The following is a 144,179-nucleotide window of genomic DNA, read 5'->3' on the forward strand; positions in this document are numbered from 1 at the left end:
AAGTCAACAAAGATCAGTTTGAATAAAATCTTAGAATATTTAAAATCTAAATTTTCTTTCAATCAATGTGTTGTGTGTAATTCAGCTTATTGCTAATTTTATTTTCAAATTTTAATTAATTCCAAACAAACAACAATAACAATCTGATTTTTGTCCAAACATCAACCACAATCACACCTAAACTTAAACCTGTTGTGTGTAATTCAGCTGATTGCTAATTCTAAATTTCAGATTTTAATTTATTATAAACAATCCACAATCTGATTTTACCTAAGCATCAACCACAATCACACCTAGACGAAAACCTGTTTATGTTAACGGGTGCGTGTGTGCTAAGCCTGAACAAGAAAAATATATGTTCACCAAATAATATTCAGAAAAACATAAACATGCCACAATCACAATCCACAAGAACACATTTACGTGGTTCGGCCCAAAAATTGGCCAACATGCACGACAGAAACTCACCTCCAGAGACACTATATTAAATCGGCAAAAATAAATACAAGTACACACAGATTTACACTTTCTTGTCTTACCGATCTCCTCTGGAAATCAGCCCATAAATAATGCAAGAAATCCCCCCCTTCGCACCTGCGAAGAACCCTAGGTTTCTCCCTATATTCCTCCCTGATTTCCTTACAAAAAACCCCTCCCAAGAAACTAAATCTGTGCTTACCTTGCCTTACCAGTGCGTGAACCTCCGCTAGAGATTGGAGATACCCAATGCCACACCTCCTCGTGCCGGCTCCTTCTCCCATTCATCCTTCACTCTCCCGCGCGGCTGCTGAAGGTTCTCGATTTTGCAAGTGCTTTCTCGGCTGGGAAGACTCCTGTTGCTGTGAAGAACTCGCGGCTGGGAAAAGGAGAAGACCCCCCCCCCGGGCGCACGCTATTGAAGCTGCAAAACAGAAAGTGAAGAACCCCCCTGCGCTGCTGAAACTGAAGTCAAAAAACCCCCGCCCCTTCTGTGTTTTCTTTTATTATTTACAATTCATTTCATGTAAAATACATCACTGCCCCTCATACAAAAAGAAATAACACCATCCATTGGATCTCTCAATAAATGGATGGCTTGGATTTCCTTCAGGCAAGCTTGACACTCCAACAATTCTCCACCTTGGCAAGCTTATGACCCTTGCACCTCTTTAGCATCTCCTATGGCGGTTCCTGCAAAACAAAATACTAACAGCTTCCAAGGTTAACCAAGTTCGAACAATGTTCAAACTTGGATTTAGGTACTACTTTAGTCATCATGTAATGACCTGCTTAATTAACTGATATTTTTTTCCCACTGTAATAATTATCATACTCTGATACCGTAACATTATCCTAAGCAGTGAGAAGCATAATCATATAAACAAAACCTAAACCATTACATAAAATACCAGAGTTCTGAAATGTTTTGCAAAATATACAACATAACTGTATCCCCAAAATTGCCCTCAACTAGCTAAGGTAATACAAAAATGCTTCCAAAAATGATACTCACTCTTTGTTAGGGCACTACTGAAGCCCTTCTATTTGCGAGCCTGATCTGCTCGCTTACCTGGATCACCTGAAAAATATATCAACACTGGGATGAGCCAACGCTTAGTAAGAAAAAATATGTTATTACCAGTGTGTGGCAAATGAACTACTGTATATATCATGAAATATGTTTCCATATAAACATGAATAACTGAATATAAGAGTACAGTACCATAATAAAATACATCACCCCTTTTCCCTGTTGTTTAACATATCAGTATTATGGTTATAATTTAAAATACTTCTAGTATATATAAGTAGGATCCTTGTTTCTGTAAATCCATACAGAAGTAATAATAACTGAAACTGTTCCCTGTGGCTATCCGTATTATGACATGCCTCTCATGACGAGGTTGTGCGGCTCATAGGCTGGATTTACCCTGACTGGCCAACCAGGAATAAATCACTGAACTCCATCAGTCGACCTGCCCACCTCAACCCATATTTGGATGGGGAGCCTAACCTCTTCTAGGGCCTAGGTGGTCGATCGTACCACGTATATCTGAATAGGTGGTTGCACTCATAAAGTAACATAATATCTGTAGCAACGATACCATGCTCTGTAGCTGCAAGTCCAATAGGGTCTGATATCGTATAATATTTTTCTATATACATGTCTATCTGATTTACCATGATTCTGAAGCACTAAAATAACCATGATACTGCATAACGTACTAAAATCTGAATAATCATAACATGGAACTGCATATTCGTGATACTGGAATTCGTGTTATCATGGTACTGAAATTCATAAGATTATGGTACTGAAATATCGTAAAGTCATGGTATTGAAATTCGTATAATCAAGGTACTGAAATGCGTATAATCAAAATACTGAAATTCGTAAAATCATGAAACTAAATTCATAAACATATCCCCGTACCATATACATAATCATAAGCCACACCATACTAAAATAAATAATTTTCGTAAATAAATAAATTGCATAATATTCAAAACTTTCCTAACATAGCATATTTCCCTTACCTTAACTCTGAAAAACCCCTACTGTATTCTAGCCTGATACCCGTAGGACTTCCTACAAAACACCCTGAAACCAATATTTTCCAGAACTAAACATCAGTATTTTTCTGTCTATAACATTTTCTCTAACTGCCACAAAGCCAAAATGAGACTAAAAGGTCTTACCCCGAATTCGGGATGATTTCCAACTCTGATTTCTCGACGATCTATTCTGGTAGATGCACAGAGAACTCCACCAGGAGCATCGTGGTAGCTTCGGATTGTCGATCCAACAACTGGTGGAGCCAAAAATGAAGAGAGAAAGGAGAGAGAGTCGTAGGAGAGAGAGAGAGAGAGAGAGAGAGAGAGAGAGAGAGAGAAGAGAGAGAGCGGTGAGAGAAATGTGATTAGATCCCGGGTTTCCATTATTTATAGGGTCAGGTTCATCGACGAGACCCTATGTTCGTTGATGAGCCCTTCATAAAATTCATCGACGAGGCCCTGTGTTCGTCGACGAAATTCTGAAGACCTTCGTCGATGAAGTCTACGGCCTCCTTCTGTTTCTATTTCTATTTTCTCTCCCTTTTATTGTTTAAAAATGCTATTATTCTTCGGGTCACTACATTCTCCCATCCTTATAAAATTTCATCCTCAAAATTTACTATCTAAATATCTATCTATACTTCCATCATTCTGTAAAAAAAATGGGCTACTTATTTTATTTCCTGTCCTCACTTATGGCGAAGGAATACCGTGGTTACATGAGTGGTTCTGGGAGAATACAACCATAAAAGAAAATTCTCCCAAAACAAAATACCATCTACTAACCATAATCAATACATGTACCTGCAACAGAAAACTTATCTAACTACTATACCTCATGGAACAACTGTGGGTATCCCTGTCTAATCTGCTCCTCGAGCTCCCAAAAGGTTTCCTCTATGTCATGATTCCTCCACAGAACTTTAACTAATGGTATCTCTTTAGTACGTAAAATCTGAACCTTTCTGTCTAAAATCTGTACTGGAGCTTCTTCGTATGCCAATGAATCCTTGAGCTCTATCTCTGCATAGCTAATGACGTGGGATGGGTCTGGGATGTATTTTCGTAACATGGCAACATGAAACACGTCATGAATACAAGCCAAAGCTGGCGGCAAAGCTAGCCTGTAGGCAACTGACCCTATTCTCTCAAGTATCTCAAAAAGATCAATATACCTAGGGCTCAACTTGCCCTTCTTTCCAAATCTCATAACTCCTTTCAGAGGAGCTATCTTTAGAAAAACATAATCACCTACTCCAAATTCCAGTTCCCGGCGGCGAGTATCTACATAACTTTTCTGCCGACTCTGCACTGCACTGATCCTTTCACGAATAAGTCGGACTTTATCAAATGCCTGCTGAATTATCTTTGGACCCAAAATTCGCCTTTCTCTTACCTTATCCCAGAAAGGAGGAGATCTATATCTCCTACCATATAAGGCCTCATAGGGTGCCATGCCGATGCTAGCCTGATAACTATTATTATAAGCAAATTCAACTAGCAGCAAGAACTGAATCCAGCTACCTCCAAAGTCTAGCACACAAGCACGAAGCATATCTTCTAATACCTGGATGGTTCTCTCAGTTTGACCATCGGTCTAAGGGTGGAAATTTGTGCTGAATGCTAACTGAGTCCCTAGTGCTTCCTGCAAATTCCTCTAGAACCGTGATGTGAAACGTGGATCACGATCTAAGACTATGGATACTGGCACTCCATGGGACCGAACAATCTCCTGTATGTAAATCTCTGCTAACCTGTTCATAGGGTAGCTAACCTTAATAGGCAAAAAGTGCGCTATCTTCGTCAATCTATCAACTATCACCAAGATGGCATTCTGATCATGCAACGTCGGCGGTAGCCCAGTAACAAAATCCATGGACACGTGGTCCCACTTCCACTCAGGGATGAAAAGTGGCTGCAACTGACCAGCCGGCCTCTGGTGCTTAGCCTTAACTTGCTGGCACGTCAAACACTACTGCACAAACTCTGCTATCTCCCTCTTCATGCCACTCCACCAGAAAGAATCTCGCAAATCCCTATACATTTTCGTACTGCCAGGATGAATAGTGTATAGGGACTTGTGTGCCTCCTCTAAAATTGTCCTCCTGAGGCCATCATTTGCAAGCACACACAATCTAGTGCGAAATCTCAGAACCCCGTCGTCAGAAATACTGAACTCCTCCCCCTGACCATCTTGAACTCTGGCTATCACCTCCACTAACTCTGGATCATTTCTATGAGTAGCTTTAAACTTCTCATACAACGTGGGATGTACAACCAAACTGGCCATAAATGCCTGAGGATCATCCTCCACTAGCTCCAAACTCAGTCTCTCTAAGTCCATCTGAATCTGATGCTGAACTGCTGCTGCTAACTGTGCTAAGTCTCCTAATTTACAACTTAGAATATCAGCCACCACATTTGCTTTACCTGGGTGGTAACTGATGGTGCAGTCGTAATCTTTGATGAGTTCCAACCACCTCCTCTTTCGCATGTTCAGCTCTTTATGCGTAAAAATGTATTTCAGGCTTTTATGATCAGAGAATATTTCACACCTCTCACTATAAAGATAATGTCTCCAGATCTTCAGCGCATGTACCACCGCAGCCAATTTTAGATTTTGAGTAGGGTAGTTATTCTCATATTCTTTCAACTATAGGGACGCATATGCTACCACCCTACCGTGCTGCATCAGCACACAATCGAGTCCTTTCAAGGACGCGTCACTCTAAATAACATAACTATCGCCTCCCGATGGAATCATAAGAACTGGTGCAGTGATGAGCCTCTGCTTTAATTCCTGGAAGCTCTGCTCGCACTCTTCATCCCACACAAATCTAGCATTTTTCCTAGTCAACCACGTAAGAGGACTTGACAAGGCTAAAAAACCCTCAACAAAACGACGGTAATAACCTGCCAGTCCTAAGAAGCTCCTGACTTCCTGCACATTTCTCGGCCTAACCCAATTTACCACTACATCAATCTTGCTGGGATCCACTGTAATACCGTCCCCTGAGATCACGTGGCCCTAAAATGCCACCTTTTCTAGCCAAAATTCACACTTGCTAAACTTCGCATAAAGCTTCTCCTCCCTGAGAGTCTACAACACCTGCCTCAAATGCACCTCATGCTCCTCAAAAATCCTCTAGTACACCAGTATATCATCGATGAAAACTACTATGAACTGATCTAGATACTGCTGAACGACTATGTTCATCAAGTCCATAAACACAATCGGGGCATTCGTCAAACCAAAAGGCATAACGAGAAATTTATAGTGCCCGTACCTGGTCCTAAAGGCTGTCTTCGCGACGTCGTCCGCTTTTACTCTCACTTGATGATACCCAGATCTGAGGTCAATCTTGGAATATACCCGCGTACCCTAGAGCTGATCAAACAAATCGTCTATACGGGGTAGAGGATATTTATTCTTGATAGCAACTTTGTTTATCTCCCTGTAGTCAATACACATCCTCATGGACCCGTCTTTCTTCTTTACGAACAATACTAGAGCTCCCCATGGCGATACACTGGGTCGTATAAACCTCTTGTTCAACAAATCCTGCAACTGCTCCTTCAATTCTCCCAATTCAGCTGGAACCATGCGATATGGGACCTTAGAAATCGGCACAGTCCCTAGAGATAAATCTATAGGGAAATCTACCTCATGCACAGGAGGTAACCCTGGTAGCTCCTCTGGGAAAACATCTGGAAATTCTCGTACTACTGGTGTACTGTCAATCTTCAATTCATTTTCAGATGCTTCTTTCACAAATGCGATAAACCCCTGACCTCCATCCAAGAGTAATATGCCCTCCTGCACGGCGGACACCAATTATGTTGGAGCGCGTACCCGTGAACCAACGAATCTGAATTCCTACTCTCCAAGAGGTCTAAAAATGACTTCTCTCTGAAAACAATCAATACTAGCATGATTGGCAGCCAACCAGTCCATACCCAGTATTATGTTGAAACCACACATATCAAACACCATAAGATCTGCTGGTAATACTTTCTCCTGAATTTCTATAGGATAGCCCCATCTGATCACTGATCCTGATGGTGTAGCTACCGACAGTGCTATATCTAGTAACTGAGTCTCATTCTCACATAATTTAACATAAGATGCAGAAATGAAAGAATGAGTAGCACCCGAGTCAAAAAGAACAATAAATGAGTATGATAAAACGGTAAATGTACCTGTCACCACATCCGTAGTAGCCTCTGCATCACCTAGCGTCAGGGCATAAACTCATGCTGGAGCTACGTTCCTCTACTGGCCACCCCAAGGCACCCGGTATCCTCCCCTAACTGCTTGATGTCCTCCCTGATGAGGTCTGGGTACTCGAACCTGATCCTACTGACCTGGGCAATCACGCATCACGTGACCTGGCCTCCCACAACGATAACATACGCCCTTGCCTGCCCGACACTCCCCCAGATGATGTCTCCCACATGTCTGACCCACTAGGTATGTCTGCGCACCCTGGTTCCCTCGAGGTCTTGCCATCTGTCTCTGATTCCCCCTATCACGACCTCCGCCTCTACTAGAGCCAGCCTGGAAACCCTAAGGCGCAGGCCTCTTCCTCTGACCCTGAGCTGCCACACCTCTCTAAATGCCACTCTCAATAATCGCAGCTCTGTCTACAACCTCTTTGAATGTCTGAGCCCTGAAGCCTATCACCTGCTCAAACAGATTCTGCCTTAGTCCCTCTTCAAACTTCCTCGCCTTCTTTTCTTTATCTAGTGTTAAATGCGGGGTAAAATGCGACAACTCGACAAACCGAGCCGTGTACTGAGATACAGTCATCTGTCCCTGTACCAAATGTAAGAACTCTGCTGCCTTCGCACTTCGAACGATAGCAGGGAAATACCGCTTGAAGAACATATCCTTGAATTGGTCCCACGTCATTGGAACTGGAACCGGCCTCTGCTCCTCTATCAGACGCACTGCTTTCCACCAGCGCTTCGCCTTTCCTGTCAACTTAAATGTGGCAAATGCTACCTTCTGCTCATTTGTACATGGAAGTACTGCCAACATCTCCTCAGTATCGTGGACCCAATTCTCAGCTACGATCAGGTCATCACCTCCAGCAAAGGATAGGGGCTTCATACGTGTAAACTGCTCAATCGAACAGCCACGCTCCCCAGAACTCTTGGTCTTCTCAGCCATCACCTGCTGAGTGACACTGCACAGTACAACATCTGAGTCTCCTCCACCCATGCTAGAAGGACCTGCTCCATCCCTCCCAGCGTTCGTACCACTACTTCCTGGATCCATCCTGAAAACAAGAAACACACTTAAGCATCTTATCCCCTATAAGGACCTATCCTATACCCACTCACAATTAACTATCTTCCCTATCTCTACCCAATATCCAGTCCTGTCATCTAGACACACGACCCAACAATAGTTTACTATGGTTTTCCTGAAATCGCCACCTCAAGAAAAGCACAGAAACCACTACGGTAATCTTGTACCCAGACACAGAATAAACCTCAAATCCTTTTCCTATACTCTGGTATGGCTTCTGCTGCATTCTAAAGTCTACAGAACCTAGCAAACCTAGGCTCTGATACCAAACTGTAACGACCTGCTTAATTAACTGATATTTTTTTTTTCCACTGTAATAATTATCATACTCTGATACCATAACATTATTCTAAGTAGCGAGAAGCATAATCATATAAACAAAACCTAAACCATTACATAAAATACCAGAGTTCTGAAATGTTTTGCAAAAAATACAACATAACTGTATCCCCAAAATTGCCCTCAACTAGCTAGGGTAATACAAAAATGCTTCCAAAAATGATACTCACTCTTTGTTAGGGCACTACTGAAGCCCTTCTATTTGCGAGCCTGATCTGCTCGCCTACCTGGATCACCTGAAAAATATATCAACACTGGGATGAGCCAACGCTCAGTAAGAAGAAATATGCTATTACTAGTGCGTGGCAAATGAACTACTATATATATCATGAAATCTGTTTCCATATAAACATGAATAACTGAATACAAGAGTACAGTACCATAATAAAATACATCACCCCTTTTCCCTGTTGCTTAACATATCAGTATTATGGTTATAATTTAAAATACTTCTAGTATACATAAGTAGGATCCTTGTTTCTGTAAATCCATACGAAAGTAATAATAACTGAAACTGTTCCCTGTGGCTATCCATGTCATGACATGCCCCTCATGACGAGGTTGTGCGGCTCGTAGGCTAGATTTACCCTAGCTGGCCAACCAGAAATAAATCACTAAACTCCGTCAGTCGACCTGCCCACCTCAACTCATATTTGGATGGGGAGCCTAACCTCTTCTAGGGCCTAGGTGGTTGACCGTACCACGTAAATCTAAATAGGTGGTTGCACTCATAAAGTAACATAGTATCTGTAGCAACGGTACCGTGCTCTGTAGCTGCAAGTCCAACAGGGTTTGATAGCGTACAATATTTTTCTATATATATGTCTATCTGAAGTACTGAAATAACCATGATACTGCATAACGTACTGAAATCTGAATAATCATAACATGAAACTGCATATTCGTGATACTGGAATTCGTGTTATCATGGTACTGAAATTCATAAGATCATGGGACTGAAATATCGTAAAGTCATGGTATTGAAATTCGTATAATCATGGTACTGAAATGCGTATAATCATAATACTGAAATTCGTAAAATCATGAAACTAAATTCATAAACATATCCCCGTACCATATACATAATCATAAGCCACACCATACTAAAATACATAATTTTCGTAAATAAATAAACTGCCTAATATTCAAAACTTTCCTAGCATAGCATATTTCCCTTACCTTAACTCTAAAAAGCCCCTTCTGTTTTATAGCCTGATACCCGCAGGGCTTCCTACAAAACACCCTAAAACCAATATTTTTCAAAACTAAACATCAGTATTTTTCCGTCTATAACATTTTCTCTAACTGCCACAAAGCCAAAAGGAGACTAAAAGGTCTTACCCCGAATTTGGGATGATTTCCAACTCTAATTTCCTGACGATCCGTTCCGGTAAATGCGCAGAGAACTCTGCCAGGAGCGTCGTGGTAGCCTCGGATCATCGATCCGAAGACTAGTGGAGCCAGAAATGAAGAGAGAAGGGAGAGAGAGTCGTAGGAGAGAGAGAGGAGAGAGAGAGCGGCGAGAGAAATGTGATTAAATCTTGGGTTTCCACTATTTATAGGGTCAGATTCGTCGACAAGACCCTGTGTTCGTCGACGAGCCCTTCACAAAATTCGTCGACGAGGCCCTGTGTTCGTCGACGAAATTCAGAGCAGCCCAAACCGCCTCCTGGTATTTTCTCGTCGACGAAGCCTGGCAAAATTCTAAAATTATGACTATTTAACATTTCTCCAAATTACAATGTCGTCGACGTAAAAATGCTATTATTCTTCGGGTCACTACACATCATATCTGAAGTCCAACTAATAGCACTACCTAAAAAAGAAAAAACCATACCAGACAAAGACTTCCTAGTATCTAGATTTCCAGCATAGTTAGAATCTACATATCCTCTTAACCCTATTTCACAATGCATATCCTTATTACCAAATATTAATCCTTGCTATTTTCTTTCAGACAAGTATTGAAAAATTTGTTTCAAAGTATGCCAATGTGGTTTTCCAGGTTTGCTCATAAATCTATTCACTTGACTTACAGCATCAGATAAATCAGGTCTAGAACATACCATAACATACATTACACTACCAACCATACTAACATAAGGTATTCTATTCATAAACAGTGACACACTTTCAGTTTCAGGACACTGTTTTCTAGACAATTTAACATGCTATACAACAGGAATAGAAGTAGATTTAACATGACTCATTCTAAATCTTTTTGACACCTTTGAAATATAAGACTTTTGAGACAAGTAGAGAAACTTTTTATTCCTTTCTCTAGTTATTTCCATACCAAGTATTCTTTTAACAGGTCCTAAGTCTTTCATTTCAAATTCAGATTTAAGCATGCACTTAACTTGATGTAACATATCCATGTCTCCATAAGAAACCAACATGTCATCAACATATAATAGCAAATATATATGACATTTATCACATGATTTAAAATAAACACAGTCATCATAATCGCTTCTATAGAAATCATTTTGAATCATGTAAGAATCAAATCGTTTATACCATTGTCTTGGTGATTGTTTCAACCCATATAAAGATTTCTTTAATAAACATACATGATTTTTATTCATTTCCATATCAAAACCCTCAAGAGGTTGCATATAAACTGTTTCTTCTAAAGTACCATGCAAGAAAGCAGTTTTAACATCAAGTTGTTCCAAATGCAAGTCATGTACAGCAACAAAAGATAATAGAATTCTAATTGAACTATGCCTCACAATAGGGGAAAATATTTCATTATAGTCTACCCCTTCCCTTTGTGTAAATCCCTTAGCCACTAACCTAGCTTTGTACCTAGGTGGTTCAACTCCAGGGATTCCCTCTTTCCTCTTAAAGATCCACTTGGATCCTCTGAGTTTCTATTTTTCCGGTCTAGGTACCATCACCCATGTCTTATTCTTGTTTAGAGACTTCATTTCTTCTTGCATTGCAAGAATCCATTTTTCAGCCTCTTTACTATCCATGGCCTCTCTAAAAGTCCTAGACTCCACCTTAATTTATGTTTCAGCAACAGAAAGAGCAAAAGCTGTCATATCAGCTTCCCCATACCTTTGAGGAGGTTTTATGACCCTCCTCTCCCTATCCCGTGCTAGAAGGTAAGTTTAACTTAATTCAGAGGTTTCTGTTTCTGAGTTTTGCTCCTCAAAATCTGTAGCATTTGTTTCTAAATGGCTATGAGAAGTGGAGGGTTGCTCCACCTCAAGCTACGGGTCACTAGTATCAGAGTGTCTAACACTTTCATCTGAATTTTCTAATTCTCCCCCCATTTTAGTTTCATTAAAAACTACATCCCTGCTAATAATACATTTTTGTTTTCCAGGTTCAACAACCCAGAGCTTATAGCCTTTAACCCCCTCTGGGTATCCCACAAAAATGCATTTAATAGCCTTAGGCTCTAATTTATCAGTTCTAATGTGGGCATAGGCTACGCACCCAAAAACTTTTAGACCTTGATAATCAGCAGGCTTACCCGACCAGATTTCTTGAGGGGTTTTAAAATTTAAAGCTGTGGAAGGACACCTATTAATAAGTTATACAATAGTGGTCACCGCCTTTGCCCAAAAGGTCTTGGGCAGACCTGAAGTGGCTAACATGCATCTTACCCTTTCCAAAATAGTCCTATTCATCCTTTCAGCTAATCCATTCTGTTGGGGAGTATCCCTAACAGTCCTATGTCTAGCTATGCCCTCAGCTTTACAAAATTCAGAAAATTCATTTGACAAGTATTCTAATCCATTGTCTGTTCTCAGTGTTTTAACTTTTCTGCCAACTTGATTTTCAACTAAGGTTTTCCATTCTTTAAACTTTTCAAAAGTATCACTTTTATGTTTTAGAATACCCATACTTTCCTAGAAAAGTCATCTATAATTGATAGAAAATACCTAGAATCACCATGAGAACTAACCATAGCAAGCCCCCACAAATCTAAATGTATATAATCAAGATTCTGTTTCATGGTGTGAGTGGACTTCTTATAACTAACCCTAGTAGACTTACCCAAGACACACTCCTCACAGAATGACAATTCCTCAAGTTTTTTATCTCCAAGGAGCCCCTGTTTCTCCAGCTCCTTTAGGCCCTGTTGGCTAACATGTCCTAACCTCTTATGCCACAAGGAAACTTGATTTTCTACCCTGTGATTGATAGGTGAAGCCTCATCAATCACTGTCTTTCCTTCTAAGGTGTACAACCCATTCTTTAGCACCCCTTTCATCACTACCAGTGAACCTCTACATACTCTTAGACTACCTCCTTCAGACTTAAACGTGTACCCTGTCTTATCTAAGCTACCAAGAGAAATCAAGTTTCTCTTCAGCTCAGGTATGTAACTCACATCTCTTAGCACTCTTTCCATCCCATCATGCATTAGAAGTCCCACAGTCCCAATACCTTGTATTTTACATGACTTATTGTTTCCTAGGATAACATGACCTCCTTCTAAGCATGAAAGGACTCAAACCAGTTTTTCAATGGACACATGTGGAAGGAACATCCTGAATCTAATATCCATTCTTTTCCCGAATCTCTATCAGAGACATTCAACACTTCCGCACTATCATACCCATCTAAAACTACAGCTGCCTTACCCTTTGATTCAGAGGTGGTGGCATTTGCACCATTTTTCCTCTCAGGGCAGTCCCTCTTAAAATGTCCTTCCTTGTGACATACAAAACACTTTAGTGGCTTACTCTTAGACTTTAATCTAGACCTCTTGTCTTTTCCTTTCTTGTTCCTCTTTTCAGACCTACCTCTCACATTTAACCCTTCCCCTGACCCTGATTTAGACTCAAACTTAGTGTGCAATTCCCTAGAGTGCAAAACGGCTTGCACATTTTCTAAAGTCAGCCTCTCTCTCCCATACATCATAGTTTCTTTAATATTTTTATATGTGGAGTCAAGAGAACTCAATAAAAGAATTTTCTGGTCTTCTTCATCTATACTAATATCAATATTAGCAAGATCCAAAAGAATTTTATTAAATTCATCTAAATGTTCGTCAATTGATGTTCCAGGGGTCATTTTAAAGGTGTAGAGTCTAGTCTTCTTATGGAGTCTATTTGCTAGGGATTTTGTCATGTACAAACTCTCTAGTTTTGACCACACTCCAACTGTCGTATCCTCATTGGCAACTTCCCTAAGCACTTTGTCCCCTAGGGACAAGATAATGGCACTATGTGCCTTTTGAAGGATTTCGGGCTTCACTTTGTCGGTGGAGGGAAAACTTAGTTTCCCCTCTTGTGAAGTGGAAGCTCCTTTCTTTTCTCCAAGATGAGCCTCCTCAAGCCCCTGTTGTACCAAGATGGCATGCATCTTAATCCTCTATAAATCAAAGTCATTTTTTCCAGTGAATTTTTCTATTTCAAACCTAGCGGTCCCCATCACATAACCAAGCTCTGATACCACTTGTTGTGTGTAATTCAGCTGATTTCTAATTCTAAATTTCAGATTTTAATTAATTATAAACAATCCACAATCTGATTTTACCTAATCACACCTAAACGAAAACCTGTTTATGTCAACGTGTGCATGTGTGCTAAGCCTAAACAAGAAAAATATGTGTTCACCAAATAATATTCAGCAAAACATAAACATGCCACAATCACAATCCACAAGAACACATTTACGTGGTTTAATCCAAAAATTGGCCTACATCCACAGCAAAAACTCACCTCCAGAGACACTATATTAAATCGGAGAAAATAAATACAAGTACACACAGATTTACCCTTTCTTGTCTTACCGATCTCCTCTGAAAATCAGCCCAAGAATAATGCAAGAAATCCCCCCCTTCGCACCTGCGAAGAACCCTAGGTTTCTCCCTATATTCCTACCTGATTTCCTTACAAGAAACTCTCCTTCAAGCAAGCTTGACACTCCAACACAATGAATAGTTAGAATAAATAATTTCAAAGATTTGATTTTACAAGACCTGAAACTTTTCTTTAATTGATAGAGCAAGGTTAACTTCAGCAATGTAGTAAAATCAATATTCAAGATTACTTCTGAATTTGTCAAACCACTTAATAACCAAATAATGATAACCAATATGTTTCTTGGTTTTAAATATGAAACAAATTCAACAATTCAGTGAGCTTCAAAGTAAGAAACTTCAACAACTCTCAATATTTAGCAAGCATTAAATAATCATACACGCAGGTTATATGTTTGCAGAAAATTAAAGAGAGTAGGGAGAAAAGCTAAAGACCATATTTTTTACAAGGTTCGGCCAGCGGCCGACGTCCTTGCCCCAAGCAACCGTTATGAGGATTTTCCTTTCCAACTTCTTTACAAGCCAAGTTACAACCTCTCTGTATCAGGTGGAGATCCCTCTCTAACAAGAATACCCCTTCTCGTTAGCCAACAATTCAACAACCCTAAATCGTCAAACAATAACAAAATAAAAAACAATTGTGTGTACAAGTAGAACTCTCTCAACAAGAGTAGATTAGCACAATTGAAAATCAATATACTTCAATCAATAATCAATATAAAAGAGTGAAACTCGGATTATTATCACCAGGCATCTGATTTGATTTGAAAATCTCAATAGAGAACGATCAGAAATCATGAGTTGTATCAGCACAAACATAGCAAGACTTCAGAAAATATTTGAGCAAGAAAGCTTTGAACTTTGTAATTCGTATGAGCTTGATTATTGTTGATTTTTGTTGGTGTTTGTAATTCGTGAAATTAAATTGCATTTATAGATTTAAAAAGTGTATAAACATATTCTCCAAGTTACTTGAAGTATTTCCCAAGTTTTCTAAAAGATTGGGAGTCAAGCAAACAATTTTGAAAACTTCCCTCAATGTTTTAAAATTTTAAAACACAAAGGTCAGTCGCCTGATCCCAAAGGGTCAGTCAACCGTGCCTTGAAATTACAACGTATTCTAAAAATCAATACTGGGTTAGTCACCTGAGCCTTAATGGTGAGTTGCCTGAGACAGTTCTGTTTGCATACTTAAAAACACATAAAAATGTCAGTCGCCTGAGGAAACTTCCTCGATCGCTTGTCTTGCCTTCAAATTAAGTGTTTTTTTTTTTTTTAACTTTTTGATTTCAAAACTTTACTTGGGTTTTGGAAAGATATAAGTAATACTTTAAAATATTTTCCATGATTTTGAAATAAGGTCTAAAAAGAAACTTATCCTTTAAAAAACAAAAGTTGAGATATCCTTTAGAAAATTCTTTCATGGTGTAATTTCCATAATTTCATTTATCTAGCCCTAGCACTTCTCACAACAACACACTCTTTATCCTTGTCACTTGTCAGTTGGTTAAAGGAAGCACCCTAGGGGTTTTATTAATAGGCAAACGAGATGTCCTAGGATTAATGTTTTTCCTTGGAACCAAGAAAGTTATCCAAGGAAATAACATTGCTAAGGTGGCGTGCTTCACAGTGGTGCACACCACTCCTCTTGGCATTAGGCAATATAATCTCCATTTGGGTGAAGCAACTTCTTTTCATGTGTTGTTTCTCCACTTCTGCAAATTTTTATATAACGAAACTTCAAATTGGGTTAAAATTTGTTCATTGCTTAATTTCTAGGTCCCAAATAGTTCTGTTAGGTTAAATTAATTGTAAATTTTTGGTTCTTCAAATGATTTTAGGCATGAAAATGCACAAATTGACTTTGGGCTTCCAATTTTTTATATTCTTTTGCTTGTACACGAATAAGAAAATATGAAAATAATCCCAGGTTAATGTGGGCAAAAGTGGGATTTTATATTTACAGATTACAAACAATTTTGAATCAAATCCTGGGTAAGGGCTCAAGAACCTGCCAACAAGATATGGCTGATTGACACATGGAATAAAGACTACACAGACTCTAAGCTTTCATTTTGTTAGTGGCTAGACTAGCTAATTGTTAGTTGGCCAATAAATCAGTCAATCTCATCATCCTCTTCTGATGAAAGGAATATGTAAGCAGAAGTCCATCAGCGAATATGCCTCCTCAAAACATGTAATCAGTCTGAGACTCGATTGCACTATTAAAAAATTCAGATATAATCCTTTTCTAATAAACTTATGCAGAAGGATTAGCAGAATTCTTTTTCATTTCCATTTTTTAACAGCCCTTGTCTTGCAAATAGTTAACAAGCCTTGTAGCGTAAAAGAAGGCCACATGTTCTGAACAGTTAAAAGAAGGGACCAAACAAAGAGAGATCAAGACTTATTATTCCTTATCTTCTACTTTGTTTCCCAAACTTTATCTTATATTTCAATTTTCAACCCAACTCCAAAAGCTTATATTGACAGAGACCACTGGAATATATATACACACTGTGCACATACACACCCCTCAGCGTGGACCCATGCCCATCAAAGGAATACTGCTTCAGAAACTGGAAGTACTATGCAGAATTCCCTTGTGTTTCCTGTTTTTACTTAATTCCTTAATTATAAAGGAAAATGAAATTACACACACACCCACTTGCAATGGCCAGAACCCAAGTTGTAGTGATGTACAACTCCATGGCATTGTTCTATATATATGTTTCACTCTCACTCACCCTATTTTGCTAAACAGCCATTGGGTCTCTAGAATAGGCACTTCATGGCTGACTTTGTACAGGTTATACAGAGCTTTAGGCCCTCTCAGCCGTTCCCAGAGATGAGTATTGACTGGGGAATTTTAAGCCAATTTGGGGAGCCCAATCCCAGCATGTTGGAGAATTTCAACATCCCAGATTTTTCAACGGGGACTTCCTTCGGCCATCAACTACCTGAATTGCCAGCCAGCTTTTATCATAATCTTCCCAGTACTTCCCAGTCCGATGGTCCAAACGCAGTGCCAATTGCTCATAATGACAACTCCAATGGATTCGTTTGCCAGAAAAACAGGAAGAGAAAAATAACGGAACAATCACAGAGAAGAAGCTATGGACACATTTATTCTGCAGCTTACGAAAATGGGTTGAAAGTAGATTATGATGTCAAGAAAGTATGTTTCAATACATTCCTAGAGCTGGTAGCTTTTGAATCCTTTTTCATGCATGTTTGGTTGTCTGCTGCTTTCTCTATGATTTTGAGTTTATTTGGTTTTTGAGTTTTTTCAGAGCTTAAGAAAAGGAAAGAAAGGCAGGAGCATTAATGAGAAAGAAGAAGGGAGCAAACCAGAGGAAGTGATTCATGTTAGAGCAAGAAGAGGCCAAGCAACAGACAGTCACAGTCTAGCAGAAAGGGTACATATATACCATTGCATGAAACTGTGTAGTATGCAAATTAGTTAACAACAGATCACCTAGCCTTTTTATTGATTTTTTTAATGGAAACAAAAAAAAACAGAATATCTATTGGAGAATTTTACCACAGGACACTGCTGTGAAACAGGTCAGAAGGGAGAAAATCAATAATAAATTGAAATGCTTGCAAGACCTTGTTCCTGGGTGCTACAAGGTAAAAAGAAAAGGCACATGCGTGCACACATGCAATCACAAAAAACATGCCTGCTTTTATGTCATTATGTGTGTATTGTTTCTCTCGCCTCTCTCCTTTTTCTTCTTTTTTTCTTTTTACTTTCTTGCTGGACTATATATGCAGCTCATAATTTTTACGTGGATTTATTGATGACAGTCAATGGGAATGGCACTGATGCTGGATGAGATAATCAATTATGTTCACTCATTGCAGAATCAAGTTGAGGTAAGTCTGAAAACAAGATAATTTGTGCGAAAATCTTATGAATTTATTTCTAATCATAACGGCACCACCTTCATTCTTTATTTATGTGTTCCCAACTGGAACAGTTTCTTTCCATGGAGCTTGCAGCTGCCACTTCTTTTCATGACTTCAACGTGAAAATAGGAAAAGCTCAGGTGCTCCTTCAGTAACTTTCATATTCATTTGGCGTGAGAAACAGAATAGCATCAAATGGAATGACATCAAATTCATGATTTGATTTCTTCATGGTGCTCATTTTATTTTTTTCTTTATTCCATTCCATTCTCACCTCATTCCACTTTGCAAATCAAACATTATATTAAAAGTCCAAATAGCTTTTTTGAGCTAAATTGTGGCTTAGTTTGTAAGCTTTCTATAACCGGCCAGCCTAGCCATCAGAGTTGCAGTAAGGAAATATTTTGAGCAAGTCAATTCAACAACTTGGTTAGGCTCTAAGCAGGAACATATAGCCTACTTCAAATGCTTCAAATGGGTGTGCATGCTATTTAAAATATGCATGTATTAATTTATATATGTGCATGCCCCTTTTTTATGTACTCTCCAAGAAATTTATGTCTACTATATGTAATTAAGCGAGTGATGTTGAATCCTTGATGGTGCAGGAGACAAGTACACATGAGGCAATGGAGATGGAGAGAATGGTTATGCAAGGATATGGAAAGCAGAGTTGCTTCCATCCAACAGTGCCATTTTGACTGCAGTTTTGGCTCCTACTCATGCCCACTAATGCTACACCCCACATGAATATGCTCTCTTTTTGGTCATCATCTTCCTCACCAATCAGTTCTACATGTTTTCTTTGACATGGCACTCATGCTAGTTCATGATATTGCATTGCCACTCCATACAGGTTTCAAAACCTAGCCATATATAATATAAAGTTTATAAACCCTTTTATCTTTTCTTTTCTTTTCTTTTTTAATCTTTTTCCTAGTTTTTAATAGTTGATTTCCTTGATTCAATTGGTGAAAAGAACAAATTGTGGTTCAAAGTGACAAACATGGATATATATATATATATATGCATTGGGAATTAAGGATCTATGTATTGATGTTGTTGCTATGTGGGATGGAGCAGTTGGACCCAGATGAACTTTGATGGGACTTGGTTTCTTATATATCAAATGTATATTCCCCGGCACATAATGACATCAAATTAGGTTGCCGTATGGTGATCCAATTAAAATCTTGGCCTCTTAGAGGGCCTATTGTAGCCAATTAACCCAGCGTGTGCTTGTGTTTAGTATACATCGCTAATATTTGATTGTGTGTGTGCACGCGCGCGTGCGTGCGCATGAGAGAGAGAGAGAGAGAGAGAGAGAGAGAGAGAGAGGGAGCCGTGACGTCTAACCATGCATAGAATGCTTCCAACACCCAACAATAGATAAACAAAAAATGATTAGAGGATAATTAAGTGCAAGATTAGTGGTGGGTGGGCAAGCATGTATATGGATGAATAGAATCTCGATGTTGCCAATTCATATGGTGAATGATTGAAATAAGGGTGGAGGACAGGAATCCTTGGGATGATATTGAAGGGAAGGAATGCAGGTGCAATGCACCCAAAGATATGGTATTACAGGCCAGAAAGGACAGATACAGTGAGTCATATATATTATGCTCACCAAAAATAAAATAAAATAAACAAAGAAGGGATGTCGTTGTCTGTTTTGAAATTTCTCAGATGAAAAGGGCCAGTGTGATTTAAAGTTTGTAGCTTGTACATCTTTTCTTTTATCTTTGACCTTTTTTTGGCCATTACTACCTTGGCTTTTCAATAGTTCATGAACAATTAGGATGTATGGTGCTAATGGAATATATGGATAGGCCACATCTCCACATCAGTGGCACTATATCCAGTTAATAACTATATGGGCAAGTTCAAGGGATCCACATCTTCACTGCGCATCTACATGTCCACATCTACCTTTGGAAAGGGTAGAAGAAGGTTGCCGACCATGTGGGCGACAAGCACACTATTTAACAATATCATGATAGATGCATTTAAAAAAAGAAAACAAATTAGTTCATGCATGTACTAGATATAAGCAGACACTAAAAGATTCATTTCTTGCAAAGGAAAAATGTAATTACATCAATTTTTTTTATGGAAATTATAAATTAAAAGGTTGAATTATGAAATTTAGTGGTAATTTTATTTCTAAAGTTAATTAATGGAAGAGGGTGTAGTTTCTTTCATCATTTCTGGAATACCCTCACTCTTGCAAGTTATAATTTATTCACAATATTAACAAAACTCCCATATAAATAAATAATTTTATAAAATAATTTCAATTTTAAAATTTAAAAATATCTCTATAATTTCCTTTCTTCCAAGGAAAACGGTAGATTTGGGGCTATGGCTCACATACGCTATCTATACCCATAGCTAATTTTGTAAGAAAGGAGGTCACAGCTGGCCATGTTAATATGAAACTCAAAAACATAATTCTTAAAGGGTCCGTTTGAATTAAGAATTTTGTTTGAGAAAAGAAAAGAAATAGAAAATAAAAAAGAAACTCATTTTCTCTTATGTTTTCTATCTATATTAAATACTATTCAAAATAAAAAAATATTTTTATATGATTAAGAATTTTTAAAAAATAATCAAATGTTAATGATGAATAAATCAAAATTGTACTCATTTAATTTTTATTTTTATTTTTTTTCTTACTTTTCTTGATAAAAAAAAAAAAACTTAAACTTTTCTTTCATTTTTGTATTGTTTTCAAAGTTTCAAATGGAGTTTAAGTGTTATATAAAAGGATTTCAATTAGGTTTGTATATAACAATACAAAGCAGATCATAAAACTAATATCATTTCAAATGATGTTAGAGATACTCTTTTTTTTTCCTGCTATCAACCTATTATTGGTATTTAAGTCATGAAGCAGCATTAGGTGTTTCAATTGATAGGAAATTAGGAAATCTTCTAACGTTATGTTTTAAAACAAAACTCACAGGATGGAAACTCTCGTGCAATTGCTGTCGAGAGGAATTGTATATATATAGCAGCTTACAAATGTTATAAAAATTACAAAATCTGTCTCTTAAAGTAATAACAGAAATTGGCAAAATTATAGGAAAGACTGGCATATAGCTATAATTACAATCTTTACATAAATGGAATAACTATAATTACAATCTTTACATAAATGGAAAGAAGTGAATGAATACAATTCCTCAGATCGAGCTTGCTATCATCTGTCGACTTAATCTTACTGTCATCTGTTTTGGAAAGTGTTTCCTTAATACGCCTTGCAAACTCATCAGTGAAGGCTGCACGTTGAGCTTGGACCCAAGATGGGAAAACCTTGTAGAAACTAATGCTTTTGAGAGGCCATCAGCTAATTGGTCCTTGCTTGATATAAAGCGAACTTCCAATGATTTCTGTTGAACTCTTTCACGAATGAAGTGATAGTCAATTTCCACATGTTTTGTAAGTGCAAGAAACATTGGGTTTGCTGTGAGATAGGTTGCCTGTAGTAATCCCGAAAAAAAAAATTAAGATTATTAATTAATTAATTAATTAATTAAACATTATTAAATTGAATTAATTAAATTAAGTAATATGATGGTTATATATATATATAGGTATATAATATAATATTATTATAATTTAAGTTATATACATATATAAAGGAAGCTAGAAGTTATATACGTATATAATATAATATTATTATTATGTAAATTCTACCGGTTAAAATGAAAATTATATGTGTATGTATATGATTATCATGCAACTTTTGAAAGCCAACCGTTTAAACTAAGGTTATAATTTTGAGCTTAGGGTTGTGTTAATAACTATTATTTTCGAAAATGAACCGATTAAAATAAAGAAAAAGACTATAGGATTTAAGTAATGGATTTTCTGGATTAATTGACTGGTTGAAATGATTGGTTAGAATTGTTTTACATTTTCTAAAAACTGGTCAAAGTGTGTAGGGTTAATTATCTCTGTTTTGCTTATTAACGCTTATTTTGAGTATATGATAAATTGTGGAGATAATTTAACCTATATTTTTAGTAAAGCAAATAATGAACTTGGGTTGACTTATTATTTCAGTAATTATATAAATATGTATATTATCTCCGTCACGCCCCGAACCCGCCAAGTGGGGCATGGGGTGTGATGTGATCCAATCACCTATGTATGATACCATAACTTCAATCACATAGCGGAAAAATAAATAAACATCCTCAATAATATACCAGAGTTCTATATAAACATCCTAAAAAGAATTTTCCAACATCTAGTATCCATATATACATCTCAGAAAACTAAAAACATAAACCCAAAAATACATCCAAGATCTATACCCTCTCACAAAAATTCTATGCCAACAAACCCAGCCCTGAGCTCGTTAAGCTCGATCATGCAGAGGTCCTAAAAAGGATAAATTATATAACGGGTGAGACACATCTCAGTAAGATGGAATAGATTAATACTAGTGTGCTATCATAACTTTAGTGTATACAAAATATCATCAGTTGTTAATTAACCACAGTTATAAAATCATTCTTAGCCTATACTCTCTCTCTCTCACACACACACACAATTATTTATAAATGAAAGTTCCCGATGATAGGGCAGATTACACGCTCATACATGTACCTTCCCTCTGCTCAAATATCATTACAACTACCAGGGCACTTACCTTACTCAGTAAGCCATCAAGGTTATGTTTATAAGCGAAGTCTCCGAGAATAGGGAATTTTACACGCCCATACATGCAATTTCCCTCTACTCTAGTACCAGATTGTAATTACCAGGGCACTTGCCTTTCTCAGCAAGCCCTCAAGCGGAGAGTTTACTTCACCCCAAATATGTATAATACTACTATATTTAATACATTTAATACTTTGTTACTTTACTCTGTATGCTGTTATCTCTATAAAACCCCAAATCTTCATAATCTCTGTCTTTCATATATTACCCGGCTCTTCATATGCTCTGTTTTCTTATACTCTACTTTGTTCTCTTATCACATGCTCTGTTTTCACATTTCACATCCTCTATCTTCATATATTCTGTATTCACATACAATGTTCAATATTTACATGCACTGTTCTATTATACTCAGGTTAAATCTACAAATATGAATTTAGAACTCACTATCAGAGCTTACAGGACGGTATAGAGCCGTCAGAGCAGAGAAAGAGGCATGCACCGCCCAATTTTCAAGTTAAGACTAGTCAAGGTTCGTGGAAGAGAGGAAGGAACAATGTGGGCCCAAGCCAAGAGACGAGAGATCGAGGTTATCATGGTTATTAGGATGATCCGTCCTACCCTGTATGCCGCAAATGTAACAAGAGGCATAGGGGTGACTACCGAATTGGGAGTGCCAACTACTATCGGTGTGGTAAGCCAGGGCACATTGCAAGAAATTGCCGAGAACCGCTAGCTAATGCACCTACACCTAACCAGATCTAAGGAAACAATCATGTACCCCGCAGCGGTCCGGCACATGTGTACACCATGATTTCAACTGATGCGGACGTTGCTCGTGGCACAGGAATAGGCAATAAGTTTATGTCATTAGATAAGCAATAGTTATTTCCAGTTTTAGATCAATGTAGTTATTTATAGTTGTAAAGCATGCTGGAATATGTGGTAGGGGGTGGTCTGTTAATAATAAAATCTAAATAGAATTAATGATTCATAAATTTTAAGGACGAAATTTTTTTAAGAATGGAAGAATGTAGTAATTCGGGAAAAAAAAATTAAGATTAATTATTAATTAATTAATTAATTAAATATTATTAAATTGAATTAATTAAGTTAAGTAATATGATGGTTATATATATATATATATATATATATATATATATATACACACACACACATATAGGTATATAATATAATATTATTATAATTTAAGTTATATACATATATAAAGGAAGCTAGAAGCTTCCTGAGCTTAAGAGATTGCAAATTGAAATCTCCATTTGCAATTTCTACCGATAAACCCCCCCCCCCCCCCAAGCGTAGCTCTTGTCATTCTCTCTCCTCGCCTCCACTCTCTCTCTCTCTCTCCTTATTTTCTCGGCAAATACTCGGCCGATCGAAAAACGGAAAATACTATTAGGTTCCATTCTCCGTCATCGTCAATTTAACTGGAGTGGATTTTTCGTAAGAGCGTTGTAGGCACCACTCTTGAGGTAAGGTAAACTCATTCTCTCTCCTCAATTTTTCTCAAATCTTCATCCTAATTAACGATCAGACGCCATTTCTAGGGCCTAGCGTCGATCATCATTAATTTAACTAGAGCGGATTTTTGAATTGGGCTTTTCAAGCACCACCCCAAGGTTAGGGTAAGATTTAAGAAAGAAAATTTGATGATTTTGGTAGTTTAATTATTTATTTGAAATTTGTGGGCCTAAGAAATGTTAAAATAGTATTTCACCTGAGGTTGAATTGATTAAATTGGGATTTATGAATCCAAGGTTCGTGTGAGCGCCGCAGGAACAGTGTTAGGATCCCTACAGGCGTAACTTCAGGAAACCAGGTAAGGGGAATAGATTAAACCAGTTGTTTTGTAAATTCTATCAGTTAAAATGAAAATTATATGTGTATATATACAATTATCATGCAAGTTTTGAAAGCCAACCATTTAAACTAAGGTTTTTGAACTTAGGGTTGTGTTAATAGCTATTATTTTCAAAAATGAACCGATTAAAATAAAGAAAAAGGCTACAAGATTTAAGTAATGGATTTTCTGGATTAATTGACTAGTTGAAAAGATTGGTTGGAATTATTTTATATTTTCTAAAAATTGGTCAAAGTGAGTAGGGTTAATTATCTCCGTTTTGCTTATTAATACTTATTTTGAGTATATGATAAATTGTGGATATAATTTAACCTATACTTTTAGTAAAGCGGATAAAGAACATGGATTGACTTATTATTTCAGTAATTATATAAATATGTGTATCATTCAAATTGTGTGGCATGAAGAAAAATATAAATACTGTGTTGAGTTATGAAATATGTATAATATGTTAGAAATACTGAAATGCGTTGGGATTATATTGTATTTAGAATTATTTAATCAGAGCAGAATATTAATGGTAAATTACAATGTATGGTTTGAGAACTCCGGTGGACCATAATATGCACGGTACCATTGCGAGAGTTATGGAAAGCTTAGTGCAACCACACGTCTTAGAGAGTGTGTTGATATTAAATAGTTGATTGAGCTGTGAAGGGTAGAGTTCCCCCTGGAGTCTAGACCAGCATGGGAAAGCCAATTGGACTAGTAGACTGAAGAGTTGGGAATTGATTTAACTCTAGTGGGCTGACTAGGGTTAAGCCCAACCTAAGGGTCGCACAACCCATCATAGGTGAAAGCATGTCAGTTTTTATCCATATGCCAGTGAGTTATAAATTCATATTTGCATATTTAACCCAAGTATAATAGAACAGTGCATGTAAATACAGAACAGTGTATGTGAATACAGAATATATGAAGATAGAGGATGTGAAATGTGAAAACAAAGTATGTGATAAGAGAATAGAGTAAAGTATACGAAAACAAAGCATATGAAGAGTCAAGTAATATATGAAAGATAGAGATTATGAAGAGTTGGGGTTTTATAGAGATAACAGCATACAGAGAAAAGTAACAAAGTATTAAATGTATTAAATATAGTAGTATTATACGTATTTGGGGTGAAGTAAACTCTCCGCCCTGAGGGCTTGCTGAAAAAGGCGAGTGCCTTGGTAATTACAATTTGGTACCAGAACAAAAGGAAGTTATATGTATGAGCGTGTAATATTCCCTATTCTCGGAGACTTCGCTTATAAACATAACCCCAAGGGCTTATTGAGTAAGGTGAGTGTCCTAGTAGTTGTAATGGTATTATAGCAGAGGGAAGGTACATGTATAGGCATGTAATCCTCCCTATCCTCAGGAACTTTCACTTATAAATAATTGTGTGTGTGTGTGTGTGAGAGAGAGAGAGAGTATGGGCTAAGAATGATTTTATAACTGTGGTTAATTAACAACTAATGATATTTTGTATACACTAAACTCATGATAGTTACACACTGGTATTAATCTATTACATCTTATTGAGATATGTCTCACCCGTTATACAATTCATCTTTTTCAGGACCTCCGCATGATCGAACTTAACGAGCTCAAGGCTAGGTTTGTTGGCATAGCATTTTTATGAGAGGGTACAGATCTTGGCTGTATTTTTAGGTTTATGTTTTTAGTTTTCTACGATGTATATATGGATACTGGATGTTGGGAAATTCTTTGTGGGATGTTTATATAGAACTCTCGTATATTATTAAGAATGTTTATTTATTTTTCCACTGCGTGATTGAGGTTATGGTATCAAACACAAGTAATTGGATCACATCACACCCCGGGCCCCACTTGGCAGGTTCGGGGCGTGACATCGCCCCTATGTTGTCACACTAGAGAATGGGGCGCTGGGAAAGGAAAATACCAAGCTCACGTAGTAGAGATTAGAGCCAAATAGAATCAGTCGTCGCATGGGCAATTGCTCCGTGCTCAACTTTGGTGCTTAAGCAAGCCACAGTCGATTGCTTTATAGAGCTCCATGAGATTATATTATCACCAAAAAATATGCAAAAGCCAGAGGTTGATTTCTGATCGTCAAGGCAGCCGACCCAATCAACATTGGAATAAATTGAGAGCTGTGTAGACATGCTAGGCTTAATGAGTAATCCAAAATTAATGGAAAACTTGAGGTAACATACTATCCTTTTCACTACTGTCCAATGTTCATCAGTGGGTTTGTGCATGAATTGGCACACTTTATTTACGACGAAGGAGACATCGGGTCGTGTCAAAGATAGGTAATGCAAGGCTCCAACTATGCTTCTGTAGGTAGAGGGATTAGAGTATGGAGCATGCGAAAACAATGATAGCTTTTGGGAAGAAGACATGGGTGAAGATACAGGCTTGGCATCGAGCATTTTTGTGCGGTTGAGTAGATTATATATGTACTGACTTTGAGATAAAAATAGCCCCTCTTTCATGTGATGAGTTGCAACGCCCAAAAAGAAACTTAGAACACTTGGGTCTTTGACAACGAATTCACTGGCGAGAGCAGAGATTAGTTTAGATATAGCTTGCGAAGTGGAGCCAGTGATGATTATATCATCAATGTATACCAGCACAAAGAGGATAACTAAAGCTTGCCTAAATGTGAAGAGAGAAGTATCGGAGCTTGAGTTAACAAAGCCCAAGTGATTGAAGGTGCTCATGCAGGCGGTGGTACTAGGCCCGTGGGGCTTGTTTCAAGCCGTAGAGTGCTTTGTGCAGTCGACATACATGATTTGGAAAATTGGAGTGAACATATCCAAGAGGTTAATGCATATATATATATACACCTCCTTTGATAGATTCCCGTGAAGAAATGTGTTTTGTATGTCAATTTGATGGATTGGCCAACATTTGGAGACTACAAATGCTTAGAACAAACTAGATGGTTGTGGGCTTGACTGCTGGACTGAATGTGTCATCGAAGTCAATTTCGAGCTGTTGGTGGTAGCCCTTGGCAATCAATCGTGCTTTACGACGTTCGAGAGTGACGTTGGCTTTGTGTTTGGATTTGAAAATCCACTTGGAGCCGATGATGTTCATGTTCGGTTTTGATGGCACTAGAGACCAGGTGCCATTCTTCATAAGAGCTGTGAATTCCTCATCCATTGCATTACACCACTCACTGTATTTGCTTGCTTCTGTATAATTCTTGGGGGAGTTAGGAACACCACCTGCAACAAAGAAAGATTGCAGAAGTGGGTAGCGAACTGTTCCATTAGTGAAGGTCTTTGGCTTCACAATGTGGTTCTGGGACCGTGTGGTCATTTGGTGGGAACATAGTATCGGAGGTTCTGTAGCAGCGGCAAGCTCTAATGACGGTTGGGTGGTGGACGTGTTTAAGGGAAGAGCAAGGGAAGGTGGCGACGAACTAGAAGCAGGGGAGTCATTTGAGGTGGGAGACGATATGTGATTAGATGGATTGGAGTGGGACGACGTCGTTGCATTAAGATGTGAGGCAATGGGAGACATGTCGTTGGCATAAGAAGATGACTCATGGGAGGATGAGTGGGTGTCGTTGATGTTGAGAGGAAATGGTAGAGCAATAGTTGGGCTATACGTGGGCTGGGTGGTAGTGGCTTGTGTGATGTGCTGGCAAATGGGAAGATGGTCTCAATGAATAGAACATGTCGGGATATGAATATTTTGCCACTTGAAATGTCCAGGCACTTGTATCCACGATGCATATTGCCGAGACCAAAGAAAACACATCACTTTGAGTGAAAATCAAGTTTGTGCTGATTGAAGGGGCAAAGGTATGGAAAACAAGAACACCTGAAAATTTTAAGTAGTGAAAAATCGAGGGCATGTTTATAGAGTTTTTCAAATGGTGAAATACCAAGTGGAGTTGTGGGGAGACAATTTATGAGATACGTTGCCATTAAAAAGGCATGATCCCAATAGGCATAGGGAACACTGCCGCAAGATAAAAGAGAGAATCTCATTTCAATGATGTGACAGTGTTTCCTCTCAATGGACCCATTTTGTTGTGATGTGTGAGGACAAGTTACACGATGTTGAATGCCAATTTTGTCAAAGTATTTATGGAGTGAGCAGTATTCTCCTCCCCAATCCGTTTGTACTGCTTTTATTTTACTTTCAAATTGGCGTTCAAAGAGTTTTTGGAAGGAACAAAATATTTGCATCACATCTGATTTGCTAGGTATGGGAAAGAGCCATGTGAATTTACTAAAATGATCAACAAATGAGACATAATATTTATTTCCATTGGTTGACATAATAGGGGATGGACCCCAAACATCAAAGAAAATTAATTCAAGAGGAGAATGGGAAATAGACTTTGAATCAGAAAATGGAAGAAGATGACTCTTTCCTTGTTGACAAGCGGAACACACACCCGCTATTTTATTTGATGAGAGTGGTAAAGAGAACTTGGAGACGAGTTGACGAACGGTTTGATAAGATGGATGGCCGATCCGACAATGCCACACATCAAGAGGAGTGCGTTGAAAAAGGAACAATTGGTGAGATGTTGTTGGTGTAGTTGATGGTGGGAAAGAGTAGAGGTTGTCTTTAGTTTTGCCATGCATTAGAATTTTCCCCATGGTTTTGTCCTTCACCAAAAAAGAAAGATGGGTGAAACTCAATATAGACATTATTTTCACTTGTAAATTGACTCACAAATATCAAATTATTTTTAATCTGTGGTACATGTAAAAATTAAGATAAAGTGAAAGAGTGAGTTGGAGTTGATATAATGGCAAAGCCAACATTCTTTACAGGCAAACCTGCCCCATCACCGACGTGGATTTGATCACCTGCATGGTATGGCTCCGAGTGTAAATTGAGGCTCTGTAAATCATTTGTGAGATGATTTTTGGAGCCAATATTAGGGTACCAATTTGTGTCCGAAGCTGATGAGGGTAAGGTCACGTATGTTGTCATGGTTGGAAGGGCACCTTAGTATGAATGATTTTAGCGATAGTAACATTGTATGGCAGTGTGACCAGTTTTTCCACAAACTTGGCAAGATGGCCTCGGGTTGGGTGGATTACTCTAATGTGAATTTCCTTGCCCACATCCACCACGACCTCTACTTCTGGAGTTGGGATTGTTGTAGGATTGTTGAGGTTGTGATGAGCATTGGTTTTGTTGGGATTTTCCACCACGATTGCGTTGATCATTCCGGGTTGCCATATTCACCGAACCTACCATAGAGTCAAGAGTAGATTATTGTTGCTCTAGGTGTAACTCAAAGCTGAGGAGATGGTTAAACATCTCTTTGGAAGTCATTTTGTCAACTTGAGTTGAAATGGAAGTAACAATGGCATCATATGATGTGTTGAGGCCTCCAAGAAGGTAGGCAGTGAACTCATGACTTTGTAGGGGTTGTCCAATGGCAGCAAGGTTGTCGGAGTATGACTTCATTTTTTGGAAATAGTCAGAGATGTACAAATTTCCTTTCTTGGTGAGAGCCAAGAATTGGCGAATCTGAATTGCTCGAGCCGAAGAGATGGAGGAGAACATTTTCTCAAGGGAAACCCATACTTCTCTAGAAGTTAAGAGACCTACCATCTGAGCCAAGATGCCCTCGGACAGAGAGTATACCAACGTACTGAGAACAACCTGGTCTTGGTCATACCAGGAGTTGAATTTTGGGTCTAATTAGGAATTTTTGTGGGGGCAGAGGTGGAGGTGGTTGTATCGGGGTTGGGTATGGTTAGTGGTGGGGCAGATATTGTTCCATCAACATATCGAAATAAACGTTGGCCACGCAAGTAGGTGATGATTTGTGTTTTCCAAAGGATATAGTTGTCTTTGGTGAGCTTGATTGTAACCAAACAATGGATGCTTGTAGGGTTAGTAGGAATATTGGGTGAGGCCATGGGATTGAGTTTGAGGAAAAAAAAAAGACAGAGGTCGTAGTACAACTCTGATACCATAAAACAATACTCACAGGATGGAAACTCTCGTGCAATTGTTGTCCAGAGAAATTGTATATATATAGCAGCGTATAGATGTTATAAAAATTACAAAACTTGTATCCTAGAGTAATTACAGGAATTGGAAAAATTATAGAAAAGACTTGCGTATAGCTATAATTACAATCTTTACATAAATGGAATAGTTATATTTATAATCTTTACATAAATGGAAAGAAGTGAATGAATACAATTCCTCAGATCATGGAATGGAATCGAACTTGCTGTCATATGTTGACTTAATCTTGCTATCATCTATTTTGGAAAGTGTTTCCTTAATATGTTTGGTGTAGAATAAATGAAGTAAAAAATCAATGAAATGAAAGTTGGAATGGAAATAAGATGAAATTAGGTGATAAATTTGACTCTGTCCTATTATTATGCACCAAATATGTAATAAATTTTACTAGTACCTTTTGGCAATATATTTTATGAATTTTTTATGCATTCAAAAAAATATGCCCTTCTCCCAAACAAAAAAAGAAGTAAATTACGTAAGCCCAATTAACCAACTAATTGTCTGATGAAGTTTAATGCCATATAAAAGACAAATAATTGCTTCTAAGTTCTAAAATTTACATTATTTAGGGCATGTTTCTTTGAAAGCAATAGAGATTTGGCAGTTTAATTCTAGGCAAGTTTCTTCTCGAAATAAAGGTACCTAATTTGTTTTTCACAAAACACTCACATTGTAAGGCAATGTTATACATTTCACCCACTAACATAAGATTACATTTGATTCGAAATATAGAATATGAAAAGAAGAAGCATAGCAATTATATTGGCAATTGTACAAGAGGGGATGCTATTCCATGACAAATTATGTATAGCAAGGATGATGTTCCATGACAAATTATCTTTATAAATGTTTGCGCTATTCCAATGAACGTGGAACAACTATTAAAGATATTTATTTCTATATTTAAGGGTACAAGTGAGTCAAGCTCACAAGTTACTTGAGTAACTTAGGTTGAGTTTAAATTTTGTGGTACCATTCGCAAGTCAAATCAAACTTTTTGTAATTTTATTATTTTTCATATTATATAAATGACATAGTATTATATTTTATACATATTTAATATTTTATATATTTAGTTTTTATACAAATTAGAATTATTTTATGCAATTGAATCTAGTTCAAGTTCAGCAAATTCAAAATTGATCAAATTCAATTAAGCCCAAGGCTTCACTTCGAATCATTATAGGACAAGCCTTGAAATAAGGGAGAATTAATGTTTGGGAAAAAATAGGAGAAGGATAAGGGATAAAATAAATAAATAAATCTAAGAGTGAACTGGCAGTTCATTGGGGTTGATAACTCGATGAAGATATGATGACTCAATCTTTCAACCTATCTTTTGTCCCATGCAACCAAGAATCGATTCTTCTATCTCGGTGACACAAACATAAGAAAGTGAGAGGATCTCTAGCATGAGTTTATAGACCAATATTAATACAATGTTAAGCTAAGGACGACTCTAAGGCACTCAGAGGCAATAAACATATGACATTATATTTGCCTTCGTGGCCAAAAGGAGGAATAAAGCAACCACCATGATGAATAAACCCTATAAAAAAGATCAAAAGATACCATGCCAAGTGCCCAACTATGTATATCAAGAAAAGATTCTTCCAGTGGTTTCTAAACTTTCAAACAGTTCTTGAAATTAGTGGGAAAGTGGAAGATGTCATTACTAGTATCTCATCAAGATTGGACCAAACCATTCCTCAAAATGAAGCACCTAAAATGACTTCCATCCACTTGAGACCTAATCTAAACACCCCCACTAATCTAAACACCAAACTGCCCTCATAGTGGGACATTTACACGTCAGTTGGTATCTGGAAGGAGATTATAGAGCATTAGATCTGGAGCTAGGAACTAGAGGTATTTCTGCCTTGCTTCCTCATGCTATGGTTATGTTACTCAAATTATATTTGAGGAGTTGAAGCCTTCTAGGTTGAGCACTATCGTCCTCGTATGCCCTCAAGAGATGACATTGATTATGCCATTTTCAAGTTAATGCAATACTCCATCTTGTGTGCATAGACTCTATATAGTGAAACTTGCGACAATTATCCATATTTTCGCCCGTTTCCTCCAAGCTTCTTTTGTTCTAGCTACCAAAGTCTAGGATTTTTCTTTATTTGCATCAAAATTTGCCCCAGAAATTCATTTAGAGTGATGTATTCTCAAATCTCCTCAAGGACTCTAGGATCTAGACTTTATGGTCCCCCCCTTTTCGTGTTCTTTTCATTTTGTTGGGTTAAGAGGTTCCTCAAACAAATATTCTCTTCATGTCCTACTCTTTTAGGTCCCTCCAGGCTCACATTGATTCTTCAATGTTTTTGTACTTCAGTGCTTCTCTACATGCTTAAAACAACTTAGGAAGTAATTTGAGGGCTTCTTAGACAAGGCAAAGTCAACATACTTCAAAATCATCACCATAACGTCATGATCCAAGTCTTGCACCTTGATAAAAGTATCTCACATAGTCATTGAAAAACTCCTAAAATTTTGTTTAACCTCAATGAGACTAGCACATGTCTAGTTGCACCACCAACTACTAAGAAATTGGTTAAAAAAGGACTTGAGGGGCTTCTTCAAGGGCTTACGATACACCAAACTATTACTAGTAGTGGTTGATTCCATTTCAATTCTCCAACCATAAGGGTTTCTTCACATGCTCAAGTTCCACTTTAGGTTCCTTTCCAAGTCGGTGCCTATTTTGTTAAGGGGTTGAAAGAGGGGAATTTGGTAAAGCACACCAGATTGGCCTGCTCCCCACCTTCGAGATGACAAATTTTTATATTCACACACTGTGGGGGCATGCCCATACATCAATTCACCCTTTATATAAGTGCTCCCATTATTTTGCAATTTGCTAAGATCACTTGTCTACAGCACATACACATTTTACGTGTATTCGCATTGTTCTTGCATTAACAATGCACAATTCAGGAGAAACAAGAACATGTCTTTGAAGAACCTAGGGCATAGGGGTAGCAAAGTTTTGTGCTAGATTTGGAAGACTCGCCTAGGCACACAAGGAGATCGAACAAATTTTGGCAGCACATACATTATGGATTGTGTTACACTGGGAACAAAAGTACAATATCACTTTTCGTGTCATTTCTATGGATGATGACAATCAATTGACACAAATTCTTGATCAAAGAGTATAAATATACAACTTAATTCAAATCTTAAACCAACAAATCGAAGGAGGATTACCAAAGACTATGCTCCAAAAGAAACTCTCTTATGCTTAAATTAGCAAGGAAAGCTCAAGTAAAGGGGAAGATGACGAGGATTAGAATGGATTACCTTCAATGGGGACCCCTCCTATCATAGCAAGTAAAGTTCTATTGAAATGTTGCCCAGTTATGAACTTTATGTCATGTGAATTTCCGTGATTAGGAGTCTAGAATTCTAGTATGAACATCATTTGAAACTAGAAAAATCATGCTTTATAATTAGGCATGCCTCTGGGCTTTAGCCAAATTTTCTTCAACACAAGGGATAGAGGGAGAGGTCTTACAAGTTATGAAAGAAAATACACCCCAAAAAAAAGTTGAATCTTTAATATTTTCTTATTTGGTAGTGAAAGAAAATACTAAGAAAGAAATTAAGTATACATTTAGGACATAATTAGAATTGAATTAGAATTATAATTTCATGGATTTTTGAGAAATAGAAGCAAGGTTAAATTTCTTAAATTCTACCCCACAAAATAAAATTATTAATTACACTTTACAATGAAACTAATTTCATGACAATAATATGCTTCAGATCACATCTAAGTTCTAAATAGATCCAGCGCAAAGACTAATTTGTAGAACTGAACAACAAATAAATTTAGAATGAAAGCTCTATATTCAAAATCTAAAACACAAATTCCATGAGGCAAATAACCTAATGCTCATATACCATTTCAAAAATTGAGTGGAGAAAAAACTTAGTGATTTTTTTCACAAAACATTTTCAGAAGAGTCTTGCTTTTCCCTCCACAAATTCACAACAATACTCTGTACAATACAAAAGTTTAGAATTATCTTTCATTTCTCTAGAATGAATTTTGAAATAGCCCATCCCTAATTAGTAGAAAATAATAATAGTAATACCAATATTAATTAATGAATAGGCCTATAAAAGAAAATTGCATTATTCTTTGACCACCGCAACAATCCTTATCTTTCATTCGTACTATTTACCAGCTGCATCTTGTGCGTATCATGCATTGGCATAGGACTCATGTATTATACACATGTTATCCATTGACAATCCTCCCTTGAGAATATTTTACTTTCTATTGAAACAAGCTCATTCATAATTATGAGAGCTCATCAAACTTATGTAAGGCATCATGTTCTTTTATTAAAGTCACACATCCAGTTCAACACTTCAGCCAATGAACTTAATTGTAAATTACTTGATTTCTTAAAGGAACATGTACAACGGTGCAACCAGGAGCCACCACAAAATATCATGGCACGTGGAGCAAGGTAATAAGATTACAATGAACTACAATATGCTGCTGCTTCAGGTTAGTTTTCAGAGTCATGTTGGAGAATTTTTCACTAAACCAGTTCAATACATCAGGGTAGATGCTTCATGTTGATGTTTTCCAGGGTTGCAACAAAATTTCTTGCCCCCATGTTTTACGTTTTCGGTATTTCATCTGTACTTAAATATAGGGCGACCTTCAGCCAATTACCTTGGGGGGAAGCAATATCCCTGGCAACAAGTGTGATTTGAACATGCGAGTGAACAATGCAGCATGCAAAGACGTAAGTTGATTGCAAGCTCATCCACACCTGTGACATGCTAGCTAACCTGGAAATGTCCAAGGAGAACACAATTAACAGCAAAAACTAGGAAGTTTGTGAGCTTATTTTGGAGCTGTTAACAGCGATAGAATTCATTGAAGTTAAGAAAGAAACATGTTCATGAAAGTATAAAACACCAAGGTTTTCTGCCCATACTGCTTATCTAGTCTAATTATGGCAAAATAACAATTTTTTTTTTCAATTGAGGTAAATAACAAAGGTCCTGAGCTAGGGGGCGGGTGGTGTTGGAATAGGTACAAAAATGAGCCTTCTTCAGTAAAACAATACTTGAAGGCAAGAGCAATTACTATACATAGGAGGCCAGATCATGATCTGAAGCATCTAATGCTACTGCTAACCCACTGAACCAAAACTTTTACTCCACATTGGGGCATGCCGCCCATAAGTGGACCACAAATTGAGAACGTTTCAACTTTTAATGCCAAAACAATTATATTAGAATCAAATCTTCAATTTTAATTGCTCGGTGCAATATCCCAAACTAAAGTCTATTTTTGTCAAAATTGTAGAAAATTTCGCCTCAAGTCATTTGAATCTAGCAATCTTCATAAGTGAAAATTCATTTCCAATTTTACATGTTTCAAATGCTGTCATTTTGTTAGGAGCACTTTGTTTTGCAGCTCACTAGTACAATGGCTAGTCCTATCTCCTTTTCTAGAAGGAAACAACATTTACATTCCCCAAGTTGCATAACTAACATTGCCTACAATTAACTAGCAGTTATGACTCCAAGCAAATTCTCAGCAGCCATATAAGGGATTCACACACATACACATGCATTGTCAGAATGCTAATACGACATTTATGTGGTTAGCAACAGCACATTTAGCTGAATAACTTTCATCTTCAACTTGGAGGTTATCAATTTAATGACATAAAGTCCTGTGGTTGAAACAAAAATAGACATTTGGCCAGACAAACATAGTATTCTCCACCTGCAGCTCATAAGCCAACCATAATGTAGCACTCGCCTTACTCAAAATGAACAGATCAGAAGCAAGAACAATCTGACACCAACCAACTTAAAAAATTAAAAATAAACAGGAAGGCAATGGATTTTTGCTTTGTACCTCAAGAAACTGCATAAGTGCAAAAGAAGTTTGAAAAAATCCACAATATCTCAGTCATTTTTTGCCAGAACAATGAGATAGATGATTGTGTCTGACCTGGTAGGTAAAAGAAGAGAATAATGGATGAGTTGTGTACATAACCACATGATCGCCAGTTATAAAATTGGGCCTAGTGGACCATACCTGCCCTCATAGAAGGTGAAGGGTGTGAAAAGGACAAATGTCAAAGAACACAATAAATTTCTTCTCCGCCGGACCATATAATTAAAAGAAAGCAACCAAAGGGTGACCAATTGACTGGTTTATTAGGCCCCTGAAGCCACAGTAAGGAAGTTATTTCCCTTAGACTTTCCAGTTACAAGAATGTCATAAGTGGTGTCGTCAGGTACAAGACCCCTGTCAAGCATTTCATCATGCAATCTAAAAGCCTCCTGCAAATTTCCCTTCTTGAAGTGCCCAGCAATTAATGTATTATAAATAAGAACACTAGGAGTCACATGCTTCTTATCCATATCTTCCAAGATTTTGTGTGCATTATCTAGTGTTCCTTCTTTATTACAAAGACCGGTTACCAGAACAGTAAAGGTAATATTATCAGGCACAATACCCTTGGCAAGCATCTCCGAGTATAAATCAAATGCAAAAAGTATTCTCCCTTCTTTTAGAGAACCATCAATTAATGTAGTATATGTTTCCAAATCACAAGGAATGGCCTCACTGATCATCTTCTTATGTAACACACGGGCAGCTTCCATGTTATTTACATTTCTAAAGCCACTAATCATGCTATTGTAAACAATTGTATTTGGAGACAATCCAACCTCTTGTAGCTCAGAGAAAAGTTCTTGTGCACTCTCCATGTCTCTTCTTTTACAAAACCCATCAATGAGTGCACCATATGCAGTAACATCCAAGTCTAGACCCTTGTTTCTCATCTCATTCTTCATTTTCAAAGCAAGATCAATAATTTTACTTTTTAAAAAGCCATTAATTAAACTTGTGTAGGTAACAACATTTGGAGAAACACCGCTTTCACACATTTCTCTGTAAACAGCCAATGCAGAATTAATGGTACCCTCTTTGATAAATCCATCTATAATGCTGTTGTAAGTCATACAGGAAGGAATAAAACCCTTCTCTACAAACTTCTTCAGCAAACCCCTAGCCTCAGATGTCATGCCAACTTTGCAAATACCGTTGATAATTATATTGTTTGTATAGTCAGTGGGGGCAATCCTTAAATTCACCATCTGTTCAAACAAATCAAGAGCTTGTTCAGTCTCACCCTTTCTGAAATACCCATCCATTAATATAGAATATGTGACAACATTAGGTTTCAAACCCTTCTCAAGCATCTCAGAAAATAAACTGAAAGCAATATCTGTATTGCCTTTTCGGCAGTGGCCAAGTATCAGGATATTATAAGAAACTAAGCTTGGTTTCACTCCCTCACTCCCCATCTTATCCCAGACACTTAATGCTTCATTCAACTTGCCCTGTCTACAGAACCAAGACATGAGAACATTGTATGTAAAAACATTGGCAACACCACTTTCAACTGCCTCATTAAATAGCTTGGATGCCTCTTCCCACAACAGAGCTTTCAAGAAACCTCGTATTATGGAATTCACATTAAAGACACTAGGTTGGAGCCCCATGGATTTCATTTGGGTGTAAAGTTCATATGCCCTTTCCATGTTTCCATTCCTACAGCACCCTTCGATAATAACTGAGAAAGTAACCATGTTTGGAGTAAGTCCATCCCCAATAATATTATCAAACAAATCCAAAGCACCACCCAAATCACCATGCACACAAAACCCCTTCATCAAGCTAGTTGCAACCACCAAATTCATCTGCCATCCACTAGAAACCATTTCATCCTTTACCCTCAGAGCTTCTACCATATTTCTCTGCTTCACGCAAGCCCCAATTATGCCAGTAAATGTACCCTCAGATGGCACAAGCCCCATTTGTTTCATCTCATTCAACAACTCACAAGCTGCAATTGAATCAGGTTTCCTACAAACAGCCTGAATAACAGTATTATACGTAGCCATATCAAGTTTTAGTCCTCTTCTCTTTGCTACCCTAAAATATGTCTCAGCCTCCTCGGCCCTCCCTTCTTTCAGACTAGCCTGCATCATCACATGCAATGTAATGCAATCACCACTAATTCCCCTTGAGACCATCTTTTCATACAAAACCTGTGCTTTCCCAATTTCTTTTTCCCTAACCAATGTAGTCAAAGCAATATTCAAACAGGAAACCAATGGAACTACATCATTGTCGATCATTTTATCAAAACATGTTATAGCATCTTCCATCCGCCCAACCCTAATATAACTATTCAACAAATAACTGAAAACCTGAGGATATAATTCAAAACCAAACCTCTTTGAGGTCTCAATTAAGAGATCAATAAGAACACAAGCGACTGCACCTGAATCACCTGAAACACTTTGGTTAAGCAAAGACTTGACACTGCGATGATTCTCCGAGGAACCCATCAAAATGTGAAGCAAAACACAGAAGGCGTTGATGCCACGCACATATCCTCTCCGTTTCTCGGCCCATTTGAAGTACTTCAAAGCCTTTTTCGGATCGTTTTTGTGGCTCAGAAGAACATCAATTGCATGTGCTTGCGTGGAAACTGCGTTTTTCGAGACAGTTGCCGTAGATTTGGCGTACCTGTGCTCTGTGGAAGATGAGTTTCCAGAGAAGTCAGATTCCGAAATGTTTTCCTGGAATAATGATGATTCCGAAGTGATTTTCTCAGCAAAATCAGCGTGTAAGTCGTTGGAATTCTCGCGAAAATGCAATTCGGTTACAGGTGTGCGGGTAAGCTCTGGAACTGAAGAGAGTTGCAGGACTGAAGCTAAGCAGAAAGATTTGTGGGTCTTGTAAGATCGGATTAAATGTGAGTAAATTGGTAAAGGGAGGACTGAAACTCTCATGTTCACGTCTTCCCCACTCCGGCATCGGCTGGAAACCCTACTTCTTCAAAAACTCACCCGTGCGTGACAACCATGGGGGCATCATCTGCATTATAAGCTCTCGTAAGTCGTAAGTCGCAAGTCGTATCACACAGAGGAAATGTTTGGTTTGCACTAATTAGAAATATTAAATGGTCGGGTTAAAATGAATAGGATCATGTTTTATTTTTGATTTATTTAAATATGGATCAAATTATTATTTACCTATTTATTCATTTAATTTTAAAATATATATAATTAATTAATTATTAAATAAAGAGTATAACTTATAATTACTTGTAAACATTATTATTTTCACATACTTTCATTATTTTTTTAATTATAGTATTGATTGTGTGATTAATTGTATAATTAAATTTTAAATAATAATAATATCTAGCCAATACTATAATTATATATATATATAGTTACTGACATATCTTAACAAATAGATTATGTAATTTCGTACATCCATTTATGCATATTAATTTTGATTTGCATAACTAAATTAAATAAATTACGTACACTCATAATTATATAATTACATACACATTTAAACTAAAGTGTCCATTATTATAAAAATGTGTATATATTTACAAATTATAATATTAATTGTGTAATTAATTATATAATTTAATTTCAAATGGTAGTTGCAACAAATATTATAATTATGAGCATATTTTAACCATTCAGTTATGTAAATATGTACATACATGCATATTAGTTGGTTTGCACAACTAAATCCAACTGATTGTGCATAATTACATATTAGACTACTACAAACATAGTAAAGTTAAAATATGATAGTCCTCAAAGTGACAACATTTGTAACGTCAATTTTACCCTTTATCATGTAATTTATACAAAATAAAAATTGCAAACATGTCCCAAAACTCAAAGTTAAATGCTCCAAGTCCTTTTCAATTTTACTGTTAGTTTGTTGAACTCCTTCTTATTCAAATTTCACATTCTCTTTTTCCAACCTTCCATCTTCTTAAGGGAGTTACACATTCCTTTAATTTTGTGATTTATGGTATATTTCCAAGAAGGAAGGTGAATTGGAAATTTTAAAATTTCTAGGTCAAGCACGTTCTATTTTAAAATCACATTCAATATTACACAACCTAAGATCTTTCTAAACAATCACAAATACCACAAGTATTCTAATAAGCAAATATTTAAATCACATGCAATAATCACAACTAATTGAATAAAAGCATAAAAGTGCGAAAAAGTAAATAGTTTTGGGAAGAGAGAGCAAACACAAGGATTTTTATGAGGTTCGGCAAACCCTGCCTACGTCCTCGCCTCAAGCCAACACACTTGAGAATTCCACTAACCAACTCCCCTAACCAAACAAAGCAAAACCATTTACAATACCCCTTACAGGGTGGAGTCCCCCTTTACACCACTCCTTACATGATGGAGTCCTCATCTTCAGGCGATACCCTACACTTGGTCCCGGTTCACTACCCGAACCGTAGGGATACAAAAGATGTGAAAAATTTTTGTGTACAAAGAGATGCTTCTTCTAATAAGCTAAGGTGTACAATATAAAATCCAATGCACTCTCAAATGATAAGATTTAAAGCTCAATAGAATTTGTATGTTTTCCTCTCTGAAAAAATATTTTGAGATGACTGAGAGGACATGAAAAAGTGTGATATTTGATTCAAAAATGAAATATGTAATAGATGCTTTCCAAAGATCTAAAATCCCCAAGAAATTTCTCCAAAAATGATTTTCAAAAATTTAGTATTGGAGAAGTTAGGGTTTTTGCTCTCAATAAGTTTTTCAAATAAATGAGTGGGAGAGTAGATGTAAATGCCCAAATGAATGCTTCTTCAACAACCCTCAAAAGTAATAAATGATTTGCAAATGAAGAGAGTTGATAAGAGTAAATGCTCTCTTTCAAATAGATGCTTTCAAAATGAATGAAAAGAAGAGAGTAGAAAAAGCTCCTTAATCTTGAGAGTGTAAATAAAAATGCCCAAATATGTTTGAGAGTAAATATGTAATGGCAAAAGTTGTTTAATGACGTTAAGGCTTCGTATTTATAAATATTTTTGGTATATAACCGTTTTATGGCCGTTGGGAGAATAGAAAAATAATATCTTTGAATTTTATAGCCATTGGGGAGCTGTTGAGTCAGCTCTGCCCGTTAAGCTCGTCAACGAGTGGCCTTTACTAGTCAATGAGTCACTCCCTTTAGTCAACGAGTTACCTGGGCTACAAAATCATTTAAGCTACTGACTTACACTAGTCGACAAATGGGTGCCATTAGTCCAAGAGTTCCCTGTTTTTCATCTTTAGTAAGCCTTCTAATGAGCTAACCCAACTTAGGACAAGTGTATATGAATTTTCATGAAAAACTTGAGTCCCTAGGGTTAGTCTATGGTCATTTTTGAGCTTTCATCATATCAAGCAAGACATGCATATTACAATCAAATCTAAAACAACACAATTGAAAATTTATGTGTCTTCATCCTTTTGCTCTTCAATCTTCTATGGAATGGGGCAAGTCATATATGCTTTAAGATCCTCATAGCCTCCATAATGCAATTAGTATTTGTGCCTTCCGCGATATACATATGTTCAAATACTCAATGCACAAATGAGATTCTTATGATTTGTCATTATCAATAGGGATCAGACTCAGAAATTCAATAAATTTAAAAGGCAATTATATGTATATACAATCCCAAAAATTTCTTTCTAATTCATAATAATTCTCACCGAATCTAAGAATTAAAAGGCTTCAGAACTTTCAATTTATGCAATTCCCAATGATCAAGTATCTGAAAATCTCTTAATTGCTCCATACAAAATTAGACCCAAGCCAACCAAGGAATTCTTTTTCATAGTTACTGTTGTAGACAGCCCATTTGGTCTAGGGGTCTTATATTACAAAAAAAGAAAAACATATTTTATATGGGAAAAAATACAAAAAAAAAATACAAATGCATAAAATAAAAAATACACGGTAAAAAAGGAAAATTGAAGTTTTTCACGATGGCACCTGCGCGCACACACAATTCAAATTCAAATTATAAAAGTCATAATTTAAAATTGATTTAGTTACTTAATTTTGATTGAATAAATTTAAATTTGGTTAATCAAATTTAAGTTAGAAAATTAGATTTAATTTTGATTTGTTGATTTGAATTTGATGGGTTAATTAGATTATTCCTTGAGTCCTATAAAGACAAGCAACAAGATAGAGTGAGAACATTCATATTGTAAAGGTGTGTGAGAAAATCAGTGTAAAAGTTATAATGACAAATTCGTAGAGTGTTCAAATAATGGAGGTCCTTATTCTGTAAGTTGTGCATTGGAGCCTATATTGACAGAGTCATTCATAGATAGATAGTCATTCAAAAAGCAAGCAATTCACAAGGTACCGTTGCATCATACAATCTAAAGGGGCATCAAGATTCGAGAAGCTGATTTGAAAAATTGTTGGGCTTGGAGGTTCCAGGAATCAAAATTCGGAACTCAAAGTTGCAGAAAAATGACTCAAAGTTAGAGAAGTTTAAAGACTAGAGGTAAGATTCAATTTTAATTAATTTTTCTGCGTTTATTTTAGTATAAAAATATATTGTAAGTTGGATCCGATTAGGGGTGGCAAAACAGGTCAAAACCCGACGGGTAACCCCTGACCCAACCATTTAAAATGGGTTCGAGTTTGTGCAAGCCAACTCATTTATAAACGGGTCAAGCCGTTATCACCCGCTCATTTATTTATGGGTCAAACCAGGTTTGAGTCGGGTCACCCATTTAGTTGGCTCCAATCCGACCCTATATATAAATCCAAAACTTCATTGCACAGCAGTCAGGAACAACCATAGTCGTGATTTGTTTCTTCACCTCCGCTTTGTCCCATTGCGCTGCCACTATACTACTCGACTAGCCCCAATGCTCCACGCAGAGCCTCCATCCGGCGGTGCCGACCGCGGCTACTCCCTTAACTACCAGGACCACCCTCTTCCATCAGGTGCTAATCCTTTCTCCTCTGGTTTATCTTTTCTCCATCTTCTTCATCTTCTTCAAATTCCCAAATATATTTTCATCTTTAAATAAATTTTACCCAAATTTGTTTTAATACCTAAATCAATTTCCAAGCCTGCTGTCGCGAAGGAGATGTCATTGCTTTGAGGGGCTGCTGCTGTGAAGGGTTGCTGTCATTGCGGTGATGTAGAAGGTTTGTCGTGGTGACAAAGAGTTGTTGTAGCCCTCGAGTTATTAATTCTCTCTCTCTCTCTCTCTCTCTCTCTCTCTCACACACGCACACACACACACACGCACACATTCAGTTTTGTAACTATGAAATTGGTTTAGCGAAATAAAACTTCAGAAATTGATTTAACAATTGGACTTGTGCATGCTGCTATTGAAGTGTGCGAGTGAGTATGTTTTGGGTTGCTTTGTTATTTCTTTCCTAAATGTAGAAACCAATTTCTAATCGTCAAAATGATTTTCAACCTCATTCTACAAATAATTTCATAAACTAATTTTACCAAATATTTTTTTTAAACAGGTAACACGTGATCCACTCGTTTATTAAATAGACGGGTCAAGGTTTACATGGTTGTGGCCCATTTAATATTAACCCGTTTACGAGCCGACATGTTTATGACTTGGCCCATTTATGACCCACCTAGACCCAGTCCACGAACCCGTTTTGCCACCCCTAGATCTGATTTAGTGAGTCGGATCCAATGATTCAAGCCGTTTCATGGACCTTGACTTATGGGTCAACCTGAACTTACTTATTGAGTTCAAGTGAGCCAACTCACCCAAATATCAGATCTAAAAAATATAGATTAAGATGATATGTTTAATTCAAGCAAAAAAAAAAAAAAAAGCATGGGAAATGAGCTTATCTGGGATTTGCAAGCTTGATCCAAGCCTACAAAGGTTGAAAATGACCTTAAAAAAATGACAAGTTAGATTAGAAAGTCAATAAAAAAATATAAAAAATAGGAAAAAGAAATAGATATGGAGAGACCGTAAGGGAGGAAGAGGAAAAAAGGAAGGAAAAAAAAACAGATCAAAGAAGAAAAAAAAATGGAGGAGAAATAAAAAGAATAAAAGGAAAAGAGTGAAAGGAGAGGAAGAAGAAGAATGAGGGATCTGAAGGCAGAGTGCACCATCATTTCTCCACCACGGGTCTTTTTCCTCCAATTCAGTTCAGCCCTCATCTTCAATTCCCTCACGGGTCTCTTTGCATTTATCTCTTATCCAACAAGTGTCTTCTCCTGCTTTGCCTACCAATGATGTGTCAAACTCTCATGCTTCCACTCTTTCGGTTAAGTCTTCCTCCAATTTTCCACCATCATTTCCCACCGATAACAATACCTCATCTCCTCCTTTAGCTACCTCTCCACAGGTCAGTCAGACAACATCCTCTTCAAGTTTGGCCATGCAACATGCTCTCGTGTCTCGAGCTCATCCGATGGTCACAAGGTCTCAAAATGTTATTTTCAAGCCCAAGACATTCACAGATGGCAAAGTTAAGTATCCTCTTCTTAAGGCGCTTTTGGCTCTTCACTCTGATATTCCAAATGCTCCTACGTGATTCACTGAGGCCACCAAATACCTTGAATGGTGTGCTGTCATAGATCTTAAGTTTACAGCTCTAATGAAAAACAGGACTTGGTCTTTAGTTCCTTGCCGACATGAGATGAATATTGTTGGTAACAAATGGGTTCTCTGTAGCAAGTTTAATTCTGATGGTTCTTTTAATCGCAGGAAGGCATGCCTTGTATCTAAGGGCTTTCATCAAGTTTCGGACATATGCTTTTTTGAGACTTTTAGTCTTGTGGTTAAGCCCTGCACCATATGGCTTGTACTCCCCCATGCAATTTCCAAAAATTGGTCAATTTGCAAATTGGATATTAATAATGTATTTTTGCACATGCGCTTATCTGAGGCGGTCTATATGGTGCAACCCCCGGCTTATGTTCATCCGAGGCTTTCGGATCATGTCTACTGCCTTCACAAGGCCCTCTATGGTTTTAAACAGGCCCCACAGGCTTGGTATGCTTGGCTTCATGACTATCTTGTACATTGTAGTTTTACTAACTCAAAATCCGATCCCTCCCTTTTTATTTATAATCATCATGGGGTTTAGACGTTTTTTTTAGTATATGTCGATGATATTATTATTATAGGATCTCATGCGGCCTCCATTGCAAACTTTATTACTTCCCTCAATTAGGAATTTGCTTTTAAGGATTTGGGTCCTCTCAATTATTTTTTGGGTGTTGAAGCTACCCGATCCACTTCTAGCTTATTTTTATGTCAACGCCGATACAACTACAATATCCTTTAGAGGACTAAAATGGCTGAAGCTAAGCCTATTTCTTCTCTTATGCCATCCACAGCTAAACTCTTGAATCTTGATAGCATGACCTTCTCTGACTTCACATTATACAGGAGCACTGTTAGGGCCTTACAATATTTGTCTTTAACCCGTCCTGATATCTCGTTTGTCGTCAATAAGGTGTGTCAGTACATGCATCATCCTACGGTTAATCATTGGTTGAATGTTAAGCGAATTCTTCGCTACCTCAAAAGCACCATTGATCATGGTATCTTCTTCGGTCAGGATTCCTCATCTTGCTTATCTGTTTTCTGGGATGCTGATTGGGCGGGTTGCGCTGATAATCGTAAGTCTACTGGGGCATATTGTGTGACTTTGGCTCTAACCTTATTTCCTAGTCTTTTAAGAAGCAGCCTATAGTTGCACATTCGTCCACTGAGGCTAAATACAAATCAGTTGCTAATGCCATTGCTGAATCCTTGAGGGTCATGTCTCTACTATGTGAACTTGACATTTCTTTGTCCTCTCCTTCGACTTTGTGGTGTGATAATGTGCGTGCCACTTACATTTGTGCTAATCCTATATTTCATGCCCGAATGAAACATGTGGAGATTGACTATCACTTTGTGCATGAAAAAGTGCAACTGAAACTCTTAGATGTTTGGTTCATCTCAAGCCACGATCAGATTGTTGATGCTCTTACTAAGCCTCTGGCCTCTGCACATTTTAAATTTCTTTGGGACAAGCTGAACGTTACTTCTGCACCGTTCAGGTTGGGGGGGAGTAATAACAGATGTTTAAATTCAAAGTCAGTCACAATAAGTCCACATTTAGCGAACCAGCAGCAACTGAATCTCACACCTCAAACAATATGTTGTTTCATTTTTGAATTTTGTATTTTGAAAGTTTGAATTTTGAAATTTGATTTTACATTTTGAAAGTTTGAATTTTGTATTTTGAATTTTCGTGTAACTGAATATTATTTACCTTTGTCACAAACTTTCCTATAAATACAAGCACAACCCGATCTCTCAGGTTGAGTGAGAAGATCATACAAATTCAACTTAATATTTTAATTCTTTACTTTGGTATAATAATATTGAAGTTTATTTACTTCCACTGTTATTATTTCTTAGTTTTGCTAAAAATACTCATAAAAAGTAGCACCGTCGACCTTGTTGGGTTCGGGGTGCTACAACGTTAGATTTATCTGAGCCAATATAAATCGGGCAAACACAACAAAAACTTCTACTCTATGAACATTTTTTTTCCCATTTTTTTTAGTTGGCAATAGGTATGTATCATCAAAACATGTCTTTAAAAAGAAATTTGATTAGGTTTATTGTTCATGCAAATGCCTATGAATAAATTTATTATTGATTTTTTTTTCTTTTTACCACACCCTTACATGTGTGAGAGTTGTGTATGTACACGTATGTGTGTTTGATGTAATTAGTCACTATAAGTAACATTTTAAAAATCTTGATTGGGAGAATGTACAAGCGACATTGGTAGTAGCAAAATTGTGCCTCCTTTTAAGCAATAACATACTTGTGACACTAGATCGCCTGCAATGCCAACCCCTATAGGCCAAATTGGTAGGCTCCCTGTGATTCCAAACTCGTAACCTCATGACCATACTTGCAAAAATACCTTTGAAGAATCCTCCAAGCAGGGGCAAAAATCAGAATACCTTATAACTGACATCCAAACTATTCCAAACTCTTCTTTGCTTTTTTATAATGTAGAGATTAGAATAAAATAGCCATATAATTTTAAAATATAATTAAAATAAAAATATGTATAAGATTTTAATTCTTTAAAATAATAAAACTAATTATAAAATATTTTATTATTCTTTAACAGTCATGTATAATAAAATTGTTCTTGTACAGTGAATTTGAAATATAACAATTAAGCAAAATAATTGTATTAAATTTTTTTATTATAAACTTGTCCATTTATATTATTTTGTACATTTATTATTTTAGTCATATTTGTTTAATTAAAATTTTAATTTATTTTAATTTTATAAATATTAATCAAACATGTTATCAGTTTTCAATTTTTAATTTTCATTTATGACTTAATTTTAATTTTTAATTTTTAATTTTCATTTTTTTTACGACAATGATAAGCAACACCCTAGATATCATAGTAGATAACTAGAAGTATGTTTCTCCTCTATTTGGAGAGAGTATGGGTTTGGATTTGCATTGAATTTATATAATTTGTAATATAAAATTATATTAAAATTTATTTAAACCCACTCAAATCCAAAATCTAAGGTTCGGTATCTATTCACCAAATGCAGTGTTCGTTATTTTGTGCTGGGTGGCAAACCAAACAAAACCAAGCTTAGAACCCAAATAAGATTAGTTGGGTTCACATTAGCGGTGTTTATGGGTCGGGTTAGTCCTAAAATTTCAACTGACCTAATCTTGTCAATCTTAAGTCAATTCGTTGAGAATGTGGTTTGGATTAGCTTAAATGTCAAGTGGTTTGGCAAAGTAAAAAAAAAAAACACACACACACACACAAAGGAATATGCATGAGCATTTTAACCAAACCTAATTGATGACTTAATCTAAATCTCATGATAATAAAATGATTTATAGTAAATGCAATGTACTCTATAGTCAAAAAGGTAACTTTAAGATTCAAAAGTAGGGAGACAACTGATATAATCTAAAAGAGACTCTGACATTAAACTTGATATTAATTAATGTAAAACCAAAAAATGAAAATACATGAAGGGATTAATGAAAATGAGGTAACTTTTGTTAATTAAATCAAGGAGGTTGGCACACTAATATTTACTCTTTAGTAATATATTCAAAATATAATTCTTATGATTCATTAGAAGAAAAATCAATAACGAAATATCTCGAATGTCTATAAAAAATGACCTTGTAAGAAAGGCAAGTCATTTCATCTCATTATCACTCACTCATTTACATTTGCAATTATATAATCATTCAAAATTCCCTACTTTAGCATCAAAGTGATTTCTCGGAGTATACTTGATGTCCTCCAAACTATTTTTCCTCTTTTTATTTGCAGGTGATCAAAGTCGTGATTGATTTAAATTCTCCTAAATAAATTTTGGCACCAACAATAATAATGTGTTACATTGAAAATAATATATACACTAGTGTCATTCAAATTAAAAATATTAAATTATTACACTTTCTATTAAAAAAGAAAAAAATAGTATCAATGTTGTTGTATGAGTAACATATTAAGTATTATCAATTTTATATTAAAATAATTGTATGAGTGTTACATTATAAGTTACACATATAGTATTATCAACTTTGCATTGATACTATAATATAAAGAAGGTTATGAAACTAATAAAAAAAATATTGTGCCTATTATTTAACACACATATCATTAACAATATAAAACAAAAAATAAAAAAATATGTATATTGTTATTTAAAAAGACTAAAACATCCTATCAATAAACATTACATGATATAAATAAAATTAAAAACATAAAAACTAAAACATTTCAAAATTTATGTACTCGTCTCATATTCCATTCTATATATTATTTTATGGTAAAAACTAAAACATTTCAAAATTTATGTACTCGTCTCATATTCCATTCTATATATTATTTTATGGTAAATAACACTAACCTCCTCTGAACTGTCACAAAAAGATAATGACCTCCTTTGAGTTTTGTGAAAAAGAAACAAACCTTCAATTGAATTTTACACCAAAAAAAAAAAAAAAAAAACAAGGTTTTTTTTAGGGGAGGCATGTGTCTTTTAAGCAAAGCTCACGAAAGTATGTGGTATTTTTAAAACTTTTAAGAGAGATTTGCATCATTTTGAAATTTCAGAAAAGACCTCTATCTTTTCACCTAGTAAGTAATAATAGAGATATGCATATATATATATATATATATATATATATATATATGTTAATTTTTTGAGTCTGATCCCTATTTTGATTATGACAAATAACAATATCTCATCTGTGTGTTAAGTTTATGAACATGTTCATTTTTCTAAGCATAGGTGATGGGAAATGGAAGCCTTGAATGCACATCAATGATCATATTCCATGGCGTACTCCATGATGATGACTTTATTTATTATTTTCTAAGTTGTAATAATTATTTAGGTTTAATGTGTGTATGCATATTATATGATCTAAATTGAAGCTTAACCAAGACCTTAGACTGACCTTAAGGGCCTAAACTTTTCATAAAAACATTTTTTCAAAACAAGTTTTTTTTCAAAAAACAAAAAACTCATTCTTGTTTCTTCCGTCACATTGATAAATACTTTTCTCTATCAATAACTTCTTATCTTAAAAAGTATTAAACGTGAAAGTTGTGATATTTTCTCTTAACTTTTTGTTGATATCAAGAATATTCAATTTAGAGTTGTATAGAAAAAGTTATGTTCAAAATACTAAAGGGTGTCAGCAGCAAAAAAACTCCCTTTCATGTTTCTTTTGTCTCATTCATGAGCAATTTTATCTATTGAAAACTCCTTATCTTAAAGAGTATTTAACATAAAAGTTGTGAGATATTCTCTTAGCTTTCTTTTCATACTAATAATGTTCGATTTGGAGTTGTATATAAAAAGTCATGTCTGAAAAACCGAAGGATATCCGCGCAGAAAGCGCCCCAATGGCCAAAAAACGGCTAGTTTTCAAATTAAATTATATTTTAATACTCCAACGGCCATAAAACAGCTAGTAATGAGTTTTCCCTATAAATACAAGTCAAAGTCACTTGAAAAATTAAGGAGAAACATCTTGAGAGCATATCTACGCATTCGTTGTTTCTCCCTTATTTTTCATACCCCCTTTGTGCATTCAATTTCATATTTCTTCCACTTTTTCACTTTGAAAATTATTTTTGGGAGAAAATATTGTGGGTTATTGCAGGAATCTTGGAGCATATATCCACTCGTATATTTCTAAATTAAAGGCTTCTTTTTCTTGAAGTAATTTTGAAAAGACTTGAGCATATATTCAAGTTTATATATATTGTTTGAAGGTCTCTACTTTTTATTCTTGTTATTTTTCAGAGATAAAATTTCTCCTACTCTTCTTGAAAATATTTTTAGAGAACAATATTTTGGATGTTTTATTTAGAAAGGCTTGAGCTTATATTCAAGTTTATATATATAACTTGATAGCCTTTTTATTATCATGTTTTTCAAAGATCAAATTTCTCTCATACTTTTTATTTGAAAATATTTTGGAGAAATTTATTTTGAAATTGTCTTGAAAGCTTAAGCATATATTTAAGCTCATACATATATTGCTAGAAAGCCTTATTGAATTTGTTTTTATAAAGGCCAATCATTTGAAATGAAAACTCTAACTTCTCCCATTTATTTATTTGGAAATATTTTTATTGGAGAAAATCTATGGGTTAGTTCAAGAATGCTTTGAGCTTATATATTCATTGATATATATATATATTGTGCTTGAGATGCTTCTTGACAATGACTTGAGCTAATATTCACTTTCTTATATTTTACTTAGAAGCCTTATTTAAACTAAATTTTAAAAGGTCATTTTCATAAAGAAAAGCATATTCCATACTCTCATTGGTTTACTTGAAAATTATTTTGAGATGACTACTACTCTACTGAGCTTCATTTTAATATTATATGAGAGTGCATTTTAGTGCTTCATATTGTACATCATCTGCTTAGTATAGAAGCACTTTTATTATACACAAAATTTATTTATCTATTGTATTCCCGGCATGTGGTTAGAAAAGGATTGCACTATCCTATAAAGTGCACCGGAGTAGCTCAAGCCCGTTTAGGAGAGTTAGGAGCACCGTCCTGTAAGGTGTGGTTGTAGGTTGTAGCTCAGCCCTGAAATTTGAGCTGAGAAGACTCCGCCTCGTAAGGAGATGTGTAATCGGCTTTTGCTCCACTCGTTTAAGTGAGCAGGTTAGTGGAATCCTTGGGGGTATGCCCAAGGCTGGCGGGGATGTAGGCAGGATTGGCTAAACCTCAATAACAAATCTTGTGTCTCTCTTTCTCTCCCTATCTCATTTAAATTCTGCACTTTAATTTCTGCATGTGTATGAATGTTTATTTATTGTCATTCTTATTTTTCATATACACTTTAATTTTTAAATGAGATTTAATGTGGTGAATTGGTGAAGTTTAAATTAGCAAAATATTTTTTAAATCCCAATTCAACCCCCTCTTGAGATCACACCATCACTCTCAATATACATATATATATATATATATATATATATATATATATTGATATGCCCTAAATATATCAACTTATAAAAGGAAGTCAAAACCCAACAATCACTACCCAAGTCTAATCCTCTGGTAAGAGCAATTAGCTCTAATCCAATAATGAAAAGAGAGATCCACGCTGGCACCTTAAACGCCTAGAGTGATCCATGCTGGCACTTTAAACCTCTGGAGTGATCCACGTCCCCACATCATAATGAAGGATCACCCCAAGGGTCAAACCTCGCCACTATAAAGAAGGGTGATGCAAACAAACCAAGGTAACTAACTCTTAATCCAATCTTATTGTTGCATTCAACCTCTTGGAAGCATTTCCTGACTTAGGCATTAGAGTGACCCCTCGGAATACACCCCGGGTCCTCCAAGCCTACTTTGTTTTCATCCTTTTCAGGTCATTGGAAGTTGGAGAGCAACGTCGCAGGTCATCACCATTTTATCCCACAATAGTTGGCGTCATCTGTGGGAACTTGCTTATGAGAGGTACTCATCTTGCTCTCAACCTCCGACATTCAAATAACTCTTGCAGCAAAGGATTCAGAAAGAGCATGTCCCCCACCAACAACAGGTTAGTCCTAACCCACCTAAGAAAGTAAAGAAACTAAAGGAGAGTGAGGAAAAAACTAACCTCACTAAAAAGGTGGAAGATGCCAATAGCATAGGAGTCAACGAGTAAAGATCAACCGAGTTGGAGGAAAGGATTAAAAAGATAGACCAAATTGAGAAGATGATGAAAGAAGGCTAGACCAACACCTTTTATGGGGAAGCCTCTCTAAGATCCTCAGAGCCACCATTAAATAAAGAAGTGATGGAAGTCCCATTTCCCAGCAAATTCAAAATGCCAACCTTTGAAAGGTGTGAGGGTTTGTCTGACCCGGTAAATCATCTGGACACCTTTAAGGTGTTGATGCAATTGCAGGGCGCACCTGATGCCATCATGTGTCGGGCATTTGCTGCAACCCTTAAAGGTAGTGCTAGAGATTGGTACCGAACTCTATAGCCTGGATCAATTAGTTCTTTCTCGGAGATGGAGCAACTGGTCACCTGCCATTTCCTCAGTAGTAAGAGAATCATCAAAACGTTGGCTCATCTAATAAGCATGGTTCAGGGAGAAAGGGAGACACTAAAAAAGTTCAAGCATCACTTCATCATCACGACCGTGTAGATCCATAACCTGGACATTGGAGTGGCGTTGACAGCCCTGACCATGACCCTTCAACCAAGAAACTTCCTGTCTTCTCTAAGAAAGAGACCCCCAGCTGACATGGGGGAGCTGACGGTAAGAGCGCAGAAGTATATTAATTTGGAAGAGGTAATGGACACAAGAAGAGAGCGAACTTATCTAAAGAGAAAAAGTTCAAAAGAGATGGGGGAGGCCTCTAAAATATGGAAAGGGCAAGAGAGTAACAAGTTGCATAGCAGCCGTAGGGGGTTAGGACATACAAGTAAGTTCCGGTCCTACACTCCCCTATATGTCTCCCATACCAATGCCTTAGGGTTCTAACCTAATCTACCATGCCTAAGAAAATTGTTCCATAAAATTGCATCTCTATCGGTCATGTACTCGAACATTTTGTATGCCTTTATTAAATTATCAAATTTTGCATACATACCTATAACTACATTCTTTCTCGAGCTATTTGATTTCAGCCCAAAAAATGAGCATAGTTCATTAGGCAAAGAAGAATCGGCCCAACTGATGAACAAACCTCATGAGGCTAGAAGACTGTCGAACAAATAAGCATAGCTCATTAGGCGAAATCGGCCCAACTGACGAGCAAAGCTCGTGAGGCCAGAAGATTGCCCAACAAATGAGCATAGCTCATTAGGCAAGATTGGCCCAATTGACAAGCAAACCTTGCGAGGCCAGAAGACTGCCCAACAAATGAGCATAGCTCATTAGGCGAAATTGGCCCAACTAACGAGCAAACCTCATGAGGCCAGAAGATTGCCCAACAAATGAGCATAACATATTAGGCGAGATTGGCCCAATTGACGAGCAAATCTCGTGAGGCCAAAAGACTATCCAATAAATGAGCATAGCTCATTAGGAGAAATCGGCCCAACTAACGAGCAAAGCTCATGAGGCCAGAAGACTGCCCAATAAATGAGCATAACTCATTAGGCAAAATCGGCCTAACTAACGAGCAAACCTTGTGAGGCCAGAAGATTGCCCAACAAATGAGCATAGCTCATTAAGCAAAATCGGCCCAACTGACGAGCAAACCTTGTGAGGCCAGAAGATTGCCCAACAAATGAGCATAGCTCATTAAGCAAAATCGGCCCAACTGACGAGTAAAGCCTATGAGGCCAGAAGAATGTCCAACAAATGAGCAACCTTCATTAGGCAAAGAAGGCCCAACTAACGAGCATAGCTCGTGAGGCCATATAACCACCAACAAGTGAGCACGACTCACTAAACAAAAAATACCCAACGACGAGTAGCTCGGAAGAAACAGCTCGGCAAGATTTACCTTGAAGGGCAGCTCGACATAAAATGCCCATGAAGAGCTACTTGACGAAAATCGTTCGGTGAGAATTTTCTTGAAGAGCACCTCGGCAAAAGTTGTCCATGAAAAGCAACTTGAAAAAAAATGTCATGAAGAGCAGCTCGGCAAGAAATGATATGACGAACAACTCGGCAAAAAATGTCACGACGAGTAGCTTGGCAGAAATTTCTTATAAAGAACTGCTCGGCAAAAATAGTTCGGCAAAAATTGTCTTGCGACTCGATAGAAGTTGCCCACAAAGAGCAGCTCGATAAAAATAGTTCGGCAAGAATTTCCTTAAAGAGTAGCTTGACAAAATTTGCCCATGAAGAGCAGCTTGGCAAGAATTGTCTTGAAGAATAGCTCAGCAAAAGTTGTTAATAAAGAGCAGTTCGGCAAAAACAGCTTGGCATGAAGTGCCTTGAAAAGTAGCTCGGCAGAAGATGCCCACAAAGAGCAGCTCGGTAAAAACAGTTCAGCAAGAATTGCCTTGAAGAGCAACTCAACAAAAATTTCCCACAAAGAGCAACTCGGCAAAAATAGCTCGGCAAGAAGTGCCTTGAAGAGCAGCTCGGCAGAAGTCGCCCACAAAGAGCAGTTCGGTAAAAACAGCTCAGCAAGAAGTGCCTTGAAGAGTAGCTTGGTAGACGTTGCCCACGAAGGATAACCCGACAAAAATTGCCTTGAAGAGCAGCTCTGCAGAAGTTGCCCACGAAGGATAGCTCGGCAAAAACAGCTCAGTGAGAATAGTTCGGCAAGAACAACTCAGCACAAATACTCAATGAAAATTCAGCTTGACAAATCGGCTCGGCAAAGCCGTGTTTGCCTTAACCTCGGCTTGGACTAGCCGATGCCCCCTCAAGTTCTGCTTGGTAAAGCTAGGAGCGCCACAACATCGGCTCGGGTAAGCCGAGCAAGCCCCAAATCCAACTCGGCAAGCTATAGATAAAGAAGTAATCGAAGAGGGTGTTAAAAAAATATCAGCCCAAGCCTTTCGCTCCATGGACTAAGCCCAAGTAAAAAATCTTCCATTAAGAAACCACACATCATTACCTTGGATCGGGTCATCACTCAAATCAAACACAACTAGGCTCCACAAAAGCCCAACAGAAACAACTTTCGAACTTTGGGAACATGGTTTGTAACGACCTGCTTAATTAACTAGGTATTTATTTATATATATATATATATATATATATATATATATATTCAACATACTCTGATACCATACGGGGGGTAAACCCATTCATTAACCTAAGCAGCAAGAAGTAGAAACTGAATAAACATATCTATATGTAAATATATACAATACCATACCATACAACACTAGAGTGCTACATGTTTCCCAAAAAATACACATATCTCTGTTCCCAAAGCACCCTCAACTAGCTAGGGTATACAAAATCATTCCCAAAAATGCACTCACTCTCTGACAGGGCACCACTGAAGCCCCTCTACCTGCGAGCCTGATCTGCTCGCTTACCTAGATCACCTGAAAAATAATTCAACACTGGGATGAGCCAACGCTCAGTAAGAAGAAATATGTTATTATTAGTGTGTGGCAAATGAGCTACTATATCATGAAAATCTATTTTCAAATAAACATGTATAACTGAATATATACTGAAGTATAAGTGATAAAATCCACCACCCCTGTCACTATTGCTTAACATGACAGTATTGGAGTTTATTATTCAAAATACTTCTAAAATAAGTAAGTATATTCCCTGTTTCTGCAAATCTATACATACATAATAATAATTGAAAATGTTCCCTGTGGTTATCTGTGTGTCGTGACTTACCCCCTCATGACAGGGTTGTGCGACCTGTAGGCGGGATTTACCTTGGCTGGCCAACCAGGAATAAATCACTATATTCCATCGGTCAATCTGCCCACCTCAACCCATATCTGGATGGGGAGTCTAACCTCTTCAAGGGCTAGGTGATTGATCTTACCACATATTATCTAAATAGGTGGTTGCACTCATAAAGTAACGTAGTATCTATAGCAACGATACCATGCTCTGTAGCTGCAAGTCCAACAAGGTCTGATATCATATAATATATTTCTATATATATATATATATATATATATATATATATCTGATTTACCATGATTCTAAAGTATTGAATTAACCATGATGCTGCATAACTGCACTGTAATTCATATGTCGTAATACTGAGAACTGTATAATCATAACACTAAAACTGCATAATCATAATACTGATATTCGTGTAATCATGGTATTGAGATTCATAAAATCATGATACTAAAATTTATAAAATCATGGTATTAAAATATCGTAAAATCAGGATACTGAAATATCGTAAAACTTATATTCGTACTATATTCATATTCAAAAGCCACACGATACTGTAATACATAATTGTCATCATTAAATAAGCTGTATAATATTTTAAAAATACCTAACATAGCATATTTCCCTTACCTGACTACTGGAAAGCCCCTATGGAATACTAGCCTAATACCCGCAGGGCCTCCTACAAAACACCTTGAAACCAATATATGCTAGAACAAAATATCAGTATTTTTCTACCTATATTGTTTCCTATAACTGTCATAAGGCCAAACATAGGCTAAAAGGCCTTACCCTGAATTTGGGATGAAATTCAACTTCGATTCCCCAACGATCGACTCTGGCAAACTTGTAGAGAACATTGACAGGAGCATCGTGGTAGCTTCAGATCTTCGATCTGGCGACTAACGAGGCCAGAAACAAAGAGACAAGAGAGAGTGACGTAGGGAGAGAGAGGAGAGAGAGAAAGGCATGAAAATGTGATAAAAATATGATTTTTAGCTATTTATAGGGTCAGATTCGTCGACGAGACACATCACCTCGTTGCCGAGTCCTTCATTAAATTCGTCGACGAGACCCTGTATTCGTTGACGAAATTCAAAGCAGCCAAAAATCTCGCTCAGTATTTTGTCGTCGACGAAGCCCTGTATTCGTCGATGAGTCCTGGCAATTTCCTAAAATTAAAATTATCTCCAAAATGCAATGTCGTTGACGAATATGGAGCGTTCGTCGACGAAGTCTATGGCCTCTTTCTATTTCTGTTCTATTTCTCTCCCTCTTATTATTAAAATACTATTATTTTTCAGGTGTCTACATGGTTCAAAACTTTGAAACTAAGGGGGGGACAATTGATATGCCCTAAATGTATCAGATTATTAAAGGAAGTCAAAACCCAGCAATCACTAACCAAGTTCAATCCTCTGGTAAGAGCAATTAGCTCTAATCCAATAATGAAAGGAGAGATCCACTGTAGTAACCCAGATAATTAAAAATAATTAAAATAAATAAATAAATAAATAAATAAAATAATAAATAAATAAATAAAAGGAATAATATGAAAAAAATAATTAAAAAAATATATGAAATAAAATGAAATTAGATTAATTATTAATTAATTAATTAATTATGTAATAAGATATAATAATATAATATTATAATATAATATATTTTATTATATTGAAATATGGATGTTTAAAGAAGCCAGATTGAAATTCTCAATCTCAGACAGAGGAGGCCGCCCCCTGCTCCTACTCACGCTCGCTTCGTCTCCGCCTCTCTCTCTCTCTCTCTTAATTTCTCGACGAATTTGCGACGGATCGAGAAATAGAAGGTGTCATTGAATTCCTAACTCCACCACTGATACTTCTACTGGAGCGGATTTGTCGTGGGAGTGGGTAGGCACCATTCCTAGGGTAAGACAATTTTTCCCTAAATTCTCAATTTCTCTTTAAATCTACCGCTAAATCGACGATCGGGCACCACTGATGGGTGGAGAGGAACACTCAATCACTGGTTGTGACTGAAACTCAGTGAGGATAAATTGCACACAAATATATTTCAATCCGAAATAATAATACAGAGGAAACAACTCTCTTAACACTCACTAGTTTTTCTCTCTCAAGTCTTCGTCGGTGCGTAAGGCGCTTGTGATTGAAACTCAGTGAGGATAAATACCAAACAAATATATTTCAATCTAGAAAATACAGAGAACTTCAAGAAACAGAACTCTTTCGCTCACTGGCTATTACTCTCTCAACACACCACACTATCACAACACATACACACACTTATTTATAGCAGATACAAAAATATAATCAACAATGGTGGGAGTTAAACTTCAACGGATGTGGGCTGGTAGGTGGAGTAGGTTTCCTGCCAATCTCCAATGTCAACAGCGATGGGTTGTCGGCCATCTCTAGATTCAGTCAAGGTTACTGTTTTCAACATCCCCCCTTAAACTTGACTCTCCTAGCTTTGACATTCCGAACATTGTCTTTAGTCTTGCAAACATATCATGCCTGAGTGTTTTTGTGAAAATGTCAGCAATCTGATCATACGTTCTGCAAGATATCAATTCCACTTCTTTATTCTTGACATGCTCCTTGATAAAATGATACCGAGTATCAATATGTTTGCTTCTTTCATGGTAAACTGGATTTTTCGCAAGTGCAATCGCTGATCGGTTGTCGATGTAGACTTTTGTGAGGTTATCTTGAAGAAATCCCAAATACTTTAGTACACTCCTAATCCATATACCATGAAAAATAGTTGAGCTGGCAGCAACATACTCAGCTTCACATGATGACAACGTTACGATGGGTTGCTTCTTTGAAGACCATGTAAACGCTGTATCTCCCACGAAAAATGTGAATCTCGTCGTGCTTTTTCTTTCATCAAGATCTCTTCCCCAATCGCTATTTGAATAGCCGATAAGTTTGCAATCACCTCTTGATGAATAAAACATACCATCGGTGATGGTACCCTTGACATATCGAAGTATCCTTTTCGCTGCATTCAGGTGGGATTAGTCAGGAGTCTCCATGTACCTGCTAACAAGTCCAACTCCATAGAGTATATCTGGTCTGGTGCATATCAAATACCTCAAGCTTCCAACTAGACTCTTGAAATATGTGGGGTCAACATCTCCTTGCTCATTCTTTCTCAACTCCAATCCTGTTTCAACCAGAGTTGTCACAGGGTTGCATTTGTCCATTCCAAACTTCTTTAGTGCTTCTTTTGCATAGTGGCTCTGGGAGATAAAGATTCCCTTATCGCTTTGCACGACTTCTATGCCAAGGAAGTGAGCTATTTGGCCAATATCCGTCATTTCGAATTCTTTGACCATGCTCCTCTTGAAAGTGGCAAACATCTCTCAATTGTTGCCGGTGAAGATCAGATCATCAACATATAGGCAAGCTATCAGCTTACTTCCATCTGTCTCCATCTTTATGTATAGCGCATGCTTGTAGGGACACTTCTCAAATCCATTCTTCTGGAAGTAGTCATCAATCCTCATGTTCCACACACGAGGTGCCTGCTTCAAGCCATAGAGTGCTTTATTCAACTTGTACACTCTATCTTCTTTGCCCTTCTTTACATATCCAGGTGGTTGATCGATATAAATCTCTTCTTCTAGAAAATCGTTCAGAAATGCTGATTTCACATCCAGCTGGTAAATCTTCCATCCATTTTGTGCTGAAAGTGAAATTAGTAATCTGATGGTTTCAAGCCTGGCAACCGGGGCAAAGATTTCTCCATAATCAATCCCTTCTTTTTGCTTGTAGCCTTTGGCGACAAGTCTTGCTTTGTATCTCTAAACTTCTCCTTGAGCATTCTTTTTGGTCTTGTAAACCCATTTCACACCAATGGTTTTGCGGCCCTTCGGGAGATTTGTCAACTCCCAAGTCTTGTTCTTTTCGATGGATTGAATCTCCTCATCCATCGCTTTTCTCCATTTGTCTTCTTCATTGGCTTCCTCAAAGCTAAATGGGTCGCTGGTTAACAATAGACAGTATAGAGTAACATACTCTTCTATTGGTTTTGTAGTTTCATACAGGTCGGTTAGATTTTGAGCTCCTCGAGGTCTCATGTCAGAGATTTCACGCTCTATTGGTGATGGAGCTTCATTCCTCTGTGATGAAACTTGTGGAGGTGTCTGTAGCTTGGGAACTTGTGGCTCGATAGCCACTTCTCTTGTCTGTGTAGGTTCTTCTCCTTCAAGTGTCAATTCCGCATCTTTGGAACATTCAGCTTGATCCCATTTCCAGGATTCATTTTCTTCAAAGATGACATCTCGACTGTGAAAGACTTTGTTGTTGATGGGATTGTAAAGTTGATATCCCATGGTGCTATCACCATATCCTACAAGGATACACTTCTCTCCTTTATCATCCAGCTTTGTCCTTCTTGCTTCTGGGATCTTGGCGTAAGCTATGGAGCCAAACACCCTAAGATGACTCACACTGGGCTTGTGAGTGCTCTAGGCTTCATATGGTGTCTTTGTATCAAGACTCTTCGTCGAACACCTATTGAGCAGATAGACTGCACATAACACTTATTCTACCCAAAAACTCTTGGGCACATTTTTATCCTTTAACATGCTTCTAGCCATGTTAAGGATTGTGCGGTTCTTCCTTTCAGCTACACCATTCAACTGGGGAGTGTATGATGGTGTGAACTGTTTCTGAATCCCTTGTTGTCCTAGGAATTCCAGGAAAGTTTCGTCTTTGTACTCTCCTCCTTGATCTGACCGGAGTGACTTGATGCGGAAGCCACTCTGTTTCTCCACAAGAGCTTTGAACTCTTTAAACTTGTTGAACACCTTTGACTTCCTTTTCAGGAAGTAAACCTAGGTCTTCTTGCTGTAGTCGTCGATGAAGGTGAGGAAGTATCGATTCTGTCCATTCGAAAATGGTCTTAGTAGACCACACACATCAAAATAAAGCTTTCACATATCATATTTGGATGATTGATATTGCGTAAGCCCTTCACCATCTTCTTGCTTCTCAATTGTTTCAAACTTTCAAAGTTTAGATGCCCATACCTTAGATGCCATAGCCAGTCTTTGTTGCTAATGATAGTGCTCAAACACCTTGACGTATCATGTTGGATGGCGAGTGGAAACATTCGATTCTTTGCCATTTGAACTCGAGTAACAAGCTTTCCTCGAGCATCTATTATCACCATTTGCTTATCACTGAGGCTAATTCGATAGCCTCTCTCCACGAGCTGTCCGAGACTAAGTATATTAGTCTTCATGGCTGGCACATAGTAGACGATGGAGATGTAAGCATGATCTTCAGACTTCTGTTTAATCAAAACATCTCCTCTCCCTCGGACTGGGATTTTAGAATTATAGCCGAAAGAGATCTCCCCCTGAATTTTCTCATCAAGTTCAAAGAATAGGTTCTTTCTGCCAGTCATATGGTTGCTGGCTCTAGAATCAAGGTACCAAACACTCTGGTCCTGAGGAGTTGCATGTGTGCCATCAGCATCAACGACTCTCCATCTACATGATCAGTTTCGGCAAGGTTGGCCTCCTCGCTAACCTTTTCTTGTTGTCGCCTCCAACACTCATTGCTATAGTGTCCATACTTATGACAATTGTAGCATTGAATGTTTCTTTTGTCTACATTCGAGCGGTTATTGTATCCTCCTCTTCTTCCTTGTCTTCTGCCTCGTGGGATATAGTTATGTTGGTTTCGTCCTCCTATAGTGGGACCTCTTCTGCCTCTGCCACCTTCTCTAGAGTTAAAATTTCCAGAATTTCTTCCATGAGATCCTCGGTCTCGTCCTCTTCCTTGTTGTGACGTCCCCCCTTTGTCGTATCTATCTGCAGTGAGGGACAACTTCGTTTGGAGAGCTTGCTCCAGTGCTTTATCATCACTTCTTCTATTGACTTTCTGCTCATGGGCTTGGAGTGAGCCCACAAGTTCTTCTACAGACATTGTTTCCAAGTCTTTTGTTTCTTCTAGGGTCACAGCTATATAATCATATTTTGGATCTAAAGATCACAAAATTTTCTCACAAATTCTCTCGTCATTGAGAGTCTCTCCATTTCTTCTCATTTGATTTGATACTACCATTACTCGTGTATAGTAGTCTGCAATGGATTCAGTAGACTTCATTTTGAGAGATTCGAACTCACCTCACAATGTCTGAAGACGAATCTTTTTTACTTTATCTGCACCTTTGTGTGTTCGATGGAGAGAGTCCCAGACTTCTTTGGATGTCTTCGCGGAGGCGATGATTTCGAACGTGGCCCCATTAAGGCCTTGGTAGATTATGAATTTTGCCTTGCAATCTTTCTTTCGATTGGCTCGCAAGGTCATTCTTTGAGCATCGGGCATAGCTGCTTCGGCTTCTTTTGATGGGCTTTCTCTATACCCATCTTCAACGATATCCATGACATCCTGAGCACCTAGAAGGGCTGTCATTTGAATCGACCAGTTGTCATAATTCTCCCGGGTCAATTTTGGAATGACCGATTGGGTAGTACCGTTAGCCATCAAATTTAATATATAAAATATAGAGAAATGGGGACTTATTTTGGAAAATCTGATGCCACCAATGTATTCAGAAGATTGAAAAACCTTAGTAACCAGTTTTGGGTTGCAAAGAACCGGTCCAAAAATCACTGAACCGGTTACAGGGAATTCTAGTGAATTTTTAAACTAACCGGTTTAACTTAACGGCCGTTTAACGACGTTAATGATCCCGTTACGCCACGTGGTGTTCTTCGCGCGTGCCACATGTTCGCTGCTAGGAGGTGGGTCAGATGCGGGTCAAGTCTCGGGCATGGATTCGGGTTGCTGGTTGCTGGACCGGGTTGTGGGTCACTGTCCGGGTCGGATCTCGCCAATCGGGCGAAGAAGACGTGTGCGGGTGCGTAAGGCGCGTGTCACTGGCTGCCGGCATCTTCGTCGACACGTGGGAATGTCGCTGTCTTCGTGGGATGCGCGTGTAAGCGTGTGTAAACTCTTCCGGTGTCCATTTGAGACGTGGTTTCCACCGTTGGAATCGTCTCGAGTCGAATTGCACAATGGCAGGCTCAATTTGGGATTTGGAGCAACTTCAAAACTGGGAAAAAAATTGAATTTCTCCTCTGTTTGGCGAATTTCGGCGTACTTGGACGCTCTAATACCACTGATGGGTGGAGAGGAACACTCAGTCACTGGTTGTGACTGAAACTCAGTGAGGATAAATTGCACACAAATATATTTCAATCTGAAACAATAATATAGAGGAAACAACTCTCTCAACACTCGCTGGTTTTTCTCTCTCAAGTCTTCGTCGGCGCGTAAGGCGCTTGTGACTGAAACTCAGTGAGGATAAATACCAAACAAATATATTTCAATCTGGAAAATACAGAGAAATTCAAGAAACAGAACTCTCTCGCTCACTAGCTATTACTCTCTCAACACACCACACTATCACAACACATACACACACCTATTTATAGCAGATAAAAAAATATAATCAACAATGGTGGAAGTTAAACTTCAACAGATGTGGGCTGGTAGGTGGAGTAGGTTGCCTGCCAATCTAATGTCAACAGCGATGTGCTGCCGGACATCTCCAGTTTCAGTCAAGGTTACTGTTTTCAACAACCACCATGTGGTCTTAGTCGTGATTGCTGTCATTTTGGTATGAGTAAATTTCTAATTAGAGTTTTCTAGGCCTCACTCCAAAGTAAGAGTGAGATTTGGGGAATTAGGTAAATTGGTTATATTTGCGAGTATAACTATTTATTTGAAAATTATGGCCCTAGGAAATGTTAAAACAATATTTTATCTAGGGTTAATTTAATAGATCTAGGGTTTTTGAACTAGGGTCGAAGTTAGTGCCGCGAGCATCTGTGTGGGATTCATGTCGGTGTAGTTCAAGGATTCAGGTAAGGAGAAATTATATATTAAATCAGATTTTATGAAATTAAAGGTAATAAATTATGTTACATTATATGTATGTTTTGGTGTGAATTATAAAATGTCAACCATATAAAATTATGTTTTATGAACCTAGGATTGCTTATATAGCTATGTAGATGTGAAAGTAAACGAATGAAAGTGAAAAGTAATTTCTAAGGAATTATGTAAGAAATGAAATGTATTTTCAGGATATAAATGTTAAATGTGGGGTGACCTATTTTATATGAATATGTATGAATTTTATTGCTAAATTGTGTGACATGGGTAAATATAAATTTTGTGCAAATATATGTTAAATATATGAGATGCAGGTTAAGTAAGTAAAGCATTGAAAATAAAATATGATATGAACTATGTTACTTGTGTATGTTAAATGCAACCATGTAAATGTAAGATAGCTAAAAAGAGCCATATTAGCAGATCTAACACATTTCTAAGTAGACTAACTGATGATAGTTAAAAGAAGTTGTAGACTAACTGATGATGACTAAAGACCAGCTGTAGTGCGAATGGAAGAGAAGAAAATGCAATGAAGTGACAATGAAACGACAATGGAATGAAATGACAAATGTGAATGATGTAATGTTGAAGATTACATAAAATGAAATGCAATGAAATGTTTAAACTATGAACATGAACAGATGTGTATGATTGAATAATGACAGAAAGAATAATGTATAATGGTATTAGAAGTATCTATGTTTGTAGAACATGTTATGATTGAGCGGGACATACTCTTCGCCTGAAGGCTTGCTGAGAAAGGCGAGTGCGCTAGTAACTTCAGATATGGCAGTAGCTGCATATGTACTAGGGCAAAGGGAACTTACTTGTATAGGCGAGTGTTGACTTTATAGGTCACACCCTGGTTTTGATAATGACAAACTCAATTGTATTTAATAAATATCCAGTTCATGTGCAGGTTTATACTAACATACATTCAAGGGCACGCGAAAGCTTGAAGACAATTTCATATTCCCAATTGTAATATCTCTAAGTGAATTTTGTCTGTAATAGTAATTAGGGTTTTTCGGTTTGTAATAAGCTCACACACATCACATGAATGATTTACTTTGTAAGCTCAAACCGAACCATAGAAAGACCTTAGAGTGTACCTTCGGGCGACCGAAGGTCGACCGACACCGGATTTTTTCGGTGTCTTCAAAATTGGACCCCAAAGTGACCTTAGGACACTCACCTTTGCACTTGTATGTAATAGGCACTTGAATAGGGTTTGATTGTTGCAAAAAGGGACCGAAATGCACACTTGGTGCACTTTCGGTCGACCGACCAACTCAGTTTAATTTGGCCCGGTCGACCGAAACTGGTCCGGGTCAACTGTTTGACCCAGGCCCGGTCGACCGAGCACTTATAGGTCATTTGACCTCGGTCGACCGAACCTCCTTGGGGTCAACAGTTTGACCTCCCGGTCGACCGACCATTTTTGTTCGTCAACAACTTGGTCGACCGAAGGGTCTCGGGAAAATTCCCAGCGGTCCGGTCGACCGAGCCATGTAGTTCAAAAAGTGTCCGGTCGACCGAACCTCGGAATATTGAAAAATCGCCCTGCCCGGTCGACCGACCCCTTAGTTCAAAATTCCCCCGGTCGACCGAGCTACTTGAGTCCCGGTCGACCGAGTTACTTTTGGTCGACCGGACCTCTCGGGTTGCCCTGATTTTTTTTACCGCGATTAAAATTTTTAAACAGGGTTAAATTTTCTTAAGTGTCATTAATCTTTTCTGAAAATTCCTAATAAGTCCCCAACGGTCAAAATTCTTGGTATGTCTATATATACTCCTTCATTTGGTGGATTAAGCACGGATTAGCAAATAAATTAAGAAAAATTTTCTCTCAAGCCAAATACTCATATTTGCCTCCTACTACTTACATTACTTTGAAAACCTACTCAAGCTTACACTCTTCATCTATCCAAATCATTTGTAAGTGTATTGAGTCTTTTATTTTTGGTTAGCTCTTCATATTGCTGTGTATTTGAATCGATTTTTGAGAGCATAACCTAAGTTTTCTTAGGAGGCTTTGCCAATAAGCCTGCCCTAAGAAAGACTCTTTGTGACATCCCAGGTATTGCACTCTAGTTGCAATATCTTAGGAAGTTCATTTTTGTTTGGAGATTGCAAAAATACTTTCAAACATATTTGAATATCTTGTGGTGTTCATATTGATATATTTGGGAAAGGATATTCGTGTGTGTGTGATATATAAATCTTTGTGGTATTGTTTGTACAAGTTTTATAAATATATATCACTTACCGAAAACAAAGATTATCTACTTTGCAATACAAGCACATACTCATTCTATTGATTGATAATATTGAGGCTTGCTTGGTATTCTGTGTGAACACTCTTGACTGAATATTTTGAAGTGCACAGATTATTATTGACACTCTCACGTACGTGTTACACTGATAGAAAACATAGTTGAGAGATTGACATTTTAGACCACACAGAGCTTACATTTTAAATCACTTGTGGTGTTTGTGGTTGTGCGCATTTGTGGTACATATCTGCTTTACTTGAAAGCACAATTGTATTGTACCTTTGATTGTATATCTGAGAGATTCCAGGCGTGGCCTGAGGGGGCGGTAATCCAGCCCGGTAAGGATTGGTGTAAAGGTTGAGGTCAGCCCCGCTAATTGACCTGGTTAAGGTTGAGGTCAGCCCTGTGGTAATTTGACCTGGTTTGTATAGGTGACGCTCCACCCGTTTAAGCGAGCAAGGTATTGTGATAATCCTTGTGCTGGTTAGCCAAGGCGGGGACGTAGGCGGTTGGCCGAACCTCGATAACATATCCGCGTGTCATCTTCTTTTTACTGCTTTCTGATACTTGTGTGATTGTTTAAACTGCTTCATCTGATCTCTGGCACATTTACATCATTTGCACTAGATTGACCCTAGGCTTGTGAACATACTGCTGCTAGGAGGAATACTTAGAAGGTAAAATTTAAAAATACCAATTCACCCCCCCTCTTGGGATCACGGTAAAGCTAACAGCGAGTAAATTTCCTTATCCTTAGGGCCTCTACTAGTAAACCATTGTTGAACGGTGTGAGTACGAGATCAATCTAACACTTGAGGGCTTAGTGTGTAAGGTGAGTGCCCTGGTATGCTTTAGTAGTGACCTTACGGTTACCTAAGTATTAGAGTAGAGCGATGCTACTTGTATGAGCAAGTAATCACCCCTATCCTTAGATAATCTCATGGGTTAAATCTTTACATGTGATTTGTAGGCTCAGAGAATGATTTCAGTGTTATATTAATGATTTGAAAATGTATTTGAAATGATATCTATATATTTCATGTTAGCCATACGTTGTTTTAATATGTATATTTCTTCCCTTACTGAGATATGTCTCACCCGAATATAATTATTTCTTTTTCAAGACATCATAGAGGTCGGGCTTAGAGAGCTCGAGGGGTTTAGTTTCTTTTGAGGATTGTAAAAGAGAAAAGATATATTTTTGATATACTATGAGATTATATTAAGTTTAAGTATATGTTTTATGTCGTTATATTTTAAGGATGTTGAGTAATGAACGGATGTGAAAATACTAAAATGTTTTTGGGAATTATAGAGATTTATGGAAATGTAGGTGATGGATGGATAATATGGAATGTGGTTAGACTTAGTAAACTTTGATATTATGTTATATGGAGATTACGTTTATGTTTTCCGCTGCGTATGTATTGATTTATGGATTATCAAGATTTTATCAAGCATAACGCACCGGACCTGGGTTTAAGGGTTCGGGGCGTTACATCCACACTGGTGCCTTAAATGTTTAGAGTGATCCACCATAGCGCTTTAAACCTCCGAAGTGATCCACGCCCCCGCGTTATAATGATGGATCACCCCAAGGGTCAAATCTCGTCACTATAAAGAAGGGTGATGCAAACAAGTCAAGATAACTAACTTTTACCCCAATCTTACCGTTGAATTCAACCTCTTGGAAGCATTCCCTGACTTAAGCATTGGAGTGACCCTCGGGTTCTCCAAGCCTACTTTATTTTCATCCTTTTCATGTCATCAAAGTCGAAAAGGAACGTCGTAGGTCATCATCATTTTATCTCACAACATATATATATATATATATATATATATTTCAAAAACCACTAGCATAAATAAATAAATAATGCATATCTTTATTTTTGCTAATAATGCATTATATATATACATATAATGCATTCTTTATTTATTTATGCTCAATCCACTTATAAGAGTGGTTTTTGAAATATATATATATATATATATATATATATATATATAAAGTTGGGTTAAAATTAAAAACTGCCAATCCACTTATAAATCATTCCAAATCGATTTGGTTTAAATCGGTTGAGGTTGGACGGATTGTTCGAGTTGTCAGAAAACCCTGTTCACGTGCATCCTGGAGGTTTGCTGTGTCCTGCTGCGGGAGGACTGACGGAGTTACGTTTTGGAGAATCTAGCTGAACTCCGTGGAGCAAGTCTACGCGAAGCCTCCTAGTGTGCATTTTCCATGCTAGAAGCTCCGACAGAGAGGGGGAAAGGATAGAGGAGGAGGAAGTGAGTCTCAAAGATGATGTCCCCAAAGCAGGTTTCGCAAGATCGAGGATCTGCGAACCCGGCTTCTTTCAGGTGACCCAAAAACAACTCCCATTTTCCCTCCGTCTTATTAGTTTAATTTTTCTAAAACCCTAATATATTTGTTGTCAACGGAGAAGTCTCATGAAACTAACAGAAACCATGAATCCAAGCCTTACTTTTTGCTGTTCAGGAAAATGGAAAGTTCGCATGAATCTAAACCAATTAGTTGCGTGATGAAGAGTGTGGGAATCCATTATCAAGTTTCTTGTTCTTTTATGTTTTCTTAGCAACCAAATTGACCATGTATGATAAGCAATAACTTGGAAGGATTGAGCTTTTAGGTTTATTTTGATTCTTCTTAATGTGTTCATGGTGTATATTTGCGTGTGCGATTTTTCATATTTTGTAAATTTTCTTCTTGTAAAATTTTAAGTTTCTTCATATAAAGGAAGCCTGTTGAGCTGCCAAAATCTTAATGTTGTCATGATTAGCGCCAGGCAGCCTGCCTTCGTTTCCTTCGTCCTTGTGAGATTTGGAATTCACCGTTCGGCAATCAAGGTTAACTTGAATTATGACAGCTGATGATTCTCTTGCTGTCTTACTTTTTAATTGGCAGATTAACTGATGCCTTTTCATGTTTGTTTAATTTTTGGGACAGTTGAGATGGTTTAGTTTTGATAACATTTTGCCGATTTGGAAAACAGTTATGTTGGATTGCATGGAAATTGGAAACAATGGAGGTTGCCTAAATAGATATTAGATTCTTGATAGGATTAGTGCTCTGGACGACACTAGGAAATAAGAGTTTTAATGAGTTAGGATAAAATGCTTCATGAGTTTTGAGGAATAGGTTCATCTGTGAAACTTCAAAAATCTTCTTCAATATTATGAAGAAATCATTCATGAAAATGTTGAAATGAATCTATTCAATGTTAAGAAACGTCCTAGTTTGTTATGAAAAATTGCAGTATGTTTCAAGGTGAAAGTTTGGAGAGGTTTCCTATAAATTTTCAAACTGGAAAATATGGGAAGCAAACATTGTTTAGCTGAATGAGTTGACTGTGGTTGTATGACGATGCAAATGTAAATATTGATATGGCCAATAGTTTTTTCTGTGTTGTGATTTCTCTGCTTTTTGATGACTAATTTCTCTTTCACTTTTTTACTTTTTAATTTGATAGTATGATTTTGAATGTTCTATACCACTTATTATTTGATAAGGAAAAGATGCATTGAAATGACGTAGAGTAGAAGTTAGCTTGATCTCCAAATTCTAACTTTAATGTGTTTCCCTACTAAATTTTTATGATCTCCACAAGCATTTATACTAAAAATCATTTTTCATGTAGGGATACTTCCTTGCAGATAATCCATATTCTTGGAAACTTCATGAGAATATGGTCGGTGTACTCCATGTACCACTATTTGTCCCAAACAGGGGCTTCCGTTGTGCTTTTCATCTTTAGTTGTCTTATTCCATCATCTATCCTATTTTTAGCTTTGCAAAAACCTTGGAAGGGCAGATCACTCTCCAATGCACAGGTTAAGTAAAAATACCCCTTTAATTAGGAACCAATTGATATATGAGAAGTCAACATTGATATCATTTGTGATGACATATTACTTATGTTGTACTGATTGTTTCTCAGGTAGTGCCTTCTGTAATTAATGGTGGCATAACAGCTTTGTACTTCGTCTTGTGGGGAAAGGGCCTCAAGTCATGTGGCCCTGTTAGGTAGGTTGCTTATGCTTGAAAAATATTTCAATTAATGCTCGTGAGATTACACAAAGGGATTTGGATGTATGGCAAGTTAATGGTGTTGACATGTTGCTTAGCCTTCAAGCATCGGTATTGAATTCATTGGCTGGGTATATTGTATTGGCAATAGCCAATATGTATCAATTAATAATCTGGGATAAATAATAGAATCATGGCAGAGAGGAAAATAAGAGAAAATGCATAGCAGAAATTTATAACTTAAAATTATTTGTTATTTATGCTATGGTTTAAAATTCTAATATATATCCTATCATTGGACCATTTGATTTTGATCTTTCATAAATTTATTGAATAGGATCTAGCTATCTCATGTCCATTTTTGAAATTTTGTATTAATTTAAGCAGATTTAAAATCTTCTTTACAGTCACTTTTGCAATGTTCCAGCTCACACAGTGTTTCTTGAATGAGATTGTATTATTAAAAAAGTGTATTTTAGTTTTTCCATTGAGTTTTAAGGAGCATCATTTTCAATTGCTGTTGATAGTTCTTTTCCTTTGATAATGGTACCATGACATAATATTTTGTCCGTCATCTAAGCTTATTCTCTAGATCTTCCTTTTAAAAGACACTTGTGATGGTCTATTGTCATCATTTGTCAGTTCTCTTAGTCCATGCAGATTAAAATTATGAAGGAACAGTTAAATTACAAAGAAAAAAAATGTAAAACCAGATCTAGTTTCAGTTGCACACTTAGTGCAGGTGTGCAAGTGATAAGGAGGTATTCAAGCCTCTCTAGGTGGGTAATGTCTTCGTTGATATCTGGCTGTCTGAACATTGCCTCTAGGATAATGACATACATAGCGTCACCTTTGCACTATAGGCAGCTAACTAGTGAGTTTTTTCACATCCATGGTTTGTTAGATGATGGGAGGGAAAACCCGGACATCTAGGATCTCTGAGCTGAGTTGGATATGAGTTTGGTGAATTCTAGTGGAGAGAGTGTCTGGTTAAGGGGTGTGAATCTTGGGGAGCGGAAAAAGGCTAAAAAGGAAAATGAGAAACAAGCTGTATAGGTTAGTTTTGTTGGTTAATTATGACATAGGATGCAGGTCGTCATGGGTTCTTAATAGTGCCAAATGAAGATTCTTTCTTGGAATGGCCAACAGTTAGGGGAAGCTGCTAAAACAAGAATGATGAAGGAGCTCATTAACAAGATTAATCTTGACATCTTGCTCTTATAGGAGATCAAGATAGGAGAAGTTGATTCTTTTTTGTTTAGGAGTATTTGGGCTTCCAAGAATAGAGATTGGGTGGTCCTCCCTTCTTTGGGGGGCATTTGGGGTCAAATTGTTATGTGGGAGATGAAGGTAGTTCTATTAAGGATTGTCTTGAATGGTCTTTCTCTTTGTTGGTTTTACTAGAGCTTAGGGGTTGTGGATAGTGGTGGTTCGCTTGATTTAGGGCCCAAATTCCTCCTTCTTGCACAATCCTTTTGTTGATGAGTTAGGTGGTTTTCATGGCTTTTCAATTTGTGGTGGGTGGACATATTAGGGATGGTATGAGGAAGTTTGAATTCTTGAGTAGGGATTGTGAGCTGAGGGATACTCCTTTGAACAGTGGCCACTTAAAATGGCCAGTGTTTAGGGATAGAGATGCTTCTTCCCGTATTGATATATTCTTGTTCATCAATGGGTGGGGGGATGTTTTTCAAAATGTCATTTAGTAGGAGACCTTTGTTCAGCCATTTTCAGATCATTGCACGTGCTTTGAGACCCTAACCTGGTGCAGTGGGGCCCCACTCCTTTTATATTGAGAAAGGTGAAGGAGTTATGAAAAAGTTGAAGTTTGTTCAGATGAATTGAATGAATGGAATAAAGAGGTTTTTGGGAAGGTCATGTATATGAATCACCATATTCCCTCAAATGGTGGGCTTGGATAGGTTGGAGGATTGTGGCTTATTAGATGAGCAAGGTGGGTTCCCGGGGGGGGGGGGGGGGGGGGGGCGCTGCTTGTTATAATCAAAGAATTGGAACTTGATTGAGGGTGTTTCATGAGGGGCCATAAATTGATTGGAGATGAGTATGGCAAGCTTCTACAAGCATTGTATACAAAAGAGTGCCTGCATAGTTTTATGTTGGACAGTTGAGGGTGTTTCATGAGGGGCCATAAATTGATTGGAGATGAGCATGACAAGCTTCTACAAGCATTGTATACAAAAGATTGCCTGCATAGTTTGATGTTGGACAGTTGGAGGATATTGATTGGAGTCCTATTGAGGCAAGTTCAGCTAAGTGGCTTGAAGAGTTGAAGGGCCTTTCAAAGTTGAAGAAGTTTAAAAAATTGTGTTTGATGAGCAGGGAAAGGTTGTGGGTTTTATGGCTTCAAAATGGGCCTCTTATAAGGACAATTGAGAGTTGTTGCTAGAGGACATTTTGAGGTGTTTTGAGGAATTTCGTCGCAAAAGGGTGGTGGTTATTGGTGTGAATTCTGCATTTTTTTTTTAGTCCTAGAAAGGAGAGGTAAATGAGGTTGAGGGATTTCAGGCCGTAGTTTGGTTGGCAGCCTCTTTAAGATTCCCTCAAAGGTCTTACCAAAAATATCGAGAGTTTGGTGGTATGGTGTCCATGGCCGAGCTTTCATTAATGACAAACAAATCCTTGTTGCTATGTTGGATTGCTGGTTGCTAATGAGGTGCAGGGGTGTACAAAAATTACCAAAAAGCTGAAATCCAGACCGACGCTAAACTGTTTCACATTCCGGTTTAGTTTTTTGGTTATGTTTTTTCATCTTTTTGAAAATTGGTTTTCGATTCCAGTTTCGGTTTTTCAAGTAAACTGAACCGAACAAATAAAACCAAACTATTAATATATTTATTTAAATTAAAAATATTATGTTATGTAAATTTTTTTTATTGATTCTAAACATAGTTGTTAAGATAATTTATTTATTCTAATCATCAATTCTACAAAAATCTTATTCAAGTAACACATTTTGAATGGGGATGGAAGAGTTTATAGATGTGGAAAGGGGTGACCCTCTTCTTCTAAAATGATGTAGGATAAGAGGACCCTTAGTTTCATGAGGCATCGTAGGCTTGCAATAGATCACTTTTTGTTCCACATCGGTGGTCTGAAAAAATTTGAGAGCCCTCTCCCCTTATAAAAAGACCACCTTGCAATCACTTTTAATTATCATCCTAGACTTGGGCTTGGGCTCATGCAGTTGTTGCAGCATGGGCCTGCTTTGGAATATATACTTATGCTTCATTCATCTTGAGCCCAAATATTTTTGAGTTATATATTAAAAATTCAAATAACCAGTTATAAAACCGAACCAAACTGAACCGATGAATCGTTTTCTTGTTTCAATCCGGACCATGGTTATCAGTTCGGTATCAGTTTCAGAAAATTGAAAACAGAACAATTCAGTTTGGTCATTGGTTTTACACAAAACTGAATTGTTTAGAACCAATTACACCCCTAATGAGGAGGTTGAGGATGTGAGGAGAAGGGGTAGAAGAGGGCTAATTTCTAACATGAACTTTGAAAAAGCATGTGATATGATGTACTGGGGTTTTGGATAAAGTAGATGATGAGAAAGGCTTTGGGAATGTGTGGAGAAAGTAGATCAAAGGTTGCTTGAGTTCAACCCATTTCTTTGTTATTGTTGATGGTTAGCCTAGATAATGGTTTAGGGCTTCTTGGGGTTCAAGTAGGGGATCTGTTGTCCCTGTTTTTGTTTACTTTGGTAGTGGATGTCTTGAGCAGGATGCTTCTGCACCGCCTAGAGTAGGGGGTGGGGGTTCAGGTAGGATTAAAGGTTTATTAGTTGAGAGGGATGAGGTGTAGTTGCCCTCCAATAAGGGGCATATGTGGATGTGCATCTCAACAATCCACCATTAAATGAGCTGGTGCCTTTGTTGAATCTCTGCAATCTGCAATCATCTCCATTATTCTCCTACTACTGGTAGCCAAATTCATGTATTTGAATCAATAAAACTCAAACTCAATAGAAATTTCATCTCAAGAGAAAGAAATTCTCAAGCATTAGGTTTAGAGTTGTGTAAATTTTATTGCTAGGGCAAATTCGAGCAACTTCAAAACATAGAAACTGACCTTTATTGGTCGAGGACAAATTTAGCAATCAATCTCAGTTATATATATATATATATATATATATATGAGTAGAAAACCCTACTGTTATGTGATCATGTTGACTAAAGTGAATTGCTGTTTTGATTACGTTGTTCCTAGATGGCCTTCCAGTGAAAAGTCTCACTCTGGCTAGTGGAGATGAGCAGATCCATGGTCTCCTAGTTCAGATTCTCACCTGTAATAATGAAGTAGCCATGCTGCATTGCCTTGCGGTAGTTAGAGTTGCGTTGATGGAGTCCGTGGAGTTTTTTCTTTTTTTTTTGGTGGTGGCCGTTCAACAGGGAGGCGCAGGTGTGGTTGGCAGAGAAGGTGGGGCTGTAGCCAGGGAGGGTGTGGCTTGTGGTACTCCAGTTATCAAGTGTCTGAGCTTTATGGCTTTGGCTTTCCTGAGGGTGAGAGATATTGGAGTCCATGTGCAAGTGCAGGTCCTTCATGGATGGGGTGTTGTGAAGGATTCTAGGTGATTGGGAGGGGAAAGTGATGGCAGAAGAAAAGGAAGAGGAGAGCGTTGTGAAGGAGGATGAGCATGACTTTGGAGAGAGAAGAAGAGGGTGAGGAGACGTTGTCATCATCAACCCTCATAAGAGTTTGTGTTTTTTCCGTCACTTTCAATTAAGGAAAAGCAGTTGTAGATTCATTTGTGAATTGATGTCTTGTGTTCGTTATCAAATAGTCAAGTTGTTCTAGATAAGTTCTGGAGCCTCTGGCATGGGTTTCGATCTCTCTAAGCTTCTCCTTGATGAATTTGATGTCTTTGAAGAACTTGTTGAGGTTGACGCCACCTCTGCCGGTGGTAGCAGTGGACATTTGGACACTGGCACTTGACATTACAATTATGTTTTGTTGGACCCTAACTTACCCTTAGTCTTCTTGGACAAGAGATTTAGGAACCCTAATCTACCCGACTTAAATCCCATCCATGGAGGAGTCATGTGTTTGCATGTGCCACTTAGTGGGACCCAAGTTGCTACACACGCAAAAGCAGCCTTCCACAGAATAAATTTTCTTATGGAGAGGCAGTTGTTGTCGATTGAAATGGGGACATTGCTACATTTTGCTAAAATCAAGTGGCCTAATAGTGAATAAAAGTTTAGTGAATAATTCAATGATGGTGCATTTATCTACACTTGTTCTTTCAACGAATGAGATATAAAGTTGCTAATGGGGTTTGATTTTGGGGAGATTTTGAATTAGGAATTGATGTAGCATGCAATTAAGTTCTATTTTAATTTCCTGATTTTTATTTAGGTTAATTTTTGTTGGGGTCATGTCTTCAAGATTTTAGGATATTATAATTTAGGAAACAATATTCTAGAGTATTGTTATATAGGAAACTAGTAGTTTATTTTATTTAGGCATCTTTAATTAGCTTGCTTATTCTCTAGGTGTAGTAAGCCTATAAAAGGCCTCCTATGTATTAGTTTTGGGAGATTGGAATTGAGAGATCCTGCATCGAGTGGTATTAGAGTACACTCTGATTGGACATGTGTGTTATTTGACAGGGTTTGCAATTTTAACTTGTCGTGATTGTCAGTGTTTGACAGGGTTGTCTATGAGTTTTGGCTCAAGCTTGCAGAGTTATTGATTTCGCCTTAATTCATTGTGTATTCTCTACCACCACCGTCACCATTCAAGATGTGTTATTTGAGGGTTTTCAATTTTAACTTAAATTGTTGTGATTGTCAGCGTTTGATAGGGTTGTCTGAGTTTTGACACAAACTTGTAGAGTTATCAATTTCGCCTTAATTCATTGTGCATCCATTACCATCTGTACCACCACCATTACCATTCAACATCAATCTTGAGGCCCTGCACCAACTCTCCACCACTTCCAATCAGCCACAGGGATATTTAAAAAAAACAAAAAATTGCACAGCACCAGACCTCTTCCAGCCCTAAGTGAACCCAACCTGGGCATCAAAGCCTTATGCAGTGGAGGCCTTGGTCATTGCTTAACTGAAGCTCATCATCGTCAACCTTCATTGTGGACCGTACCGTTCCTTGTGAATACTGTGTAGATTGAAGCTTTTTGTCATCTTCGTTGGACTTGCAACAACTTGTGATCGTTGACTTGCAGCAGTGACAGCCTTTGACCTCACTTCATGGACTGGTTGGTGTCAGCTTCGTTCACAACAGCCTCTTCCAACTTCACATACTAATCTGGTTTCTTCATTGCTAGGCGTTGGGATAAAGCAGCACCTGTAGGAGCAGCCCCTCCGATCAACCATCAAATTCTAACTGGTTCCTTGAGACCCATTCCAACCAGATAGAACAAACCAATTCAGCCTGATCAGACTGGACCAGACGAACCAGTTCATCCAGACTGGTTCAAACTGGGAAAAAAACAGAGGAGAAAGATGCCGAAGGACCAATTCGATTCAGTTGTTCACAAAGTGATGCCATTATTTTAGTGGAAAGAATGAGCAGAGAACCAATTTCAGGAATTCATCACTCTCAATTTTCAAGCTGTTACTTTCCAAATTAAAATTGTCTCTAAATTAGAGCATCTTGATCCACAATCTTATCTTTCATCAATCCGACTCAAAAACAAAAAAAAGAGTAGTTGAACTGGATAGTAGTGTTTTAAAAGGCATTCTCAAGATGTGCTTAATGCATTTTCAGGCAAAAAAAATTCCCAAAGGCATATTTTAAAATGTGTGACTCCACAAATGCATACTTTTACAGCTGGCTGTACGCCTCAGCCAGAAAATTGTGCCTTTCACACCTCAGATTGAGACCCATCAACCTGTTTTCTGAAATATAAAAAATATTTAAAAAATAAAGAAAAGGCAGATTAGGGCATGAATGCCCTTCATTCGCGCAAGATCCAGTCCCTCCTGGGTCTCCTCAATGATGGCAGCCCTGGACGAAGCAACACCCTCGATGAAACCTTTCTTTGATAAAGCTTTGTTGATCTTTCTCCCGTGGGACTCCTCCAACACTGTCATCTTTCTTGCTGACCAAGGTTCCCAATCTTCTATCTTTCCGATGGGCTGATTGGTGTCTTCGAGTCCCTCACTCATCTTGCATCTCAACATTTTCTCTCTCTCTCTCACGTGAACTTGAGTCTGTCTCTTGTCAAGTGGTCTATCACTCCCAATCTAGTAGTCTACATATGATTTGTTCCTCACCCTTTTTTGTTTCCTTGTTTCATTTCTACTAGGTAAATGCCACATGGCTCTTTGATTATAGCCCATGCCGTGGGCATGTGGCTACTTAATGTATTTTAGACTCTAGATTTTTTTCCCATACTAATTTTTTAGTTTTAAAATTCAGATAGTAATATTTTTAACCTATTTTAATAATTTTATATTAATTTGGTCATATATAATTTTTTTAAATTATTTAAAATAAAAAATTAAATTCTCAAAAGGCTTACGCCTCAATGCCTTTAGGCTTACGCCTCGCCACGCCAAGGGTAAAACGCCTTGCCTTGGACCTTCGCCTTTTAAAACACTGCTGGATAGCAATCCAAATGTTGTTTGTGTCAAGCAAGAAGACGTACTCGAGGAAAGCTATTGGAGTTGTAGAACCACTGCATTGGGAGCCTGCCTCAACTTTTTCAGGTAGTTGTGTAAGCTACTGTTGAAATTGAAGGGTCATTGGGAGAAATAATGGATGCGCCAAAATTGGAGTCATGGAGTTTGACCCTCAACATTTGATCTCATCGTCCCAAATAAGTTTGCCACCTATACTTCCGAGGCTTTTCCTCACCTACAATCCCATTTTGATTTGAAGCTGGTGCATTACATTGGTCTCCTTCAAGCATAGTCATGTTCAGGGTTCTTCATTGTTCCAATTTTTAAGATTTGATGTCAATTTTTTTTTTTCTTTCCCAATTGGGGGAGAATGATGCAGTGTGCAAGCAAGATCTTTTTAATTTCCTAATTTTTTAAATTGTCTCTTCATTTGTTTTATTTAGGGTAGTTTTATTGGGACCATATCTTCAAAATTCCAGGATATTATTATTTAGGAAGCAACTTCTATGGTATTATTATTTAGGACACTAGCATATTTGTTTATTAGTCTTCTTAAATTAGTTTGCTTAACTTACGAGCATTGTAAGCCTATAAAAGGCCTCATATGTATTAGTTTTAGAGAGATTAGAATTGACTATTGAGAATTATAGTTGTTGGCCTTTGGTCCTGAATTAGGGCTCCTTTCCTTTGAGTTGTTCACTTCTCCAGTCTTCGTAATCTCGCCATTGTTAGTTTTGTTATTACTCAAGTGTTTACCTTCTTGAAATTTTTATTTTATCCATAGCTTGAATGATAGGGAGACTAATGATCTTATTCTTTTGATGAATTTACTTGATTCTTTTCATCTTTTAGTGAGGAAGGGTGTTAGATATTGGGTTTAGAATCCTCTTGGGTACATCTCTTCCAAGTTGCTTTTTATCTATTTTATTCATGCTCCTAATATTCTTCCTATTCAACTAGAGTCCTTTCATTTGGAAATCTAAGCTGCCCTCTAAAATTAAGGTCTGTATGTGGTTTGTAGGCCTTGAGAGCATCAATACATATGATGTCATTTGGAGAAGAAGGCTTAATAAGGCTTTATCTCTGGATGTTTGTGTTCTTTGTTGTTAGGGTGGTAATAATGCTTGTTATTTGTTTATCTATTGCTTGTTCTCTTGGGAGTTTTGTTTTTGGGAATATTTGGCCTTGTCTCATTTTTGAAGAGTGTGTTTGATCTCATTTAGGGTCTTGGCAAAGGGAAGGCAAGAAAGCTGTTGTGGAGAAATTTGGTGTTCGCCATTATTGGTGTACTTGGTTGGAACATAATGCCAAAATTTTTAGTCACTAAAAGGCCTCTAAAGATACGAATGGAGCTCATGGTGTTTTTTTTTGGAGATCCATCAGGAGCGAATTCTTGTCTCTTCGGCAGAAAACAACCGCAAATTCCTCTGTTGCAGCCTCTACAAAGGTAGCTTTCTTCATGTGGGAGGCAAATCTCGAAAAAATTGTTACCATTGACAACCTCCAAAAAAGGGCCTACCCCTTGTTAATAGGGTGCTACTTGTGTCTGGATCAGGCTGAAACACATTCTCTAGCACTCTTGGTCTGGAACTTAGCCATTTCCATGATTAGGTAGAAGTAGGTTGTTGAAGATCTGTATGGAAAGCTACCATTCTCGGCAACTCTAAATATAGTGTGCCGAGAATCACAATTAGTGTGTCCTAAATTAGACTTGCGTTATTAGTTATAATTTCCTAGAATTAATTGTATAGAATGTGAGTTGATTTCCTTCTATTTATAGGCACCTGACTTTATGTATAAAAGCAGCAGTATGTAATAACATTATACACAACATAATATAAAAACTCAATTCATTAGTTTTTTCACTTGGTATGAGAGCCTAAGATTCTTAACATCCTAGCCTCATAGTCCTAAAAAACCCCTAGCCGCACATTCCATCCCTGGGAAAACCCTAGCCACCATCAGCTTCTCGAACACACAGGCTCAGGTCGAGAAAGAGGTTCAATTGCCACCCTATCATGCCGAGAAAGAAGTCCAGCCTCAAGGTTCAGTTGCCACCCTCTCTGGCTGAAAAAGAAGTTCAGCCGCCACCCCTTTCTTAAGCAACACCCTAGCTGCCGCACGTCCCTGCCCACCTACAACTAGAAACCTCACAAATCACCATGTCTGTTGATAGTAAACATCTTTGTGTTAGCTATGCAATTCAATGGCTAGCATGATCAATCCAACCTCCCGATGGTGTTTGAGATGCTGAATTCTACCAATAATGTCAATTGGGCACAATCAGTCAAGATGACCATCAGAGGGAAAAGCAAGTTGGGATATCTAGATGGCCCTAAGAAGCGGCTAGAAGAAGATGAAGCCGCGGCAGAGAGATGGGAAGATGAGAACTCACAAGTGTTGGCTTGGCTGATCAAGACTATGCAGCCAAACAATGGGCGTAACTACCTATTCATGGAGATGGCAAGCAATCTATGGGCAGCTGTGAAAGAGGAATTTTCAAGTGGAGGTAATGATGGTTCAATGTATTAGTTGGAGAATCAGATCCGAGACACTAAACAAGGTGATTCCGATGTTAACTCCTATTTCAGTACTCTAAAGGGATTATCGATGGAATTGGATTATTATCAAAATTTAGAACTTAAGAATACTCATGTGCCAATTAGGGTTACTCGCCTTATGAAGTAGGGTAGGACATATAAATTCTTGGCTGGTTTACGATCTGAATTTGACAATGTGTGCTCCATGGTGATTAGTAGAACTCCTTTTCCTTCCCTTAGTGAAGCTTTCTCGATGGTACAAAGTGAAGAGAGCATAAGAAAGGCCATGACTGAGGATCGGAGTGGAGAATCCGTGGCTATGGCAGTCAACAGAGATCATAGACCTCCAAATAAGAGGAAGAAAGGGGACGACAAGGACAAATATTTGGTGTGAGTGATACCATAAATGGAGGCATACTATTGACACTTGTTGGGAGATACATGGAAGACCAGGAGCTAATAGAGATAAAGTTAAAAAGGTGAGTAAAGCACATATGGCTGAAGGAGCTCAACAATAGGAGGAGACTGATTTAGCTTTTACCAACAAGCAGCTTGCAGAACTAATGAAGGTACTAGAAATCCATGTCGAGATAGCTAACTACACAGAGGGTGGTAAAACTTCCTATGCTCTCTCTACTACTACGAACAATTGTAACACGTGGATTGTTGATTCAAGTGCTTCGAACTATATGACAGGAAATAACTATATTTTTATCTCATATAAACCTAGCCTTGGTAACCATAAAGTTGAAATTGCTGACGGCTTAGCATCAGTAGTTGCAGGAAAAGGAATAGTTCATCTTGGAGGGAAACTTACTTTACCTAATGTTCTGCATGTGCCTCTGTTCAAAAGTTATGTAGGCAACTTAATTGTTTATTGTTTTTTTTCTAAATCTAGTTGTTTTCTTCAGGATCTGACCTCAATATAGAAGAGTGGTCTGGGTGAGGAAGAAAATTGGTTGTACCTGGTGAAGATGCACAATGGGCACCAACAATAGATACGATCCACAAGTTTTCATGGAGTGCAACGACTTGGTGATGCGCTTGAAGCTTGGTTGTGGCATATGAGACTTGGTCATCCATCTTTTCTTTTTCTTATTATAATGTTTCCTAGCCTAATAAAGCCCTATGATGTATCCCAGTTTCATTGTTTTACTTGTGAATTAGCTAAACATCATAGAGTGTCTTATCTTTCAAGTACTAATAAAGCATCTACTCCTTTTTCAGTTATTCATTCAGATGTCTGGGGACCTTGTCGCATATCTTCTGTCTTTGGTCATCGTTGGTTTGTAACATTCATAGATGAGCACACTAGACATATCACTATTTTCTATTTTTCACATGATCCAAAATCTCTTTGACACAAAAATCAGAATACTTCATAGTGACCTTGGTAGAGAATCTAGCAATAGTGACTTCAAAACATTCTTTATTGAAAAAGGCATTTTCCACCATATGTCGTGTGCACACACCTCTCCTTAGAATGGTCTTGCAGAAAGAAAAAATCGACACCTTCTAGATGTCAGTTGTAGCTTACTTTTTAATCATAATGTTCCTAAGATTTGTTGGGGTGATGCACTTTTAACTGCGACCTTTCTTATTAACAGGATACCTTCTCGAGTTTTAGACTTTGAATCTCCACTGGACAAACTCAAAGCCATTTATCCCACGGTTAAAATTCTATTCTGATCTCCCACTTTGTTTTCAAGTGTGTTGCCTTTGTCCAGAATGTGTCGAGCAATATTAGTAAGTTAGAACCTTGTGCAACAAAGTGTATTTTCCTTGGGTACTCGATGTTTCACAAAGGGTACAGGTGTTATTGCCCAAACTCCTAAACTGTTTATTAGTAAAGATGTCACCTTCCACGAGTTGGTCCCATTTTGCCTCCTTACTGCTCAGCAAGGGGAGAAGAGGGTCAATCTCGAGCAGTTCTAGAGTCCTAATCAAGGTCTAGATCAAGTCTCTATGCCATGCCTACTGATGTGCAGGAATATGAAACTATCACAGAATACTCTAACCTGCGGCCTAAACAGCTTGACCACCTGCAGCATAAACACCCTGACCTACGGCCTGATCTCCTACAACCTGAACATGCACCTAGAGACATCCTACTACCATACACTTTGCAACCTGAACTTGAACCCACAGATAGTCTGCAGCAGACTGACTCTTCTAAATTGCCAAAAACAGTTGAGTTTTTGACATACCAGAGAAGGAGAAAGACACTATCGATACCAGGCAAAGAACTAGGCACAACTGAACCCATTCATTCCTCACAAGATCCCTTGGATACAATAGAGGAAAGTATATCTAAAGGTACAAACTCAACTTTAGATTTACACAGTGAACTTGGTATGCCTATTGCTATAAAAAGGAGGTTCGAACATGTAGTAAACATCCATTGTCAAATTATGTATCCTATCATAGACTTGGGCTAGTGTTTAAACCTTTCACTACTAGCCTAGCAAGTCTTTCCATTCCAAAGAATGTCACAGAGGCACTTCAATAGGACAATTGGTTGAAAGCAGTATTTGAAGAGTAGGGAGCATTAGAAAAGAATCAAATGTGGAAGTTGTGCACACTACCAAGAGGAAAAAGGGTAGTTGGTTGCAGATGGGTATTTGCTATAAAGTATAAACCAGATGGAAGTGTTGAAAGGTTCAAAGCATAGCTAGTGAAAGGTTCAAAGCATAGCTAGTAGCCAAAGGGTATACTCAAACTCCATTTGTTGATTACTTTGAAACTTTTTCTTCAATGGCTAAGATTAATACAGTTAGAATCCTACTATCTCTAGCAGCAAATTTGGATTGGGAACTGAAACAGTATGATGCTAAGAATGCATTTCTTCATGGAGAACTTAACGAAGAGGTCTACATGGAAATTCCACCCGGGCTAATAGGAGAAGATGTAAAGGGGAAAGTGTGTCACCTTCAGAAATCCTTGTATGGACTAAAGCAGTCACCTAGAACATGGTTTGGGAGATTTACAAGGTTCATAAGGGGAATGGGTTATAGGCAGAGTCAAGCTGATCATACTTTATTTATCAAACACTCTACAGGTAACAAGATTGCTGTCCTAATTGTGTATGTAAATGATATTATTGTTACAGATTATAAAAGAAGAAATGGAAAATCTGAAACTGAGGATGGCCCGAGAATTTGAGATCAAAAACCTCACAAATCTAAAGTATTTTTTGGGAATAGAATTTGCCAGATCTAAACGGGGTATTTTTATCACTCAAAAAGGAAATATTTTCTTGATCTATTAAAAGAGGTTGGGATGGAAGGAAGCAGACCAGTTGGAACTCCAATAGAAGCAAATGCCAAGCTAAGAGTGAATGAAGGGGGTGAAGCAGTTGATAAGGGAAGATATCAACAGTTAGTTGGTAGATTAATTTACCTATCACATACTAGACCTAATATTGCTTTCGCTGTAAGTTATGTGAGTATGTTCATGCAATGTCTTGGTAAAGAACATTTGGAAGTTGTGAATCAAATCCTAAGGTATTTGAAATCATGCCCGAAAAAGGGCATCCTATACAAAAAAAACATGATACACTAAATGTAGAAGTCTATACCGACTTAGATTGGGCAGGATGTCGGGATGATAGAAGATCCACTATAGGATATAGTGTGTATATGGCAGGAAGCTTAGTTACATGGAAGAGTAAGAAGCAACATGTTGTTGCTAGATCCAGTACAGAAGCAAAATTTCGAGCCCTAGCTAAAGGATTAGATGAGATGCTATGGATTAAACTAATCTTGAAGGACTTGCGAATGAAAATCAGTGGAACCTTGAAGCTCTTCAATGACAACAAGTCAGCAATCTCATTAGCTCACAATCTAGTACTACATGAAAGAACTAAACATATTGAGATTGATAGACACTTCATTAGAGAGAAAATTGAGTTCGGAGAAGTGTGTATGCCATATATCCTTACAGCTCAACGAGTGGCAGATTTGTTTACTAAAGGGTTAGACAGGCAGACTTATGAAGCTCTGGTGGACAAGCTTGGAATGATTGACATCTATTCGCCAGCTTGAGGGGGAGTGTTGAAGATCTGCCGCATATGGAAAGCTACCATTCTCGGCAACTCTAAATATAGAGTGTGCCGAGAATCACAATTAGTTTGTCCTAAATTAGACTTGCCTTATTAGCTATACTTTCCTAGAATTAATTGTATAGAGTGTGAGTTGATTTCTTTCTATTTATAGGTACCTGAATTTATGTATAAAAGCAACAATATGTAATAACATTATACACAACATAATGAAAAAAGGTCATTCGTTAGTTTTTTCTACTTTGGTTACTGCCAGAACTATGGAGGGTGAGCTATGACCTTGGAAAGGTATCCACTTCAGCAAAGAAAGAAGAATATTTCCTTCATTCCCCTTGCTATCTTTTGGTTGGTGTTGAGGAAAGAAACAGGAGAGCTTTTGAAGGATCGGCTTTGCGCCTTTACGTTGTCAAGTATCGTTGGATACAATGTCTAATTGGCATGGTGGGTTGTTTGTGAAGGATATTAATGTAATCCTTGTTATTTAACATCCTACGGTTAGGTATGTCCTTTGGTAATGTACTTTCATTTTGTAAATGAGTGGCATCAACGCATCCCATTGATGCCATATAATAAACTTCCTTTGCTGATTTAAAAAAAAAAAAAATACACGTAACAGGGTGGTGTTTTTGGTGTCACTTCGTCTTTGGGCTACAATAAGTGGTTTGCTTGAGGCATATGTTTGACCTTCACAATTCTTTAGTCTTCTAGATTTGTTTTGATATTTTATTGTTTCTTATTTTTTTTTTATTGTTGGAGGATTTCTTATTCTCCACAATTGTGTATTCTTTCTCTTTTCTAATATAATTGTGTTTATCAAATAAATAAATAAGCATTTGTTTTGTTAATTTGGAGAGAAATAAATCAAATAATACAAACATTTGAGAGATTGAGCATTATATGGTTATCTAATGTGAAGCAATTCATTGGTAGTAATTCTTTTAAGAACCACAAACCACGTAAAAGCCCTTATTTTGGATGGAGTCTTACCTTTCTAGATCATCAAGTACAAAGAAAATGATAACTGATCGAATCATCTCTCTCTTTCTTGTGTGTGATGAATGGAAAACATTTTGTCGCTTGCTTCTCGATGGTGAACATGTGGATCTCAAATTGGTGAATATCGATGGGGAAGGACAATCTATATTTTCTTGGAGGTGGGAGAAATTGTGTAGTGCCATGCTGCCTGGTAGGACTTCTGGAGTCGCAGAAAGGAGAGGCTCATGCCTTCATCATGGCTTTGTCATATGAGGGACCAGGAGGAAACCTTGATGCTCCAACTGAAGGAAAATAGGTTTGTTAAATTCCTTGCTTTAACAGAGATCAACATTGGGGACAGGCGGCACATAGCCTTTCTGGAGGGCTTTGAATTGAAGGGATAGAGCAAAATCTGCATGGCTGAAAGGCAGGGAAGGCGAGTGATCCCCAACCTGAAAAAGAACTTAAGGTTTCTATTGTGAGGCATGCACTGTCATTTGAGTTGTGCCAAGAGAAAAACTAAAGGACCCCGTCTCTTGGAGTAGCATTGATTCCCTCGGGGATCCAGTGTTCCTACCCCATTGCTGTAACATCATCAGCCTCACACTCAATGCTGTGCAGAAGACTTAAACACAAGGGTTGGAGAAGAAGAGTGAGGGTACACGACCCTTTGTGCATTGTTGGGCAAGAGCACTTGGCATAGCTGGCCATGAACAAATTTTTTTTTTCCCTCTTATTTATTTATTTAATTTTTTGGCCAAGCTCACTTAGGTCCAAAGGTCTATTCTAACTTCATAGATCCCTCCCCCCCCCCCCCCCGACCTCTTCTACCCAATATGGCCATTCCCACAGGTAGCTCAACTCATTAGCCTCTTCAGCTTATGAAGATCCAAAAGGTGCCATCAAAGTTAAAGTTTTCTTTGGGACCCCTCCTCGAGCTAGCCAGGAACTCTCTCGCCTGCATGAACATCTCAAGCAACCCGATAAGACCTGTTGGTAATTCAACATGGAGTCCTCAAAATTCCATGGGGGAGGAAGACTGCCTGGCTTTAATTCCAGCCCCCTTTACATGCTTTGATGACAAGCAAGACCGCCCTCCTTCTGGTGTTGAAGAGTCAGAAGGGCTGGACTTTGCCAATGCTTGTTCCAAGGAGTAGGTCTTTGGCTGGATACTACGCAAAATGAAATCAATTAGTAAGACAATCGGGGTATTTTTTGAAGGTTTGAAGATAGGGCCATGATTTTATTTGCAAAATGAACTCTTGTGATGATGAAGAGCTTTGCCAAGGCCTCAATGCCCAGAGTAAGGCTATAAGGCTTTAACTTGGGAAAGAGCTTCTTGATGTCATTAACATGGAAGAAATTACTTGGAGATAGAAATCTGGGCTTCTGTCGCTTAGAAAAAAGAGGGGGGGGGGGGTGTTTGGAATGCTAGCTTCTTTCACTGAACTGCAATTTTACACCATAGGTTCAACATGTTGACAAGAATCAAGTTGAGTGGGAGATTCTAGTTGAAGAATTGGATATAAAATTTGTGATTTCTACAAGAACCTTTATATCGAAACTGAGACCTGGAGCCAACAGTAGATGTTGTTAATTTCAGCACCCTTAACCCTTCCACAGCATGGTGGCTGCTTGGAAAGCATTTGACCCTGATTGTTTATCCCAAGAGAATTGGTGCCTTCTTAAGCAGGATATAATCTGCATTTTTGATGATTTTTACAGAACAAGCAGATTCATGAGTAGTATCAACTCCACTTTTTTTCACCCTGATTCCCATGAAAGCTAGGGTTTGCAACATCAAGGACTTTTTCCTGATGTAGGCAGCAGTTATAAGATCCTATCTGAAGTCCTTGTTGCGAGGCTTTAAAAAGAAATCTGGAAGTTAATGCTCTTTTAGCAGGCAGACAGATTATGAATGCAGCCCTGATCACTAAAATGATGTTGTGGATGCCTATGGCAAGAGGAAAAAAAAAAAGGAGTCGTTTGTAAATTGGACATGGAGAAGGCTTTTGATCATGTGAATTGGAGCTTTCTTCTTCATATTCTCTGAAGAATGGCTTTTGAGGAAATTTGGTACTGATGAATTCATCAACATATTTTCAACCTCAAACATTTTCAGTGCTCATTAATGGCTGCCCTTCAGAATTTGTTGCTATTCTAGATGTCTAAGGCAAGGTGATGTCCTCCCCCCTTATAGTTTATCATGTTCATGGAAGTGTTGAGCCTCTTGTTAAATAAAGCTCCCAAAGGAGGCCTACTTAGTGTCAAAAGAATGAGAGGAAATTGGAAGTCTCCCTTCTTCTTTTTGCGGATAACTCTTATCATTTTTTCTGAAGATGACCTCAGAAAATCCTCAACCTTTGATGCATTCTCCTTGGCTTTGAAGTTGTTCAGGCATGAAGATGAGTTTGGCACAGAGATTGCTTTCTTTGCATGGGAGGCAACACTTGGAAGGATTCTTACCATTGACAACCTCCAAAAAAAAGGGTCCCCCACTTGTTAATAGGTGCTACTTATGTCTGGAAAATGCTGAATCAGTTGAGTGCATCTTCTTGCACTGCTCTTGGACGAGAAACTTCAAGAACATGGCCACTTCTCTAATCAGGCAGCCGGGGTTACTGGTAGAGCAGTGGAGGAGGGATCCATTCAAGCAAGGAAAGGAGGAATGTTTTAATCCTCATTACCCTTGCCCTTTGATTGTTGTTTTTTTTTTTTTTTTTTTATTTGTGGGGTGGGGGTGGGGGGGGGGGGGGGTGAGGAGAAGCAGGAGAGCTTGCAAAGGGTCAGCTGCATCCCTTCATGTTTTCGAAAACTGATGAATTGCTACTGTTTCTAATTGGCATGGTTGATTGTTTCTGAATGACACTTATGTAATTCTTGACTTTTTGGACACCTCCTTTTGATTTTATGTACTTGGGTGGCATCCTGTTGATGTCCTTTGATGGATTTTCCTTTGCTGATATAAGAAAAAAGATATCTAAAAAAAGACTTGAAGAAAACTCGCTGAGCCATCCTAAACCCAAATCCTACAATCATGTTTGGAAGGAAAAAAATAGCCTTGCACTCTAACAACTGGGCTAGGTTGGTTTGTTTCTCTGATATTCAAGTTCATTTTAAAAATAAAAATTTCAAGAAGCAGTATCTCCCTTAGAAACCAAGAAAGTAGATATGATGTTAGTGAGGATAAGCAATATGAAAGGATTGGTCCTAATCCAAAGCTCCTCACAAAAACGAACTCATTCCCCAGTACCAACGCAGAATCTAAACCATGGAAGAAATTAATGGAAAATTTGAGAAAGGAACTTGCATGGGAAGTGTTGAAGCTTGATAGATGTTGTTGACCCACAACCTAATAGCTTAAGGTTTTAGGTAAAGGCGTAAAAGCTGGTTACGAGGAGATCCTGGGTTCTGGTCTTGTTGTCCATGTTCATTGTGTGGTGTTTAAAAAAATTATTGTGTTCCGTATCATGGTGTAATTTATTGTGTGTTTATATCTCCATGTGCTGTCAGGCTGCATGTTGAGGGGTGTGTTAAAGCTTGATATACGTTGTTGACCCACAACCTATTAGCTTAAGCTTTTAGGTAAAGTGGTAATCTATCAAGTAGCATTAATAATAACTTTGGCATCCAACCTTTTTGTTGGATCCTATATTTTCTGTAGGTGACCTTATGACATAGGGATTCACACTCCAAACAAAAACATCATAACCAGATATCCACCAAAGTAATGTTTTTGGAAGCTAAGTTTTCCAGTCCAAGCCACCCTCACAGTTCAGTTGACAAGCCGTATCCTAGCAAAAGACCCCTTTTACCCGTTCTATTCTGACCATAAGAAATTTCTCATTAACTTTCTTTTAGCAGTTCTCACAGGACCCTGGGAATAGAAGATAGAGGCCATCCTAGTGTAGAAAAGCCACCTCTCTTATGTTCTCCTACTCAACTTTTCAGCAACAGGATTCCGCAGGACACAATTCTAAGGTTACCTTTGCAAGGGACGCCCAAACAAGAAATGGACTAGCTATTATTTTTATTTTTATTTTTAATTTTTGATAAACAAAGAATTATATTGAAGAAGGAAAGAAAAAGTACAAGAAAGGGAAGAAAATAAAAACAAGGAAAACAAAATATCATCCAGTAAAAAAAGGAAAACAGCAGAAGAGAGAAAATAATTACAAGACAACTTTAATGATGCAAAGCAATCCAATCTTGCTGTAAGTTTAGAGATATACATGCCTAAAGAACATTAGCCGAACATCAAAGCAACACAAGAAGCCCCACTCTGCTCCAAAGCACGTTAAGAGAAGTGGCAACACCCTTAATGATTCTGGCATTTCTCTTCGGCCAAGTACTCCAGATGGTAGCTAGAACGGTACAGTATCACAAGGCTTTCCCTCCTTCCCTTTACTAAACCCCCTATACATAATAGTGCATAAAGTCCCCAAAGAAGAGGGATAAACCCAGTTCTTTACTAAACATAATAGTAGCCAGAATAGTACAATGTCACAATTTCCCTCTTTCCCTTTACTAAACCCCCAAACATGATAGTGTAGAAAACTCCCAAAGGAGGGTGAGAAACCCAATTCTTGCAGAAAATACTGAAAAAATGATTCCAAAGAACCCAAGCTAGGGACAATGTGAAAACACATGAGAGAAAGTCTCCAACGCTTAGTACACAAAACAACCTATCTTATTGGAAAGAAGAAAATAGTGTCATTAGCAAACTACACATAAGAAATAGTTGATTCCTCAAAACCCACTTAAGACCCTCCACTACACCCCTCTACTTCATGACTAAACATCTAGCCAAGAACATTGACCACAATAATGAAGATTATTAATGACTATTTTGGTCTTGTAGCATTATTAGTGTGTTAGAATTATGTTAATGTGAGTTAGTAAGGGTATTGTGGTCGTTGGTATGTACTTAACATACATTATGAATGGAGGGAGAGACCTATCATTGTGATAAAGGTCTTTTTTCAATTCACTATATATTCAACATGGTATCAAAGTTGGTTACTAGGAGGTCCTAGGTTCTACTCTCGTTGCCTGCATTTAATGTGAGTTTGTTAAAAAGTTTTTTGTGTTCCCAATATTGGTGTTATTCATTGTTTGTTTATATCTCCACGTGCTTTTGGGTTGCACATGTAGGAGAGTGTTAAGGCTTGATATAAATTGTTGGCCCACAATTTAGACCTTAAATTTGCTGTTGTAGAACATCATACGTACCGCCAAAGACTAAAGGGTAGTCCAGGAGTTGCCAGAAAAACACATTGGTTGCTGGAAAAAAACTAGATGCTGCGGCCCTTCCATAAACACATAGAAACACTCCATATTTTGCAAAAATAACCACATAACTCTTCCCAGAGCTTGCCGGTCCTCCTATTTGCAAAATTTCATCGCCAGAGGGCCCCTTATGCACCACCATGTGCTGATTGGCCACCGGCAGCTCTGACTCCACCCACTGGTGTGTGAGAGTGCTCTAAGAAAGTTTGTTGATCCAAGTTCTTCTAGAATGCCTTAAATACTCCTGTATGTCATAATACGAAGATGTTGGTCGTGTATTTTGGTAAAAAATTGAAGCATTTTTGCTTGTTCGCTCGTAGCACCTTGGTAGTGATTGTTTGATACTGTCAGGGCTGTGTGTTGGTTTCTTGGGAATGTGTGTTGGCTTCTTGATGCTGTGACAGCCTTGTGATAGTTGATTCGTGACTTATTCGTAGTGATCACTTTGTTTGTGATTGTTTCAGTTTTGGCTTATCCTTGTTATCATTGTTTGACCTTGTGAGTGTTGGGATGGAGGCCTTGAATGCGAAAAATTCGTTTGATTCGTCATTGGCGCTAATAACAATCGAGAAGTTAGATGGAAAGAATTATGTACAGTGATCTAAGGCTAAATCAGAACACTTGTTTCAATCTGAGCCTAGTGATGATAAAAAGAAAATTTGAGTTCAAGAAGATGGTTTAATTGTCTCTTTATCATGAAACTCAATGGAACCCTAGACTTCACAGATGTGCATGCATCTGGATGCATGTAAGGAGATTTGGGATTATGTCAAGCTCCAGTATTCTAGTAACATTATTCATATGTACGACCTATCCCTAGAGCATTTTCAGTTACCACAGGTAGATAGGAGTGTCACAGAGTACTTTGCAAAGATGAAGCATATCCATGATGGCCTTAACATCGTGCAACCGATATCGCCTATGTTCGTGAGATACAAAAACAGAAGGAGCAAATGGCAGTTCTTTGGGTTCTAGTGGGTTTGAAACTTGAGTTTGTGGTAGTTTGGTCCTAGATTCTTGGTAGTGTAGAGTTGCATCCTTTGCCGATGTTTATTCTTGTGTACTTTGTGCTTCTTCCAACACACATTCCCTAATCTTTGCATCTAGTGTATCAACCCCTGGTTTTGAGAGGACTGCTTTCGCTACACAAGGTGATTCCAATTTCCAACAAAGCAGTTGCTGAAGTTCTCAAGGAGGCTCATGTGGCCAGGGTGGAAGAGGTGGATGAGGTGAAGGCACTCCTCACAAGTGCACTTATTGTGGATGAGGAGGTCATTCTATTAAGCAATGTTGGATCTCCACAGCAAAACTCCTCATGTTGCCAATGCAGCCACCATAGATTCCACACTTTTAGGCCCAATTGAGGGGCATCATATTGTATCAATGTCAGAGGAAGAGTACTCCAAATTCAAGCAGTATCAAGCATCCCGATAAGCTTCTCTTCCCATTGCATCTCTTGCTCATGCAGGTAATCTTACAACTTGCCTGTCGTCTAGTACTTCTCATCCTAGCCTTTAGGTTATAGATTCAGTTTCCATTGATTAGATCACAGCAGTGTATCAACCCCTGGTTTTGAGAGGACTGCTTTCGCTACACAAGGTGATTCCAATTTCCAACAAAGCAGTTGCTGAAGTTCTCAAGGAGGCTCATGTGGCCAGGGTGGAAGAGGTGGATGAGGTGAAGGCACTCCTCACAAGTGCACTTATTGTGGATGAGGAGGTCATTCTATTAAGCAATGTTGGATCTCCACAGCAAAACTCCTCATGTTGCCAATGCAGCCACCATAGATTCCACACTTTTAGGCCCAATTGAGGGGCATCATATTGTATCAATGTCAGAGGAAGAGTACTCCAAATTCAAGCAGTATCAAGCATCCCGATAAGCTTCTCTTCCCATTGCATCTCTTGCTCATGCAGGTAATCTTACAACTTGCCTGTCGTCTAGTACTTCTCATCCTAGCCTTTAGGTTATAGATTCAGTTTCCATTGATTAGATCACAGCTATACCTAATTTCTTAACTACTATTTAGTATTTTGAAAACTTACGTTGTGTTATTTTTGCTAATGGGTCCACCACTACCGTTAAGGGAATAAGAATTGTAAATCCCACTTTCTCTATTTCTGCTCCGTCACTTTTGTATATTCCCAAGTATCCTTTCAATCTTATATGGGTAAGATTACCATATCCATGAATTGTTTAGTGACATTCTTGGTCATTTAGGATTTGAAGACGAGGAAGACGAGTGGCAAAGGGCATGAAGTTGGGGGACATTACCACTTTGAGCCACTATCTCCTTCTGCCCCTTGCACTGTTGCTACCACACCACTCCAAATCCATTGTCGCCTACTCGCCTCAATCTCCCATTGTTGAAAAAAATTAAAACTACTAGTTCCTTCTTCAAGTCATATGTCTAGTGTTGAGTGTGAATCTTGTCAATTGGGAAAGCATCATCGTGCTCCTTTTACTTCCTAAGTCAATAAACGGGCAGCAAGCCCTTTAATGTTAGTTTGTTTTGATGTTTGGGGTCCTAGTCGGATTGTATCCAAGTTGGGTTTCGATAGGTTTTAACATTTATTGATGATTATTTAAGGATGACTTGGCTCTATTTAATAAAAGATCGTTCGAAGTTATTTCATATCTTTCATGTCTGTTGTTCTAAAATAAAGACTCAATTTGGTTTGCATGTTCGGTTTCTTCAGAGTGACAATGTTAAAGAGTACTTTGGTACCCAATTCACTACTTGGTATAACTTATTTTGGTATTATTCGTATATCATCCTCTGCTCGCACTCCTTAACAAAATGGGGTTGCAGAGAGAAAAAATAGACATATCCTTGAAGTCACTCATACCCCACTTTATCAAATGCATGTTCCTGAAGTGTTTTGGAATGATGTTGTACTCATTATCTGCTACCTTATCAACATGATGCCATCTTCTATTCTTTGCGGTAAAATTCCCTACTCTGTTCTCTTCCCTAATGCTTTGATGTTCTCTTTACCTCCTAATATATATTTAGGTGACTGTCCTTCATTTATTAGCTGACCCCTTGAGGTGGATAAATTCTACCCTCGTGCTATAAACGAGTTATTTTTGTACTCAAAAAAGGATAACGTCGTTACAATCCTACTTTGCATCGTTTTTTGTTTTTGCCTATGTTACTTCCTTAGTCCACACCATACTATTCCCAGTTGTTGAGTGCTTTAACCTCGTCTCTTCCTTTGCCTAATCTTCTTGATTCTAGTTTGTTGTCTTTACCCAATCATCCATTTGTGTCTCCATGTGGTTTAAGTTCTTCTCATCATCCCAATCGTTCTAATTTGTAGGTGTATTCATGACGGCAGGTCCTGTGAAGAGAGGCCTCTCTAGCTTCTAATACTACACCTTTGGTTTCCTCGTCCAATGATCATATTTCCCACGATGTTGATCCTCTCATTGCTGTTTGGAAAGGTAAACACACATGTATGGAACGTCCCATTCCAACTTTGTTTGCTATGATTTCTTGTCATCCTCCTATCATTGTTTTTTTTACTAATTATTACTCTATCCTTTGCTGCTCTTCCTAAATCTGTTCTTGAATCTTTAGTCTGCTGTAGGTGGAGGTATGCACTGGTTGAATAGATGAGTGCATTATGGGAAATTGATACTTGGGATTTGGGAATTGGTATCTCTTTCCCCCGATAAATTTATGGTTGGCTGTCATTGGGCATATATTGTGAAAGTCAACCCTGATGGTTTTTTGGATCATCTAAAGGCACGTATTGTTGCTAAGGGATGTACTCAAGGGTATGGTTTGTATTATTCTGATACATTCTCCTCGGTCGCTGAACTTGTCTTGGTACGTTTATTCATCTTCTTGGCCACTACTTGTTACTAGCCTCTTCATCAATTAAATGTGAAGAATGATTTCTTGCATGGTGATCTTGAGGAGGAGGTCTTTGGGGGATGCTTGTGTTCAATTCGTTTATAACAAGCTAGGAGCATACGATGTTTATGCTCCATCTCGAGGGGGAGTGTTAAAGGTTATTTTGGTCTTTTAGCATCATTAGTGTGTTAGTATTATGTTAGTGTGAGTTAGTAAGAGCATTGTGGTCATTGTGCTTAACGTATATTATAAATAGAGGGAGAGACCTATAGTTTTGATAAGGTCTTTCAATTCACCAAATATTTTTAAAAAGATAAAAGGAGATGAAGGATCATATTGACAAACTACCTTTGAAGCATTAGACCATGATTTAGGCTCGCCACTAAAACACTAATTATAATGGCAAAGGCAGTTGTATAGAGGCAATAACTAATCCTCTTTCTCCATCTAAAACCACTCTTATCGTCTCCAGCAACATATCAAGGAACCTCCAGTAAACAATAGGTCTTTTATATCAAGCTTAAAAACAACCTTCGTATGATTGCACTTCACATACTCAACTTCATTAGCCACCAAAGCATCTTGTAAAATTTGACAGCTCCTATAAATGCAACACAAGAACAATCAGTAGGTCATCCCAAACCTCAATTAATCTATTTGCCTACATCTTAGCTAAAATCTTAGACAAACTCGTGATCAAAATAGTAGGTCAAAAATTCCTTATATATATATTTATCCTTCCCCAAGGTAATAAAGGCCAAATTAATACTCCTACCTTCTACTCCATTAGCAATAAGCCAACAAACCTGAAAGAAACCTAAGGTAAACTCATCTTGACGTGGTCTTGTACATCTCTATTAGATTACTACTTTACCTAAAAGCTTAAGCTGTTAGTTTTTTGGGCCAACAATATTTATCAAGCCTTAACAATCTGCATCTCAAAAGCTGCTCTTCTCACCTTCTCCTCCATAAAAGGTCTCTCTACACACTCTGCCTTCTCCAGCCAAATAGGAGACTAATCCAGGCCCTCTTACATAGATCTACTGGCATCCTCTGCTGAATACAACTCCTTAAAATCTCAGTTAATTTCATCAGCTATCAAATTTGGGTTTCTAACCATCGTCACTACTCCATTCTCCAACTCCTTAACTGAAACTCTTTCATTTTCTATTCCTAGCAACTCTCTGAAACAGTCTAGTGCCAGAATCTCTTTCTTTCATCTATTTAAACTTTAGATTTTTGCCTCCAGCTAGTTTCCTCTTTCCAGAGAATCTCATGAAACTCATTCAACAACTCCACCCTCATGAAAAGTTGAACTTAAGCTTTCATGAGTCAAGTGAAACTATCAACCATTTGTTCCTACATTGCAGGATGGCTAAGTGGCTTTGGTTTATGTTGTTTTCAATCTTTGGTGGGGCAGTGGTTTTCCAAGAGACAATTGAAGCTTCCCTAAAAGTGCGTTATAGAGGTTCTGGGTAAGGAAAGGAGGATCCTTTGGAGATGCGCTATCTTTTCTATTTGGACTCTTTGGACGGAAAGGAATGTAAGAATTTTCAATGGCAAATCAAATCCTCTTTGCTTCCTTTGGGATAGAATGGTTTTCCTTGCGTCTTTTTGGGCTCATTCTTTTGGGTTTTTTTCGAGGTTTACTTTTGTCAGACCTTCAGAGGAACTGCAGGGGAGCATTATTGTAATCCTTTTGGTTCTTTATTTCTTTAGGATGATCCCTTGTCCTCCATCTTATGTATATTCTTCTTTTTCTTGTTAATGGATTTATTTTTCTATAAAAAAGAACCTTCTAATCCTAATCCTCCGAAAAATTCTCCATCTTTACTGACCAGCCAATATTCCTAATCTCTTTAGTGTACTGTTCTTCACAATGCCTAAATCCCAAACACCTCCTTTTCTTGATCAGCAGAGAAAAATCCATTAAAGGGCATCAAGGGGATGCACCCAAGTACATACAATCAAAAGAGGAAATCACTCTCTGCAGTGCATCAAGGGGATGCCACCAAAGTAGATACAATCCACTATGCCAGTTAGAAAGAGTAGCAAACTATTGGTCTTTGACAACATGCAAGGGCAAGGGCAGAACTGATACTCTGAAGCTATCCTATTTCTTCCCTGTGCACAGACGAAAAGATGCAAGGGGACTGAAGGTTAAAGATTTGCTCCTTTCCTTGCTTGAGTGGATAGCTTTCCAGCCTTCCAGATCCATTACTCTCCTTCCAATGTTCTGGCAGTAGCCCACTGCTGCCTGATTAGAGGAATGGCCAGGTTTTAAAAGTTTCTGGTCCTGGAGCAGTGCAAGAGTATGTGCTCAACTGATTCAGTATTTTCCAAACCGAAGTAGCACTTATTAACAAGAGGCACGCCGCTTTTGACAGGTTGTTAGCGGTAAGAATCGTTCTGAGTTGCCTCAGATGGGCTTCCAGCAGAATTTAGTTGTTGTTGGAAGAGTGAGGTTTCTATAATAAGATCCGATGGTAAACCTGCTATTTTTTTGTCCAGGATCCTCTTGGGATCATTGGTACTGTTCCTGTACTGGATTTTGTACAAATCTACCATTAAAGTCTGCAAGATAGTCAATTACTCAATCAAAGACATGTCTAACCGAGGTAACGTTCCAAGAAATCCCATTTTTTGTAAACAGGGGGAGCTTGCTGATAAGGGCTTCATTGTTGCAGGCCCCCCTGAAAATTGAAGGGAATTTATGCTAAGTAAAGACTGGCAACACCCAACATCGTGCCAAAAGAAAACATTATCCCCATTCTACTTTGGGAAAGTAATGAGTAAGAAAAATTTTTTGCCATCCTATCCTGATGTCCAAACTCCAACACCATAAGTTTCGCTCGCATCTTTAGTGGCCCAACCATTATGGTGAAGACCATATTTATAGCTGATGACTTCCTTTTAAAAGTGATCTTTCTCTTTCATGAATATCTAGAGCATTTCCCAAGGAGGTCCTTGTTGAAAGTAGAGAGAGATATAAGCCCTAAGCCTATTTTTTGAATAGGTTATTTTACCACCCTACCCCGCCATTTAATGGGATGATTTTTAATTTCTCTGCCATGCTTCCTCAAAGTAATATTCTTTGAATTCCTTCCAACCTTTTGGCGATTGAGCAAGTGATAGGGAAGAGAGACATAAAATAGACGAAGAGATTTGATACGGTGCTTTTAATGTGGGTAAGTGAGGGTGAGCCTTGGATCAACGATAAGATTCCTCCTTTGTGACCTGTTGGTCACGAGCTTGAGTTCAAGGAAACAACCTCTTCGCATGAAAGAAGGGGTAAGGCTGTGTACACTGTGGTGACCTTCACCCTATTCTTGCAAAGTGGGGAGCGTTGTGGTCTAGGGACGCCCTTTTAATTTAGGCAAGTCTCCCACCTTTTGAGGGTAATTGCTTTTCCAACCAGCCAGTTTTCTTTCAGTTCTTTCAATGATGGGTCCCAAACCCCCTTTATATTTGAATTTGGCACCAAGAGGGAGACTGGGGTAGGTAATAGGAAATGCCCCTAGTTTGCAACCTAAAATATCCCACAGAGAGAGGCCCCCAGTGCTGTTCCCCCCTCCTTATTCCACATTTGTTAATGTATTTCAACTTCTTAATGAGTTGTAAGGCAAAAATCGTTCAAACCTTTAACACCACATTTCCCTCATCAACACCTAACCAAATCGACAAACCCAGCCACATGTTCTCAAACCTAAGCAAAGTGCTGGAGGCTGGAGCGCACTGAACCAAACTAGACTCAAGAGCAATGGGACAATAATCAAACACTACCCTAGGTAAAAGTTTAAGAGACAAATTAGGAAATGCATCCTCCCACTCATTTGTAAATGAAGTCTACCATTGAATGGCAACAAACTGCCTGCCTAGAGCTAGTCAGGTAAACTGAGAATTAGCTACGCATCTCTTTGTTTTCAATTCAAAATCCTTGATAAACTCATCAAAGGCCCCCATTGACCCTCCTAACTTCTCATGATAGAATCTAACAAGCCTGAGAGGGCTTATGAACTCTTAAGCCACTGCTGAGTTACTTCAACCCATACAAACCCAAAAAAAAAAAAAAAAAGTGCCTTGTCCTGAATCTGTGCTGCTCAGAGGATGTTAAGATTTTATCCATGACAGATTTGATAGCCATTGAATCACAACCCTTACTGGGCCTATTATCATTAACATGGGTGGATACAAATATGCCCAGGTATGGGCTATAGTCTCCAAACAAAACTCCTTATATTACATATGTAATTAGGCTTAAAATAGCTGGTTTTTGTTGGGTCTGCACCCACTCAACCTCCTGCTACTAGGGTCTATGTCAAATACATAAAATTTTACTGCTGTTTCAAAATTTAGAGAGAGAGAGAGAGAGATCCAATCGAGGAGAAAATCCAATATGGTGAAACGTTTTTTCACTAGTACTCTAATGCTATGTCTAAATTGATATTATAATAATCTATGATTATGAATAAATGACTGTAAAAAAATTTTTCTTGTAAAAAAAGAAAAATAAAAATGCATTAAAGTGGTATAGACAGCCAAAAAACTCCACTGTTTCCTGTTAGTATTTAAATTCAAATTTAGAAGGGATCCAAATTTGGGACAAGTGTCTCAACTAGCCAGTCCCCCATTTCTACCATTTCATTTGACTCTCACCTGGGGTGGTATAGACAGCCAAAAAACTCCACTGTTTCCGTTGATCGGAAAAATTTCTCCTTACTTTTTTCAACTATGGATTGTCTTCTTTTTGAATACTGTTCAGCTTTGACAATCTTCCCTCTCTCTCCACACCCATTTTTGTTATCAACCCTTTCTACAATCAATGACCCACACTGTAAACATGGAAATCCACCACCCGCACCAGCAGTCTTGTCAACAGTATTCTCCTTACTGCAGCATGTTCCATATATCCTTTTTCGCAATGACTTTGTTATCAACGGCCTTCAGCCTTCCCTTGCACATTCATGGCATGGAAATTGTCAATAAACCCTAGTCAATGGCCCTCTTGCAGAAATCGGCAAATGCACTGGCGGACGTAAAGTGGGGCTGGCAAGGCTGCTCTACCCCACAAACTCTTGGAATTTTTTTTTTTAATAAATATTTTAGTGGTGATCCCATTGCTCCCCACCCCACCCAGATCTGGCCCCAACCCCTCCTACCTCTTAATTTTTTTCCTAACTTAAAAGCAAGAGTTAAAATCAATATAAGTTTCAAGCCTAAATTTTAATGCTTTTGAGAAAATTTCCTATGCTAGTATATATCTTTTCATGTAAAAAACATTCTAAAATTGTATTTAGGAGCAAATTTTAAGCCTTGAATTTAATTTTGTAAATTTAGATGAAAATTTATATAAGTTTGTGTTGCATTTTTTTTTTTTTTCTAATTTTGTATATTTAAATTTTGAAGTCTAGATTCCAAATATGTGCTTTCCAAACCATCCTTTATGCTCTCATGTAAAATATTTTGAAGTTGTATTTGGAAGTGAATTTCAAGCCTTGAATTTAAATTTGCGGATTTGGACAAAATCAATCTAAGTTTATGTTGCATTTTTTCCAATTTTACACATTTAAATTTTATTCTACGAAGGGGCAACAAGCATAATTATTGGATTATTGCTCAAGTTGGATTATCAGTTTAAAGTTAATCTTTTAGCAATGTATTTTTTTTTTTTTTTGTGTACTCATATTATATGTACTTTTTGACTCTTTGGTAATATTGGTGGGATGTAAAAAAAAAAAAATTTCAATAAATTTTTTATGGATATACCTTGCCACTCCCTCCCCCCAGTTGTGAGTGCTGGATCCGCCACTGAGCAAATGGTTACAGAAAATAGCTTACTATGAGCATGCATGAACTGACTGATTTGGATGGGATTCTACATTTTCTTTTGTTTTTGTTCTGTAGATAAGCTTCCTTACTTGGGTTGGCATCCCCTTTTTCTTAGCCTGTTGCCTATTAAAACAAATTAATAGTTTTTAAAACCTTGGAAATTGCTGTGAAACAATGTTAATGCCATTGCTTCTGGAGCCAAAAATTCTTTCATGTGGATAAATCTACTGACAAAAGGTGTGTGTGTGTTGGTTTGACCTTTGGCCTGTATGTCATCTACTGACAAAAGGCTATTAGTTTAAATTTCTCCATGTTTTGTGTTCTTGCTACTACATGATTTCATTTTGATTGGCATTGGTAATTGGTGATTGTTGATTTAAGTTCTTATCAAACCTCAGGGCTTTAATGGCAGAGTATTCTGGTGCTGTTCTTGGAGTATTATCTGCAGTTTTGTATGGGCGACAGGGTCATGCTTGGAAAAAGGTGAGTCATTTAGATACACTTGATTATCTCTTTTTTAAATTTTTTTTAGAGTTATATTATTAGCTGTTCTTGTTGCTTCAATTGAAGGTGAGAAGCTACAATGGATCAAAGTGCCTGGACACAAGTTACCCTCTTCTTATTTTTTGTGTTTATAGAGCAGTTTGAAAATTTCCTCCTTTCTTTGTTTTTTTTTTTTTTAAAACCATGAGTATGTATGCACGTGCTTCCATACATTGCATACATATATGAGCGTGCACACATAGACACACACAATTTGTAGAAATACAAAGGGTAGCTGTATTTTCACACAATATTTTGATATGGTCATATTTCTTTGTTTCAAACTGACATACAAGTTCTCCTTTGCAACTGCTAATATTGAGAGCCACAATGTTTATAAAATGCATGTATTGATGACAAGCGTATTAATGGTGCACCCTTTGTGAGGACTCAACATGCAAACTTTTATGTAGATACCAGATCCATCGCCTCTAGCCACCTGAAGTCATCTTCCATTGATCACCCCCTTTCCGAAAAAGAAAAATGCAAGTATGTGAAAGGCAATGTTAATTAATGATGGTCCTCAACGAGGCAGTGGGTGAAGAATTACAATAAAGATCATCTTTGAATCCTTGAATTGATCTTATTGATGAGTTGAGGCTGCAGGTTGTACATCGTTAGCTTAGGTTAATTAGTTAATTATCAAGATTGAAAAACACGAGTACAATAGTTAAAGTACAGTGGTATACTGGTATGGTTCAGTTATGATGATCCGTAAGATGGAAGCTTAGTGGTATGGTTCAATTCTGATGATCCGTAAGATGGAAGCTGAAATGAGGAATGACATTCCTTGGGTGATGCTTCCTTTCATGAAGCTTGAAGAGAGCGTGAATGTGATGTCCATCAAGGTCCATAGTTCGATTTGCTTACTTTAGCTCCAAATGATTATCCATATGAGTTAACTTTCTGTTCCTTTAGCATCTGGTGATTGAATTGATGAAAGTTTGTGTTCTCTGTTACTTTATATTGGAATTATAAGGAAATAAACGACTCTTTGGTTCTTTAAAAAATTAAAATCCATTGTCGTGTATGCTATTGTTTTAGGTTTATCACCAGGGTAATTCAATTCTCACGTGGAGATGGCTTTTCCCCTTTCTCAAAGCAGGTTTAACGTATTATTGCAGGAAAGGGATTCCAAGCTTTCCACTACGCAACATGGGGGGTTTGGGAGGGTGAACCCAGCAGGGCAACTTCGAACCAGTGATGGTAGCCACTCATATAGTCTTGGGAAATCAACTGCTGATCTTATGCTTTTGGTTGAGAGGGTTGGATCCAGGATGAGGGCTTGATTAAGAAGTTACCTTCAGTGTTGGCTGGGGGAGGGATTTGCACTAAGGTTCACAAAGGTGGTATGGATAATGTACAGAGGTTGTCTGCTGATAAAAGGGCAGCCTGGTGCATGAAGCTTCCATGTATGCAGAGTCTGGCAAAGGAGCGGACCACATGGGTCTATAGTATGCAACATTACCTTGCATTTTTGCAAGAGGCTGTTTCCATGCCTCGAACGTGTGACGTCTACATCACACAGTGAGAACTCTACTATTGCGCCAAGGCTCGCCTTTAGAGGTTGGCTGTTGATGGTGAGGTTAATTCTTTTGGTAAGGAAAGGAATTTCGAGAAAATTTATGTCCACCAGGTGGATGGGCAACATAATTCTTCTAGGAATACAAGAAAAAAAAAATGTAACAAACAATGCTGAAACTGAAAATACTATGTGTGGTGGACTCTCAGAATTTTCGAAAGGGAGATACAAATGAGAGGAATATCAAGGGTAATAAAAGGGAGAAAATGGAGTGATATGTTGGAAAATGATAGTGATGATACGAGTGAATTTAAGGGAGAGGATGGTTTGCTTTTGGATGAGTTCTGAGATCAGTGTGGCTTTGCTTCTAAATGTCAGATTTACTTGGCGATTTATTGTATGTGGTGCCATATTCGATGAAAGGTTTAGAGGGCACTTTTGCAATTGAGGGGGATAATTCTTTTGATAAGGAATTTCCAGAAGGTTTATCTTTTCCAGGTGGACAAGCAAGATAATTCTTCTTGGAAAACTGGAAAAATGTAACAAACAATGCTGAAAGTATTTTGTGTGGTGAACTCCTAGAATTTCCAAAAGGGAGATACTGATAGGAATATCAAGGGTAAGTAAAAGGGGAAAATGGGTGATGTGTCAGATAATGATATTAGTGAATTTGCTGACGATGGTGGTTTGCTTCTGGATGAGATTTGGGATCAGTGTCTATGATTCTGAATCATTTGAGTTACTTTGGGATTTATTGTATGTGGTGCCATCTTCAATGGAAGGTTTAGAGGGCACTTCTGTAATTGAGGGGGATGGTTTGGGTAAGGAGCAACAGTATAAGAAAGGGATTTTCCCACTCTAGTTGTTGAAGTTTGCTCATTATAGTTGTTGAGGTTAATTGAAAGGGCTTAGAAGCTCAACAATTGACAGATGAGATGGGTTGGTGGTTTCTGATGTTGGAAGTAATTAGCTTCATTTGGATGGAGATGAAAAGAATTTGAAAAAGGGGCATTTTAGTCTCTTTTTAGGCCTTTTCCTTCGAGTTTTTTTGGGGTTTGTCATTGCATGATTTTGTTAAGGAATGGAGGGCGGTGTTGCTGTAATTTTTGCTCTTTGGAGGATGTCTTGTACTCCCATTGTACTTATTTGGTTCTCTATTAATATATATTTATTTGTAAAAAATTAGTTAAATATATAAAATTTGTTCAATAGGGATAGTTTCCATTATGATATTATATTAATATAAGGAAAGGATTTATGAACCATTTGCGTAAAATATTAAAATACTTTTCCAAAATTTAGGATTTTAAATGCATGAGTCGTGTACAATGCATCATGCATGTTTGTACTTTCTTCTCTCTCTCTCTCTATTTCTGTTAGTGTCAAATTTGTTGCTCGGTCAAGTTCTAATTTAAATTATGGTACTTATATTGGCATGAATTATCATTTTTTTATCAGTGGGTATAATCAAATTGAAAGCTTCTTCCCTTCATAAAAAATCATGTTTCTTTTTCATATTCCTTTTAAATCTGATGGGTGTTTCCTCATCTTTTAACATTGACAGGTTGGTGGGCTCATTGCAATGTTGGCATCCTTCTACTTCCTATCTCAAGGGTGGGCCGTGGCCACATATTCCCCATTTAATATCCTTTGCACTTTTGACTTCTTGCATCCCTTTGTAGTTTCTACCCTATTGTCATATATTTTATTTTATGTACTGATGAACTTAACTGGAATATACCATTTAAAGATAACCTTGATGCCGAGGTTCAGACACAACCAGTGTTGGGAATGAAAAAAATGGTAGTTCCCATCCTTGCTGGAATCCTATCAGCATTGAGGAGGGTGATCGCACGCCGTGTTTCACTCAAGGTGTGTGTGTGTGTGTGTGTGTGTGTGTTTCCCTCTGCTATGCTGTTTCACTTAGGGTTTTGATATCATCTATTTATAGTTATCTTGTGCTTACATTTTACATGGTGTCAGAATCATTCTTCTTTTATTATTTTGAAAACTATGTTATTTGCTATTGCAACGGCTGATTGTAACCATTTCTCTGCTTTCAGAGTCAACTTAAAAGGCGGCTCCATGCCGTAACTGTTGCTTCTGCAACGTGCTTTCTGTTTCCTGTGGCCATGTGGGACATAATTATAGTGAGTTTAGCTCAATGGCTTTCATCTGTTGGATTTACATGTATTTTTCAGTTAGCTTTATACTGTTTTTTACCTGACCAATACATGCTCACTTTCTTCTCTGTTTCAATGGAGCACTTTAGGGATCCAGTTCTCATGGCAGCATACAGTTGCCATTTTCTACTTGGCCTTATTTGAGCACCATTTTCTTTGGAGTAATCTTGATATTCTATTTTGACAGCTTAGCTGAGGAGAGGTACTGTATATAATAATGTCCTATATGCTTATCTGGACTTCCCTATCGACAATGTTAAATAATATACAAGTTGGTGCTTGTGCTCGGGAGCATGCTTGGCTGTACGCATATCGAGACTTTTTCTAAATGCTCAATTACGAATTAGTATTACAGCTAATTTTCCCATTTAGTAGGCTATCAGTGTAGTTGCATTATTTTCAGCCTGTGATTTTGTTAGGCTAATCTGGACTCAAGATTTTTCTTGATATTAAATTTTTGGAAGAATTAATTGTAAAATAAGCATAAAATCCTGAAACTTTGCCTGTTAGTTACGGGTTTATAAAGCAATGAATCTCAGGAATGCTAATATTTTACTTCGATCTCACTGCTGTCTAGCTAGTTTCTGGTATTTTCCATTCAAAAATCTTTTTGTGAGTAAACTAATTAAATCACCTCTTTAATTTCTTTGCTAAGAAAATTCCGGAAAGGTGCTGGTTCTTTTCACTTGAACCAGGGGGAACAGAAAGGCACTCTAATTGCTTGAAATATTGTTTTTGAATAATCATACATGAAACTTCGATACATTGATATAATTGTTGATACTTGTACAATACAATGGAAGTGCATCAGTGAGATAATGAATCTTGACATCTAGGTTGAAGTGGTCCCATTCTGTATTAGTCTCGTTATTGGTTGTTAACTGGGTCCTTATGTTTCTTATGTATCATTATCATTCTTTTGTTTCTTCTATATTTACATTGAGCCATTATGCGATGATTTTTTTTTTGGAGCTTCTGTTTTGGTGTGCAACTTATGTTTTTAGTTCTTAATTTATGTTTTCCAAACACTTAGGTTTAAAAGAATCTCTTGATTATGGAATCTAATGCAGTGGGCTAAAAATGATTGATGAAATCTGTTGTAGTGGGCTAAAAATGATATAGCTTTTATCATTTTGTAGGTTGCATATGGTCTTTTCTTCTCCAAGGCATTTAATGATGGCTGGAGGATGCATCATTGTCATGGAGATTGCCTACAAAATGGACTTCTCTCTAACAGGCTTTGTAATTTGCTCCACAATTTTAGGCTTTGGTATGTGTGATGCATATATAATAATACTGTTGTCATTTTGCTTTTCATGCGCAGCATTAGAAAATCCTTCATTGAACCATAAAGTTGCATAATTTCCATGGGATGTTGATAATGAATTTAAACATGAATGAAGGCTACAATATGGATTGATGTTGGAATATGGTATAGGACGCTATTGTTTTAGAAATTGTGAAAAAAAGAAATATCAGGGACTAGTCCACACAACTTGAATAAATGCAAAAGACCATAGGAGAAAGGGAAAAAGATTCATGCAGTGTAAAATTTCCCGGAATTTCCTTACTCTAGATCATCACTTGAGAAAAAAATTCCTTCAGTCCTGCCCTGACTTTTAGATATGCATCTTCTTTTTGCATTGGTCAATCTTAGTTGCTTTTGGCTAGAGGGTTAGTGGGGGTAAAATACTTGGTATTGCAATAAAAAAAAAAAGTTTTGTGCTGATTTCAGAAAATGGATAATCATATATGGAAATGCAAATCCACTGCATTAGCAAGCGTAGCGTATTGAAAATATAGAAACACACTGACTAGGTCTGCCCTTTTGTAGGCTTTTTAGCATGCACTTTATTTGTTAATAATTATGTGGCAAAAATGCTGGAAGAGATTTGGAATCTTAATAACAAACAAGGGCATTATCCTCTTTCCTATTTTGCCTTTCTTCTTAATAGATCTCCTCTGTTATTCACATCCAAGTAAAAAAAAAAGAGGGAAGGGGGGGGGGGGTGTGTTGGGGACGAGGGCAGCACTGCAGTAAAAGAAACCATGGAAAATTCTATTTAAAGAATGCAGGAGAACATCAAATGATGAGTACCTGCTGGTCCAGTTATATTTTGATGGCCTATTTTTCGCCCTACATATTGATGTTCATCTGGAATTAGGGTTGTTGCATTGCTTTATTGTTTCCATTGTCTAATCTCTCATGGCTTATTGATTAGTAACTTAATATGAATGCGTTATATAGGGATATTTGAGGCAACTTCTTTGGAGCATAGCAGGAAAGATTCTTTTCAGAATTCAAATCTATCCAATGGGATTCTAGGCAATGAACTGCAGATGGAATCACTTCCGACTTGAAGTATGTTATCAAATTTTTGCTGATTCATTTTTACTACCTTGGTCATTTTTTGATCCTCAAATGTATATATGTATGTGGTTGTCAAGCCCCTCCAAGTTATGTTGCAAAGGTCTATGGAGGGCTTGACATTAATGATGTGCATTCAATTGATATTTCTTAGGAAATTTTGATGATACACCTGTGTAGATGGTGTTTAGTTTTAGTCGAGGCATGCTTTAATGTGTTTAAATTTGACTAGTTTGATAAATGAGCTTCAAAATCAAGTTTTGAGCTTGACCCATTAATTAACAAGCAGAGCTCGATCTTGTTCAGATTTGACTCATTTACTTGTCAAGTCAAAATAAATTTTATAAGTGGAGTTTAAAATAAAATTTAAAAATGTTTGTCGAAAAATAAAGACTGGTTTTTTTTTTTTTTTTGGCAACCTTTGATGTTTTATTGCCTTATTTTGAGGAAATTTTTGAAAGAAAAAATATAAGTGTAATTATTGATGACTTGAAGGAAAATATTTTTTATTAAAATGTGTCGTTTAAAACAAATTCCAAGTCAAGTTTATAGATGAGCTTCTTAATAAGTTGATGGGGAAGAAAGTCTCAAAGTTGTTGTGCAAACTCATGAATTTAATGAATTAATCCATGGGCTGGGCTTATTAAAAAGGCAATAGTTGATAATAAAATTGATTGCTAGCTTGCAAGTTTAGTGAGCTAGGTTGAATTTATTTGAGCTTGATCCATTGATTTTAGTGAATGATTTTCAATGAGCCATTATTGAGTTTGGTACTATTTTATGATTTGAATTTTACTAAATAAGTGAAAACCAATGGGATTTTTGCAGGATCTATTGATTTAACGCTCTAATAATCCATCAATTAACATGATTGTAAGCCTAATATCTCCAAAGCATTTTATTTTACAGCTTAATTTTTTTATTATACAATTGCTTTTCTTTAGTCCTAGTCCTATATTAATTATGAGCAATCCGTGGGCTCCCTTCCCTTCTCTACCCAGCTGCCATCTTGCATGCCTTTGGATTATAAAAATCCATTCTCAACCAACACATCAACCTGCTCCGCTCGCAAGTCTTGACGTAAATCCAATTTTATGCATTTTAAATTCAAGACATTATGTTAATAATTATAAAATATAATTTAATGGCAATTTTCATAAAAATTATATTTCTATAATTTAAATATTAATTTTTGGGTGAGGGTGGGCTGGGTCGTCGCCTTGTGTCAGCGTCCACGTACGGTGTCAAATATGAGAGGGTTCCCGTATCATTTTAGACGTGTTCGGGAAACTAGGATTAGACTAGTAACTTTGAATATGTGGACAATTAGGGGTAAAAACATGGAAATTGTTGAAATAATGATCAGAAGAAAAATTATTATAATTTGCTTTTTAGGAACTAGGTGGGTGAAAAGCTAGAGAAATTGATAAATTAAGATTTAAACTTTGATACACTTGAAAAAAAAAACATTAGAATGGAGTAGGAATTATTGTAAACAAAAATTTAAAAGATAGAATTGTCGATATAAACAGAGTAGGGGATAGAATTATAAAAATCAAGATGATATTGAAACAAAAGATAATAAATACCATTGGTGTTTATGCTGCTCAAGTAGATTTCGCTATGTCATATGATTTGATTATAATGAATACTTTAAGAAGAGAGAAGAATGCTTAATAACCTTTTAAAATGGACAAAATAGAAGTCAAATTAATTTTTTTTTCAAAGAGTAGGGTAGATCGTTTATCATGTAAGGATTGTAGAGTTATTTCAAATGAAAGGCTAACCATACAACATAGAGTCTTAGTGTTAGATGTATGTATTAAAAAATGGAAAAAATTTGATAAAATAAATTAGTGTAAAAGAACTAGGTTGTAGAATATGAAGGGAGAAAATATAATAAAATTTAAAGATAAAATGATCACAGATGAGATTAGACCATAGAGGATGAAATAGATATAAATACTCTTTGGAGTAGATTGACTAGCTCTATTAAAAAGATAGCAAAAGAGATTTTAAGTGAATTAAAGGGAAGGTTCTTGAATAGCAAAAAAGGTTGGCGGTGGGATAAGAAGTCCAAAAAATCGTAAAGATAAAAAGAATTTGGTATAAAACGTGGCAAAAATGTAGAACCATGGATAACTTTGAAAAATATAAAAAAGGTGAAAAAAGATGCAAAAAATGCCATTAGTGAAGCTAAACATAGATCATTTAATAGTTTATATGATAGATTAGACACAAAAGAAGGGGAAAGAGACATATTTAAACTTCTTAAAGTTGGAGAAAAGAAGAGTAAGGACTTAGAAAATGTTTAAAAATATAAAAAGTGAGGATGATACTATCTTGGTTAAGAATGAACACATAAAAGAAAGATGACAAATTGACTTTAATAAGTTATTTAATGAAAATTAAATAGAAGACCTAAACTTAGAATTGACAAATAAGGAAAAAACTAAAAATATGATATTTATTTGCAAAATTAGAGTTAACGAAACTAAGTTTGCACTAAAAAAGATGAAAAATAGAAAAGATATAATTGGATAACATCCCAATTGAAATTTGGAAATACTTAAGTGATAACAAAATTATATGGTTAACTAATTTATTTAACACAATTATAAAAACTAAGAAAATGCCAAATAAATAAAGGAAAAATATTTTGATACCTATATACAAAAATAAAGGAGATGTTCAAAATTGTAATAACTATCGTGGAATTAAACTTATGAGTCATACGATGAAACTGTAGAAAAAGGTAGTTGAACAAAGATTAAGACTAGAAATGAAGGTCTCAGAAAATAAATTTAGTTTTATGTCTGGGATATCTACCACCGAAGTTATATATCTTTTAAGAAGATTAATGGAAATGTTTAGGGAAAATAAGAGGGACTTGCATATGGTATTTTATTGACTAAGAGAAAGTATATAATAAGGTACCTAGGGAAATTCTATGGTGGGTTTTAGAAAAAAAAAAAAGGTGCATGTAGTAGGTATACTAATGTCATTAAGGATATATACGATGAAGTAATGACTAATGTAAGGACTATAGATGGAGAAACTAGAGAATTTCCAATCACCATAGGTTTACTTCACGGTTTTGCTTTGAACCCTTATCTTTTTGTTTTAGTGATGGACCAATTAACTAAGAGCATTCAAAATGATGTTCCATGGTGTATGTTGTTTGTAGATGATATTGTATTGATTGATAAAATTAGTGGCGGAGTAGAGTATAAGTTAGAATTATGAAGAGAAGTTTTGGAATCTAGATGCTTTAGGATAAATAGAAATAAGACAAAATATATGAAATGTAATTTCAGTAATGGTAGGATGAATATTGGAGACAAAATTAAACTTGATGATGAAGAAATAAATAATACTTATAGATTTCAATACCTTGAATCTATTATGTGTTGTGATATGGATCCAATAATGAATATGCACAGCGGAACAAGCAACAACAAATAAATAACACACAACCAAAACAAGAACAACACAAAGATTTACGTGGTTTGGCAAAACCTACATCCACGGAAGTAATGACACACAAATTTCACTATGGAGATCACAATGTACACAATACACTTCTAAAAAATGATCACTTTCTTCAATATATGCCTAGAATAACATATATAGAAGTTCCTCAGAGGTTTCCCTTCGTTTACCCAACCACCTAACGTTCAAAAATTCAAAATTCAGAAAAACTGCTCGCAGCCCAAGCGTCTTTCGTTGATGAGTTCAGGGCTTTGTTGACGATCCATAGAAGACCACTCGTTGACGATAATATGCTTTCGTTGACGATTCCGAAACTAAAAGATTTTCCCGCTCTCGGTATTTTCTCGTCGACAATTTCAGAACCTTCATCAACGATTCCTTGCTATCCTCTTGTTGATGAACACAGGGCATTCGTCGACAATCTTTTGCTGTGCTGCCCCTTCATGTTTTTCTTTTTTCCTTCTTTGCTTAAGAAAAAACAAAATATAAGAGCCACAAATAACAATCTCCACCTTGGAAATTATACACCCCTTTGGAGAATCCTGAAAAACATGTTTAACTGCTCCACTTTGAATTTTAAAACGTTAGGTTGGGCTTGTCTCCCTTCTATCACTTGGAGACATGGAGTAAGTCCAAGCAATGCTTGAACTTTTCAGAATTAATCGATTTCGTCAAAATATCAGCTGCATTTTCAGAAGTGTGAACCTTCTCTAACACAAGTTCACTTGTAGCAATCAATTCCCCGAACTCTATGGAACCTCACATTAATGTGCTTGGTTCTAGCATGGTGTACCTGATTCTTCGACAAGTAAATGACACTCTGGCTATCACAATGCAACACCACTCCATCTTACTATAATCCTAACTCTCTGACTAAACCATTAAGCCATAAGACTTCCTTTGCAGCTTCGACAACTGCTATATATTCTGCCTCAGTCGTAGACAATGCTACCAAAGACTGCACCATGAATCTCTAACATACTGGTCCTCCTACAAGAGTAAAAACATATACCGTTGTAGACCGTATGTCATCCATATCTTCAGCATAATCTGCATCTACAGACCCTATAATTGAAGGACAACCCTGTTGCTTGCCTATCATGATGCCATATCCCGATGTACCTTGTAAGTATCTAAGTATCCATTTGACGACTTCCTAATGTTGCCTTCTTGGATTAGAAAGAAACTTACGTACCACGCTCACCGCATGAGCCAAATCTGGCATCGTATACACCATGACATACATCAAACTCCCTACAGCACTAGCATACATGTCTCGAATTTCCTTATCCGAACTTGGGCAATCTGTAGTAGACAACTTAAAATGATTCTCTAGAGGTGTACTCACCGGTCTTGCATCAACCATACTAAAACTCTTAAATACCTTATGCACATAACTGCCCTAAGATAGTCATAATCTCCCTGGAGTCCTGTCTTGGCGAATCTCCATCCCAAGTATTTTCTTGACTGAACCAAGATCCTTCATGTCAAATTCCTTATACAATAGGTCATTTAACTCATTCACCTCAGTTAAATCTCTTGCAGTTATCAACATATCATTGACATACAATAACAAGAAAATAAGTGAGTCATCATCAAGTTTATTCACATATACATAGCAGTTATACTCACATCATTTGTAGCCAATTTTTATCATATAGGAATCAAACCATTTATATCATTGCCTTGGAGACTGTTTTAGCCCATAAAGAGATTTCTTCAACTTGCAAATAATTTTTTTTTTCTCGGTTCAATGATCCTTCCGATTGAACCATATAGATTTGTTCCTCCAAGTCACCGTGAAGAAACGCCGTCTTCACATCCATTTGTTCAAAATGAATATCATAATGAACTACTAACCCCAACACAAATCTGATAGAAGTATGTCGAACCACTGGAGTAAAGATCTCATCATAATTTATCCCCTTCTTCTGTGAGTATATTTTTGCCACCAACCGTGCCTTGAATTTTTCACCTTCCTTTTCTGATATTACTTCCTTCTTCCTATAAACCCATGTGCAACCTATCGGTCTTTTCTTATTTGGAAGTTCCGCCAACTCCCAAGTTTGATGTTTACGTAGTGACTCAATTTCCTCTATCATCGCTCCCATCCATCTATCTTTTCTCCTAACGGTGCATTGCCTTTTGAAATGTAGTTGGATCGTTGCAACTAGTAAGAAAAGCACAAGACACTAACTCTTCAAACCCATACCTTGGGGGAGACCGAATAGTACATCTAGATCTTCTTAACAGAATATCATCGACTTGTTGGCTTTCTAAGCTAGAGCTCCCTACAACCACGGGACCATGATCATTTCCGTTGCCTTGATCTTCCCACTCCACCTGCATGATATGCTCATCACTGCCCCAGCTTTCTGTCTTCTATTTATGTTCATCACATTCTTGAGTACGCTTCACCATAACCTTCTCATCAAAGACTACATCCCTACCGATCACCACCTTGTTTGCCATTGGGTCCTATAGCTTGTACCGCTTTACACCTATTGGATACCCCAAAAAGATGCAATGACGAGACTTCGGGTCAAGCTTAGACCTCTTCTCACTAGACACGTGGACATAGGCTGGACACCCGTATACTTTCAATTTGGAATAGTCTACTGCATTTTCCGTCTATACCTCTTCCGTCACTTTACCCTTTAGTGACGCTCTTGGTGATAAGTTTACCAGAAAACAAGACATACTAACTGCCTTGACCCAAAAGTTTTTCGGTAGCCCTGCATTTAATTTGAGACACTGAGCCTTATCAATAAGAGTCTGGTTCATCCATTCAGTCACACCATTTTGTTGAGGTTTCTGGCGAAATGTAAAATTCCTTTTGATGCCCCGCTCCGCAAAAAAACTCCATAAATCGAGAATCAACGTACTCGGTCCCATTATCTGACGTTAAACATTTGATTCTCCTCCCCATCTGGTTCTCCACTTCAGCCTTCCAAATCTTAAACTTGGAAAATTTCATTGATTTGTGACACATGAAGTAAACCCAGACCTTCCGTGAGTAATCATTAATGAAACTCACATAATACACATGTCCACCCTTTGATGCAACTCTAACTGGGCCCCAAACATCTGAATGTACATAGTCAAGAATACCCTTTGTCTTGTGAATAGCTGGTCTAAAATTTGCCTTGTTTTGTTTTCCAAGAACACATATTCTGCAAAATTCCAACTGACAAGATTTCAAGCTCTTCAAGAGTTTCCTCTTGTGTAGTTCCTTCATGTCGTGTTCCCCCATATGCCCAAGGCGCATATGCCACAAGATGGTTGCATCTGATTTAGCATCCACGACTACAACTCCATCTACAGTTGTAGTTTCCTGCAACGTGTAAATATTTTCATCTAGTTTCTACCCTTTTATTACAGTCAGATTACCTTTCCATACCGTCAAGACTCCACCTTTGTACTTGTAATTGAAGCCATTGCAATCCAAAGTGTCAATAGATATTAAACTCTTTCTCAACTCAGGTATATGTCTTACATTACACAATGTTCTTACAACACCGTCAAACATCTTTATCTTTGCATTTTCTATGCCAACGATCTTGCAAGAAGTATCATTACCCACAAGAACTGATTCAGAATTCACTAATCTGTAAGTGCTGAACCACTCCTTATTCGGAGTCATGTAATAAGAACATGCCAAATCAAGTATCCAAGAGTCTGTTAGATTATCCGACTCTGCTAAAATTGATAGAACATCACCATCCACTGAATCTTCTTCTTGAACGACATTCACATATTTTGAAATCTCCTCATGCTTTTCAGCATTTCCCTTCTTCCAATCCGGATACTCCGGTTTCACATGCCCCTTTTTACCGCATTTATAACACCGAATTTCCTTCTTCTTCTTGGATTGATTTCGGGATGATTTCTGACTAGAACCATTCTTAAACTTTCCTTTGCCTTGCTCATTACTACCCTTTACCACAAGTCCTTCTCCTTCATCATATATCTTCAACCTTTGATAAAAATTTAACAAGACACTTGTTACCTCTTCCAGATCAAGAGTTTCTTTTCCCCACGTAAGAGTGGTCACAAGATTTTCTTAGGTATGAGTCGAGGGCAAAGAATTTAATAGCATCAAAATCTTATCATCCTCATCAAACCTCACTTCAACCCTTATCAAATCACTTATGATTTGATTAAAAGCATTGATGTACGTGTTGATCCAGACTTGATCCTTCAACCATCTTAAACCAATATAAACGTTGCTCAAGAAAAAGTTTGTTATCGAGGGATTTAGACATGTACCGACTTTTTAACTTTTTCCAGATAGCCACTCAAGAATCCTCCTCCATCACCCGATAGAGAACTTTGTCGACCAAATATAAGTGTATTGTAGACGCTGCCTTTACTTTCAAATCTACCCATGTTGCCTCATGCATTCCTTCTGGTTGAGTATCAAGCAAAGCTTTAGCCATTCCTTGTTACACAAGAGCGTCCTTCACTCTCCTCTTCCATAAACTGAAGTTTACGATTCCATCGAATTTGACAACGTCAAATCTTGTAGAAGACGATCCCGATGCCATAACAACAATCACTTTGATACCAATTTGTTGTCATATCGCTCGAATAATGAAGATGCACAGCGTTAAATCACTTTGATCCATTGATTTTAGTGAATGATTTTCAATGAGCCATTATTGAGTTTGGTACTATTTTATGATTTGAATTTTACTAAATAAGTGAAAACCAATGGGATTGTTGCAGCATCTATTGATTTAACGCTCTAATAATCCATCAATTCACATGATTGTAAGCCTAATATCTCCAAAGCATTTTATTTTACAGCTTAATTTTTTTATTATACAATTGCTTTTCTTTAGTCCTAGTCCTATATTAATTATGAGCAATCCGTGGGCTCCCTTCCCTTCTCTACCCAGCTGCCATCTTGCATGCCTTTGGATTATAAAAATCCATTCTCAACCAACACATCAACCTGCTCCGCTCGCAAGTCTTGACGTAAATCCAATTTTATGCATTTTAAATTCAAAAAATTATGTTAATAATTATAAAATATAATTTAATGGCAATTTTTGTAAAAATTATATTTCTATAATTTAAATATTAATTTTTGGGTGAGGGTGGGCTGGGTCGTCGCCTTGTGTCAGCGTCCACATACGGTGTCAAATATGCGAGGGTTCCCGTATCATTTTAGACGTGTTCGGGAAACTAGGATTAGACTAGTAACTTTGAAAATATGGACAATTAGGGGTAAAAACATGGAAATTGTTGAAATAATGATCAGAAGAAAAATTATTATAATTTGCTTTTTAGAAACTAGGTGGGTGAGGGTGAAAACTAGAGAAATTGATAAATTAAGATTTAAACTTTAATACACTGGAAAAAAAAAATATTAGAATGGAGTAGGAATTATTGTAAACAAAAATTTAAAAGATAGAATTGTCGATATAAACAGAGTAGGGGATAGAATTATAAAAATCAAGATGATATTGAACCAAAAGATAATAAATACCATTGGTGTTTATGCTGCTCAAGTAGACTTCGCTATGTCATATCATTTGATTATAATGAATATTTTAAGAAGAGAGAAGAATGCTTAATAACCTTTTAAAATGGACAAAATAGAAGTCAAATCATTTTTTTTTCTAAAGAGTAGGGTAGATCGTTTATCATGCAAGGGTTGTAGAGTTATTTCAAGTGAAAGCCTAACCATACAACATAGAGTCGTAGTGTTAGATGTATGTATTAAAAAATGGAAAAAATTTGATAAAATAAATTAGTGTAAAAGAACTAGGTTGTAGAACATGAAGGGAGAAAATATAATAAAATTTAAAGATAGAATGATCAAAGATGAGATTAGACCATAGAGGATGAAATAGATACAAATACTCTTTGGAGTAGATTGACTAACTCTATTAAAAAGATAGCAAAAGAGATTTTAGGTGAATTAAAGGGAAGGTTCTTGAATAGCAAAGAAAGTTGGCGGTGGGATAAGAAGTCCAAAAAGTCGTAAAGATAAAAAGAATTTGGTATAAAACGTGGCAAAAATGTAGAAACATGGATAAATTTGAAAAATATAAAAAAAGTGAAAAAAGATGCAAAAAATGCCATTAGTGAAGCTAAACATAGATCATTTAATAGTTTATATGATAGATTAGACACAAAAGAAGGGGAAAGAGACATATTTAAACTTGTTAAAGTTGGAGAAAAGAAGAGTAAGGACTTAGAAAATGTTTAAAAATATAAAAAGTGAGGATGATACTATCTTGGTTAAGAATGAACACATAAAAGAAAGATGACAAATTCACTTTGATAAGTTATTTAATGAAAATTAAATAGAAGACCTAAACTTAGAATTGACAAATAAGGAAAAAACTAAAAATACGAGATTTATTTGCAAAATTAGAGTTAATGAAACTATGTTTGCACTAAAAAAGATGAAAAATAGAAAAGATATAACTGGATAACATCCCAATTGAAATTTGGAAATACTTAAGTGATAACAAAATTATATGATTAACTAATTTATTTAACACAATTATAAAAACTAAGAAAATGCCAAATAAATAAAGGAAAAATATTTTAATACCTATATACAAAAATAAAGGAGATGTTCAAAATTGTAATATCGTGGAATTAAACTTATGAGTCATACGATGAAACTGTGGAAAAAGGTAGTTGAACAAAGATTAAGACTAGAAATGAAGGTCTTAGAAAATAAATTTAGTTTTATGTCTGGGATATCTACCACAGAAGTTATATATCTTTTAAGAAGATTAATGGAAATGTTTAGGGAAAATAAGAGGGACTTGCATATGGTATTTTATTGACTAAGAGAAAGTATATAATAGGGTACCTAGGGAAATTCTATGGTGGGTTTTAGAAAAAAAAAAAGGTGCATGTAGTAGGTATACTATTGTCATTAAGGATATATACGATGAAGTAATGACTAATATAAGGACTATAGATGGAGAAACTAGAGAATTTCCAATCACCATAGGTTTACTTCAAGGTTTTGCTTTGAACCCTTATCTTTTTGTTTTAGTGATGGACCAATTAACTAAGAGCATTCAAAATGATGTTCCATGGTGTATGTTGTTTGTAGATGATATTTTATTGATTGATGAAATTAGTGGTGGAGTAGAGTATAAATTAGAATTATGAAGAGAAGTTTTGGAATCTAGATGCTTTAGGATAAACAGAAATAAGACAAAATATATGAAATGTAATTTCAGTAATGGTAGGATGAATATTGGAGACAAAATTTGATGATGAAGAAATAAATAACACTTGTAGATTTCAATACCTTGAATCTATTATGTGTTGTGATATGGATCAAATAATGAATATGCACAGTGGAATAAGCAACAACATATAAATAACACACAACCAGAACAAGAATAACACAAAGATTTACGTGGTTCGGCAAAACTTACATCCACGGAAGCAATGACACACAAATTTCACTATGGAGATCACAATGTACACAATACACTTCTAAAAAATGATCACTTTCTTCAATATATGCCTAGAATAACATATATAGAAGTTCCTCAGCGGTTTCCCTTTGTTTACCCAACCACCTAACGTTCAAAAATTCAAAATTCAGAAAAACTGCTCGCAGCCCAAGCGTCTTTCGTTGATGAGTTCAGGGCTTTGTCGACGATCCATAGAAGACCACTCGTCGACGATAACATGCTTTCGTTGACGATTCCGAAACTCAGAGATTTTCCCGCTCTCGGTATTTTCTCGTTGACAATTTTAGAACCTTCATCAACGATTCCTTGCTATCCTATCGTTGATGAACACAGGGCATTTGTCGACGATCTTCTGCTGTGCTGCCCCTTCATGTTTTTCTTTCTTCCTTCTTTGCTTAAGAAAAAACAAAATATAAGAACCACAAATAACAATCTCCACCTTGGAAATTATACACCCTTTTGGAGAATCTTGAAAAACATGTTTAACTGTTCTACCTTGAATTTTAAAACGTTAGGTTGGGCTTGTCTCCCTTCTATCACTTGGAGACATGGAGTAAGTCCAAGCAATGCTTGAACTTTTCAGAATTAATCGATTTCGTTAGAATATCCGCTGCATTTTCAGAAGTGTGAACCTTCTCTAACACAAGTTCACCTGAAGCAATCAATTCCCCCAACTCTATGGAACCTCACATTATGCTTGGTTCTAGCATGGTGTACCTGATTCTTCGCCAAGTAAATGACACTCTGGCTATCATAATGCAACACCACTCCATCTTACTATAATCCTAACTCTCTGACTAAACCATTAAGCCATAAGACTTCCTTTGCAGCTTCGACAAGTGCTATATATTCCGCCTCAGTCGTAGACAATGCTACCAAAGACTGTACCATGAATCTCTAACATTCTAGTCCTCCTATAAGAGTAAAAACATATCCCGTTGTAGACTGTATGTCATCCATATCTTCAGCATAATCTGCATCTACAAACCCTATAACTGAAGGACAACCCTGTTGCTTGCCGATCATGATGCCATATCCCGATGTACCCTATAAGTATCTAAGTATCCATTTGACGACTTCCTAATGTTGCTTTCCTGGATTAGAAAGAAACTTACTTACCACGCTCACCGCATGAGCCAAATCTGGTATCGTATACACCATGGCATACATCAAACTCCCCACAGCACTAGCATAGGGGACCTTTGACATGTCCCGAATTTCCTCATCCAAACTTGGGCAATCTGTAGTAGACAACTTAAAATGATTCTCTAGAGGTGTACTCACCGGTCTTGTATCAACCATACTAAAACTCTTAAATACCTTATGCACATAACCGCCCTAAGATAGTCATATTCTCCCTGGAGTCCTGTCTTGGTGAATCTCTATCCCAAGTATTTTCTTGGCTGAACCAAGATCCTTCATGTCAAATTCCTTATACAATAGGTCATTTAACTCATTCACTTCAGTTAAATCTCTTGCAGTTATTAACATATCATTGATATACAATAACAAGAAAATAAGTGAGTCATCATCAAGTTTATTCACATATACACAGCAGTTATACTCACATCATTTGTAGCCAATTTTTATCATATAGGAATCAAACCGTTTATACCATTGCCTTGGAGACTGTTTCAGCCCATAAAAAGATTTCTTCAACTTGCAAATAATTTTTTTTTCTCGGTTCAATGAATCCTTCCGATTGAACCATATAGATTTGTTCCTCCAAGTCACCGTGAAGAAACGCCGTCTTCACATCCATTTGTTCCAAATGAATATCATAATGAACTACTAACCCCAACAAAACTCTGATAGAAGTATGTCAGACCACTAGAGTAAAGATCTCATCATAATTTATCCCCTTATTCTGTGAGTATATTTTTGCCACCAACCGTGCCTTGAATTTTTCACGTTCTTTTTCTGATATTACTTCCTTCTTCCTATAAACCCATTTGCAACCTATCGGTCTTTTCCCATTTGGAAGTTCCACCAACTCCCAAGTTTGATGTTTACGTACTGACGCAATTTCCTCTATCATTGCTCCCATCCATCTATCTTTTCTCCTAGCCGTGCATTGCTTTTTGAAATGTAGTTGGATCGTTACAACTAGTAAGAAAAGCACAAGACACTAACTCTTCAAACCCATACCTTGGCGGAGACCGAATAGTACATCTGGATCTTCTTAACGGAATATCGACTTGTTGGCTTTCCAAGCTAGAGCTCCCTACAACCACGAGACCATGATCATTTCTGTTGCCTTGAGCTTCCAACTCCACCTGCATGATATGTTCATCACTGCCCCAGCTTTCTGGCTTCTATTTATGTTCATCACATTCTTGAGTACGCTTCACCATAACATTCTCATCAAAGACTACATTCCTACCGATCACCACCTTGTTTGCCACTAGGTCCCATAGCTTGTACCTCTTTACACCTATTGGATTTCCCAAAAAGATGCAATGACGAGACTTCGGGTCAAGCTTAGACCTCTCCTCACTAGACACGTGGACATAGGCTGGACACCCGTATACTTTCAATTCGGAATAGTCTACTGCATTTTCCATCTATACCTCTTCCGTCACTATACCCTTTAGTGACGCTCTTGGTGATATGTTTACCAGAAAACAAGACATACTAACTGCCTTGACCCAAAAGTTTTTCGGTAGCCCTGCATTTAATCTGAGACACTGAGCCTTATCAACAAGAGTCTGGTTCATCTATTTAGTCACACCATTTTGTTGAGGTGTCTGGCGAAATGTAAAATTCCTTTTGATGCCCCGCTCTGCAAAAAAACTCCATAAATCGAGAATCAGCGTACTCGGTCCCATTATCTGACGTTAAACATTTGATTCTCCTCCCCGTCTGGTTCTCCACTTCAGCCTTCCAAATCTTAAACTTGAAAAACGTACTTGATATGTGACACATGAAGTAAACCCAGACCTTCCGTGAGTAATCATCAATGAAACTCACATAATACACATGTCCACCCTTTGATGCAACTCTAACTGAGCCCCAAACATCTGAATGTACATAGTCAAGAATACCCTTTATCTTGCGAATAGCTGGTCTAAAATTTGCCTTGTTTTGTTTTCCAAGAACACATATTCTGCAAAATTTCAACTGACAAGATTTCAAGCCCTTCAAGAGTTTCCTCTTGTGTAGTTCCTTCATGTCGTGTTCCCCCATATGCCCAAGGCACATATGCCACAAGATGGTTGCATTTGATTTAGCATCCACGACTACAACTCCATTTACAGTTGTAGTTTCCTGCAACGTGTAAATATTCCCATCTAGTTTCTACCCTTTTATTATAGTCAGATTACCTTTCCATACCGTCAAGACTCCACCTTTGCACTTGTAATTGAAGCCATTGCAATCTAAAGTGTCAATAGATATTAAACTCTTTCTCAACTCAGGTATATGTCTTACATTACACAATGTTCTTACAACACCATCAAACATCTTTATCTTTGCATTTCCTATGCCAACGATCTTGCAAGAAGTATCATTACCCATAAGAACTGATTCAGAATTCACTAATCTGTAAGTGTTGAACCACTCCTTATTCGGAGTCATGTAATAAGAACATGCCGAATCAAGTATCCAAGAGTCCGTTAGATTATCCGACTCCGCTAAAATTAATAGAACATCACCATCTGCTGAATCTTCTTCTTGAACGACATTCACATATTTTGAAATCTCCTCATGCTTTTCAGCATTTCCCTTCTTCCAATCCGGATACTCCTATTTCACATGCCCCTTTTTACCGCATTTATAACACCAAATTTCCTTCTTCTTCTTGGATTGATTTCGGGATGATTTCTGACTAGACCCATTCTTAAACTTTCCTTTGCCTCGCTCATTACTACCCTTTACCACAAGTCCTTCTCCTTCATCATATATCTTCAACCTTTGATAAAAATTTAATAAGACACTTGTTACCTCTTCCAGATCAAGAGTTTCTTTTCCCCACGTAAGAGTGGTCACAAGATTTTCGTAGGTATGAGTTGAGGGCAAAGAATTTAATAGCATCAAAGTCTTATCATCCTCATCAAACCTCACATTAACCCTCATCAAATCACTCATGATTTGATTAAAAGCATTGATGTACGTGTTGATCCAGACTTGATCCTTCAACCATCTTAAGCCAATATAAACGTTGCTTAAGAAAAAGTTTGTTATCGAGGGATTTAGACATGCACCGACTTTTTAACTTTTTCCAGATAGCCGCTCAAGAATCCTCCTCCATCACCCGATAGAGAACTTTGTCGACCAAATATAAGTGTATTGTAGATGCTGCCTTTACTTTCAAATCTACCCATGTTGCCTCATGCATTCCTTCTGGTTGAGTATCAAGCAAAGCCTTAGCCATTCCTTGTTACACAAGAACGTCCTTCACTCTCCTCTTCTATAAACCGAAGTTTCCGGTTCCATCGAATTTGACAACGTCAAATCTTGTAGAAGACGATCCCGATGCCATAACAACAATCGCTCTAATACCAATTTGTAAATAACATATAACCAGAACAAGAACAACACAAAGATTTACGTGGTTCGGCAAAACCTACATCCACGGAAGCAGTGACACACAAATTTCACTATGAAAATCACAATGTATACGATATACTTCTAAAAAATGATCAATCTCTTCAATATATGCCCAGAATAACATATATAGAAGTTCCTCGGAGGTTTCCCTCCGTTTACTCAACCACCCAACGTTCAAAAATTCAAAATTCAGAAAAACTGCTCACAGCCCAGGCGTCTTTCGTTGACGAGTTCAGGGCTTCGTCGACAATCTATAAAAGGCCACTTGCCGACGATAACATGCTTTCCTCGACGAGCCCAGAACTCAAAGATTTTCCTGCTCTCGGCTTTTCCTCGTCGATGATTTCAGAACCTTTGTTGACGAGTCCTTGCTGTCCTCTCGTCAACGATCTCCTGCTATGCTGCCCCTTGATGTTTTTTCTTTCTTCCTTCTTTGCTTAAGAAAAAAACAAAGTATAAGAGCACAAACAACATTATGCAAGTTGAAGGAGAAATTAAAGATGATATAATGCATAGAGTTAAAGTAGGTTGGGTAAAATGGATAAGTGCTTCAAGTGTGCTTTGTGTTAAAATTAAAAAGGGAAGTTTTATAGAGATGACTATAAGACTAGCTATGCTATATGGATCAGAATGTTGGGCGACGAAAAAATAGAATATATAAAAAGTAAAAGTTGCAAAAACGAGAATGCTTAGATGAATGAGTGATGTAACACTAAAGGATATTAAGGAATGAATATATTCGTGGTGAGTTAGGTGTAATTCTTATAGACGATAAGATAAGGGAGGGATGACTCATATGGTTTCGACACTTGCAACGTAAGCCATATATTACGCTAGTGAGGAAGAGTGAGTTAGTTATTGTGCGGGGTAGTAGAAGGGGTATGGGTAGACTTAAAATAACTTGAAATGAGATAGTAAGTAAGGATTTAATAGTCTTGAATGTGTTAAAATAAATGGTCCATAATCGCATAAATTGGCAAAAATGAGTCATATAACTGACCCGACCTAGTGGGACTTAAAACTTGATTTTATTGTTGTTGTTAAAATGCAACTTGGTACAAGTTTGTTGCATAGGAATAGAATGCAATCAAGTAAAACAAAATTAATTTTATCATTTGCCTTTTTTATTTTTTTGCACTCCATTCAAATTTTTGTTTCATTCCATTCTTATCCCATTACATTCCACAAATTAAATAGGAAGTTATACATAAATTTTAAATTTTAACATTTTTCTTAAAACATGGAAAAATTAGTCCACATTTCTTTTTTGTTCTAAAAATAAAATGGCACATCACATAGATATAAGTTCAGCAATAAAAAGATTATCCAAATCATAAATAATAATCATTATTGTAACTAAATAACAATAACCATAAAAATTCATGAAATTTATACTAATATTTCAATAATTTACTCTTCATGATACTTCATCTTCTCCATCACTTGCAATGTTACCATCTAAATTGTCACTTCTGTGTCTTGTCTGTGACTAGAATAAAAAAAAGTTAGTTGTAATTGATATTGATAAATTAATTACATGTTGAAACTCTTGTAAAAAGATTTACTTTGCTAATCTTTTCAAACAATTATTCTTATCATGTTGGGCTCCAAGTTTGCCACATACATGGCATATATTTATTTTTATGCTTTTCTCTTTCCTCTCTTCGTCCCAGTTTGCTCGCTCTTGATTTAGAACTTTAATTCATATATAAGACGTTGATTCAAATGTTTAGATATTATTATTCGTCACCACATCGATCTCTAGATTAATAATATAAAATTGCCCACTGTTTTTCTTTCCTACCTCATTCCTTTCTTGTTTTGCTTGCCTTGCTTCACCTTATCATGCAAAATTAACACACAAGCTCTCACATCTTGGAAACCTTATTGTGTCAAACAACCATCATTAGCCATGGTTTTACAAACTTTAAAATGATTTCATACCATCAAAGACTTGTTTCTTGATTTATTTTTATTTGAGATTATATCTTGATCCAATTTTCTCCTTCTCTTTGCGTTCATAGCCCATCTCGTGTAATACTTCTTGAATGACGTACACATAGATCAGAGTCGTCAACAATGATTTTCGTATAAATAAAATGAATATGACATTTTTCTATTCTAAGATGCATAACGCGAATTAACCAGCCAAGAAATTTTTTTTTTGCATAATTAAATTTTATTTAACGTCAGATCAAATTATCCCATCCAGGAAAATAATATCAAAGTTGATGATGGCTAAGAAACCCCCCTAGAGCAGAGCTAGCATCCAGTTCAGGAAAATTGATAAACAATATTGAACAATCTCAGATGATGATCATGTGATTGAGTGCACTCTCTAGGCTAAAAATGTGCTTCAATCTAGATACAAATGAATCCATTTCTATGAGAACTACTAGTTCCCACAAATTTTCTATAAGCAAAGCGTTGGAAAAAGAAAAATATATTAGTTTTGTTGGAAATTAAGAACAAATTCCCGAAATCCGTGAGAAACAAAATAGAGAAAGAATACACGCCAAAAAAAAAAAAAAAAATCAATCACACTCACAAGACAGTATTTACGTGGTTAGGCAATTTTGCCTACGTCCACGGAATTACAGGGATTTCACCATTATCAGGAAGAAAATACAGAGAGTGCAGCGGTACAATATTCTTCCTCTCGCTCTCTCGCGAAGTGTGACTGAATACCCTAATCACCCAAAAACACTCATTTTATATGCTACGCACAGGGTTTTGAATGGGCTACAAAACAGGGCCTTACGGCCCAATCCTCTGCTCCATAGACTAAGCTTTAGGATAGAAATCTCTTATTAAAGAAAAGTCGGGTCATCATCCAAATTTAACGCAACTAAACTCCACAAAAACCCAACAGGTTTTGCACGTGAAAGTGAATGTTTTATCTAGAAAGGAAATGTAGTATTTTTATATAAATAAAATGTATTGTAGGATTTAGTGTAGGTTCCAATGATGTGAGCCTACATAATTTTAATGGATCAAAATATTAATGTACTATATTGTGATGGATGAATTTTAAAATGTATGTGGGTAATGTATTCCATGCAAGTATTTCGCTGATTTATTAGAAGCTAGTCTCTTTTTTAATGTATAAAAATAAAAATAAAAATAAAAATAAAAATACAATATTAGTACTATCATTTTTATCAATTTTAATCTTAACTATTGGTTGGAAAGAATTGACACCACCACGTGTCTGTCAAAGGAAAGAGTTTTGGATGTAGATAGAAGGTAGTATTGCATACAAGTAACGAATTATAATGGAGATTGTCAATAGAGGAGAATCGGACGATCTTTAGGAGTTCAAATATCGAGTAGAAAAACGATTACGTAGATATGATGGGTTTGGAGAGAATTTTTAGGTAGAGAGAGGAAGTTTTACTGAAAAATTTAAAAGACAAAATATCTTCTAAAAGGGCCGTGAAAGGTGGTATTTATTGTGCTAACTAAAAGTATGACTATTATCTAATGAGAGAAGGGTCGTGGTTACGCATAGAGTTTCAATTAGGTTGTCCAATAGTGTCTAGACACAATCAAAAAGAAACCAACAAGGAAAAGTCATGTGTCATGGGAGATACCCGAGCTAGCTAAGGAAGGGTCAAAGGGGTGAGTCACTCTTAACTGGCCTGATTCAAGCCCACAAAGCCAAAATTCTCTAAAACATCCTGAAACTTAGAATTGATCAAGGGACTCACCACATGTTTTATGATCAATTTCAAGCTTTGGCCCTTGCAAAAATTGTGGGATTTAGTAAAACGAGCAATTAAAGTTTGATTGCACACCATAGTAATACTTTAAGTAATTAGATTAAGATAAAAGAAGGTATCTACAATTTGTTCTTATAGATTTTTATGTTCCAAAATAAATTTAAAATTAGTTAAAACTTACTTTGCCATGATTTGTAACTATACAATCAAAACAAGCTGTGCCTAGCTAGGAACTTCTTTTTAGTCAATCATCGAAGATCTAATAATAAAAGGACAGGTGATACTTATCTCAAATAGGAGTGTAAGTAACTCAAATTGGCTTACAAGGTACTTAGTTCGAACTCATTTTATAACTTGACTCGATTATTTTTTGCAATTTGAGTTGAGTTCAAGTTATATAAGTATCATAGGGGCGTCTAGCCTCTGCTCTCTCAATGCTCCCCATGTTAGCCATAAAGTCCCTTGTCATGCCACCCTCTTATTTAATATTATTTTACAATCAAATCAAATTTAATTAAGTTGAACTTGAATTTGAAGAAGTTGCGATCAGTTCAAATTCATGTTGAATTATTTTAAAATTAATCAAATATGAATCAAGCTCAAAATTTTGAGCCAAATTGAGTTCAAGTATGCATTGTATCCACTTATTTTGAGACAAAGACACCAAATCCCATGTTTAGGAAATGTTTTAGATTTGAATGTCTAAATTTGAAAAAATAAATATATAAAATTATATTAAATTTTGTTTAAATCTATTGAAATTAAAATTCAAAACCTAAAATTTATGCTTCAAAATATATGTACTAAACACTATCTTTTAAAATATTTTAATTTAATTATGTTATATTAGAAAACTAACAATTGGCCTGCCTGATATGATATTCTCCCTCCAGCATTTGCAATGAATAAAAACCCGGCACAGCGGCCCATCCCAGCCGGTTTAAGTCCCAATCATTAGCTGTGCTGACCAATTGATGAGAGAGAGAGTGAGAGTGAGAGTGAGAGAGAGAGAGAGGAGGTCGATGGATTGACCATTGTGAGGCACTCCATGGCGCCTCCTCCGTGTCCCCGAACGCATTTTCTGCTCCAATCGCTAAGAAGTATAATCTCTGTTCCCTGCAATCCTGCCAGCAGCATCTATAAACCGGAATCCACCCAGAACTGGAACGTGTAGAAGTTGGTTCACGGCATGCGGTTACTGAGCGATCGGAGCACTTGGGGCATTGGAGGCCCTTGCTACTACTTTCTCCAGGTTTCCCATCGAAACCAGCTCCCTGCGGCTATCAGGTTCGGTCTTGCTCGCTCCTTTACGCTTCTCCCGCCGGTTTAATTAAGCACTCACGTTCGCATTTTCGGAACCGGGTTTCATATTGGTTCAGCAGCTTCAGCTGCCCCCCGACTCAGATTTATGCTAGTTTTAGTTGTTTTTGCGCCCATTTTTTCACGCTATTTTATTCATTATCCGTGACAAGAAAAGAAAGTAGCTAATTTTTTTTTTTGACGAAGTTGAATTTATGCGTTCTATTTTTAAAACTAATGCAGATACTGTCGTGAGCATTCCATCGGCTTCATTGTTGTTGGTAAAGGCTCAAATTTTACTCTTTGATGATTTGGGTTTTGACGGCTGTATTATCCTGAATCAAGTCCAATTTCTGGAGAGTACTGAGGCTGGCATTTACAGAGATGGAAGTGGGTATCCATGTAATCGGTTGGACGTGCAATGTTCAAATGAAGGATTCGCAAGTCTCGAGTTTGCTGCAGGAATTCCTGGGACCGTGGGGTTAGCTGTTTATATGAATGCTGGTGCAATGGCCCAGGTTAGTCTGTTTCTTGTTGTATAAATCATTCCGCTATTTAGAACCCTCTGTTCATTCAAAAGTTCATTACGAGTGCATGAAATTTAAGTCTGTTTTTTTACTGCAGATGTTGTCGATACAGTCGAGATCATTTCAATATAAGGCGAGTTTCAGACACTGAACAGAATTGATATTGATTTTGGCCATCGAGCATCAGCATTTCAAAATATGACAGATTTGGCAGCCACTGTTGGGGTTACATTCAGGCTGAAGCATTCAAAATGGGCAAGGAGAAGGCAACAAGAATATCTTGAAAGGTACCCGGAAGGATTTAATGTCTGGAACGGTAAGTCTTTGAAAGATTTTTCACGTTTCCTTGGTTTTGTTCATAGGAGAAGAATGTCTCAGCCACTGCTGCAGCGAAGTGCTAGTCCAGTGTTTCAGTATCCATCTGATTTGGGAGTTTCAGCAGCAAAGTTAATTGAGAGAGCTGGATTGAAAGGGTTGAGAGTTGGGAGCGCAATGGTTTCCAGAGTCCACGCAAATTTCTTCATCAATTTTGGTGGCTGCACTTCACATGTCATGCTTGAACTCGTTGGTTTTATTAAGTGGGAGGCTGACCTTAAGTTTGGGGTACAAAGGAAGATGTATTGTACGTTCTCATGTCATAAACTCAGAAATGCCCAGTCATGCAACAGTTCTTTTTAAAGTAAAAACAGGGAAAAAAAATTCCTGCTTGCAAAGAAAAAAAAAATCCCTAGAAAATTGATGAAAATAATTGACATGTTCATTCAACTGAAATTTTTGCAATTCTGTCCATCTTGCCAATCCAATATTTTCACAGTATTGCACTGAAATCACATGCCGTGTTTGATGAGTGTTTTTGTTAGTGCTTTGGTGATTACATGAGTCATGATCCCAATAGGGCAGAAAAGCAGGCACAAGGAAACTGAATGTCGGGTCTCAACTTCGTTCTCTAGTCCGTCATGAAAAACCTGCCTGGACAAAGCACAACCAGAAGTGTCAGATCTGAAATACAATTGTGAGCACGTGAACATGCATGTGTTGCCAGCACACTTTTTGGAGAGAGAAGAGAGAGAGACCTTGCAGCAAATAAATCTACAGCCAATAAATGAATCCATGCAGAAGCTAAAGTCATTTCACTGGAGAACATCCTTGCTATGCCAGAAAGCTGCAAAGAGAGCATGCACAAGGAGAAGAAATAGTTAACTAAGACACCTACTACAAATCAATCCTGTATAACTAAACAAGTGTAACAACCATGTATCAATTTTTTTTTTACATGCTAGGAAAATACACACCTCTGGCAGCCAGTATTTACTTGCAAACATCAATCCTATCGTTTCAGGCGTCCAAGAAAGGTACAAAAGATATGCATACAAAAGTCCAAGCACAACATAAGGAATGCTACTTTCCGTGAACTTCTTCGTCTGCATTTTTAAGTTTCCTAAAATTATGCTCATTACTTGAAGAAAATAATAGAAAGCTTGAAGATTTTCTAATACCAATGGTGCTAGTTTTGGATATGTGGTCACAATTCCTTTACCTTATGAGAAAGGCCTTGGATTTAGATTTATATGGATTTGGATAAAATGTACTATAAAATTATATTGATTTTGTCCAAATCTATCCAATCCAAAATCTGAAATCCATGCTCCCAAACGCAGCATTACTGTTTTCTATTATTTTTATTTTTTTATTTAGTAAATACAGTAATGCAAAAACAGAGAGAGAGAGAGAGAGAGAGAGAGGAAAGGAAGGATAAAAAAGAAAAAGGGATTAAAAAAGGTGGGAGAATTTTTTATGTAACATTTGGCTTGTGGGATGAAATATGATGACAATGGAATAACTATGACACAAGACATTCCCATTGTGAGATATGGGAATAGTCATTCTTTGTCTCTTCCATGTTATTTGCCTTAGAATGGTTCTACATTTTCTTTTGTATTACGGCCACTCCATTCCCATTCTGTTCCATTTTCACAAAGCAAGCTTAACCTCACAGAGAGAGAGAGAGAGAGAGGGAGAGAGAAAGAGAGAGAGAGGGAATTTAGGGGGAAGAAACCAATGTAGGGCTCAATTTTTCAATAATGCATAAAAGTGCCTAAATCTACACAAGGTCAATCCTTATGGGAAAAACAAAAAAGAAAAAAGTCAAGTCCCAAAATCTGAACCAATGTATTAAAATATGAAATGTAATAATAAAATATTATGAATATAATGCCCGAGATAGTCCTCCCATCCCATAACCCATACTATAGTGAAACAACTGTGTTGCCTCAAACTTACCCCTACAAATACTGGCACTTCTTTTTTCAATGTTTAAACTCAATACTCATGTAAGCCAAAGAACAAAGTTCGTAAAGAAGGTGCAAATATTGAAATCCATAGTAACTAAGCAGTTCATAAATATAAAAACATACCAAATTGGCTCTAGGAGCTACAACCATGAGGGTGTAAAATGGGAGAACAGCAGCGGTTCCCATGGTAAAAGCACTATTGGCAATTTGAGAACTTGCCCAACCTGCAAGAAAACTTAGGAAATATATATAAAAATCAATTGTTCCTATTGATACAACAATGCAAATGAAAGCGGTATATGAAGATTGGGAGGGGTAGCAAGGTGTAGGTTAGGAAAACTTTTATACAAAAACAAATTTTCTTGGTTTGCTGCTCAAATATATTGTTTTCTTATCTCATTCAGTAGCAAGGCTCTTCCGGTAAGTCTCCTGAGTACAAGGACTTGTTCAAAGCAGTAGCATACAAAATAATGGTGAACGAAAATTTTGACTGTGCACTACAGCATGCACAGCTAACCAGTTGCCTAAGAAAATCCCTCAGGACATGGCTGGAAAAAATGTCAAAAGACTTGGACACTTAAGCAAGCAGGTCAACATATCTAATTTAAATTCAGCTATTATTTCTGTTTTTGGCACTGTGAAGACATACACATACAGAAGTGCCCAAAGGTCATGACATAGTGGTGGAGGACCATCTACATCCCATAGTGTAACTGTCTTGGGCGCAATTCTGGTAAGGTATTGTCCACTTGGGCCCACTGGCCTCATGAGTTTGTCTTATAAAAGGTGCCTCACATAGTTGGAGCCCAAAGTATGCTTATAAACCCAAGATCTCCCTAGTACACACCCGATGTGGGACTGTAACACATAGGCCACCCATTATGCACATGTATTCTAGGCATAGGTTTAATAAGGTTTGGAAAATAATGTTTGCATGGAGGAACTCTTTGTACTATCTAGTGACTTCCTTTAGTATTTTGTAATTGTGTGTATAGTTTGGCTATTTGTGTACAATGAGTTAGTTGCAGTAGTGGTTTAATTGCTGTACACGTAAGCTGAAGCACAGTTTTGTTTTAATCAGATTGCAGTCCCCCCCCCCCTTCTCTCTCGCTCTCTCTCTCTCTCCCTCCCACAGGCTCCAGCTGTTCTTCTTCTTCTTCTTCCACCTTCCTCCTTCCTTCTTCTCTTAACTCTCTTCCAAGTCTGTCTCTCACCTCTGTTCTGTTCCTTGCCCATCTCTGTTCTTCTTCGTCCTGCTGCTGCTACTCTTCTTCTTCTTCTTCTTCTTCTTCATGATAGAAAAAGAAGAATTTTATTCATAGATTAAGAATTTACCAGGAGAATACGACATCTGTCTTAGGAAAATCTGGAAAAATCCAACCAAAAACAGAGAATCGAAAACTAAAAAGAACAAATAAAACGAGCACAATCTAACAATCAAGCAAATACCGCAAGTCGTGCTGAATATCTAAAAAGCTCACCCCCCTTAAAATTCCCATGACCCACACACCAAAGAGAAGCCAAATAATGTATCTTTGACCAAACTAGAAAAATATGACTTCCCTGAAAAAATATGCGCATTACGCTCCATCCACAGCCCCTAAAATATTGCAAAGAAAGCACATTTCCAGAGTGCTGCCCTTTCCTTTCTGCTGCCAAAACCAACAAAAGAAACTGCCAAAAAGTCTTCCACCATCTCTGAACTCACCCAACATTCACCTAGCAAACTAAATAACTTATTCCGTATCGTCCAAGCATAATCACAATGTATAGAAATATGCAATGCAGATTCCGAACAGTTAAAGAGAAGCACACAAATATCTAGAGAGAGACCCCTTCAAAAGTCTCCTCATCTGTAACAAGTTATTGTTGTTAATTATATCAAGTGCAACCAGCCAAATAAAAGTCTTGATTTTATAGGGTGCTGTTAGATTACCACTCTACCTTAAAGCTTCAGCTGTTAGGTTGTGGGCCAACAAAGTATATCAAGCTTTAACACTCCCTGCACGTGCTGCCCCGATAACACATGGAGAGATAAACACATAATAACAGAGAGTATAATAATTTTTTAAACACAAATGCAGGCGACAAGACTAGAACCCAGGACCTACAGGTAACCAACTATGATACCATGTCAAATTACCACTACTAAAAGCTTAAGCTGTTACGTTGTGGGCCAACAATGTATTAAGCTTTAACAGGGACTTTGGCTTTCTATATGAAACCAAATTCTCACATTTTCATGACTAAAATTTGTATGATTAGGAAATTTGAAATTGCATAATTCCAAGTTTCTTGTTACCATTTTAAAAAAAAATTGCCGTGTGTTTTGTAAATTCCACTAGTTTATTCATCATTTGAATCCTTGTTCATACCATACTTAGTCCATTCCTTGTTGCCAAGTCAAGCGAGACCATTTCAACTCATAATCATATGCATTATATTCCATGACTTCATGCGTGTGCATTGTAGTAATTTTTGGACTCATATCACTTGTAGTAAAGTTCAGTCTTCCTCAGCATCGTTGCACCATGCTGCATTACTCATTCACTGAACTTGCATCAAATGATACCCAATCCTTACCTATCCTATTAGACACTCTTCAGGAATCAACAAACCAAAAGTATGAGCATCTCACACAACAGTTTGACCAAGTCATGACTTTGCTAGGTAAGCGCCATGTTGTATAAGACATAGAACCATCATTAGGCACCCAAATGAGTCCCCGTATTCAGTAGGGTCAGCCCAAGATATTCTTCCTACTCCAGGAGTTCCTTCTAGCACCAATAAATATGAGTCAGGTTCCAAAACAGACTAGTACACTAATTCAGCCTCAAGTCAATCTAGAGCCTAGGTTTAAGGAAGGTAAATTTGAGTTTAATGATGTAGAGTACCAACCTAACCCTAGGCATGCTCAATATTCCCCCAGAGGGCAAGACACGGAGTTTTTTCCCGATTTATCTTTTTTTTTTAAATGATAAATAGGGGAAAAACTCCTACTCACTCACCCTCTCCTCTCTTCAGCAAAGTTTTTTGTTGTTGTCAGAAATCTACCAGCTAGCTAGCTAGCTAGCCACTCACCCAGCCCTGAATTCTTGTACTTCTGCTCTATAAATTAAATGGTAGGAGACGTTAACATTAAAAATATATTACATGTACTGAAGAATAATTGCAGTTCTCTCCTCCTCGTCCTCCTTTACTGATGGTACCCACGAGTTTATTGGTTTGTACGGGTAGGCATATTTATTGTGTCCATCCAATAAATATATATTATATGCAAAGATTAGAACATGACAAAATCCTTGGCAAACACATCCAGAGCATGTGAGTTTAACTAACATTAATTTTTGACTAAAAGCTATTTTCATGTCATTCAGAATTTAACAAAGTCTAAATTTTATTTAAGATTTCTACACAAAGATAAAATATTTCTTTCTTTATTTTCACCACCTTCAGTTTAAATTTTGAATGCTAACAAAAACATGCTGATCTTTTATCACATTTTATTAAGTTTATTTTTAATAATTATTAAATTATTCTAGATATTTTGAGCTCATTGGTCTCTAAATTTTCTTAAATTATTTATTTTAGTATCGTACTAACATAAACATGCTGATTTTTTATCACATTTTATTAAGTTTATTTTTAATAATTATTAAATTATTCTAGATATTTTGAGCTCATTGGTCTCTAAATTTTCTTAAATTATTTATTTTAGTATCTTACTATATATAAACTTGCTGATTTTTTTATCACATTTTATTAAGTTTATTTTTAATAATTATTAAATTATTCTAGATATTTTGAGCTCATTGGTCTCTAAATTTTCTTAAATTATTTATTTTAGTATCTTACTATACATAAACATGCTGATTTTTTTATCACATTTTATTAAGTTTATTTTTAATAATTATTAAATTATTCTAGATATTTTGAGTTCATTGGTCTCTAAATTTTCTTAAATTAAGTGGTTTGTACGGGTAGGCATATTTATTGTGTCCATACAATAAACTCGTGGGTATCATCAATAAAGGAGGACGAGGAGGAGGGACCTTCAATTATTCTTCAGTACATATAATATATTTTTAATGTTAACGTCTCCTACCATTTAATTTATAGAGCAGAAGTACAAGAGGACAGGACTGGGTGGGTGGCTCGCTAGCTAGCTAGCTGGTAGATTTCCGACACAACAAAAAACTTTGCTGAAGAGAGGAGAGGGTGAGTGAGTAGGAGTTTTTTCCCGATTTATCATTTTAAAAAAAATATATTAAATAATATCTTTTTTGGGAAAATAATTCCCGGAATGACACATGGCAAATCTCGCTACTTGAAGTAGCGAGATAACGTCAGAGTCATTCCAGGAATTATTTTCCCAAAAAAGGTATTATTTAATATATATATTTAAAAAAAAAAAAGATAAATTGGGAAAAAACTCGGGCAAGATGGGATGACTATGGAGATGCCACAAAAAGGGTCAAGATAGACGTGTGTGCCTATGATGGGAAATTAGAGTCAAGCACCTTTTAGATAGGGTAGTCTGGGACCGTATAAAGGATGAGGACAAAGTTTGGTTTGCCAAGATGAAACTTCTAGGACTAGATGAGGGTGAGCTTATAGATGACTTTGAGGAGGATGACCCCCATGTCAACGTGGTTTGGTGTGTCTTATCCAGTACCATGGATGGTGAGAAGGGGAAACGGACCACTATTTTCCACACCATCATTCGTTGTGGAGAGAGGACACATAAGTTATTGATGGGTGGTAGTAGCATGAAGGCTACTCTAGGAAGATTTTAAAGGGGGTGAGCCACATCCTCATCCTTTTAAGGTGAAATCAGTAAACAAGACAAATCTACCACTTACCAAGAAGTGTCTTGTACCCATCCAAATGGGAGATTATAAGGATAGAGTACAACGTACTCCCAATGGATGTGGCTCACATCCTATTAGGGAGACCATGGTTTTTTGGTCATGATGTAACCAATCATGGTAGGGAAAACACATGCATTAACGCACAAAGATGAGAATATCATCTTGACCCCTACCAAGCCCACACACAAGGATCCTAAGTTAAGGAACATGGTAGCCTTTTTAAGGAACAAGGTAGTCATTCCAGTCCCAGTTCAAAGAAGCATTCACTTGCTTGATCATAGGGCTTTTGAGCAAGAGAGCTTAGAAAATAGGTACATTTTAGCAATCGCCGCTCAAGAGGTTCCTTTTGAGGATCAAGAGTTTCATGAGAGTACCCACCTGAGGTAGAAGAGTTGCTAGTTGAGTTCTCTAATGTTGTGCCCAATGAGTTACCTAGTGAGCTACTACTTATATGAGACATTCACCATGCTATAGATCTCATTCATGAGTTGCATGCTGACGTTAGGTGAAAACTTGCTATGAGTAATATGGATTATAAACTTACTGCAAATGTGCATTAGAGAGCTAGAGAGTTTAATGTAGGTGATAGTGTCATGATTTGCATAAGACCTCAATGCTACCCTAGATATTCAGTTCAAAAGCTCCATGCTTATGCTATTGGCTCTTTCCTCATCCTTAAGAAAGTTGGACCTTGTGAATATTTGCTTGATTTACCTACTCATATGACCATTAGTCCAGTTTTGAATGTAGAGGATTTAACACCTTACCAAGGCACTTTTGAGCCTCTTGGTTTGCCATTTGATGCTCATGCAGGTTCAGCAGCTCCTCAGCCTCCCTCTATTTCTCAACCACAGGAAACAGTGAAGTCTATATTGGATGATGAGTTTGTGACATCTCCTCACAAAGGATTTTGTCGCTACTTGGTTCAATGGAGAGGTCGTCCTGAGTCATATGCTACATGGCTTGCCAAGGATGATGTCCGTGGTAGTGCTCCTAATTTTCTAGAGTCATATTTGCAGTCCCACTCTACAAAGTAGAGTTCCTTTCAATTGAGGGAAAATAATGGAGGATCATCTACATCCCACAGGCCACCCATTCGACACACATTTCAGGCATAAATTTAAGAAGGTTTAGGAAATAGTGTTTGCATGGAGGACCTCTTTGTATTATCTAGTGACTTCCTTTAGTATTTTGTAATTAGGTGTTTAGTTGGGTTATTTTTGTAAATATGTTTTAGTCGTAGTGGTGGTTTAAGTGTTGGACATGCAGGCACAAATATTAGGCACTGGTTTAAGAATGTTTACGAAATAGTGTTTGTATAGAGGACGTCTTTGTATTATCTAGTGACTTCCTTTAGTATTTTGTAGTTAGTTGTTCAGTTGAATTTTTTCTTTAAATATGTTTTAGTTGTAGTGGTGCTTCAAGTGTTGGACATGCAAGTTGATGTATAGTTCTTCTTCTTTCCTACATCACATAGTTCCTTAGTAGCCTTTAATGTTATATAGTTCAAAATGTAATACATATCCACTACTTACTATGAGAGATTGAGAATTTGGATGAATTCAATGTACAAATATAATAAAAAAAAACTAAATGAATTGCAGGAATCAAACAATTAGTCATCGAACCAACTGAAATGAGAAAAGGAGAAAAGATCGCTAAGAAAAGAAAAGCATTAGTGTACATTTTTGACAATATAGGAAGCTCTTCTGTGCTACATCTTTAGGACCTTAAGTTAGAGAAGAGCTAAGGTTCTTGGATTAAAACTAGGACTAATACAGAAGAATAGAAGGTTACGCTAATCTCCAAAAAATATCTGGTCAAGTATCTGAGTACTAAAGGACAAAGCTTTAGGAAAGAAATCAGTAAATTGGCAAATTTACAAGGGCATAGAAGCTGATAGATACTGTGGCATGATTTAGGGTTTCATGTGAAGGATTTGAACTAAAGAAATGTTAGCAGTAAAATGGTACCAGGAACAAAGCAGCATACAGATTAGAAGAATTTGATAGAACAAACCAGTTAAAAGATACATAATTCCACTAAAGAATGATTCTGTATAAGTAAACTTGCAAAAGGATGTATATGTCAGCCAGCCAAGGCATCATGATATTATTTGCCCAGTCATCTATCCTCAGAGCCTATGGAGAAGGAAAAAAGCTAAAAGACTAAGACCAAGTGGATGAATGAAAGAACTCTTCTTGAATTAATTTTCCCTTTTGCCTAATTTTAACCTCCATCCAACATCAAATATTTTAGATTTGGTAAAAGCTCAAAGCTTTCAAAGCCAAGGACTAGTAAACAGAAAAACATGAGACAGTCTTAATTCACAGTTAGCTTCTTACTTGATGTTGGTTCTTAATTTGACCTCAGCCTTCTACTTTCAACACTCAAAAACTCATTTTGTGGGATACAAATATATTTCATAATGGAGTAATGGACATTACAATATTCAATGAGAATTAACAAAGACAGTTCAAGCAAACGAAGGTGAGGAGGATTACTTGAGTCTTGAGTATAATTATTACGTATTTGCTCAAAATGTTGAGGTATCTAACATGATAACAGAATGAAGTAGGGACCCAAGCACGATGGTACTACACAATCAAAGCCTTTTTCATCTCCTGGGAACAGAAGCACAAGACTGGTAATACCTTATTATTTATCTAAATTGAATAGAAAGATCAAGTTTCTTTCCTGAAGGAACAAACTAGCATAGATATCAATCAGATTTTAAAAGAGTTCCATTGCACAATTTATATCTATGTAGAAACAAATATTATTGCAGTTTATTCTTATTTTTATCTTGGGCTACTCATTGCTTCATTACAAATAGTAGCGTTTTGTCGTCCATTCATGAGCATCCAATGAAGTTATGGAAATAGTTGTAATGATGCAAAGGGTTTTAAATATTTTTGTTAGTTTTAAAAACATATTTTTCTTTTACCAAAAAATAAGGATATAACATATATTGATTTAAAGAATAAAGAAATTCACTAAAATTATAACCAACGATAAATAACCATTCCTTTGTAGGTAAAAACACTTAGCTTCCTAAGAAAGCCTCCTATGAGTAATTACTATATGAAATAGCAAAAGTAGAAGGACTATCCTAAATAGTTGCCCAACAAAATACTCATTTGGTCTGATGACAACTTCCAAAAGTTGCAACATAATGCTAATGTGCATATATGAACTAATGCCACAGTGATAGTTTTGCAAATAATATTCAGCTGAAAGAACCATTAAACAGATCTAGTCTTAACCTTTTAAAGAGCACAAGTCCAAACATCAAAAGTTTACTTCATCAAAAGCCCACTGAGTTATCTAAAAAAAATACAGTGACTTAAAAGCTTGTGAAGTTTATACTGTTCTGTCCAGTTGAAAGCTACATAAAAGAAATGTCTTTTTGTGCTCATAGGAGGTCAACATGCCAGAACTTGAGGCTCACCCTAAGCTTAATGCTATTTTATCATACGCAAACTAAAAGGAAGTTTATCTCTGTGAAACAAAACACTGTTTAATTTCAATTTAAGGATCTTTGAGCATTGATTTCACACAAATTGTTACTTAAAAAATATGGAGGGCCTGAAGTTTACTTGTTTTCTTTCCTTTTTCCCTTATTTTTGGAGTCATCACTAGGATTGTGGTAGGATGAAACCCATATAGTATGATATAGAAACAAAGCACCATTTTGTACATGCACATGCAAATGAAATCTAAGTGATATCTATGTTAACATTAACTGGCAACTTAGCATCATTATATGGTAATTAGAATGATTACATGAAACACCAACGCCTTTTCTATACAGACTAACGCTTGCAAGTTTTGGTCTAATGCTAACTTTGGGTCCTCCTGAAAAACTCCAGTCTCTGCTTAGCTTATCTTCTGCTCTTGCAATTTGTTGACCAGAAAGTTCAGTGCTTCTACCCCCCAATGCAAAAGTTGACCTATGATCCACTCCAATATTCTGTGGTGGCATAACGGCTTTGAAGCGGGCAATCTAACACCAATGAACCCCAAAACTGTGAGGAACTTTCTCAATCACACACACAAGTCAAGATAGTAAAAACGAATATGAAGTACAAAAATCACACTTGGTTCAGAAAAAAAAACACATCAGTTATCTCAAATTAACAACCATGGAAACATTTGATATGCTAAACCTTCTAAAATAATGAATTCAAAAATTTAAACTTGCCTAGAACTAGGTAGGGACTAAAGAGCTCCTTATATTTGAGAATGAGGAATAAACACGATTCATATTTTAGAACTTTTGAATAAGGCACCAACTATGAGAGTTTTTAGTAGATAGAAGACAACCAAAATGAAAATTGGAAGTCAGTTTTTGATCGATGAATTATTGTTTGATTTCTGCAATTCTCGTAGTTTTTATTACTTTTTTGTATATTGAGTTCATCCAAATTTCCATGCTAGGTAGTGGATATGTATTTAAATTTTGAATTGAATAACATTAAAGATTGCTTACGGGCTATTAGAAGTAGGAAAGTATCAGAATTCAGAGAAGAAGAAGAAGAGACACAGCAGCAGCAGCAGGAGGACAGAAGAAGAAAACAATGGGGCAGGAACAGAACAAAGGTGAGAGACAGAATTGGAGGAGAGACAAGAGAAGAAGAAGAAGAAGAAGAAGAGCAAGAGCTTACAAGAGAGAGAGAGAGAGAGAGAGAGAAGGGGGGGGAGGGGGGCGACAATCTGATTCAAACAATAACTATTCATCAACTTGCATGTCCAGCACTTAAACCACTACTAGACCTAACACATTTACAAAAATAACTCACTAAACACATAATTAAAAAATACAAAGATGTCCTACACTATTTCCTAAACCTTCTTAAACATATGCCTAAGATAAGTGTGCCGAATGGGCAACCTATGGGATGTAGATGGTGCTACATCATTATCCCCTGGCTAAAAGGAACTCTGCTCTGCAAAGTGGGACTGCAAATATGACTCCAACAAATTATAAGCGCTACCATGGACATCATCATCAGCAAGCCATGTAGCATCCAACTCATAAATTGGAGCTTACGTGTTCATTGCTCAAAGGAAACGATTAAATAACAATTTTTCTCTCATAAATTGCAAATATATTTCAAGCCTACGTATTAAATCACCACAGCCTCATACTCTATGAATTCATAAGTTTGAAACACTAGCTAATTTCTAAATGAAAATAATTAAAAAAACACATGCGACAAATTTTAGCAATCACATTCGAAGATCAAGAACACTAGTACAACTCAGCCTAACTACTAGTCAATTGTACTATAAAAAAAGGAACTTTACTGAGTTACAATCTGTGATTTTCCATACCCCAACAAAACCCCACTTTTGAAGGTTAATTCTAAAATGATTAGATATGAAACCAGAAAAAAATGAAGGGGACAATAAAAGACTAAATTAAACTTGAGATATTAAAGGTACCTCTCTAGGGCCATATACTGCAGCAATGACTTTTGTGTTACCCATCTCAAAAACAGCAGAACTGCAGTTAATCATAAAAAAATAACAGGTCAAGCTACATCAGTTCAAATGTTTCTTCTACAGTGGATGGAAATTTAAAACAAAGAACAAAAAACTATGCTGGTGGAAAAAGCTTTGGACACAGCGCCAATCTCTGCTCGTATCTGCCTCATCTGATATCTTAATGAGATTAAGAGAAGGGATGAACTTAGAAGCCCACAGAGGGAGGAAGAGAACTCAATGGGACAGCGACCATCTAAGCAAAGCCCTTTGGGATTCACGTACTCCATCTGAGAACGAGGTTTGAATAAAAGGGTTTGAAGAAAGTTCGGTCATTAACAATTAACAATAAGAGGATACAACGGCCGGGCTATGGTAGTTTATATCTATCTATCTATCTATACAATATATATATATATATATATATATATATATATATATATATATATATATATATATATATATTTGGGCATGTTTTTCCTTTTGTATGAAAAGTATTGAGGTAATAGCATCACTCATGCTCAGTTATGAGTCGCATAATCGTTAAGAGCACTCATACTGGAGAACTCAAGAAACATTAACATCAACTTTGCGTTTCACCATTCAAACACTGAAACATCTGCTTTGTTCTTGGGGCACTTCAATAGTTCAATCATATCCTGCGAACTAGTAAAACGTAGGTAAGGATATGGAGAAGAAGGAGGAAGGGACTCACGTCGAGCAAAGAAGAGCCTTCGAGCCTTGGACGGAGAAGAGACCCCGAGTGTTCGGACCTCTGGTAGACTGGCAGAGAAGAGGCTTCGAATTCGAGCCTCGACAGAAGGAAGCGCAGATCATCGTCTATGAAGGCTGAGATGTCCGGCCAAGAAGGCTTGGAGGCTGTGAGAGAGGATCGAAAGCTGGGACGGGATGGCGAGTGCTAGGGTTCAGGACCTGCAGGACGTTCCGACGAGCTCCTGCTGCTCGTCTCTTTTTGTTCATCTGCCTATTTTGAGACGTTGCTCATCTGCTTCTTTTTGAAGTTAAAATGTTGTTTCAACAATTCTTATACATACGGCTGTCTATAAAAGTATTTAAAGATCCAGTCTGAAAATTCGATCCAATTTGTATTCAAGTTTTTAATCAATTGGTTTGTTCGGCTCAGTTTTAGAGATTTCCAGGCTCTGTTAATTCAGAAAGTATTCAAAAAAAAAAAAAATCATGTTTTATTAAAAAAAATATTGATTTATCTCAAAATGGTTTTTGGGTTCTTTTTTTAAAAAAAAAAAAAAAAAAACTCAAAAATATTATTAAGTAAAAACTAAAAATGCTTTGTCGACCTACACCCTTGATCTCTCTTTTAAGAGGGTATGTATGTAGTCTATCCTGAATAGATGCAGCCACAACTTTCAAGAACACAAAAATCCATTTCTTTTCTTATGTATTTATGTGTTTTTTTTTTCATTTTCTCTTTGTTGTTTTGAAAATGCACTTAGTAGGTTTTCAATGGGCACAAGTATTTTCATAGACTCTATGAAAGCCTTGTCAAAAGGGTTAAGAGTTGCATATTTTCTAGAATAAAAAAATAAAAATAAAAGGGTGGCTGCGATTGACCGAGAGCAAGGCATAGGTCAACCAACCTCTGAGGGTGGTTGATCGATTCATGTCTTCTCTCATTTTTATTTTCTTTTGCAAAAAAAATTATAAAATTTAACTTTAATAAAGTAAATATTTTTTAAGGGGACACACAAGATAAGAGTAGTAACTGGGTGTTTTAAGATGTCAACATTTCAACTCTTATTGAAAAGAGTTACAGGGGTACTTCCCTATTCACAATGGTATTCCCGAACCTAAAACTCTTTAATAAAGGTTTCTATTTATTTTGCCTTTCTATAAATATAATAAAGTGGCAACTCGATTTAAAAAAAGAAGAAGAAAAAAAGTCATGTTCTTTCCTGGAAACCAGGAGAGTTAAGATCATAGAAGTGATTTTTAGAAGAACGAGGTACAAATAGTTTAAGGGGAAACTTGCAAACCATGGATACGCCCTCTACTGACAATCGTCTTTCTTCTTCCATCTCTCTTCCTCCTTCCATAAAAAGAATTGTTTCTTCCAAGATTACCAACCTAGTAGAATATTCTTATATTCCTGATTCTACGCAGATCCAGGAAACCTCCCTTCCTCTTGTAAATCCCTACAATATTTTCATAATAAAAAAATCCTTAGCCAACCAAATCCATACTCTTCTCATATCCCATAATAGACCTTAAGTTAAAGAATTCATTCAGAGCACAGCCCTCGATAAGTGTCTTATCCCAGCCTCTTCTAGAGAACAGTATATTGATCTTGAACTTGACCAAGATCTGATCAACCAATGAATCAGAGAAGGTTACACTCACCTTCACTTTGGTGCTGTTCGACATCTCTTCACCTTACATGGCAGAAAAGGACTTCCTGTTATAGCAAGAATCACTCTTCTCAACACTACTTATACTCAGTATGAGCATGCTGCAATCAGAACCTCTCTCACTACACTTTAAGCTGGAAGTGTCTGCCTCACCTTTTTCCCAAATTTCAATATTCCTCTAAGGGATAAGAATTTGAAGAATTGTATAAAGGTTCAACTTCAAATCACTGGTGCTCCTCAGATACCCTCTGCTTACATGGCTACTCTTCATCATCAGCTCATTTATAGACTACAAGATCATGTTGTTGATCTCCCCCTTCCAGGACAGTCTGACAACACCATTTTGATCACTGCTGAAAGAGAAGATGAAGTGCCAACCATTCTGCAGATACCACGACAAATCCCCAGAGACAAATTGAAGCAGCTAATCCCTCTAGAGTGGATTACCAGCTATGAACAACTTCACCAGTAGTCAACACCTATTCATCTTTCAGATCCAAAATTCCAGAGACTACCAGACAGAACCATGAAGACTGTGTTTGATTCCAAAGATGGTGCTTCCTCTGGCACACCACCAGTTTTCCAGTCCTTAATGATAAAGCCTGTTACTTTTGAAGATGACATTCCCATTGACAGTATCAATCCAGATGGATCTCCCATCTATACTGACAAGATTAAAAGCCACTTTATCTGGGATGTCGACCCTATGATGAGTGATCCAGATTGTTATTGTCACAAATCACACCAGAAAGAAACCAAACCATCTTGTAAACCTTTTCCTCCTTACAAAAAGCCTGACAACCCAAGCAACCCATGGATAGGAATCCAGCGTTCAAATCCTAAACCCAAACCTCTATGGA

At 37.1% G+C, this 144,179-nt stretch overlaps 4 protein-coding genes, 1 long non-coding RNA gene and 1 pseudogene across 6 annotated transcripts; 4 read left to right on the plus strand and 2 right to left on the minus strand.

Moving 5' to 3' along the window:
- Nucleotides 1–16,767: 16,767 nt before the first annotated feature.
- Nucleotides 16,768–18,589, plus strand: LOC131144625 (transcription factor BEE 3-like). The gene is made up of 6 exons (XM_058093409.1): nt 16,768–17,154; nt 17,270–17,395; nt 17,544–17,630; nt 17,787–17,855; nt 17,960–18,028; nt 18,497–18,589. The coding sequence occupies exons 1-6, from the start codon at nt 16,768–16,770 to the stop codon at nt 18,587–18,589; spliced, it is 831 nt and encodes a 276-aa protein (XP_057949392.1).
- Nucleotides 18,590–34,829: 16,240 nt separating this feature from the next.
- Nucleotides 34,830–39,467, minus strand: LOC131163935 (pentatricopeptide repeat-containing protein At3g54980, mitochondrial-like). The gene is made up of 3 exons (XM_058120785.1): nt 36,521–39,467; nt 36,338–36,433; nt 34,830–35,253 (listed from the first exon to the last, which is right to left on the minus strand). The coding sequence occupies exon 1, from the start codon at nt 39,292–39,294 to the stop codon at nt 36,643–36,645; it is 2,652 nt and encodes an 883-aa protein (XP_057976768.1). The 5' UTR covers nt 39,295–39,467; the 3' UTR covers nt 34,830–35,253; nt 36,338–36,433; nt 36,521–36,642.
- A 3,665-nt stretch (nt 39,468–43,132) lies between these two features.
- LOC131143866 (uncharacterized) lies at nt 43,133–43,681 on the plus strand. Its single transcript, XR_009133677.1, has 2 exons — nt 43,133–43,306; nt 43,435–43,681. It is a non-coding gene; the product is annotated as an uncharacterized LOC131143866 (long non-coding RNA).
- A 24,752-nt stretch (nt 43,682–68,433) lies between these two features.
- LOC131157316 (uncharacterized) lies at nt 68,434–107,492 on the plus strand. The gene is made up of 10 exons (XM_058111378.1): nt 68,434–68,761; nt 70,060–70,252; nt 70,360–70,445; nt 101,018–101,102; nt 104,249–104,327; nt 104,426–104,556; nt 104,748–104,834; nt 104,957–105,069; nt 106,007–106,137; nt 107,116–107,492. Exons 1-10 carry the CDS (start codon nt 68,703–68,705, stop codon nt 107,226–107,228), a joined length of 1,077 nt encoding a protein of 358 aa, XP_057967361.1. The 5' UTR covers nt 68,434–68,702; the 3' UTR covers nt 107,229–107,492.
- A 19,943-nt stretch (nt 107,493–127,435) lies between these two features.
- LOC131157340 (uncharacterized) lies at nt 127,436–129,063 on the plus strand (annotated as a pseudogene).
- On the minus strand, nt 129,019–142,245 carry LOC131157326 (protein ABA DEFICIENT 4, chloroplastic). 2 transcript variants are annotated; one of them, XM_058111389.1, is made up of 7 exons: nt 141,648–142,245; nt 140,894–140,954; nt 139,232–139,451; nt 130,698–130,798; nt 129,576–129,704; nt 129,357–129,445; nt 129,019–129,252 (listed from the first exon to the last, which is right to left on the minus strand). In XM_058111389.1, the coding sequence occupies exons 1-7, from the start codon at nt 141,767–141,769 to the stop codon at nt 129,111–129,113; spliced, it is 864 nt and encodes a 287-aa protein (XP_057967372.1). In that variant the 5' UTR covers nt 141,770–142,245; the 3' UTR covers nt 129,019–129,110. The 2 variants fall into 2 exon arrangements, with proteins under 2 accessions (XP_057967372.1, XP_057967380.1); XM_058111397.1 differs by lacking the exon at nt 129,576–129,704 and having other exon boundaries at nt 141,648–142,202.
- Between the last annotated feature and the right edge of the window lie 1,934 nt (nt 142,246–144,179).

This window comes from Malania oleifera, chromosome 1 (assembly GCF_029873635.1).
Source record: "Malania oleifera isolate guangnan ecotype guangnan chromosome 1, ASM2987363v1, whole genome shotgun sequence".
Lineage (NCBI taxonomy): Eukaryota > Viridiplantae > Streptophyta > Magnoliopsida > Santalales > Ximeniaceae > Malania > Malania oleifera.

Excerpts from the sequence above, each read along its gene's own strand:
- LOC131163935 (XM_058120785.1), bottom strand. The coding sequence starts at position 39,294 with ATGAGAGTTTCAGTCCTCCCTTTACCAATTTACTCACATTTAATCCGA.
- LOC131144625 (XM_058093409.1), top strand. The coding sequence starts at position 16,768 with ATGGCTGACTTTGTACAGGTTATACAGAGCTTTAGGCCCTCTCAGCCG. Across the intron at positions 17,155-17,269 it reads TAGATTATGATGTCAAGAAA|AGCTTAAGAAAAGGAAAGAA; the intron begins GTATGTTTCAAT and ends GAGTTTTTTCAG. Across the intron at positions 18,029-18,496 it reads TGAAAATAGGAAAAGCTCAG|GAGACAAGTACACATGAGGC; the intron begins GTGCTCCTTCAG and ends TTGATGGTGCAG.
- LOC131157326 (XM_058111389.1), bottom strand. The coding sequence starts at position 141,769 with ATGATCTGCGCTTCCTTCTGTCGAGGCTCGAATTCGAAGCCTCTTCTC. Across the intron at positions 130,799-139,231 it reads AAAAGGCGTTGGTGTTTCAT|GTTGGGCAAGTTCTCAAATT; the intron begins GTAATCATTCTA and ends GTTTTCTTGCAG. Across the intron at positions 129,446-129,575 it reads GTAAATACTGGCTGCCAGAG|CTTTCTGGCATAGCAAGGAT; the intron begins GTGTGTATTTTC and ends CTCTCTTTGCAG.
- LOC131157316 (XM_058111378.1), top strand. The coding sequence starts at position 68,703 with ATGATGTCCCCAAAGCAGGTTTCGCAAGATCGAGGATCTGCGAACCCG. Across the intron at positions 68,762-70,059 it reads GCGAACCCGGCTTCTTTCAG|GGATACTTCCTTGCAGATAA; the intron begins GTGACCCAAAAA and ends TTTTTCATGTAG. Across the intron at positions 104,835-104,956 it reads CCATGTGGGACATAATTATA|GGATCCAGTTCTCATGGCAG; the intron begins GTGAGTTTAGCT and ends GGAGCACTTTAG.